The 130,857-nt window shown below is 35.9% G+C and overlaps 17 protein-coding genes and 1 long non-coding RNA gene across 23 annotated transcripts; 12 read left to right on the forward strand and 6 right to left on the reverse strand.

Moving 5' to 3' along the window:
- Positions 1 to 8,338: 8,338 nt before the first annotated feature.
- On the forward strand, positions 8,339 to 11,508 carry LOC147552479 (extradiol ring-cleavage dioxygenase-like). The gene is made up of 3 exons (XM_086670913.1): positions 8,339 to 8,900; positions 10,533 to 10,903; positions 11,024 to 11,508. The coding sequence occupies exons 1-3, from the start codon at positions 8,667 to 8,669 to the stop codon at positions 11,226 to 11,228; spliced, it is 810 nt and encodes a 269-aa protein (XP_086527039.1). The 5' UTR covers positions 8,339 to 8,666; the 3' UTR covers positions 11,229 to 11,508.
- Positions 11,509 to 13,832: 2,324 nt separating this feature from the next.
- LOC147552480 (4,5-DOPA dioxygenase extradiol-like) lies at positions 13,833 to 15,270 on the forward strand. Its single transcript, XM_086666960.1, has 3 exons — positions 13,833 to 14,218; positions 14,436 to 14,806; positions 14,942 to 15,270. Exons 1-3 carry the CDS (start codon positions 13,985 to 13,987, stop codon positions 15,132 to 15,134), a joined length of 798 nt encoding a protein of 265 aa, XP_086523086.1. The 5' UTR covers positions 13,833 to 13,984; the 3' UTR covers positions 15,135 to 15,270.
- A 1,000-nt stretch (positions 15,271 to 16,270) lies between these two features.
- LOC147552481 (uncharacterized) lies at positions 16,271 to 22,267 on the reverse strand. Its single transcript, XM_086666961.1, has 3 exons — positions 21,797 to 22,267; positions 17,191 to 19,812; positions 16,271 to 16,788 (listed from the first exon to the last, which is right to left on the reverse strand). Exons 2-3 carry the CDS (start codon positions 19,787 to 19,789, stop codon positions 16,439 to 16,441), a joined length of 2,949 nt encoding a protein of 982 aa, XP_086523087.1. The 5' UTR covers positions 19,790 to 19,812; positions 21,797 to 22,267; the 3' UTR covers positions 16,271 to 16,438.
- Positions 22,268 to 29,242: 6,975 nt separating this feature from the next.
- LOC147552482 (protein FAR1-RELATED SEQUENCE 5-like) lies at positions 29,243 to 31,789 on the forward strand. The gene is made up of 3 exons (XM_086668635.1): positions 29,243 to 31,294; positions 31,373 to 31,540; positions 31,781 to 31,789. Exons 1-3 carry the CDS (start codon positions 29,243 to 29,245, stop codon positions 31,787 to 31,789), a joined length of 2,229 nt encoding a protein of 742 aa, XP_086524761.1.
- Positions 31,790 to 32,936: 1,147 nt separating this feature from the next.
- On the forward strand, positions 32,937 to 38,328 carry EMB2731 (ER membrane protein complex subunit 8/9 homolog). Of its 4 annotated transcripts, none has more exons than XM_086666693.1 (6): positions 32,937 to 33,178; positions 34,640 to 34,932; positions 35,010 to 35,156; positions 36,167 to 36,226; positions 37,802 to 37,971; positions 38,074 to 38,328. In XM_086666693.1, the coding sequence occupies exons 2-6, from the start codon at positions 34,729 to 34,731 to the stop codon at positions 38,102 to 38,104; spliced, it is 612 nt and encodes a 203-aa protein (XP_086522819.1). In that variant the 5' UTR covers positions 32,937 to 33,178; positions 34,640 to 34,728; the 3' UTR covers positions 38,105 to 38,328. The 4 variants fall into 4 exon arrangements, with proteins under 4 accessions (XP_086522819.1, XP_086522820.1, XP_086522822.1 ...); XM_086666694.1 differs by having other exon boundaries at positions 32,940 to 33,178; positions 34,651 to 34,932; XM_086666696.1 differs by lacking the exon at positions 32,937 to 33,178 and adding an exon at positions 33,203 to 34,303 and having other exon boundaries at positions 34,651 to 34,932.
- Positions 38,329 to 42,342: 4,014 nt separating this feature from the next.
- On the forward strand, positions 42,343 to 43,607 carry LOC147552484 (uncharacterized). The gene is made up of 2 exons (XM_086668636.1): positions 42,343 to 42,654; positions 43,443 to 43,607. The coding sequence occupies exons 1-2, from the start codon at positions 42,343 to 42,345 to the stop codon at positions 43,605 to 43,607; spliced, it is 477 nt and encodes a 158-aa protein (XP_086524762.1).
- A 6,078-nt stretch (positions 43,608 to 49,685) lies between these two features.
- LOC147552485 (pentatricopeptide repeat-containing protein At4g13650-like) lies at positions 49,686 to 54,728 on the reverse strand. Of its 2 annotated transcripts, none has more exons than XM_086671423.1 (3): positions 51,295 to 54,728; positions 51,140 to 51,192; positions 49,686 to 50,046 (listed from the first exon to the last, which is right to left on the reverse strand). In XM_086671423.1, the coding sequence occupies exon 1, from the start codon at positions 54,302 to 54,304 to the stop codon at positions 51,572 to 51,574; it is 2,733 nt and encodes a 910-aa protein (XP_086527549.1). In that variant the 5' UTR covers positions 54,305 to 54,728; the 3' UTR covers positions 49,686 to 50,046; positions 51,140 to 51,192; positions 51,295 to 51,571. The 2 variants fall into 2 exon arrangements, with proteins under 2 accessions (XP_086527549.1, XP_086527548.1); XM_086671422.1 differs by having other exon boundaries at positions 49,686 to 50,115; positions 51,295 to 54,700.
- Positions 54,729 to 56,829: 2,101 nt separating this feature from the next.
- Positions 56,830 to 58,527, forward strand: LOC147552486 (uncharacterized). Its single transcript, XM_086672522.1, has 2 exons — positions 56,830 to 57,200; positions 57,622 to 58,527. The coding sequence occupies exons 1-2, from the start codon at positions 57,023 to 57,025 to the stop codon at positions 58,338 to 58,340; spliced, it is 897 nt and encodes a 298-aa protein (XP_086528648.1). The 5' UTR covers positions 56,830 to 57,022; the 3' UTR covers positions 58,341 to 58,527.
- A 2,091-nt stretch (positions 58,528 to 60,618) lies between these two features.
- Positions 60,619 to 67,271, forward strand: LOC147552487 (putative serine/threonine-protein kinase At1g09600). Its single transcript, XM_086665301.1, has 8 exons — positions 60,619 to 62,064; positions 62,954 to 63,238; positions 63,688 to 64,005; positions 64,382 to 64,609; positions 64,973 to 65,073; positions 65,616 to 65,708; positions 65,783 to 66,203; positions 66,705 to 67,271. The coding sequence occupies exons 1-8, from the start codon at positions 61,600 to 61,602 to the stop codon at positions 66,906 to 66,908; spliced, it is 2,115 nt and encodes a 704-aa protein (XP_086521427.1). The 5' UTR covers positions 60,619 to 61,599; the 3' UTR covers positions 66,909 to 67,271.
- A 450-nt stretch (positions 67,272 to 67,721) lies between these two features.
- On the forward strand, positions 67,722 to 70,544 carry LOC147552488 (uncharacterized). Its single transcript, XR_015236734.1, has 2 exons — positions 67,722 to 68,611; positions 68,787 to 70,544. It is a non-coding gene; the product is annotated as an uncharacterized LOC147552488 (long non-coding RNA).
- Positions 67,892 to 70,958, reverse strand: LOC147552489 (ras-related protein RABA2a). The gene is made up of 2 exons (XM_086665299.1): positions 70,581 to 70,958; positions 67,892 to 68,507 (listed from the first exon to the last, which is right to left on the reverse strand). Exons 1-2 carry the CDS (start codon positions 70,743 to 70,745, stop codon positions 68,028 to 68,030), a joined length of 645 nt encoding a protein of 214 aa, XP_086521425.1. The 5' UTR covers positions 70,746 to 70,958; the 3' UTR covers positions 67,892 to 68,027.
- A 4,453-nt stretch (positions 70,959 to 75,411) lies between these two features.
- On the forward strand, positions 75,412 to 76,718 carry LOC147552490 (wall-associated receptor kinase 2-like). Its single transcript, XM_086665303.1, has 2 exons — positions 75,412 to 76,362; positions 76,459 to 76,718. Exons 1-2 carry the CDS (start codon positions 75,447 to 75,449, stop codon positions 76,605 to 76,607), a joined length of 1,065 nt encoding a protein of 354 aa, XP_086521429.1. The 5' UTR covers positions 75,412 to 75,446; the 3' UTR covers positions 76,608 to 76,718.
- Positions 76,719 to 89,049: 12,331 nt separating this feature from the next.
- On the forward strand, positions 89,050 to 91,896 carry LOC147552491 (wall-associated receptor kinase 2-like). Its single transcript, XM_086665302.1, has 3 exons — positions 89,050 to 90,095; positions 90,216 to 90,392; positions 90,488 to 91,896. The coding sequence occupies exons 1-3, from the start codon at positions 89,171 to 89,173 to the stop codon at positions 91,690 to 91,692; spliced, it is 2,307 nt and encodes a 768-aa protein (XP_086521428.1). The 5' UTR covers positions 89,050 to 89,170; the 3' UTR covers positions 91,693 to 91,896.
- Positions 91,897 to 92,288: 392 nt separating this feature from the next.
- LOC147552492 (GDSL-like Lipase/Acylhydrolase superfamily protein) lies at positions 92,289 to 96,470 on the forward strand. Its single transcript, XM_086669783.1, has 5 exons — positions 92,289 to 92,767; positions 93,370 to 93,494; positions 94,571 to 94,819; positions 95,181 to 95,436; positions 96,090 to 96,470. Exons 1-5 carry the CDS (start codon positions 92,491 to 92,493, stop codon positions 96,311 to 96,313), a joined length of 1,131 nt encoding a protein of 376 aa, XP_086525909.1. The 5' UTR covers positions 92,289 to 92,490; the 3' UTR covers positions 96,314 to 96,470.
- Positions 96,442 to 99,410, reverse strand: LOC147552493 (GDSL esterase/lipase At1g71691-like). The gene is made up of 5 exons (XM_086669782.1): positions 99,015 to 99,410; positions 98,484 to 98,605; positions 97,729 to 97,968; positions 97,302 to 97,551; positions 96,442 to 96,909 (listed from the first exon to the last, which is right to left on the reverse strand). Exons 1-5 carry the CDS (start codon positions 99,346 to 99,348, stop codon positions 96,674 to 96,676), a joined length of 1,182 nt encoding a protein of 393 aa, XP_086525908.1. The 5' UTR covers positions 99,349 to 99,410; the 3' UTR covers positions 96,442 to 96,673.
- A 1,165-nt stretch (positions 99,411 to 100,575) lies between these two features.
- Positions 100,576 to 101,910, forward strand: LOC147552494 (two-component response regulator ARR6-like). Its single transcript, XM_086670581.1, has 5 exons — positions 100,576 to 100,895; positions 101,009 to 101,109; positions 101,221 to 101,298; positions 101,400 to 101,470; positions 101,575 to 101,910. Exons 1-5 carry the CDS (start codon positions 100,793 to 100,795, stop codon positions 101,681 to 101,683), a joined length of 462 nt encoding a protein of 153 aa, XP_086526707.1. The 5' UTR covers positions 100,576 to 100,792; the 3' UTR covers positions 101,684 to 101,910.
- Positions 101,911 to 102,409: 499 nt separating this feature from the next.
- Positions 102,410 to 112,246, reverse strand: LOC147552495 (serine/threonine-protein kinase rio2-like). Its single transcript, XM_086671214.1, has 13 exons — positions 111,818 to 112,246; positions 111,699 to 111,745; positions 111,515 to 111,585; positions 111,319 to 111,432; positions 111,029 to 111,204; positions 110,844 to 110,932; positions 110,619 to 110,736; positions 110,398 to 110,471; positions 110,215 to 110,262; positions 109,777 to 109,891; positions 103,996 to 104,145; positions 103,183 to 103,284; positions 102,410 to 102,931 (listed from the first exon to the last, which is right to left on the reverse strand). Exons 1-13 carry the CDS (start codon positions 111,899 to 111,901, stop codon positions 102,734 to 102,736), a joined length of 1,386 nt encoding a protein of 461 aa, XP_086527340.1. The 5' UTR covers positions 111,902 to 112,246; the 3' UTR covers positions 102,410 to 102,733.
- Positions 112,247 to 121,153: 8,907 nt separating this feature from the next.
- Positions 121,154 to 125,226, reverse strand: LOC147552496 (agamous-like MADS-box protein AGL12). Of its 2 annotated transcripts, XM_086671964.1 has the most exons (7): positions 124,616 to 125,202; positions 124,345 to 124,426; positions 122,673 to 122,734; positions 122,422 to 122,521; positions 121,965 to 122,006; positions 121,657 to 121,698; positions 121,154 to 121,486 (listed from the first exon to the last, which is right to left on the reverse strand). In XM_086671964.1, the coding sequence occupies exons 1-7, from the start codon at positions 124,795 to 124,797 to the stop codon at positions 121,409 to 121,411; spliced, it is 588 nt and encodes a 195-aa protein (XP_086528090.1). In that variant the 5' UTR covers positions 124,798 to 125,202; the 3' UTR covers positions 121,154 to 121,408. The 2 variants fall into 2 exon arrangements, with proteins under 2 accessions (XP_086528090.1, XP_086528091.1); XM_086671965.1 differs by lacking the exon at positions 121,965 to 122,006 and having other exon boundaries at positions 124,616 to 125,226.
- Between the last annotated feature and the right edge of the window lie 5,631 nt (positions 125,227 to 130,857).

The following is a 130,857-nucleotide window of genomic DNA, read 5'->3' on the forward strand; positions in this document are numbered from 1 at the left end:
TTGGTGAAATATGTAGAAACATCGGAGTTGTCTTGTCTAAGACAAGAAATCGCTCTCTTTAATTGGAAAATTTTAGGAGCATTACGTTGATGGAAACGATCATAGAGATTGTGCCATATATCGGAGGCCGTTTCATCATATAAGATGGATGATCGAAGAGGTGGATCAACGGAATTGATGAGCCAACTAGAAACGAGATCATAACATCGTCCCCATTGTTCTAGTTCATTAGGATCGGTTGGTTTTTCGATGCTTCCATCAACAAATCCTAACTTAGCTTTAGCTCTTAAGGCTTTAGTCATTCCTCGTGACCATGAGGGATAGTTATCACCGGTTAGGAGCGGTGTGATAAGAATAGTAGTGGGAGAATCCGAATGGTGAACATCAAACGGCCCACTATTGATGTTGTGATGAACTTGAGAGGTTTCCGAAGTTTCGGGAGTAGTCATCTCTTAAAAAAAAAAATATTGAATTCTAGCTCTTATACCATGTGAAGAGGTAGGAACCTCTTTGATGATCGACTCGGATGAAGCCGAGGAAGACGAAGAGAGATTGGTCTCGGTGGAACCGAGAGGGACAGCAGGACCTCTCGGGTGAAACCGAGAGGGTGATGATGGAGGTTCTCGGGTGAGACCGAGAGAGATGGTTAGAGAACTCGGTTGAAGCCGAGAGTTGATCGTGAGTCTTCTCGGTTGGAACCAAGAGATGATGATAGCAAAGTGTTAATCGTGAGAGAGAGAGAGAGAGATAGGTAAATACTTTTTCTTTATTCACAATAACATGGTTTTACATTATGGATCTAATCCTTTATATAGGTTTACAAGAAGGTGTTTAAGAAATATAAAACTATATCTAAGTATGTGTTTATCTAAACTACATCAATCTTGGTTGTAATAGGAATCCTAATTCTACTAGGTTTCCTATAATTAAGTGGACCTAATCCACTCGGTTTAGCCGAGTGGAGTGGACCTTCTAACACGGTCTACTATTTGTATAACAAGCTTACAACAATCATACACGATATTCAAATCTTGTGATCTTGGTTATTTGCAAAAAATTCTAAAAACATTAAATGCAAATGAGTTGGAAAAACTATATCCGTCGAAAATAAATGTTGTTGTATAATTGTTAGAGCACATACTCGAATCGGGTGATGGGTCATACACGGTTGCAAAGTACTCGCATTGCCTTTGAAGAGTTGCAAGCCATTTCTCTGCTCCAAGACCCATATTCATAAGCAACCGATAAACTTGATGAATATGGCGACCATCATATTCTGCATGTTCGATCCACTGAACCTGAAATTTTTTACAAATATCAGTTCGGATAAAAAAACATATAGGTCGATACAATTCATAAAAAAAACAATTATATTAGATATAAAAAGGCGCATCATGAAATACCGCAGATTTTCTATCTGGCATATCGTAAATGATGCAGCCAGAAGGAAGCCTCCTGTAGTAAAATGCCGGCAGACCCTCTCTATTATTGTCGATTGGAACATCGACAATAATCCAAACTCCCGGGAGGTATCGTTGGCAGAAGCGGATAAACTTGGTATCTCTAAATGGAACTAGAGGTGTCATAACTTGTTGTCTTGCATACATCTGACCAAAAGAAGAAATTTAATTTTGTATATCTTAACTCAAAACAACATATATCAATAATAATTCGTTAAATTTTCTATTTACCAGTTGAAGAGCACCATTTCTTGTGTCCCGGTCGCCACTAGTGACTACTTCGATTATCCCAGCCTTGGCAATCATACCGGGAAACATGGCCTTCCATTTGACCTAATCAAAGTGTAGCAAGGAAATAAGAACACAAAAGATAAGAACGTCATGAAAAAAACAAGTATAAAATGTGAATACACGTGACTTACCGGATCCATTAAGCCATGGACAAGAGCTGACCTAGGGAAATTTACCAGTCCATATGCTCTGGTTGCTTCAGTTACAAACCCGTCGGGTCTTTGTCCAACACGAGGAAACATTCTCATATATTCGTCATGGTTTAATATTTGTTTTCCTCCAGAAAAAGAATCAGGAACCCAAAGGGGCTCATTAGTTTGTGCCATTCTAATCAAAATTCCAGAAGCTCTCAGTGCAATGTTCAAATAATCAGATTCTTGTACTCTACCAACAACTTGCATTGGTTGAGGCACCTGGATTGGCACTGACAAGGAACTTGAAGCAAGACCCACTTCTAGGGTTGGAGCATTCTCAACCCTAAGAGGATGCTCCGCTGTCGGTATGGCGCTTGACATTGCAGCGCGATAACGTTCGTTACTATTCATTAGGAGTGTTGGCGTAGGATTCCTTAGAATGAAATTTTCAGCTTTGAGCATTCTATTTTCAAGTTCAAGTGTAGATCGTGTATTACGTTCCATTTGAACCTGTTTTCATAATATATTTTGTTAGTTTCATTCAGTTCACAAAATATAGAAAAATCGAAAAGCAAAACTATTGAAAAAATTGAGATGAAAAGTTAGAATATAGTGAGGAATTTATTTATATATCTTTCCTTAAGTCGAGTCCTCCGATTCTGAAACCAGTACTGGACTTGCGTACTTGTCATTGATAGCCTCGTACTCAATTCCATCTTTTGCCTCCTATCAGGATACTGGTTTTCTCCAAAAGCTCTAAAAGAAACAAACAAACAAACAAAAAAATATATTAAATTACGCAGCTATATATGTACAACGGTACGTTGAGCCCATATATACTACGTGTGAGCTTAAAAAGATATATAAAATTCATATTCTTACGCTTCAAGTGCTTGGACTTGGGAAGGAGTATGGCGACGGGAATTCCTGTTTCGTTCAATACTACCTTCTTGACTATCAACACTAACATCATCTATACTAGAATTAGGGTATGAATTTTCACCCATCTCACTGATTCTGTCCATATCTGATAATTAAGATAATTAAATATAATTAGAACAACAACCAATCTAGAGAGAGTGCTACAACAAAATAAAAGGAAAATGACAATTGCAAACACTATCCAACAACTAGTAGCTCTGTGGGAAGGGTGATGTTCGTCCATGTTTTGCCAACAACCCTTGGCTCAAGTGGTAAGAGGTAAATCTTCCAACTTAAAGGTCAAGGGTTCGAGGCACACGCTTACCAATTCAAAAAAAAAAAAAAAAAAAGACAATTGCAAACACTTGTTGGCTTGCAGTTCACAGTTGATTAACCATCATTTTTCATACATTTTCTATCTAAACATTTTCTGAGTTGAGTGAGAAAGAGAAATCAATCCAAGAAGGAAGCTTATCACCATTGTTTTCTCTTTATGCCCTTTTAATTTCTTCTTCTTTCGTCCACCAAGCTAAAAATTTTAAAAAAATTTAATGTCCAAAGAAAATTACTAGATTTCACGTAAAAATGCATGTAAATCAGAACACTTTTTCCCAATTTTACGTTTTATGTTTAGTATTGTTTTGCTAAATGCCACGTAAAATACATGTAAATCAGAAAACTTTTCCAAATTTTAGGTCGTCACCAAATTTTGCGACCTTCGCCAAAAAATTTAATTTGGGACCCTCGCCAGAGAAGACGATGAGGTGGCGAGAGAGAATTGATGAAATGGAAGAGAGATGGAGAGATGAGGTGGCGTTTATATTTTTAATTTTTCTAAAAATTAATCTCATTTTGGCCCCCGAGGATTATTCAGGAATTTTTTTTACTTCTTGAAGACTAAATCGAACTGCCAAACACTTATGGGGCTAAAATAGTGAGTTGGTCACAAATTAAGGGGCCAAAACAAGATTAACCCTTTTAGATATTATGAAAGTTGTTGACGGAGATTTCGTAAAAAATGACGAACCACAAAATGATAGTTTTATGGTAAAAAGTAGAGTTGGAATTTTATTGAAATATTGATGAACCTTTTCCATATTGGTAGCATTTGAAAATAAGACCAACTGGACCAACTGACATTTCTCATTTCAAATCTCAATAATAGAGCGAGAGTAGACTCGCGAGGCGCACTCTCAGCTAAACGAGTTCATAAAATTATTTTCAGAGAAAGATAACTTTCCAACCCATTAGAAACGAAACAATTCTTTCAAGTAGATCAGATCACCTCTTTGTAGTTTTTGCTTGATAAATCGACGGATCTTTACATGGACATCAAAAAAACAATGTAACAAAGACATCAATAAAGATTATTCATGAACAAAAAAAATCTTGAAAATGAAAATATAATAAATGAAGAGTCGCACTTCGTACCTGACTTTAATAAACTTCTCAGAAATAGACCTGTTTGGTTGATGGCCTTCACTGTGTCCACTCCACACTCTCTCTCTCTCTGTAACAAAAGATCACTAGAATCGAAAAATATCAATATAAAATCAAAAGTAGTTATCGCCAATCTCAGATGATATTTGAACGTTTTGTTCTTCTAGTTTTTTGTACTAAAATGACAGGACTGATCCAGTATTTATAATACGTTGAGGCCTCCCTCTATTCTTTCTCGTTGAAAAATGATTTTCGAAACATTTAATTTAAAATGATATTTTTACATTTATTGCAGATCTCATGTATCCTAAATATTTTTTCAAATAAAGATGTTCTTTTACTCATCATGGTAATGGTAATTTTCTTTCTGGGACACATTAGTCAACTGTGTCAACCAAGTGTCCCACCCATCTAGAAGCTGAATCCTGTCCGTCCACTTTCATATTTGAACGGTCAAGATGTTGTGAGATAGTAAGTATATTGTGGACAGTATTATATTTAGAACCCTCTTTAAATGGGAGAATTTTTCATTAATTAGAATTTATGACATAATCTTAAAGATTGTCCAACAATCAATACTTTACAAATATAACTTCTATACAGTTACATTCAGGATCAATCAAAAGCATATTTAAGGAAAGTCAATTAAGAGTCAAACCCACTAAATCCTAATTAAGAAGAAATATCATGCTACCAACTTTTTTCCATCTATTGCTAGTAAATGTGGAGGCAATCACACTGATTTTCTTCTTTTGAGTAACTAGATGCCCTTTTTTAGCTAAGAATTTTTTTTATCATGTGTCTAAATACATATATTGAGTAATAAATAAAAAATTTCCCTATTTATTAGAAGTTTTGAAATCTCTATCAGCAAGGAGAATCATAGTCTAATTTGTTAAAGTTAAAAAGAATTTATGACTAAACATGTGTCATTAATTCACATGTTAGCCAAATTTGTTTTAAATTCAAAACACTTGGTTTCATCGAGGTGTGGGAACTGGGCTGAATTCGGGCACATGTGGGTAACACGAGTCTTAGGTCAGGCGCTCTACACAAGACTTTGGAGAAGATATCGGATCTTAAAGTCGGGATGGGTCGGGCAAACATCACTGGAGCTAGGTTATTATGGGTGGTCGAACATGATTGATATTTCAGTCGTCGGGCAAGCTAGGTGTCGACAATCCGTAACTTAAAAAGTTACTAAGACAATAAATTTAGAAAGCCTTCATTTTTTTTTTTTTTGTTGAACAATAGAAAGCCTGCATTGATGAAATCTTGAAATGTACACAATCCACTTCGAAAATTGTTGTTCTCGTGGTTTGGTTCGAGTTTTTTATTCTCTCGATTTTGACTGCATTAAAACCGAATTTGTGCCTATAGTTGAAACATAACATCCCTTGTCTACTATACAAAGATATAGACAATGTTCCTGCTGAGCAATAAATGTTCTCTTGGACACAAATGAGACAAAATGAAAAGTGGGTTAAGTCGGCCATAGTGAATTTATCTTTCATTAAGATTTTTACACTCCTGTTGCAATACCAACCGTTGGATGTATGTCTCCATTCAACGACATCTTTTGACGATTGTGATGATACTTCACAGTTCTGAAAATGGGGTGAACCTTGGTAGGCAATATAAATTCCTTCTTGACTCTTAACTTGATTTCGTAATAAATCCTAATTTTGTTTTCAGATAACTGATGACTTCTGACATTATTTTGCGATTACTTTTGACTTTAATTTTGTCTTCTAGGCATAGTCGATGCTCCAGATTCAAAGTGCTAGATTTAATCGAGTGTTATTGCTTCTAGATTTCTGATTCACTAGAAAGCTATTGATTCTATATTCTAGACATAATGGAATATTGTGATTTCGTATTCTAGACATACTAGAATGCTTTCAATTTCATGTCATTTATTCCATCTTCTGAATTAAGGCTTATATTACAGACACACATGAAATGCTTAATGTACTCAGAAGGGCAAGGAGTGACTAAAAGGAATCATTCTGACATTCCCATTGAGGTATTATTCTAGACACACTAGAATGCTCCTAACTATTTCCATAGAGTTGAATTTTCATGACACACAAGAGCATAGAACTTTGGTGTGAATGCACTGGAGAAAACAAAATGAGATTTGAAACTTGTATAGGCCTTATTTGTGGGAATCAAATTAAAGTGAGTATCTGGGACTCGTCTATTTACTTTTAAGGACATGTTGGTTGGAAAAACGTAGAGTTTCACTAAGAAACGTGATAGTTAACTTGAGTTAACCTTAGGTTGCAAGGAAAATGTTGAAAAGAACATCATTTGTTTGGAGCTAAAAGGCTCTAGAGAAAGAATTCTTAAATGGGTTGCATCATGGTCGTGTGTTCATGCATCCACGTGAGGACTTAGATGATAGGGTTCTTCCGAGTCCAGCGGTCCATTTCTCTGTTGGCTTCATCAAAAGCTCGCTCATAAATATTCTGGGATCCGTCACGTACCCACCAAGTCAATTAGTTGACTTCTTTCACTTGTAAAAGCTGACAAAAACTTCACTTAGTAGTACCTAAACGAGGCTAGCCATGTATCTTTAGATCTTAAAAGAAGCATCAAAATAAAAGAAATCAATTTGGTCAAATACAATTGACTAGTTCTTGCAACAAAAAAAAAAAAGAACGGTTCATTCTTGTCAAAAGCGCCACCCATAGGTTTGTAAGTCTAGTTTACCTGTCTTCGGTTAGAGGTGTTCCAAAATGACATATTCCGATTAATTTTTTTCACGGAATTTGGCTCAAGGTTCACCAAGTTCAATTTCAATTCCTAGAGTCGCAATTCCTTGACTTCAGTAACCAAGTTTGTAGCAAAGTTTTGTCTGAGTCCACCAATTTGAGTTCTATTTAGTAGTGGCAGTAGGGGTCAACCACAAAATCGGTTCGAACCCACCGAAGTTTGTACCGTAAATTGATTAGTCCTATCGTTTAGTTCATAATCGATCATTCTACAAACACTTTAAAATCAATCCAAATAGTAAAGTTCGTCATAGTTGAGACTAACTTATTTCTAGCAAATAAAAACAAATAAAAGTCGTAAAAAAATATTTTCTTTAAGCTAATTGAAGATCCTCAATTGATTTAAATCAAAAATCCAAATAAAAACCACAAAGATTATCTAGTTTGGATTCATCTAGTGTAATAGTCCTACATCGCTCACGAGAGTGTCCAGAGCCTGGGCTATAGGTCTACGCTGGCGCTTAGTAAGTACCGAGGCCTTTTGGAGGGACTCTTGGAATCATGGCCAAGAACAAAACCTCATACCACTTGTGCGTGGTGGTGGACAAAGGGAGGACAATATCGGCAACTGCTAAGGCCTGGGGCGTCACATCTAAATTTAAAGCAAGAGGTTGGTTAAAGAACCTAAAGTCTTAAGGTTCGATTTTTATGAGACATTATTTTTTAAATAATTTTTCCTTTTAAAAGAAGCACTAAAAGAATAAATGTAGAATAAATGTAGACATCTAATAACAAAGTCTATCTAAATTCTAATTCCAAACTGTACTAATATGTGGTTTAGTGAAACCATATAAAGTTAAAGTATTAAATCACATCCTAATAGAAATTAAAGTTAGAGTATTAAATCGACCTTAAGAGAAAGTTTTATAGACATAGACAAAATCATAACAAATATGAAGAATAATATGTTGTGTGGAGGGGGTTGTCAATACGTTCGCCTAGAGTTCCCCAAAAGTCAAAGCTGGCACTGAATAAAGAATCGGAAAAAAAAAAGATGAAAAAAGGAATGTTGACCCCTTTGAAATTGGTGGTGTTGAACCGATTTTGTAACCTAATCGGTATGAGTCTATCGATTTAAAGTAAAACAGAAAGTGGAAGTGTCTATTCCGAGAGTTGACATTTTTTAACAATTTTTCGAAAGATAATTTTAAAGGCGCCTTCTTGAAGGCAAACTATGGAGTGGAACTATGAAGAAAAAGGACTTGGATAACACTTTAGAGATGGGCCTTTTAAAAATAGGAAGGAGAGTGGAGAGAGGCTCTTAACTAGAGTTGTTGGCACCTTGAAAACTTGTCAACATTTAATCGGTCACATCGTGGGAATTGGGGGTTAGTTTGTTTTTTTTGAGGCAATTGGGGGTTAGTTTGTTTTTTTTTTTTTTGATGAGAGGGGGGTTAGTTTGTTGGAAGGACAGAACAAGTTATAGACAGAAAACTACTACAAATTTAGGAAAAAACCAACTAATTGTTAGGTTTGCAGTGGTTGTCTAAGTTACAACCTCTCCCCCCCCCTTTTCTTCTTTTCTGTTCTAAGTAAACACCTACCTACCTATCTCTCTCTCACTCTTTTTTCTTTTTCCTCTCTCTCTCTCTCTCTCTCTATCTATCTCGATCTCTCATTCCAAGTCAGTCAGAATAATTTGGATGATGATGGATACGTTTTTTATATCACATGGATCACCAACCCTTTCCATCGACGAAACACTACCAGCCAGACATTTCTTGAAATCATGGCAGGAAAAAGTATTTCCTCATCAAAAACCTAAATCAATTCTCGTCATATCTGGTCACTGGGAAACCTCTGAACCCACTGTCAACGTTGTCAATCTCAATGATACCATCTATGATTTTTATGGCTTCCCCGAACCCATGTATCAGGTACTCCCTTTATCTCTCTCTTTAGCCGTGATTTTTGTTGTTTATTCCCCGATGATCCTTCCTGCTGTTGATTATACATCGGCGGCGCCGCCGCATAGAGCCTTTAAGTGAATTCACTCATTTACCCTTGTATGCATGTTTCTTCATCAAAATTTTGACCCGACACGTTTGTACCTTTAACCTGGCTTGCTTCCCTGATTGGTGAGGTAGGCGTAGGTCAACGGTCAACCACCCCCCCTTCGTGTATAATACTTTAATACAACCCAGACAAGGATTCTGTGACATACTCCATGGTGTACTCCCCTGACAAGTGACATATTTCACGTGTACTCCCCCTTACAAGAGATATTTTGGTCTTTTCACAGTCTGAAAGGACCAAAATATCTCTTATCCTATTAGGGGAGTACACCATGGAGTCTCCCTATCAGCGTTGTACTTTAATATTGATAGATGAAGGAAAGTCAAAAACACATTTCAAAGAGAATTCTATTTTCCTCTTGATATGAAATAAAATCAAAAGGAAGTTGAAAAATCAGTTTGAAACGTTGATTTGGAATTCCCTCCCAAATCTACTTAGGATTTCCGTCTGTAGATCATTTTCCGTTTTATATATAGACTAGGGATAGCCTATGCTGCTTTCATTGAGCACGTTACGGGTTTGTGTATGTTGATTTAGAATGTCAAAGAAGCATGGATGGAAATTTAGAAAATTAATCAAAAGATATAGTAAATTAGAATGCTTTAGGGAGGACATGAACCTAGAACCTCATACACAAAACTTATAATCTTACCGTTGAGTCATACCACATTTTATGCTTGAACAAAACATATGTACCTACTAACTTGATAATGGTCATCGGAGAAGGTGGTGGTGGTTGTTTGGAAGGTAGTGGATGAGATTAAGAGACAATTAGATCTCTTTAATTAGGTTGATACTCTGAGACAAAAAAACATAAACAATATCTACTACTAATCACAGACTTTGGTAAGCTGATGAGTGTTCTTTGAAAGTGCAAACGGTATAAATATATAGTACGATTGCGCCAGTAATGCTTCGGGTAAGATATTGAGCAGAATTTGAAGTGATTGTATCGCTCCCCATATAAGTATGAGCATCACTTGATGGGGATGCGTGTAAGTAACAATATTCCCAATAGTAGTGAACCAGTGGGAATACACCAACAAGTAAGACATATTGTCACATTTGGGGGGCAAAAACGACAGACTTTAAGCAGTTAGTTGTTGTTATCTTCATTTGAATATAGTGAAAGAAATTGGATAGTCCATAGATACAAGAATGTTGTCGAACTATGTAAATCTTTGTGTATTTTGGGTTTCTTGCTTAGTGTTCGTTACACCTAACAAAGGGGTTTAGTTGTTTTCACCAGTGATACAAACCCTACTAGGCTACTACATGGAAATAGGAAATATTAAAGCCTAGGTATTTTGCAAGATTTCTAACTATTCACGAATCGAAAGGCTAACTGTGCATGAGACCTACTTCACCTAATAAAAACTATGACTTAGGTATGCAAAGCCTCTGGTAGCACCCGACTGAAGTATTTTCCTATCAACATTTTGGCGTAGTTTCTTCTTTTAGCTAGTCTAACCCATTTATTTACCATATACCAGTTGAAATATCCAGCACCAGGAGCACCAGAACTGGCAAACAGGGTAAAGGAGTTATTAACATCTAGTGGATTCAAACGTGTACACGAAGACAAATCTCGTGGGCTTGATCACGGTGCTTGGGTCCCTCTCATGCTCATGTACCCGGAGGCCGATATCCCAGTCTGTCAACTTTCAGTCCAGACGGAAATGAACGGAGCTTATCACTACAACATGGGAAAGGCATTGGCTCCATTGAGGGAGGAAGGAGTACTTATAATTGGGTCAGGAAGTGCAACACATAACTTGAGGTCTCTCAATTTCAATGGAAATGGCATTGCCCCCTGGGCTAAGGAATTTGATACATGGCTCGGGGATTCTCTGTTAAAGGGAAGGTATATAATAAACTCTGCTCATTTCATTCTATGTTCATGTTAGATTGTGTTTTTCTCGCTTAATCGAAGGCTAAAATGTTGTTTATTGTGTGGGTTTGTTCCGGATTTTGGGATAAATAGACACGATGCTGTGAATGAGTATGAAAAAGTAGCACCATATGCAAAGATGGCACATCCATGGCCGGATCATTTCTACCCATTACATGTTGCACTAGGTGCAGCTGGTGAAAGTGCAAAGGCAGAACTCATTCACCATAGTTGGAGCTTGGGTACCCTTTCTTATGCCTCCTATCGCTTTTCTACTTCAGCTGCTGCTTCTTCTTAGTGCTGCTGCTGCTGTTGCTGCCATTGATTGATATAGTTCGACAACACTCATTCATGTTGTGGAAATCTTCTACATGAAACACAATGGCGTCGACTTTCATTACTAATAATATATAGTACATGATATATGATATGTTTGTGGTTTGGTAGTATATATTGTACTCTCTGTGTGGATCTTGAAATATGATAAACAAGGCATGAGCTGAGCTCAGACAATGCCGTTCAGCCCTGGTTGTACACCATAAGTGCTGATTTATTATTTAATAGTTGTTACTTCTTGTAAACCTATCATCAACCTGCCAGACTGGTATCCTTACCAAGTAAACCTAGATTGAGCTTTTAACTCATTCAACCTTATAAATATAGGGACAACTTGATTTTTGAAACAACTATAAGGTAGTGTTTCCTGTTAACTCAATTATTAGAGTCAGATTGTTTTTTAGTGTCTCGCTCGTCCTAATGACGTCTTTTAAGTAAGTCCCTCATCATATCAACTCAGCTGGCATAAATACGTAGTGTTGAAGGGAGAGGCGTCACTTATTTTTTCAAAATATGATCAGCCTGTGAAAATTTGTGCAAGTCTATACAAATCTTTGTCGAAACTTGCACGCTACAAACATTGCCTAAGTTGAGGCTAGATAAATTTGTAAACCCCTTTTGGAAAAGGAAAAGAAATCGGCATAGGGAATATGTTATTGACTCATAATTCATTCGAAGGTTGGTGATCTTACATCTGTAAATCTAAGAATTATGGATTCTATTTACATCCGAGAAACGTCCGAGAAGGCGATATTTTTTTGGGGTGCAGATGGATATAGAAGTTAGAACTTAGGAAGTTAGGAGTAGAGAATTTCCAAGGGAGCCATATGCCTACTTTAGCTACTGCCTCTCTTTATCTATTTCGGTCTGGGAGATGCTAGAGAGCCCAAATTTTTTGGGCATTTTAATGCCCAGCTGATGTGGAATCACTAAAAGACAAGGTTTTTTCAAAGTTTGACTACGGTGGGGACCGCTTTTATTTCTAAATGAGGAAATATGTCACCCTCTAAGTACCAATTTCTAAGTCACTCTATCATTTCCCTTTCGGTCTTGGCTCGCCTCTGGCTCTCTCTCTCTTTCGATTATGAGATATTTTGTTCTCTTATTTTTTGCTTTTTACACTATTTTTATGTAGTTATTTACCAAGAAAATAAAGAAAATTTGCTGTCCATTGTTAAAAAGATTGCTGGGACAAGTTGGTGAAATCAAAAAGAAGATTCATCTTCCCTGTGATTAAAGAGATTTATTTACTGATCAACACAAGAGACAAATTTTTTTTTTTACTTTTATTATGTTATTTCTAGTCATGTTTATATCATATTTGACTATTTGAGACTGGAATATTTTGACACCAGGTATATTTCTGATTCCATTTTTAAACCAACAATTTTAACACAACAAGAGATTGGGCATGAATCCATAAGGTGTGCGGGACAGCGGGAGCGTGACATCGATTTATTTTAAAGAAATTTGGTCAAATCTCTCTATACTTTTTTTTTTGATGAAAAAAGATCACTAAATTTTTTTCTAGTCTTTAACGTCCTAGGTTTTTTTTTCGTAATTTGCAACTGATTACAAGGGATTTGCAAATGATTGTAAGAGATCTACAACTGCTTGCAAGAGAGTTGCAACTGCTTTGCAAAAGGGTTGCAAAAGGATAAAAAAAATATTATAAAATAGTTTAAAAAAAATTAGAATTTTAAATAAATAAAAGGATTGCAAGAAAATTGGACGAAGACCTAATTTTAAACTTCTTTTTAGTTAAATTTTTTTTGTTAAAACTTCTAATTTTATTTTATTTTTTTGTTAAAAACTCAAATATTTGTATTTTGTTTCGTTAAAACCTTAATATTTGAACAAAAGAGTTGCAAGGTATTGCAAGGAGTTGCAAGACGTTGCAAAACTGTTGTAAGGTGTTTCAAGATGCTCCAAAGCTATTGCAAAGCAGTTGTAAAGTTGTCGCAAGGCGTTGCAAAGCTGTCGCAAAGTGCTGCAAAGTGCTGCAAATAAGAAAATACTTAGAGAATTGAGGACTAAAAAAAAAGAGAGAAAAATTATAAGGCTCAAAATTCAGGTCAAAATTATCAAATGAAGCCCAACCCGAAACATTAATGCACAAATACCCAAGATTTGAAATTACAAAATATTTATGAAAATTTCTAAACAAAACACAGTTTGCTCTCAACAATTTTGTATTTGCTCTCAACAATTTTGTAAATGTATGAACTAATTTGTTTTTGTTCACACATAATTAAGAACATAATTATATATGTTGGCACAGTTTCAAAAGTGTTGTAACAGTTTCAAAAGTGTTGCCAACAGTTTAAAAATTGAGTTTTTTTTACATTATTATTCCCGAGTGGATTTTTTTTCCGTATTTGAGCCAAACTCTTGGATTTTTCTTACATAGTTTCTAATAAAAAAAAATTGACTGGATCTTTTAACCAAAATCCAATTCTTTAAGGGAGTTCTGGATAAATTTCTCTTTTGTGAATTTTTACCAATCGATATCTCCCTTTGAGTTTGTCAAAATTTTACAAATGTATAGGTATAGAAAAGTTTGTAGATCACTTTTTGAAAAAGAAAAAGAAAAAGAAAAAGAAAAAAAGAATTGGCATTGGTCATCCATGATATCATGTTAGTATGTGACTTTAATAAGAGAGTTGGTGAAAATAAATAAATTGAAGGGGGGAGAATAGAGTGAGAAAGAGAAAAAGGATGGATACATATTTCATATCACACGGATCTCCGCTTCTAGCAATCGACGATTCAATCCCAGCCAAATCATTCTTGAAATCATGGCAACAAAATATACAACTACCCAATCAAAAACCAACTTCAATCCTCCTCATTTCAGCTCACTGGGAGACATCTGATCCAACTGTTAATGTCGTCGACAATCACAACTCCACCATCTATGATTTTTATGGCTTCCCCAAACCTCTCTACCAGGTTAGTCATTTTGAACTTCTAAACAAATACTGTATTGATTAACCCTAATTTAGTTTCCTTTAATCATCCTATTTTCTATTTGATCAGTTGTTAATTAAGATGCTTGTTTGACTGACCTTGTTGGTCAAAATCTATTGGCTATATACCTTCTTGTGATGATAGCTAGGGGAGGGTGCTTGTTTTTGTTGTATATAACTCGATTTCTATCCTTTTGCAGCTCAAGTACCCTGCACCTGGTGCACCAAAACTGGCAAAGCGAGTTAAGGAAATGCTGACGCGTTCTGGATTTGAACGTGTTAAAGAAGATAAAACTCGGGGGCTGGATCATGGTGCTTGGATCCCACTTCTTCTCATGTACCCAGAAGCTGATATTCCAGTGTGTCAACTTTCTGTTCAAACCAAGCTTGATGGAACTCATCACTACAATATGGGCAAGGCATTGGCTCCATTGAGAGACGAAGGTGTACTTATAATCGGTTCGGGCAGTGCAACCCATAATTTGAGGAAACTCGGTAAAGAGAACGATCCTGTTCCTTCTTGGGCTTCCGATTTTGATACATGGCTCAAAGAATCTCTTCTAAATGGCAGGTAAATTTTATTTTCATTTACAATATCAAGAAAATTAAATCGTAGCAGAAAAGAATTGGGAAATTTGTGGAGTCGATTTTAATGTTAAACATAGATATAATTTTCTAAATTTGTACCTATTTGAACATTCTACAGACATGAAAACATCAATCATTACGAGGAGAAAGCACCTCAGGCGAAAATGGTGCACCCTTGGCCTGAACACTTTTATCCATTACACGTAGCTCTTGGGGCAGCTGGTGAAGAAGCGAAGGCCGAACTCATACATCATAGTTGGCGTGAGGGAGCGCTTTCTTATGCCTCTTATCGTTTTACAACCGCAAAATAATAATGATATAATAATAACATTGCTTCAAATCAATGTTATGTGTCTGGCCTTTTAGTGATATTGGTATTGTGTGTTTGAATAATGAACGAACATGTACTCTTTTCATTTGTATAATAACATATATGTGTTTTTTCGATATTAAGTTTCTTAATGGAGCTTATTAGCCTTGGGGAGAACTGGAGAAGGCGTCGGGATTTGGGGAGGACTTATTAAAAACTTGCAAAGAAGTAAGCAAAATTTGAAACTCAAGAAAGATTTAATTTTTTTTTTTTTTTGATGTAAGCAAGAAAGATTTAATTGCTTTATAGAAAAAAAATATGCCGCTAGAAGGAGGGGTCGAACCTCCGACCTTGTGGTTAACAGCCACACGCTCTAACCAACTGAGCTATTCCGGCTGCTTGAACATACTTTAGAACTCAACTATAAATACTTTATTTAGTCAATATTAGTGGTTACAAACACATATTTGGTGATGGTGGTGGTGGTGGTGGTGGTGGCCTAGTAGTATGCTGGTTTGGGTGGCTCGAGAATGGTGAAAGTGGTGGCACCAATTGAGCGGGGGGTCATGATAATGGATTAATGGTTGCCTTTTGTTAATGTCGTAGATGGTGAGTGTTGTGGTCGGTGGTCATGGTTGTGTGGTGATGGTGGGAAGTATGGTAGTGGTGGTGGTGATGGTGGGAAGTATGGTAGTGGTGGTGGTGATGGTGCACTTGTAGTAAAACATCGGCACGTCGCTGGTAGTGGTGGTACGGAGGTGTTGTAGGGTAGTGAGGATGTGGTTGTAGTGACAATTGTTGTGTGACGGAGATGATGTTGTGGCAGTATTGGCAATTGTTGCGGTGGCAGTATTGGCAGTGGTCGAAGGTTCAGTGTCGAAGGTCAGTGGTGGTGTGGAGAGTATGACAAGGAAAAAAAAGTGAAATCTATAGAAATAATAATTTTTTCTTCCTCATTTTCCAATCTTAAAATGCTAAGAACTACAACATATTTTAATGTACTCGTCGTGTTTTTGTTTTGACATATCATAAATGTTGTTCTTTTGCAGGGCGAATGATTGCAACCACTTAAGTTATACTGTACAATTATTTCATGAATTAATCTGTCACAAAGGAAAAGTAGAGAAGAGATCGAAATGAGATCAATCAAAATTCTATAACTAAAAATATCCATAATACGAGTTCCATATCATTTCCTTCATACAACATTTAAGTTATCTAAACACAGTCTCTAAACCATGAGCCAAAATATCACAACACTATGCAAACAACCAACAAACTGTAACCAGAAAAACTTGTAAACTATCAATATTTGTGATTCTTTTCAGCAGTTAAGACTATAGAAGGATCTGCATCAACAAGCATCTTTACCACATCTCTCATATTCGGACGTAAATTTGGAAGCTTAGTTGTGCAGAGTATAGCTATCTTCAAGACTTTGATCATGTTATCTTCGAACAAATCTGACACCCTTTTATCAAGAACTTTAATTGTATCTTCGAGTGAATTGAGATGTGTTGAAACCCAATATACAATATCTCTTTCATCACCGTACTCGGGATCAGTTGGACCTCTGCCTGTTATCATTTCTAGAAGTACAATACCAAAGCTATATACATCGCTCTTTTCCGTCACTTTAAGAGAATATGCAAGTTCTGAAAGTAAATCAAAATAAAAGTAAAAATTATTAGCATATTATCCCACAATGCCTAGGCATTAAAGTTTGTAAATTAGACAAGTCTTTATCCATTCTTTCCTTGCAAGCCGGTTCCCAACAAGGGTTAGGCTTAGTAGCCTCTAACATGGTACCGAAGGTCAGGAGCTAAGGTTTCAGGAATGGGCCGACACTTTAAAGTTTAAAGTTTATCACAGCAAGCAGGGGTAGTGCGCCGAGTTAATCAGCCTTGGCATCGAAGGGTATATCATTACCCCTCCTTGCCTGGGGCAATGCTTTGCTCGCAAGAGAGTTAGGCCGAATTGCATCCGACATATTAAGATATTTGATTGATCTTTATTACAGAAACATATATATATATATAAGAACCATAAGAACTCACCTGGAGCTAGGTAACCATGAGTACCAGCAAAACAACTCGAATCAGACCATCCATTAGATTCTTCTGCAATCCTTGCAATCCCAAAATCAGCAATCTTTGGTTCATAATCTTCATCGAGTAGAATATTCGTAGATTTTATATCTCTATGTATAATAGCAGGTGAACAATCATGGTGAAGATATGAAATTCCCTTGGCAGCACCTACTGCAATTTTATGCCTTTGTATCCAATCAACCTCCGGCTTCCCACCCTTGATTTGTCGTCGAAGAGCTTGGAAAAGATTACCATTAGACATATATTCTAAGACCAAGAAATTCGAACCTCCTCTCGTCAAACAGGCATAAAGTTTAACTATATTTCTGTGTCTAATCTTTCCGAGAATATCCATTTCCGCTGTTACAACTTTCACTTCTTTTCCCTTCCATATTTGCTTTACTGCAACTGTTCCACCTGACTTTTTTAAATCTAATCGATAAACTCTTCCCGTACTTCCACTTCCAATAAGATTCTCTTCTTCTAAGTTACTTATTTCATCTGCATCAAATTCTTTTTGGTGAAAAGATTCAATTTTCCATGATGGGTCTTTTTCCTTACCTGTTTCTAGATCGTCTTCTATATACGGTTGATTATTCATGAAGTTCTTATAACTCACAACCAATAAACCAGATAAGATCATAATCAAAGCCGAGGCTATAATGCAGACAAGTGCCATTTTGTTTCTTATGAATGTGTTGTTTCTATGAATTCCATGGCAAACACCAAGTACAGAATTGAAATGTCTTACAAAATTCTCATCTATGCAGAGTCCTGGATTGCTCGAAAATGCCTTGTCTCCTCCCATCATCAGTAAGTCGTTCGGAACTGTTCCTGCAAACTGATTATCAGAGAAGTCGACCAAACTTAGCTTCAATTTTTGTAAGTTCTTTGGAATCGACCCAGAAAGCCTGTTACTGGATAGATTCAAAGAGTTTAACGAGCTTAAGTGAGCGAACGATGATGGGATATCACCACTAAGAAAATTTGAAGCAATATTCAAATCTACCAACTTTGTACATTCACTGAGTTCAGGAGGTATCAATCCAATTAACGAGTTATGTTCTAAGTGTAAAGACGATAACTGCTTCAGATTTTGAAGTTGTAATGGAATTTGACCAGAGAAGGCGTTATTATTTGCATATAGTCTTTCTAACTGTGTAAGCTTCCCAACATCTGACGGAAGATCACCTGAAAACTTATTATTCTGCAAAATTAATTGATTCAAACTAGAAGAAATCCCGATTTCCGTGGATATTCCTCCTCTAAAGTTGTTACCTCCGAAATCGATTATCTTTGCATTAGGTAGTCCCCAGATTCCACTAGCAATTTCACCAGATAACTGATTGCTACTAATCCTAAACCTTTCTAAAGTCTTACATTCAGCATAAGAACTAGGAAGCTCTCCAGAGAACTTGTTACTCAAAGCAAGTAAGAATTGTAACTTTTTGTTTTCACACAAGTACTTAGGAAACTCTCCAGAAAATGCATTTTCAGATATATCTATACTGTTCAGAGGTGAAAAACGACCGAGATTCGCAGGGAATTCCCCGGTGAAATTGTTTCCATAGATAGATAGAGCCACAAGATGTTTCAAATCTCCGAACCCGCTAGGAAATTCTCCTGAGAAAGAGTTATCATACAGTTGAAATACCACCAGATTCTTCAGATTACCGATCTCCGAAGGCAATTTACCAGTCATTTGGTTCTTAGAAATGTCAAATTCACTTAAAAGAGTCAAGTTTGCAAGCTCTGATGGGAGTTCTCCAGTGAAGTTGTTCGAATACAGCTCAATCTTGTTTAGATTTTTCAGAGTTGTAATGGCTTTTGGGAAATTTCCTGAGAGCTTGTTGGTTGAGAAATCAAAAGTCTGAAGTTCTTTCAACTCGAAAATGGAGTCTGGTATCTCACCAGTCAAATTAGATCCAGCCATGAATAACCATGTCAACTTCTTCAGTGTTCCAAGATTTTCAGGGATTTTACCCTCATCAAAGTTATTTTGGCCGAGACCCAATGAGACTAATCCAGTTAAATTCCCAACCCAATCAGGGAATTTCCCCGAAAAATAGTTTTGAGACAAATCTAGAACTTGCAAGTTTGTCAAAGCTGAAAGATCAGGAATTGTTCCTCTTAATTCATTTAGAGTCAGATTGAGAATTTGAAGATTTCTGCATTTTATCAACTGAGAAGGAAGTTCACCAGAGATTGAATTTGAAGCAAGTGTAAGAGAAGTTAAATTCTCTAGTGCTGAAATAGAAGACGATATTTCACCCGAAAGGGACATATTTTCGAGAGAGATTTCCATCACACTACGAGAATTTGAATGACAAGAGACACCTAAAAAATCACATGGAGAATTCGGAGAGTCTTCTTTCCATGTTTCTAAGGAATTTAATGGGTCTTTTAACTGTTTTTTGAATTGGATCAAGGCATGGGTTTCATCAGTTATGGCAGTTGAAGGTGGGAAAAGGAGAGATATACAAATGATGGTTAATATGAGAAAACGGTGACAAAATGCTAGAGGGGTTTTCGTCATTGTCGAAGATGATATTGATAAAAGGGTCATTTCATAGTTGAGAACTGATAGACCTGCAACATTCATTTACCATACATTAGTAGTTGAAGGATAAGAAGATATTAAGTAATAGTTTCGGCAGCAAAAAAAAAAATCATGAAACTTCTAATAAATTTCATTTCTATTTCAGAGAACACATATCAGATACGTCCTAAAACTGCTTCTATAAATAAAATACTGAAGCTACACAAACAGCAGAACCGTGTAGTCTTTTACACGGAAGGTATCTTAAAGAGATGCCGTATAATTTATTAGATTTTAGGTGAACTAAAGAAAATGGATTTAGTTATTACTTAGGTTGTGTTTGAACAAGCTCCCACATACTGACTTGTTACTTATTAGTATATGTTGCTTTTCCATCGACCGGCTTTATAAACTACTTTCTGGCTCCATCTTAATCTGTTAAAAAACTTTAAATTTTTAGACACTAATTCTGGATGATGAATTCCTTTGAAAAGCAAGTACCTAGTTTACTAACATATAAACAAACTGTAACAAGAACTCACGAGATTCGTAGACAACATTTGTTTCTTTCTTTTGTGCTTTTCACTTTTTTTTGTTTGGGTACAAAAAGTGATTCTCACTTTTGAGTAACGTACTTTGGCTTATTAGGGCACAAGTCTAACGTGCAAAGTTCAATTAGGACCAACTAGAGGTTCTCAATCATTATAGATAGTGCCCCATGCCGTACACAACATGATAAGATGGTACACATATCGTGTCTAAACACATGTGACGTTGGTCATGACAAGGTCACCGCTGCTACAAACCGTTACAACCAATGAACAAATATGACCCACGATACATAGCAAACAAGATACAACCTACTAATACGGTTCATTCGTGTAATTCTTAAAAAGTCCTTACTTTTTATCTTCTATTTATTTGACTTCGTGGGTAATTTGATTATATAATTAATCCTTGTTTCACATTTTATTCGACTTCGTGGGTAATTTGATTATTTATCCAAAATATTTTCGAAGTTTGAAAACTAATAAACAAGAAAATTATCCCAGTAGGAGACCAAAAAGGGTGTCAATGTATCAATAACATGATAAAAGAAAAGAAAAAAAAAAGTAGGTCCTCTAACAAACAGGTTGCTGCCAGGAAGATAGATAGTGGATAGCTACACTTAAAGCAACAAATTAATGTAAATTTACTAAAGACAAATGAAATATTTAAAAAAAAAGGACCTACAAATAAATGAAACAATTAAAAATAACAATCATGTTGTTCTCCTTTATAGGGGTCCATCCCCCATGGTTGGGTTCTTGTTGGATCACCAATACCCATACATACTATTTTACCCTAAAAATTATATTTCTCTATACAATTTATTAAAACCTAGCTTTACTCTTGCAACTCCTATAATGGAGTTCAGACGTACAGATACAGACATTGACTGCAGTAAATTCGTCCCTATCGAGAAATTTCTATCCAAGATAATTGGCCCTACGAAACATCGGGTGAAAAAAATTACAACTTTTTTCTCTTGAAATGACACAGTTGTTTTCTCGAAGAATATTTGAAGTTAAGATTATTATTACTTTGATTATGATTATTGATAATTTTTTAAGTTAAGATTATGAATTTCAAGAATGATGAGGGAAAAAAAAAAAAGTAAATCGATCTTATACTTTCTCATTAATTCCTAGTTATGAATCATCAAAACTCAAAATATATCTATATACTTTTTGGGGAACAAAATGATTAGATTCATCCAAAAAGAGCATTCTCTTTGTTCTTCTTGACGGAATCCAAAAAATCATCATCTTTGAACAAACAAATGTTCAATCGAACTCAAAAAGTTCAATTGATTGAGTATCTATTCCCGAAATTCTTAGTACTTTTTCGTTTAAGAATCAAATCAAAATCACAATTCTAAAAGCATTCTTCAACTTCAATCCCAATTTAACCCTAAAATTTGTAACATATTGATTCACATGCACACAATCACAAAAAGAAAAACTAGGAGTAATAGGGATTAGAATTTGTTACCTGAAAAGATAGTAGAACTTGTTTGCTTAAAGTAAACTGGTGAAAAAGGTGAAGTTTCTTCAGCAGATCTAATGTTAGATGATTTTTTTATAATTACATCGAGATTAGTTTATAATTTATCTGATAGACTGAAGAATTTGGGGAGATTTCGAGGTCGTTCATGGCTCCAGTAAGAAGATTCATCTAGAGAGAGAAACTAATAAGATTAGTAAGTAGTATATACAGAGACAGAGATAGAGAGATTGAAAATGGAGTAGAATCTGTACTCTTTAAATTTAAGATTTTAACTAAAATAATCTTAGAGAGAGAAAGAAACAAAACGTCTCCTCGGTTTCGTCACAGTACTAGCAAATTCTCTTAAATAGGAGAGAGAGAGAGAGAGAGAAGAAGATACTCGTGCGGTAAAGAGATAAGACTTCTGGAAACTGTTAGTAGTACTATATTTTAAAAACAAAATGAGATTAGTAGATTACCATTAAAACTGGAGGGGTAGGCAAAAGGCTCAAAATCAGCCCAAAATCAGCCCAACAATATGTATCAGGCCCACTGCAGATGAAGAATGAGGGGCAGGTCCAAAAAAGTCAGGCTAGGGGTGGAATTTCCGAAACACCCTTCTTCTTTTTGAAATTTACGAAACGACCATCGAAAAATTCCCGGGAAACTCGAAAATTTCTGACAAATAATCTGACACGCCTCCCATCAGACTGTGTACTTTCCATAAATTTACAAAATTGCCACCGAAAAATTCCCGGGAAATGCGAATTTTTTTGAAAAATAGTCTGACGCACCTGACATTAAACCTTTTACTTTCCACGAATTTACAGAATTGCCATTACAAAATTTACCAACTTGCCATTTTCGTTCTTTTTTCCAGATTTATTTCTTATTTCTTTTTTATTTTCTCCCACACATATTTCTCTCTCCAATCTCAACAAATTTCGTTTTTTTTTCCAGATTTATTTCTGATCTCTTTCCAATCTCAACAAACTTCTTCATTTTTGGTAGTATTTCATTGATTTGTATAAAGAAATTTTCTTGTGTACCGGGAACTATTTAGTGTGCTGGTCATTTTTTAGATATGTACTACACATTTTTGTACTGAGAATTTTCTTGTGTACCGGGAATTGTTCTGTGTACAAGCCATTTGGTTATGTACTAGAAATTTTTGTAGTGGGAATTTTCTTGTGTACCGGGAATTGTTCTATGTACTGGCCATTTGGTTTAGTACTGGACACTTTTGAACTGGGAATTTTCTCCTGTACCGAAAATGGTTCTGTGCACTGGACATTTGGTTATGTACTTTGATGTTTTTAGAGATGAAGAAGATAAAATGTGAAACAAATAAGAGTGATGAAGAAGAAAAATAAGAACATAAAACTTTTAGAGAGAGAAAGACAGAAAACTTTAATGTTTTTAGAGATTGAAAGAGATGAAGAAGATAAAATGTGAAACAAAATAAGAATGATGAACACCCAAAAATGAGAACATAAAACTTTTAGGGAGAGTAAGAACAATAAATTGATGTTTTTAGAGATTGAAAGAGATGAAGAAAATAAAATGTGAAACAAAAAAGAATGATGAACATCCAAAAATAAGAAAATAAAACTTTTAGAGAGAGAAAGAAAAGAAAATTTATGTTTTTAGAGATTGAAAGAGATGAAGAAGATAAAATGTGAAAAACAAAATAAGAATGATAAAGAAGATTTTTGGATGTATAAATAAGAAGAAAGAAGGAGTTGAAACAAAATATAATGGGAGGGATCCAAAAAAATTGGCTGAAATTTCGTCAAAAAATGGCGCCATTTTTTAATTTTCAGAAAATCTGAATGTTTCTCTGACATGACGTCATGTACGGGGAATTAATTGCTTCGCTGTCGTCCGTCAGATTGTCAGAAAACACAGAACTTTCCCGTGGAGGGGTAAAAGAGGGATAAATAAAATAAAAACCAGAAAACTGTGAGCTGTCCTGACAATTTGGACTGGGTTCTAATTTTTTTTTTGGGCTGGGGGTAATGCTTATTTACCCTCCATTTTTTGGGCCTCTCACTCAAAAATCCATCTAATACATCAATTAACTCCAATAAGATTCTAATCCAACGGATCCATCTTTTTCTTCCCGAGGGTCATCTAGTATTTGAAAATTATAAATTCTTGCTAAAGAATAAAGTTCAACTTAGTCGACTTGTCTGTTCATCTACTCTAGAATTTAGAATTATGTGAAATTAATATTTGTTGACTTGTGTTAAAAGGTATAAAAAAAAAAAAAAAAAAAAATAGAAATTGGTTTTCATCTCAAAAGGATAGTCTTTAAAGAATTGTATATGACCTTCAAGGTTTAAGATGTCTACAATGATAGTAATTATAGGACTTATTCAATTCATGTATTTGTTTATTATGTATCTATATCGTATTAAATGTAATCACTCTTAAAAAAAATATTTTTTTAAGTGTAAGTTGTGTTCGGGGGAGAGTTATTGTCTATCATTGGTCTCTATAATAGAATCAGTCGGGGAGCTCCGAGAGGCTGGGGTTTACCCCATAGCGGAAGTCAGCGGTTCGAGTCCGCTTATCTCCATCTCGTGAATTTAGCCGAGAGAAAGGATATGATATTAGCACCTAAATTTTCTACTAATTTCAAGATTTTTAACCTAAATTTTTTTGTAAGGGTACATCAAAGAGCAATCTAAACCCAATGGTACAATATAATACTAGTGTATGTTAAATTGATGATAGATCGATCAGTTGTAGTGGGAGGTGAAATGTCACCTCTTGAACTAAGTAATTTTAGGAATGAGAAAGACTCAATGCTACCTAACACTTACGTGAGAACCCATAATAGAACAAGTCACGATCCAACAATATGTTGGAAGGGATCCCATGTTGGATTATAGTCCATTTAGGAGAAATGAGCATTGTTAAGTTAATGTCACATTAGTTCAAGTATGGAATGAGTTAAGTTTACAAGTGTGTGAAAAAGTCACACCTCCTGTACTACTATACTAGTAAGGTGAAGTACTCTTGATCCCATAATAGGACCCGAGGTTTCATTAGATTAAGATGTTATATTAGTACTTACTATGAGACCCGAATAAATGAAGTAGATCACTCTCAATTCGAATGAATTTACTCTAGATTCTTATTGGTCGGATGTTCTTTTATCTAACGTTATAATGGAAAATCAAAATTGTGTCCCTTATTATAAAATAGATGCTTAGATTGAAAAAACAAAATGGAAGAAAACTAAGAGCATTTGCTATTTTTCAACATATGGATCAGTTTCAATTTTGACCATCAATTTGTGAGCAATTAAAAATTTTGGCCTCTATATCTATCCAACATTCAAAGCTCGGATGAAGGAACTCTTGAACCCGGTTGGTCTAGAATGATAGAGAAAAAAAATGGCCGAGAGATAGAGCGGAAAAGAGGTAAAGGAGAATTATTACTTTTATTTAATTGCGGCATTGTCGAGCCTATCTCTTTCACTCTTCAATTCCTTTCTTCTTCTTGCAACAAAAAAAAGTTCTTTCTTTTTCTCTCCTCATTTTCTTTCTCTAAATTTGTAGTGACTATAAACCTATCACTTTGAAGAATCATTTTGTCTGTTTGTTTATCTGTTTTGTTTCTGTGCTTCTTGAATATTCGATAAAAATTAACTTCGGCATTTTTCTTGTAAGTTTTGTATCTCTGTTTAACTTACTTTCAAAACCTCCATCTTTTTATGTGGTCATCCGAAAATCACAGAGGGGGATAAATATAAACATATATTTGTATATTTGACGATGATCAGTACTTAAAATGAACGATGATCTTAGGACAGTGTAATCGTCAATATCTGTTTCGTTACACTGAATGATCCATAATCTGCCATGTTTACATCGTACTCTACATCAATCATCATGGACTTTGCGAGATAGGAACGACGCAAAGAGAGAGGGGGAAGGAATAATATAGTTTTGGTTATGATTTAGTTGTCGTTTGGCAACGCTAAGTTACTTATTTAAGTAGAAAAGTAAAAAAATTAGTTTGGTAAAACGAAGATTTTCTACTTTTCACTTAGTTAAAATTAGTTTTAGTTTCTGACTTTAAAGTGAAGTAACTTATGTGCAATATATGCTTGAATTTTGTTTTACCCAAATATTTTGCTTTGTTTATCTCCGCTCCATCACCATGATTAAACTTCCACCACACCTTAACCACCACCTCCGTACCTCTATCACCACCACCGTACCTCAATCACCACCTCCATACCTCCACCACCATACCTCAATCACCACCACCATCTCCATACCTCCACCACCATACCTCTATCACCACTACCACCACCATACCTCTATCATCACTACCACCACCTTCGTACCTCCACCACCACCATGTCTCCGTCATCACCACCACCTGTGTACCACCACCTCCATACCTCCACCACCACCACCATACCTCCACCACCACACTTCAATCACCACCACCACATTATCTCAACCACCGACACCTCTATCATAGCTCCACCGCCACCATCATACCTCCACCACCAGTACCACCACCACCACCATCATACCTCCACCACCACCACCATCGCCATACCTCCACCACCAACACACCTCCACCACCATCGCCACCATCATACCTCCACCATCGTACGTCCACCACCACCACACCTCAATTAATCTCAACCACCGCCACATCTGCATCACCGTACCTCCAAGTCTCCATCACAATAACTATGCTCCGATCATCATACCTCCAAGGACTCACCACCAATATCACCACCACCTCTTCCACAAGAGTAACTGTGAAAATTATTAATGAAGTCAATTAAAATCATTTATCTCCATGAGAAAAAGAAAAATAAAAAAAAGTAAATTAATTTACCAAACTGCAAGCAAAAGTACTTATACTTCTCGTTGTCAAACAACACCTTCATTTTGATTAATCGATGGCCTTATATTTAGGGCAATTGTGGTATTATACATTTTAGGTTTGGACCAAATAGACATGTAATAAGTTTATTTCTTCATGGTTTTTTTGTTGTTGAGAGAATTTCTCGAATTTACACTCACCCATGACATATTTTCTTTAATAAAAATTATATGATAGGAATCATATGATTGAGAAGTCCATCTTGGGCTTGAAAGAGACACCCAATGGAAAAAGAAAAAGTAGTGGTTGTTCTTATCTACCTATCTCCATCTCAAAACAGTAGCTAGCAAAGTGTGAAGTCAAATAGCTACAAAAATCCAACAAACATACAATTTTGGCTGGTTTTCAAGTGAACTCAAAAGAGAACTCAAAAGAGGGAACTCTACTGTTAAAATGGTGCTCGTCCGACCCACCCTCTCATTGTATCCTAATTAGAATCAGTTTGTTCTAGTTCGTGTTGTAACCTGACCTCATGCCAATTTAAAATTTTGTCCTTAAGCCTGCGCTGAACCTTGGCCAAAGCTAGTGCCAGACTTTGATCCGAACTTATGATGTAGCTCGAGCACGTTATGCACACAAGGCACTAGCCCAATGTCTATTGATCAAGTGCTTTTGTTTCTTTTACTATTACGTTATAATCCGGGATATTATATCCTTCGAAATCATTTGATCTTAAATTGAAAACAAAGAATAAGTTGAAAAAGATTTTGAAATTTCATTACTTGAGTGTACAACATCAACATCTAATCTGATTGTGGTGGTATATTGGCTTATAAGTTTACAAACTAAGAACAACTCCAACCTGAGGCTATCTTGGGCCGATAAAAACCATTTTTTCACCCAAAATGTCCATTATGCCCGTAAGCAAGATAATCGCTTGAACTTAAACATTTTAAACTATCAAGCCAAAAACATTTTACTAACTTATCACATGATGTATCAATGTTTTTGTAATGACTACGTATTAACCTCCTAGAAAATGTATTTTCCATTTGAGTCTTCCTTATAGATGATCTTAGGGCCATAATGATCACAAACATAACATTATAATTTATAGGAGTACAAGATACGACTGGTGGACTAAGAAGAAACGTCTATTGGCAAAATAGGAAAGCAGTGTGTGCGCCCAGATGGCCACCTAATAAATTTGGCTGACTCCAACGGTTGATGATAGTGCTGATGTGGGACGGACGACTGGATTTATCCAGATGTTTGTCCCAGTCAGCACCCATCCACCTATTTTATTATACAGAAATGCTATATGAGGCGAAGAGGTAGGCATACACAATAGCTACCCAATCGGTTGTTGACACGTGGCCTCGTTTTACGTTTCAAGTAGTTGGAAATCCCGTGCTTATAATTGTTCACCTTTAGTCCACGAAATAGACTTGTTTCGTATTAAGTCCCCAGCACATTCTACATTAAATCCCTCCTCGCTTTCTAATCTGAACCGTCCAGTAGGGCGACGGTCCAGATTAGAAATTGGTCAATTCTCCCCCAACACATCACTGTTGCTTAAACAGTTAAACCCTAAACCTCCCTTCTCTCTCTGACCTATCTCTTTGAAAACCTGACCTAAGGATCAAAAGTGAGGTTTCAATATTTTTCTTTACCAATTTTTTGGAGATTTATAAAGGTTTGGATAATTAAATTGTTGGTGAAGTTTATTTTTTGAAGATCCATCCACTCTCAAGTCAACTCAACTCAACTCCAATTTCTGAAAAAATTTTGAGGTAAAAACTTAGGGTTTTTACAATACCAATAAAATCTAGATTATGTTTGATTGCTTATATTTTATTCAACTAATTAAGTTAATATTAATTTTAGTTTGATAATATCTAATTTTAGTTTCATAATATTTTGACTTAGAGTTTTTACAATACCAATAAAATCTAGATTATGTTTGATCGCTCATATTTTATTCAACTAATTAAGTCAATATTAAATTTTAGCTTGATAATATGTAGTTTCAGTTTGATAATATTATTGACTTAGGATTTTTACAATACCAATAAAGCATAGATTATGTTTGATTGCTCATAGTTTATTCAACTAATTAAGTTAATATTAATTTTAGTTTGATAATATCTAATTTTAGTTTCATAATATTTTGACTTAGAGTTTTTACAATACCAATAAAATCTAGATTATGTTTGATCGCTCATATTTTATTCAACTAATTAAGTCAATATTAAATTTTAGCTTGATAATATGTAGTTTCAGTTTGATAATATTATTGACTTAGGATTTTTACAATACCAATAAAGCATAGATTATGTTTGATTGCTCATAGTTTATTCAACTAATTAAGTCAATATTTAATTTTAGTTTGATAATATCTAGTTTTAGTTTTATGTTCATCAAAAAAAAAAAAAAAAATCTAGTTTTAGTTTTATTGGGTCAACCTTTATTTGTCGTATAATTGTTATCTATTTAAGTTGCACTCACTTGTATTTGTCGTCAGTTATTACTTGAATGTACTTCTTTGTAATATATATTTGTTTACTTTTTAGTAACTACTTCTGTGAAGAAATGACTTCAGAAAGTGGATATTTTGAGCGCACTGTTGTAGCAAACACAGAAGTAGAAGTACCTAGGTCTGGAATGGAGTTTAATAGTCTTGAAGAGTTGTACAACTATTGCCTTTGTTACGCCAAAAAAGTGGGACATCCAGTGAAAAAGACATCACAGAGAAGAGTAGAAGGAATTTTAAGATATGTTAAAATAGCATGTGCTAAGGGGGGAAAGTATATATCGACATCAAGTAATCCTCAACCAAGTAGCAAAAGTGGTTGCAAAGCAGGAATTAATGCTAAGTTGCAAGACAACGGAAAATGGGAGACTACTATTGTGAATCTTGAGCATAACCATATCCTTAGTCCAGGAAAAGTTCGTCATTATAGATGCAATAGGAAGATTAACCCGTATGTAGCTAGACAACTCGAAATATGTGATTTGGCTGGGACTAAGACAAGTCGTAGCTTTAGGCAACAAGTGGTGGCAGCTGGTGGACATGAGAATGTCCCATTTACCGAAAGAGATGCAAGAAATTATATTGAAAAGAAGAGAAGGTTACGTCTTGGAGAAGGAGATGCTGTTGCTATTCAACAATATTTTTTGGCTATGCAAAGAAAGAACAATGGTTTCATTTTTTCGATGGAAGTAGATCATAAGTCTCGTTTACGTAATGTTTTTTGGGCAGATAGGAGGAGTAGAGAGGCATATAAAGAATTTGGAGATGTTGTGACATTTGACACGACTTATCTAACGAATAAGTATCATCTTCCTTTTGCCCCGTTTGTTGGAGTGAACCATCATGGGCAGTCTATTTTATTGGGTTGTGGGTTGTTGTCTAATGAAGATGCAGAATCTTTTTCATGGTTATTTAAGACATGGCTTACTTGTATGGACGAAAGAGCTCCGGGCGGGATTATAACAGACCAAGATGCAGCCATGCAAATTGCTATTCAGGATGTATTTCCCAATACAAAACATCGATGGTGTTTGTGGCATGTAATGAAGAAAATACCTGAGAAACTCAAAAGTTACAAAAAGTTCAATGAAATAAGTTATGCTCTTACTCATCTTGTCCACGAAACGCTTAGCATAGAAGAGTTTGAGTATGAGTGGATGCTTACTATACAAAAGTATGACTTGCAAAAAAATACATGGTTGACCCACATGTACCAAGAGAGAAGACGATGGGTACCAATTTTTGTGAAAAATCATTTTTGGGCGGGAATGTCTAGTACTCAACGTAGTGAAGGTGTAAATGCCTTTTTCGATGGATACGTTGGTCCGAAAACTACCTTGAAACTTTTTGTCGAACAATACAATATAGCTTTAAGGGATAAAGTTGAAAAAGAGGCAAAAGAAGACTTTAGGTGCTACAATTTAGAAATGCCATGTGTGAGTCCATTTCAAATAGAAAAGCAAATGAGGGAGAAATACACACTTAAAAAGTTTGGAGATTTTCAAGAAGAACTAAAAGGAAAAATGGCTTGTGATACGACAAATTGTAGAGAGTCTGCAAATGTGTATGAATATACTATTTCAGAGGAGAAAGAATTTGGAAAAGACTCGAAAACTTATTCGTATAAAGTCATATTAGATGTTCAAGAATGTGAAATTCATTGCAATTGTTTGTTGTTTGAATTTAAGGGAATTTTGTGTCGACATGCACTAACAGTATTATGTAAGAACAAAATTAATGTCATTCCAGATAAGTACATTCTAAGGAGATGGAGGAAAGATGTAACGAGATCATACACAAAGATTAATTTGAACTACGGTCGATGGGATACAACACCTGAAGAAAAAAGATACGAAAAATTGTACCAATCTTTCACCGAAGTAGCTTCTGTTGCAACTGAAAATGAACGAATTACCGAGCAGTTGAATGATTATATCCTAAAATTTAAGCCAATAATAGAGTTCCAAGATAAAGTGGGCAATGGTTCTGGTTATACCGTTGACTGTGCAGAAAATGCACGACAAGATATTCTTGATCCGGTATCATGCAAAGCAAAGGGGCGCCCTCGGGAGAACAGATTCAAGAGGAAAAATTACAAATCGAAGAAACGTGTAAGTCAACTACTTCTTTGCTTTCTTACCTCTCTTATTTGTTTATATGTTAACTAAATTTGTTGTTTTCTTTGTTAGTGCACTAGTTCTAAAATGCCGGCATCTAGTCCGATTTGTAATATGACTCGTGATCCGATTCCAGTTCCAGTTCCTGATCCGTTTGATGATTTAACAACTACTCAAGAGAGTCAACTGGGTGGTATTGTTACACAAGAAAATATGATCCTGACACCTCCACAAGAAATGGTAATTCATATCTCCTTATACTTGTTTGATTCATTTAGAAAGTATAATATATGTATTGATCTTCATCTTATTGTATGCAGTCACATATGAACTTATTAATGGGTGTACATCGTCTCCAAATGTACAACCTTCCAGGAATATAAAATGGAGAATATGACAATTATAGTACATAAACCAACGAGGAGTAAAGGTCTATACTATTTTTTGATTCATTTTGAATTTTTTTATGTGAATTTATAGGTTGTGTGAATCCTTAATCAATGGTGGTTTATGAGTAGTTTTATTCAATTGTATGTGTACTAATCCGTGCTTATTTGTTTGTTTGGTGGACAGGAAGATGAACCGGTCGACACAAGTTATGGAAGTGCTTCTTGAAGCTTTGACAGACTGGTAGTGCTTGAAGCAAAAGTTCATTTGGTTTATCAAGTTTTTTTTATTTTCTTTACTACCTGCAAGAACATCTGGTTTGACAGAATTATTTAGATTATTAATTCCTATGTTTGCTTCAGTGATTGGATTCAGATAATTTAATTTAATATGTTTTTGATTTTCATGAGTATTGTTTTTGAAATGTTATTGATCTCTATACTGCGACCTTTAGAGGGTCCTTCGATTCAACGAAAGACTTAAAAATAATGTCTAAATTTTTTTTACAGTAACACACTAATACAGGATGGAAGCAACATAAAGTACCAATGAGAAGGACATTTATGATACTAACTGTTAAGAGTTGTTCAGGCACACAATTAGTTTTTATTTTTATTTTTTTGTTGAAACATTAATTACTTATTGGTAATATGAGATTTGATTATTTCATCTACATAAAAATGTATTACATTGATTTTCATTTGGTTAGGGAGATAGTTTTTTTTTTTTGAAACAGGGTGATATTATATTTTAATTTCAACAAAAAAAAAAGGGTGATATTATTTTTTTTTTTGATGAAGGAACATGGTGATAGGTTAGAGAGGGAATTCTCAACAAAAAAAAAAAAAAAAGAGAGGGAAGGTTTTTGTTGAAACAGGGTGATATTATGTTTTTTTTTTATGAAGGAACATGGTGATAGGTTAGAGAGGGAAGGAGATTATCATTATCAACAGTGCGGTTTTGAGGGGAGAGGCTTTGGGGGAGGATTGACCAATTTCTAATCTGAACCGTCGCCCTAATGGACGGTTCAGATTAGAAAGGGAGGAGGGATTTAATGTGGAATGTGTGGGGACTTAAAACGAAACAAGTCTGTTTCGTGGACTAAAATTGAACAATTATAAGCACGGGATTCCAACTACGTGAAACGTAAAACGAGGCCACGTGTCGACAACCGATTGAGTAGCTATTGTGTATGCCTACCCCTTCGCCTCATATAGCATTTCTGTTTATTATATAGATAAGAAGTTTTATTGCCCGCTCCCTCAAAAAAACTGAAGGGGGTGGGGGGTGGGAGGACATGCGCCTTTAATGAAAATAGGGGGCGTCTCTAAAACTCCCCTAATTGCATTAGATTTCACACCATACCCAAAGAAGGTGACTGAAAGTTAAAGAACAGAGGACTACTAGACTTTGACAATAGATCTGAAGAGAAAGTCGGCAAGCTAGAGATAGATAGAGAGACAATCAGAGGCTTCAGAGTTGATATAAAGAGTAAGAATTTCTATTCCTTTTTTTGCCCTAAAATTGATTTATACTATGAATTCGATTCAACCTAAAATCATTGACATTCTCTGTTTATATGAATCTGTCTAGGTCACTTGATTTATATGAGTTTTTCTGATTCAACCTATAATTGACTTATATGAATTTGATTTATTTGGGTCATTGGATCTGTTTAGTAATTTCGCCTATTATAACTTTTTTCTGTTTTAGGGCTGAGGGTTTTTAGGGGTGATTAAAGGAATCCAAGGAAACCTTAGTTTGGAACAATCAAACAATTCAATTTTACACTGTTACTCTTCAAGAATAAAAAAAAATCCAAGTTTGGTGGGTTTTAGTTCTTTTATAAGTACTCCATTTAGGGTTATGATTAATTATCTCTTTGTTTACTTCACTTCGTTTACTTTTTTTTGATTTTTGGTTTTCAACTTTTTCTCTCTACTTCACTGTTAAGTCTATCTTATATTCAAGTTTTGGTATGTTTTATTTTAGTAAAATTGGCTCACTTGTTTGTGATTTAACTAACAATTTTGTGATTCTTCTTCCAAAATTGAACCAATAAGTTCTAATTTTTAGTTTTGATTTTGCCTGGATATCGAACTTTGCTTTTTGATTTTGGATCTTCATATTATGTAGTAAGAAGTTTTGGGGTTCTATATCTTCTCATATAGGAACATATATGGAGTTCTTTAATTCTACTCATTACCCATTATTCCTCACTAAGTGTCTTATTTCTATGAAAATGAATTACAAGCCTAATTTGGTTCTACTTCGCGTCGAAGTTTCTGTTCCAATTTGTTGTTCAAGTCTTCTGTTCAGGTATGGAGGTACCACATTGGTCTCTTCTAGTAACCCCATGGATTTTCAGCATGATAGCTTAGGGTTTCGTAAGTATGCAGGTTAATTTAGGGTTCTTATGATATATTTGTTTTTTTTTGTTTATTGCATTTAATTGGTAAGCTAGAATTTGGTTGAGAATTCTCTAAGGTAGTTTTAGCACACAATTTGTACAAACCTTATTAAAAGGTTTCAAATTTAAAGAATCAAATATGATTTTTGTCAATAAGAATGTTGTTGAATCAGATTGATTGGATATGAAGGAACACATAAATGAAGGTACATCCGAACATGGACTTAGTTTTAATTTTATCGTTATTTGCCTTGTTGCTAGCTAGGATAGTATATGTGGTTCATGTTGGGAGGGTTTTGAGTTTATAATTCTTATTTTAGCTTCACAATTTTAGTTCCTGTCGAAATTTAAATTTGGGAGTATAGTCGTACAGTATTTTGCTGCTATGTCTATTTTCTAGAATGAAGTTCGATACGTATTAGTTATGATGATCATCTGAGATTTGAGCTGCACAATTGTGTCTGTATGCTTGAACACATGTTAATGCCTGTATATATTCTTTTAAGCCGAATAGTTTTGCTTTATGGTTAACACGGTTTCAGGCCAATTGCAGATATATTGAGAAAAACTTTTGGTCACAAACACCAAATACCAGATTCTCTATATCGTATAACAAGGTGCCTAGACAGAAATGGGTGGTGAGCTCAAGTACGAGATTGGACAAAATGCTTACATCAAACTTGTCCTCCATGCACTGAAGCACAAGACATCCGCTGTTAATGGCATTCTCCTTGGCCGCATAGTTAAAGACGAAGTTATCGAGATCACTGACTCAGTTCCTCTTTCACACTCTCAGATTGGTCTCCTTCCAGCTCTTGAAATTGCTCTGATTCAAGTATACATTCTCAACTATTCCCAATTTACGATGTAGCGTTTCTGATGTAGCAACCTCCTAATGTTTCATTTTATCAGATAGAGGAGCAATGTGGACCTCAGGGTATGGATATTGTTGGTTACTATCATGCAAATGAGAGGTACGACGATTTTGAGCTGAGCAATGCCGCAAAGAAGATTGGAGATCACATTTATCGATACTTTCCCCAGGCCGCTGTTCTTTTGGTAGGTTCTTTTAATGATCCTATCTCTTTGTTGATTTATGGAACTTTAATTTAGTGCACAACCAAAATGACCGGAGAAGTTTTGTATCTTGAAGAAACAATTGAATGCATAGAAACTAGATCATTGCAAAAGAATAATAGACCCCATGGAGATGAGTACGATTGTCTGGATTTGAAAATCGGAAACCAGGCTAACTGCTTACTGTAGAACACAAAAAAGTTACAATCTCAACATTGAAGCGTCCCATGCAAGGGTAAAGTCAATGAAAGAGGGATCACTCCCAACTTTTATACCAACTCCAATGATAAAGTGTTCCTTGAACTGTAAGGATAACAATTACACACCTATCACTTTTTCGTGAAAGATAGCTTTGTTTCACCTCCCAAAGACCACAAATCACCATGTAAGGTACTATTATCCATGTCCACCAGCCTTTGGTGCAGTGGTTGGACACCCCTCTTAAGTCCATGAGGTCGTGGGATCGAGTCTCGGTGGAAGCAGTTTGCCACCAAGATTTATCCCATGTAATTTAGGCTATAAATAAAAGTAAATAATGTAATACTTTGTCTGGCTTTAGGCCTCTTTGTTGTCGGGCTCCAGGCCTCTTTCATTTGTGGTTTGAATTAGGCGGTTATCTTGCTTATTACATCTTCATGATGCATCAATGCCTTGTAACGACTAACGTAGATCGTAGTCGAATTCTCAAAAAAAAAAGTACTATTATCCACTATTTTTTCCCTCACCAACTTCAATTGTTGAATTGCATTCGACACTATTCTTGGCTTAAACCATATTGTGTTGAAGCTGTTACCATGAACTTCCCACAATTACGCGCCGCTATCATAGAACTATGAAACAATAGACGGCTTACTGATTCAAACTCTTGCTTACATATTCTGCACCTTTTTGCATGCACCCTCTTCTCTTGATTAACAAATCCATGATAAACTATAGGCTGTTTTTTTATAATTCTTTTGTGGATTTCACTTCGAAATTCTGTTTTCTTTCAGTTGGATAATAAAAGGCTGGAAGCTCTTCCGAAAGGGAAAGCCTTGTCCCCTGTTGTTCAGGTTTGTTATAATTTATAATTTCTTTTGTTTAAACAATTTGGCTGGCTGTTTTATCTTAGTAGTTGGTTTCGGCTTCAAGGTAAAAACAATAGTCAGGTACGGAGGTGCAATATGCTGTAGTAGTTTGTAAAATTTGGTCCTGCGATAACAAGTACCAGTTTGTATTCTTCTTTATGCTAGATTAATAAGCATTCAGAAAGCAACCCAGTTCCACACGTTCGCGTGTGTGATATTTTCGCCGTATAATAGTGTCAAAATTAAAATATGTGGACTCAGAAAATCAGATTAATAGCTAATAAAAGCGACACTTCAGTTAGACGTTTAACCTACCAGTAAGGGGTTTGTGCTGTTGAGTTTAGCTACAACAAGTAAAACTGATAACTTCATAGAGTGTCCGACCGCTCAGATCAAAATCTTATTCTCCATTGGGGGAAAGAAGGAAGATTAGTCAAAAGAGACTGATACACATTACTCTAGCGAAGAAGTTATAACTCAGCCCAGATGTTAATCTCAGTTTTCCGAAAATCTTTGATTTCATTGGCGACAGACCTTTGCTGAAAAGCTGAGACACCACAGGCGTCCTTCTTCTTTGTTCAATCAGCTGGTCTAAATACTGATCTCCGTTTTTAGTAGAATCTTAGCTTGATCCATGCATAACACCTCCATAACTAAGGCATCTTCCCCAGCAAACCATAACGTAAGAAGCCAAACTGCCAAACCTTAAAGAGGAAAGCAGGATTTGCTGCAAAAAGATGCAGCGTTTATGGTTCCAGGACCGGTGATAACAACAAACAATATCAGCATCCAACCACGATATGAGTTGTCTGATACGACGAGTAGGAAATGCCAATTCACGGATACAATTGTAGAGATGTATATTTTCTTGTCTTAGTTAGATCTTAGACTCTTCTGTATGAAAGACACTATACTACCCTGCAATTTCATGATCCTCTTAAAAATAATTGTGTGCAAGTACAACAATATATACATATAAAATGTAATAATATCCACTAAAAGTAATTAGCGAGTGTCTGACTCTGGTATACTCAAAAGTTTGAGTGCTTCACCTGGCAAAAATACTAAAAATATGTACCCAAATTACTAAGGGTTAACTGAATTTGTTTCGTCTATATATCTGCATTTTTACGTTTTGCTTTACCTTTTTTCCTTCAGTTTGATGTTTCATATTAGGCAAGTCCCACTTTCTAGGATATTTTCAGATTTCAGTATACAAATGGTGCAGGACAATATGTAAACATAGGGTATAACGTATCAAACTGAATTGGCGTCACAAATCCAATGAAACAAGTCATTAAGGACAAACTTCAAGCTAAACATGTCTGATTGTTGCTTTAGATCTTCGGCAATGTTAAAGTGTTATAATTGTGTTCACCTGCGTCAAAGTATGGGCAATTCTTGTGTTACATTATTTGTTAGTTTTATATAAATGAACATAGAAAAATAACAAGGAGAAAGATATACCAGTGGGAGCTGCATTTTCAGCTGCCATAGGCATTTGTAAAACTTACGGGCTTTGATATATTCTTTACTCCCTTCTGTTTTGCCATGGGACAGCTTTACACTAGGGATGCATCTAAGATTTGGAGGAAAGCTGGAGGATCTGACGGAGGAGGTCGTTTGACCATCAAAGAGCCCTCGTCAAACATAGTGTTGTTAGACTATATTTCATCTGAGAAATGGCAGGAAGTTGTAGATTTCGATGACCACCTTGACGACATCAGCAAGTAAGAAGATTTCTAATACTTCATACGTCGTAGAACTATTTTTCTTCGGTTGCTTTAGTTTCCAATGTTGGTAAATGATTCCAAATCTTACTTATGTTGCAGGGACTGGTTGAATCCAAACCTCTTCAAGTAGTTTTCGAATGGTAGTAGTTAAATGATGGTGATGGTGCTCCTGCTGCAGAGTGAGGTAAACAAAAGACAAGTTTAAAAACTTCGAAACAATCCAACTATTTTTGTCGATGTTTATGAGCAAGATGCCGACTTTCTAGTGTTTGTCATCATTAAGTTAAAAAAACCTTTGATTAATTTTGCACTAATTACTATTTTATTTCATAGTAAATATACTATTAGCCTTAATTTTCTGTGCCGGTGAAATTAACTCTTTGAATGTCGTTATGATTTACTCTTCATGTGTTTATCTCACTTCTGTTGAGCAAAAGGAGCTGTGAGACAAAAACAAGTCCAATATATTCTCACATTGCCCTACTAGATTGAAAGTTCGCATTTTGATAAGTTTTTGTTTATGCTTCATTTTTATCGAAAAAAATATCTTCTTAGCAGCGACATCCTAGTTTCTATCTGCTATCACTCTTTAAACCAGATGGATATTGATATGGAGGGGAGCCTTAAAGTTGCACATTTTGCTCTGCTTACTTGGGATACATTAAGGGAGAAAATAGTTGCCAACGTATTAAGCCAAGTTTGAACACAGAGAGAGCTAGAGTATCTGAAACAATGCGATTTATGCAACATAAGACGGAGTAATATTTGGGAACTAGGAAAACTATACAGACTCTAGGCAGAAATCATATGTGGTTTGTCATGATTCGCCCCCACGGTGATTCTAATTCACTGAAGTTTGAATCAAAACAAGTCACTTATGATTTCTGTCTGGAGTCTGTCTAGTGTCTTTTGTTCTAGATTGGTTTTGTCAACTATTTAACTTACATTCAAAGAACCTTTTTATATACTTTGTTTTGGAGTTTAGGGTTTCAGGGGATTTAGTAGTTTCTGTGTTACTCCCTGTAACTATGAATGGTTGTCCATAAAAGTTGCTTAGTTTTCAACATAGACTTGCTTTTTCTATGCCGTCTTAATCCCGTACTAGTATACATGTGTTTAATTTCACCTAGATAATGTGTTAGGATATTTGATCGCCGTACACATTCTGAGGCCAATAACATTTCTCGCAACAAATTCGATTGGTCGATTGGGACCACTTTTAAGTGCGGTGAAGAATTTTTCTTCCGACATAGTGAGAGTCCATCGCACGCGCCTTTGGGGAACAAAATGCTTTTTTCTATTCTCTATTATTATTCCCAAAGAGGAATCTAATCCTCTGTTTTTGCCCGTTGGTTCGCAATCTCCAACTATTAAAAGATTATCCTAGGGCTGAGATTTGAAAGAAGTCATTTTCTTTTTTTGTTGAAAGAAAGAAGTCATTTTCTAACATAATTAAAGTAAAACCTAACTACTCTTTTTCAATTTTCAATTCTTTATTATTGTATTCAGTTGTGTTCATCATTTTGTCTAACTCACTGACTTGACTGCCTTTCTAAAGAGAGAAAACGGAAGGATGTTCATCAGAAAAAAAAAAAAAAAAAAAAGAGAAAATGGAAGAAAAAATACACATAAAGTGTTTGATACTTGGGGTACTAAAAGAGGAAGAAAGAAATAAATTCTTTCAAGAAAATGTGGTGAAGAATAGACCATCTTTTTTAGGGTGTTCTTTTTCCTTTTTCTTTTGTGTTTTTGTTTTTTTTGTGGGTGATTGGGTCATTGCTGTTTTAGACTTGATTAAAGTGATATTTCCACAAAAATAATAGTTCACAATAATCTTGAATAATCCCTTCGTAAAACCATAAGTTCCAGCAGGATCAAATACAAAGCAGATTTTTATAGAATATAGGATGGTCTACCATTCAGCCGCATCATGTAAATCTCTATAACTATTAGCTTGATTTCAACCAGAATGTTAAATACACGATTATGTGAATCAGAGAGAAATGAAAATAGGCGTCACGATATATTTAATGTGGTTCAGTGAAAATCTTCCTCGATAATCTCACTTTACATCCACGAAGAAGTTAATAATAACAGAGTTAGTAATAGTGAGTCTGATTCGTTACATTGATTAGACATAACAGAATGAATTAAACACCTCATATTTATTTAATGAATTGGGATTCTCTAGTTCTCTAACAGTACTACTTAATGTAGAAAACAAGATAATATATATCTAACAATAATATTAGATAATTACAAGAAATAATATAAAAATATGAAATTCAATCTTCTTGATCTTCAAATATCTTTGTATTTTTTTATCTCTAATTTCGTCTCTCGTCCCTCATGTGTTGCATAGGCACCCCAATCCAGAGTTTGAAATGGAACCAAATTATAAATTTAACTTCATTTGTGATAATTAAAAGAGAGATATTAATATTATTTGTCTTGGGCTAGCTACATCATATGTACTTTGAAATAGGTGTAGCTTGGTTTAGTCTATACCTAGGATTCTAGGTTCCCCTTTCTTTCCAAGACATAGTGAATGTTTAGTTGACATAAAGTCATTGAAGGCCAAAAGCTTTCTTATAGGTTGTTCTTTATTTTTCTCAAGTACCCAAGATTATCTTTTTTTGCTTTTCACCTTCTCTTGTAATAATTTCTTCATATGGTTTCTATCCTAATTTGTCCCTTGATAAAGTAAAGTTTGTTTCACTGTAACACTGTTTGTTGGTGATGAAAAACTTTAAAAAAAAAAATTATACTTCTTATATGATGATAACTTAAATTCACAAACCTTTTAGTGATACAAGTAATAATTAGTTATCTAATTGTATGACTAATAAGTTGGGGATATAAATTTGAATTCCAATTGTAAATTGTTATCTATTTGTATCTTTTTGGACAACTTTTCTTTTCCTTTTTCTAGTAGTGGGTAGATTATGTAGGATTCTACTATCTTTTCCATGATCACACCTAAATGCCCTTACTCTATTTGTCTTAATGGTGGACAGTACTATGACAAATGTATTCCATAATGAACAATGGTACAATCATATCAAATGTATTTTGTAAGAGCGTTCGAAAATAAATAACCCACAAATCTTAGCACTCTGCGCCTCCAAACGAATAACAAAATAGTTAACATGACTCATATTCAAGTCACGTTTCAACGGACACAAACTTAAAAAAAAAAAAAAAAATTGTTGAAGACAACACGTTGTTCTTGATTTCTTTATGTTCATCACTGCTTCAGACTAATTATACTCATGATTTTAGTCTCTGAGATCGGAACAAGTTTATAGAATCCTACCCCGTTTGTTTTTTCTCCTTCCGAAGCATTTAGCCTTTTTTGTTCTTTTTTCCTTTTGATCTTCTTATAAAGAATATGATTCTTTGAGTTATACATAAAAACTACAAACAAGAAAACATAAAAGTTATATTAGTTTAGATTCTCAAATCTTTGTTTTCTTTTTCTTTTCCACTTCCACTTTATATGATTGCGACTTATTTCGGTATAAAAAAATACGAATTTTAATACACGTAAAGTATCAATTGAGCAAAGTTGGATCATGTGGTTGTGTTTCTTATATTAATACTTGGAACCAATAATACAAAATGGGAGCTTCTACTTATTAGACAAACAACTTTAAGTTAAACATAATTATCTCAAACAAGAACTAGCTTACTTGTATTAAAATTATTGATTCAGTAATATCACCCTTTATAACTTCGATTTAATTGGTAAGGAAGGTTATTTGTGGAGGGTTTTCGTTTTAACGTTTTCGGTTTTTGGGATTGACTTGTTGCTAACTTAATGACAAGTGACAGAGTTCTTCTTATGAATACTTATATGTTGATGACATTATTGTGAGAGTACTGAGAGAGAGAGGAAATTCCGATACGTCTCATTGTACTCTAAACGGAGTTTCTTAGCGGTGATCGGTGATTTTGGAACCTTGCTTAGTTCACTACTTCTGCCATTGTCCTCTGCTTCAGAGAAATAAAAATTTCTTCTTCTACGTAAGTTATTTACATATATTACTACTCCTTCCCTTTTGTATTTTATTTCATCATTCTTCGATTTGAGAATGTAGTTTGATAAGCTTTGGATTTTCATGAACTTCTTTAAGTTTCATTATATACTGAATTATGGGTTCATTGAACTTGTAATTTACAAAATGCATGATGAAGTTCATTCTAAATTGCTTCTTTTTCTAGGTGAAGAGATTCTTGATTATTATTTTGTGTTGATTTAGTTTGTCTCACAGTTATAATTCATAATATGAATTCTTTCTAATTATTGTTCAAGTTTGATATTGGTAGAGTTTTCATTAAAGAGGATTCGAAGATTAATTGGGAACCATGAATGAGTTAAGCTCGGAAAGACACAAGCCGTGGAGTGTATATACGAGCACGGGTAATCCGAGTCCTTCTCAAACAGGAGGTCAAGTAATGCCATGGAAAAGCTTAGGGACTTCATTGAGTGCCATCTCTTTTGGTTTTGTTGCCACTGCAATTCTAGTTTCCATGTTTATTTTCATGGCCATTTTTGAACATTTGGTATGGCCAAAACAGCCTTTTCCGTCGCCTCAAGATGCAGCTGAAAGATCCATGGAATTGGGTGAAATGCCGGGTCAAATTCATGCAATTGAAAAGCTTGGAAATTCACAAACTGTAAGTCTTTTTTGGCTTTCATTTTAAGATTGTTGTTATTGCTGATTATTTTCGTTACGGAAAACTACAAATTTCTTTTTGCACATCATGATTGATTTACCACTTATTACTGTTGGTAAGTTAAGGTGGTGGTTGTTTCGTTCTCATTGTTTAAATTCGACTCGGTTGAATCCGAATGGTTTGACTCAAATGGACCACAATCAATCCAAGTCAGGCAGCCAGACGAGTCGTACCCCACAACTTAGACAAAACAACCATTCCAAAATCTGACTCGAGTCAATTCAGAATTAAATTCAAATTTCAGATTGACTTGGGAGAAAACTTACACTACCTAAGCTTAGAAAAGTGAGCTCTAATGTGGAGGCCAAATTTTTTTGTTCACTTGGTGTTGTATAATATATCAAAGATTGAAACATCCCACATGTTCAACTTTGAGCTCCTATTTGGGGTATTTTTTTCGTTTTTCTCCAACATTTATTCGGGGCGTGGTCCAAACTAGTGTTCTAGATCAATATGTCATCGTGCTTTACTCATTTCCTTCCACAGTAGGTGTCTACTTATATGTTCCCTATTTGACGTTGAAGTTGAAATAAAACACGATTGCCATCATAAATAAATTATTGAAATGGGCAATTGTCTTTGTTGTATAACACTTCTAACTGAATAGATTGCACTTATTAGTTATGACAAATTGGATGTCACTACACTTCTAAGTCAATAGCTTCCACTTATTATTTCCTTTCTCCTCTTGCCCCAAATTGATTATGATTGGTGGGTTTTGATGACAGGTGTCAACATCATATTCGTCGGACTTTTCAGTGTTAATGCCAGGGGAACAATGTCCAACATTTATTGCCCAACCTGCACCACTCCCATGCCCAAGAGAAGGAGTTGTTTATTGGCCTTCACATGGACATGCTTTTGTTTCCCCATCCTATCATTCAAATGAATAAGTAATATATATGTACATACCAAATTCAGTGTAGTTGATTGGATCCACTCTGATGAGTTGCATTTTTCAATCCAATTATGTTTCTGTCTCTCTCTGTCTCTCTCTCTCTCTCTCTCTCTCTCTCTCTCTCTCTCTCTCTCTCTCTCTCTCTCTCTCTCTCTCTCTCTCTCTCTCTCTCTCTCTCTCTCTCACACACACACACAGTTCGACCAAGGTAGGTTTCTTATTTGTACATGATCTGAGTTGACTCGAGCAAAATTTCAGAAAGTTTGTTTAGTCTGATTCGTCTGTATAGTTAATTCAGATTTATTTATAGTCAATTTGAGTTAGACTAGTTCAAATTGACAATAAGGAAAGAGGACCTAGACATATATTATTGATTACTAGAGTATTCATTCCCAATCCAATACTATTCTCATACGGTCACATATGGAATTTTTTTAGCCTATCACACACGTATATATATTACGGGTGACGTGGAGCGCATCTGACTTGTAAACTTGTTACGTCTGGGTTTAGCTCTGTGTCAAATATGAGACTATTCTTACAAATAATTTCGGAGTCATATTTGAAGAACTAAAAAATCATAAGAATGGTTGTTGAGATTTGAGGAGATCCTACCCCAACTAGCCAATTAGTGGAAAGAGGATGCTATGTATAGCCAATAATGTTATCATGTAGCTTAGCACTAAAACATATAAAAAGATATCATAACAAAAGAATATGACACATATAAGTAGTAAATAACTATAAATCACAAAGATAGGTGTGATGGTGTAAGAAAAGTAACTCACTTAAGGCTGCTAATCACATGGTAATAGTACTGCAAAATAACAAAGACATATTTTACATTTTAAGATAGTTTTCCTTTTTATCGTTCTTTAAACGGTTAAATAGAAAAATAAGGATATCATCCGAATTAGTGGACTCTAAATAAGCGCCATGATCGAACATGATGTAAGCTTCACTAGTATGTCAACTATACTATGTGTTAGTATAATTCACATTGTTTGTGGGAGGTGCAAAAATGGTCAGTGGTGAGTTTAAAAAAGAGGAGAAAAACTCATATCCTGAACTAGCTTTAAGAGAGGGTCAAGAACTCCCAATATGTGGTATCACACATAGAGTTAGCTTAATTGAGTTTAATCCGACAATTGTCACAACTTAGTGCTTTCCATCATGCGTCTATCGAGATATCGACCTATAGACGTGAAGAAGTTTGAAGAATTAAATTCCAAGAGGTACATGTAAAACTATGAAAGTTAATTGTGAAAAGATACAAATTGATGCATGGACGAAAACCTATGAACAAATGGTTTCAGAACTTAACGATGGCTAACTGGTCTTTGTTAGTCAATAACCCATTCGCAAGATACTAAAAAGGCATAACTCCTTCGTGAAAGCCGATACTTATTAATACTCCCTCGCGGAATAATCATTTGTTGTTTGTTTTTCCTTCCATGGGCTTATATAACAGGCTAAAGTCGGATTGCACAAGCATGTATTGTGAGGGGGTGCAATTGAAAGTATATGTGCCTATAGACAAAATGCTACTTTGTAGTGCATTTATAGATAAAATGGTGGTGTCTATAGATTTTTCTTTAGTTCTTATGGGTTCGCAAGAAGAAGTTATACGAGCAAACCCAAAAGGAGGGCTTTCCATTTCATTTCTTAGGGGTTTGCAACAGGAAGTTTTAAAAAGGCCGCGGCTTTGGGGCATACATAATCTCCGAGGAATAAATTCTCTAGGGAGTCAATGTTTTTCTGTACATTCTCGGGGGAATATTATTTTTAACTCAAAAATTTATTTGATCAAACATTACCCCTTAATCTTCATCTTCTTTATCATCATCACAACCACAACTTTCCACTACCATCATTTTGACGACCATTTCCCCCTCTTCTCTCTCCTTTCTTCTTCTCTCTCACTTACACTTACCCTCTCTCTCACTATCTCTCTCTGTTGCTCTCACTATCTGTCACTCGATATCTCGATGTTTCTCTCTCAATCTTTCATTGTTTCTTGCTTGATATCTCATTGATTTTCTCTCCCTTTCACACACAGACACTGTTCTGACGAAGGAAGTAATTCCCTTCGCCAGAACCAGACCTCGAAGAAGGTTTGTGGCGAAACCCTTCGAGTATTTCGTGACCACGGAATATTTCGTGGACACAAAACGTTTTGTGACCCTGACCATTTCGTGGTTGCAAAATGTTTCGTGGCTACAAAACATTTCGTGGCCACGAACTCTGTGATCTCCACTGAAAGATCTATACATACTGCAAGAGAGACGGGACGAGATAGAGGCTGCGAGAAAGAGAGATAAAGACTGCGAGAAAAAAAAACTAACCTACAGAGAGATATGTCTACAACGAGAGAGATGAGAGTGATCCACAATGAAAGAGAGAGATGAGAGTGATCTACAATGAAAGAGAGAGATCTAGAGTGAGAACGAAAAAGAGATAGTCAATGAGAGTTAAAAAGATGGTGAGAGAGAGAGAGTGAAAGAGATGGTGAGAGAGAGAAGATGAAGATTAGGGGGCGATGTTTTATCAAGTCAATTTTTGGATTAAAAGAAGAATATGCCCTCGAAATCAATTTTTATGGACTAATACTTTATTCCCCAGAGATTTTTCTTTATTCCCCAAAGCAGCGGCCTTTAAAAAGTCTATGGTCCCGAGAATTGTTTTTTTTTTCTTTTTATATCTCAGTTTCATCATTTTGTTCCTCGGTCGTCTTCTTCATCTTTTATCGTCATCTTCTTCTCCTTATTCTTCAACATAGGCAGAAAGAAATTCCATAATTGATGGGTGTCTTTAGAATTTCAAAGTGAAACCGTCAACATATATGAAGATTTATAGGCACCCCATGTTCAAAGGGACAAATTGGGAGTTGTTTAATTACAAATTCACAGGCATGAGAAAAGAAGAACGTATAGAGCTACATTTTGAAAGTGGCAATACATCACTTGTTTCCTCTCTTGCTCTTTGGTGGTAACGATGGCCAATTTGTCGAAGAGGAAAAAAAATCTAGAAATGGAAAGACGTTTTCGTGAAAAAAACAAAAAATAAATCAGAGGTGTTCGTGATTTAAATAAGATCAATATCCAAAGCATCATCTATTCCCCTCCCATTTATGAGAATTATTATTGCATAAAAAATGAATTTATTTCCTATCTGACAAAATTTCTTTTTAAAATTCATTGTTTGTCTTTTGCAACTTGATTGATAATGTTTTCTCCTTAACAAAAAAAGAGATTGATAATGTTTTCATTGTTTGACAGGAATCTTGACTAACTGATGATCTGGATTGCTACCTCAGAATTATTCAGGCCAAGCCAAATTTACTACTACTTTCAAAATTTCTTAGTATTAAATTACACAAATTTCTGTCTCTAGACTCTAATACATCCCTTAAACCATGTTACTGACTATATTTAAGTGGTCTCTTTGATCCACTAGTAAGATATTATTCCATCTTGACATTACTCATTTCATGGTCACTTGTTTAAAGAATCGAAAAATTAGAATTATTAGAACTCCTAAGAAATCACTAGTTGTTTGGGTTAGAATTAAAAAACTTCAATTTTTTTATTTACGATTTTTCGAGATTAAAATATAAAATTGGTAATTTTTAAGATTTTGAATTGGGGATGCTTTAAGTAATTTTCATTGCCTTCAAATAAAATTCCTTGACCTGTCATCATAAACTTTATCATATTCTCTAGGCCTGTAGCCTTAATACAAGTCTATGTGAACATGCATGTTATTTTTTATCTATTAGACTTGCATTATTTTGCATTAGAGATACTTTGATTATTTACTAAAAGCTTCGAACACTTCTTCTCAAAGAAGACACAAATATCCAGATTACCCTTGAATCACATGGTTTAGAGAAAAGAAATTTTGACAAGCAAAAGAGATATGTAATAAGGTATTTAAATTAAAAAAATCTGCGGGTATATGATCTAATTTAGAACTCAATAGCCTAGAGATTTGAAGTTATTTAAGAACGGAACAGCTTCCATATAGCCCACATGAGCTTGTATGTGTATAATACCTTGTCATATCTGTACACTTTTATTCACATCTGCATGTGCATTTATAAATGAAGTCAAAGTTCACACATCAATGTGTAGCATGTGATTTTTCCTATTTTTCAGCATAGACTTAGATATTGAAGATATCGATAGATTTTTGAGTCATATTTTTATAGATGGTGTAAAAGAATTCAATTATTTTTAAGTTTTTTCTTTGGTTGCGGTAATTTTGGTGTATGGCGTGCATTTACCATTGTTTAACTTAATGTGTCATTGGGAAGGTTAACAATTCTTTGCTTTTTTAATGGAATAGGTAGAATTTAAAGAAAAGAAAAAAATAAATTGAAACACACTTTTTTGGGTATATGGTTCCTTCCTCTCAAACATACCTTAATAATAGCGATTTAATGAAAAGTTAGCCGAATAATCATTTAACCACTCAATCCTTAGTTTTTAGCTAGTAATGTGACAAGTGACAACGTTAAGGGATTATTATGAATCTTCTCGATGTCTCGGGATACGACTGTCTCTCGAACTTTAATCTAGAGGGTGGAAACCAACTTGGTATTTTGGTAACAAGTACAAATAAAAGTTGTTGACATCCCTTATATTCTTAACCACCATTTAGTTTAACCAAGGTCCAATTAGTAAACTTCATGCAAACCCTGTAGGCTTATAGTGCATAACTAATTGAACTAGGGTTTCATGTGCATTTTAAACTAAGGGTCCGTTTGATTGGTGTGAAAATAAGGTTGGAAAATCGATTTTCGTACGAAAATCGATTTTCCACTGTTTGATAGGTTATTTTGAGTGTCAAAATCACTTTCTGATGGAAAAAAAGGTGAGAAAATAGGCCAAATAATTTTACCACCTATTACATGGGAAAACCCATTTCTTACTCAATCTTTTAATGTCACGCTCTCTCTCTTCACCGCAGGGGTATTTGTGTAAATTCTCCTCTCCCTTTCTACCTCTTTCTTTTGCAAGTCATTTTTCTCTCTCACTCTCTCTCTCCTGTTGTGAAGGAAAAGGATACAGATTCATCTACTACTAATCTCTACTACTAATCTCTACTTCTTTCACTAATCTCTAAATTTCCCAAAAAATTCTTAAATCATAACAAACAATCTCAAAATCCACTCAGCTTTCTCTCTTTCAGCATCTAATGGAAACCATAACTTAAACCCCATTTGATCCACTTAGAGCTGACAAGAAATGTGGTCATTGAAGTTTAAGAATGAGATAAAAGGTAAGTAAGAAAAATCATAAAGATTTGATCTAACTAATAGGATTGTTTTGTTGTCTCCAAAGATTGATGGCAAGAATTTCAACGTGAATGGCAAGGTTTCATGAATGTTGAAGATTACTTGAATGATGAAGATCAATGTAATATTACTCATAGGATTAGTTTTGTTGTTCCAGAGATTGATGATGATCAATTGATGGATTTGTAGATTCCCAAATCGTTCTCCCCTCTGGATCCCCAAATCGGTTTGAACCCTAGTTTACTCGAATGGAAGAGATGGGAAGAGACGGTTTAAGACTTAATTTAAGATGTTCTAAAAGCGCCCTATTGTATTGTTGTCCCCTCCAAGTTTAAAAGGCCCCACCAGTAATAAATGGGGGTGCCTTTAGAAATTTGCATTGTATTTTCTCACACACTTACCAAACACTTAAAATTGAATTTTGATATGAAAAAATGGTTTTCTTTCCCATCAGAAAAAAAGTGGTTTTCTTTCCCATCAGAAAAAAAATGGTTTTCACACGTATCAAACGGACCCTAAAGGGTTTTTTAAAAAAACTAAAATTAGGGTTTCATGTTGCATTATTTTATCTGCATTATTCTAGTCCTGACAAAAGGGACCACACCTTCAAAGTCAGGCAGTTATCCTTGTATTTTACATTCACACTAGAACTATTCCATAACCATGATAACACCAATCAACAGTATAAATATAAAAATACCCATAACTCATTGTCTCTCTCCCCTCTCTAGCTAGAATACACCAAGATAGATAGATAGAGAAAACAATGATATGTATAGCAAGATGAGATCTATTAATGCAACAAAATCAAGTACCATGGATTTATCATCATCACTAAGCCATTTATCATCTCCTAAAACCCCAAAATCAATCATAGATCCTAACTCAACTCCTCTCTCAACTATCCCAACCACTCCAACTCCCAAAACACCCTCAACAATAGAAATCAACAACAATATGATCAAACCAAACACAACCCATGATTCATCTCCAAATAATAAACAAGGAGATGATGTTTTTGTACAAAAATTTGGAGGTTTGACTAGAAACTACTCTGTTTCTTCATCAGCTTCAGCTCAAAGATACAGAGGAGTTGTTCCTGCTTCTGCTGCTGCTGCTGCTGCTAGCATAACTCCTGAACAAAAGCAGAATGAAGCACTTCAAGCAGCAGTTGTTAGAGCATTCTCATTGAGAAGATCTGCTTCTGTTTCAGAAGGATATTCAAGGATTCATGATCAATCTGACCCATTTTCAACTTCTCCTACTCATGATCTAAACAACAGCAAATCCAAGAAGAAGAACAACAAAAGACCAGGCAAGATCTTTAAAGCCTGTAGGAATTTTTTTGGACTTTAGTTTATTTATTCATATCATTATTGTTTCCACTTTAATCTTGTATTATTATTATTAAGATCTTCATCTCCATAATCTAGTTCTTATCTTTTTTGGTACTTACACTTTGACTTGTTATTTTGTGTGTGTGTGTTATGATTGGTTTCGACTTTTTTGGGTTTCATTTTGAGTACTCAATCAAATAATTGTCTACCTTTTGTCTATCTTCTTAATATCTAGCAGTCTTACTAAAGGTGAAAAATGCTTCTTTTATTAACAAAGTAAGAGTTACTTATCGAGGCGTATTTTGTAAACAACATGCTTCAAATTATCAAATTTCAATATAACAAAAAAAAGTAAACATTGACTGTATGGTAGAAGTCATTGACAAATGAGGGAATAATATTACTCCTCATTAGAAGGAGTATTGCTAGAATTACAGCCTTCGGGTGGGGTAAGAACGCGAATGACGCTCTTGATCCGAACCTTTCAAGTATAGTATGCTACTACATGAATGTAAATACGGCTATTGTTTATTCCTAATGAACTTGAGTTTTTTTTTGTTCTTGACTTCTTTCTTAAATCTTACGAGTAGGCATTTTCATTTTTCTTGTACTAAATTTCTCTTAGTCTGAAGTAATGGGAGATGGGGAACGGACCCACCTACATGAAATTCTCCATCCCCGTAGGTTAAGAGGAAGGGATGAAGATGAGAGGGACAATAAGCCTTGATGTAGTGCTACTCTTGGGTCATGATTTTCTGGTTGTTAGATATGATCATCAACTTGCGAGCAGCGTTGTTAACCCCATGGGTTTCAGTTTTAGTGCAAGACCTGCCATTTAGATTAAAATGGACATTTCGAGGAAAAAATTAGCTATAAAGTTTAGGTTTTCACCAGAAAAGAATGGTGATGCTAGGAAGTGCTGCACTTGACTGATTCCGACAACCCTGATGGTAGTGAACAAGCAAAAAAGGCGATGAATCAATATAAGATGATCATCTATAGATGAATTTTGTAATGGGATATAAGTTTGTTCAAAATTGTGGTACCTGAGTCCCTGACAGGTCTTTTAGCATGACGCTTACTTGAAAGCTGCTTGAGAATCTCCCTCACAACGTGAGATTCCACAGTTTCTAACGTGTTAGCTCGATCAGAGTATTCGACCCACACCAGGAAAGTATCTTCCTCCTTACTTAGCTAGCTTTGGTCACAGTGCTTAGAAGAAGAACATGACGATTCTACCTATTCTTCTCCTCAATTTTTTACCCATTAAGCATTTCCAGCATCAATAAACAGATTTCTCATAGCCAAGTCTCTTTAACAAGTTTATCTCCAAATCCAACTGTTCGCACTCTCCTTTTTCACACAGTTATCTTCCATTATCCTTCTGATTTCAGTCTTTTCTTCCATTCTCTCTACTGAAGCATAAATGTTAGAGAGGAGCACGTAGGCAGATGAATCATCTGGTTCTAACTCAATCAACTTTGTGGCAGCTACTTCTCCGAGCTCAACGTTATTACTTATTCTACAAGCACTAAGCAGTGTTCGCCAAATCAGAGGGCAAGGATCAAATGGCATGCTGTCAATGAGCTCTTTCGCTTCTCTCAGTTTTCCTCCCCGACATAATATATCTATCATGCATGCATAATGTTCCTCACCTGGAACAATCCCATGATTGTTTGACATGGAATTGAATTGAGTTTGAGCTTCAGATATAAGTCCAGCATGGCTACAAGCAGAAAGCACGCCGATGAATGTTATAGCATTTGGCTTTATCCCACCATGTTTCATCTCCAAGAACGTATCAAGGGCTTCTCTTCCATAGCCATGATATGCATAGGCACAAATCATGGAATTCCAAGTTACTAAATCTCTACTACCAGTTTCAGTGTTTCTGAACATGATAGAAGAGCCAGAGATATCCCCACACTTTGCATACATGGTGATGAATGAGTTGGAAACACTAATGTCAGATTCATACCCTTGTTTAATTACTTGGGCATGGAATTGCAACCCGAGAAGTTGATCGGTAATAGCAGAACATGACTTTGAGAGACTCGCAAACGTCATGTAGTTAGGCTTTAAGCAGTTCCGATTCATCATCATGTAAAACTCAACTGATTCCTTAGCAAAACCATTTTGTGCATAACCACAAACCATAGCATTCCATGAGATAGAATCGTTCATAGGCATCTCCTCAAAGACGGCATATGCCTTCTCAATCATTCCACAATTTGCATACATGGTAATAAATGAATTCATTAGTACGATATCAAAATCTAAACCCAACTTCTTGATCTGAGCTTGGATCTTCTCACCACTCAGTGGAGCTTGAATGCAACTACATACATATATCATAGCACAATAAGAGAACTCATTTAAATCCACACTGCGATCTTTCAATTGCTCCCAAATTTTGATTGACTTGTCAAATAAACCAAAACGAGCATAACCCATGATCATTATGTTACAGGCGAATATATCAGGCATGTCATTTTCACCAAAAAATTTCTCCATATCATCAATCTTCCCACACTGAGAGTACATCTCAACGAGAGAGTTCTTAAGGAGCTCAACCATCTCAAAACCAGTCTTAATGATGCAGTTATGGATTTGTTTTCCCGTCTCAATGTTAAGTAACCGTGAACAACTAGAAATAAGACTTGAGTACACAAATTCATCTACTGTAAAGCCCTCTGATTGAATTTTAGGGAATAGCTTGATAGATTTTTCGTAGTAACCATGAGTTCTAAATAACCCAATTAGAAGATTTGAGGATACAACATCCCGCTCTCTTATAGTGTAATATACTTTTTCGGCATAGCTTATACTTTTACATCTAGAGTACATCGTCAATAGAATATTGTCGACTCCTTGATCAATGGGCTCTCTTAACTTCAATATTAAAACATGTAACATTTTTGCTGTCTCAAGAGAGTTAACATCTGCACAACAAGAAAGGAAACTTGAGAAAGTAGACTCATTTATCCTCAAACCAGTGGCCAAGAACCTTGCTACAATACCAATCCCAGCATTTCCCTCGTCATTAAACGCACATCCAGCAATCAGGGAATTCCATGTGATAATATCACGTGAAATCGATTCATTAAATAAACATATAGAGTCCTCTAAAAGATAATATCTTGAATACATTGTAATAAGAGAATTCACAACAGAGACATCTGAAACTAGTCCGACTTTGATAACATACCCGTGAATTTGGAGTCCGTTATCAATGAATTCCTCTGCTGCACATAGACTTATAAGACTTGTAACTGCGAATTGACTAAATGAAACTCCAACAAGATTAGAGTATCTGAATAGTTCGTAAGCATCAACGTTAAGCCCTTTTTTATGATAACCATCTAATAAGATTTCGATTGAAACTTCATCAAATTTATACATTTCATGAAGTAATTTTATTGAATCTGTCATGTCTCCATACTTAACATAAGCTCTCAAGAGGGAATTCCCCACAAGAACATCAGAAGAGAACCCACGTTTCAAAGTTTCTCCATGTATTTGTCTACAATTCTCAAAACTATGCATCTCGATTAAAGCTACCATAACCGAAGCAAAGCTCGATTGACTCGGGTGGATCCCTACCCTCTTCATTTCAATATAAAAGGTGAACCCTTTACTATAATGCCCCAAACCGACATATCCAGAAATTATGGTATTCCAAGAAACAACATCTCGTTCATGCATTTCGTCAAACAGGTGAACAGCATCAAGAATGGACTCAGAAGAACAATAACAATGAAGAAGATTGTTAGTTATAAATAAATCTGATCCAAACCCAGATTTTAAAACACAAGCATGTATCACTTTTCCCATCTGTAGAGATTGAGAAGCAATCGTATTTCTTAAGATTGAGATGATAAACCACGAATCCATGATCTGGGTAGGATTTGATTGGGATCCTTGATCAACCAGAGAACCCATGAACCTGTTTTTGGTTGTAAATTGTCCATGAAAAAGTGAAAATTTGAAGGGGAAGTTATGGGTTTTGTTAAAAGAAGGCCAAAGATTCAAACGGTTGGGATATATTAGTTTCATGTATTTCCCGCCAAATAACAGAGGAAGCTTCTGCTCTTCGAAGAGCCAATGACATTTGCTCGCATGGCCCACTAACCACCTACCTTTTTTTTGTTGAAACAAAAATACAAAACAAAATTACACAAATAAAAAATTGCATGATACAACTTTTCCATTTGTAGAGCATTCTTCATTTCGTATACTACAAGTTTGACCGTTCATCTTGATAATGATATGAAATTTAATTTTGGAATCCGCTTGGTTGATTGAAAGATGAAACTTGTACTTAACATCCTGTAACATTGAATATGGATTAAACACACCCAAAATTCCAAGAAGAAACAAGGATTTTTCCAAGAAAGCAACCAAAAAATGATTCCGAGTTATCCCGCCAGTATTCTCTAAACAAAGAGACCATATCCGCTTGAGTCCTAAAAGAGACCATATTCGCTTGAGTCCTAATGAGTAGAAACAAGTCAGACTTCTGGTAATTGGGATCGCCGTCATAGCATGAGTATATTCTTATCTTTAGGCACCAACTCTATTTCCAAATAGGCTTCACTGCTCCACCCCTAAAATTTGAAATCGTCCAATTACTAAATAACCTCAGTTATTCCTTCGTATTTCATTCTAAACTTCAGTCGCGAGAGTATGAGTTAAGATTTTCGAGCAGATTTAGACTCAAAATTTGGGCGTCTCCATTGATTAGTTGTCTGTGAAACTAATGAAAATCCATTGAAGCTCGATTGAAGTGGAAATCAAGTTTTTTTTTTGTAGTAGAAATGAAGTTTTTTAAGATCTTTTTGGTCAAGTATTTTCTAAAAGGAATCTAGAGAGACTATGTTGAAGCCTTTTGCTTTCTGATTTTATACAGAGAATTTTGGTCAAAGCTCCCTGTAATTTTTTTTGCTTTGTTGAAAGAAGATCACTCAGTTTTATCTAGTTTTCAACTCTCTACGTGTTTTCGTAAATTACAACTGGTGCAAAAGGATTGCAACCGATTTGCAAAAACGGTGCAGCTGCTAGCAAAATGATTGCAACAGTTTGCAAAAGGGGTTGTAAAAAAATTGTAAAGTTGTAAAATATTAGGGGTTTAACCAAATAAAATACAAATACGTTGAATTTTTAACTAAACAAATACGTTGAATTTTTTAGGGTTATTTCCCTAATGGCCCCCTACTTTGTGACCAGCTTCCCGCCTGGCCCCCTACTTTACAAGAAATACTCATATGGCCCCCTAAAACCGTTAACTTTAACTTTCCGTCACTCTCTCCTCCATCTCTTTTTCTCTCTCTGCCATGTCACGCCACCTCATCTGTTAGGCCACCTCATCACCATCTCCGGCCAAATTTCCGGCCGGCGACCTTCAAACTAAAAAAAAAAAAAAAAAATTTTGTTTTTTCTCTCTTCCTCTCTCTCTCTCTAAGAACTCCGGCGAAGGAACCCTTCGCCGGAGTTCGTCTGTTCGTGAGAACAGATCTGTTCTCACGAACAGACGAACTCCGGCGAAGGGTTCCTTCGCCGGAGTTCTTAGAGAGAGAGAGAGAGGAGAGAGATAAAAAAAAAAAAAAAAAAATTTATTTATTTTTTTTAGTTTGAAGGTCGCCGGCCGGAAATTTGGCCGGCCGGCGACTTCTGCCGGAGAAGGTGATGAGGTGGCCTAATAGATGAGGTGGCGTGACATGGCAGAGAGAGAAAAAGAGATGGAGGAGAGAGAGTGACGGAAAATTAAAGTTAACGGTTTTAGGGGGCCATATGGGTATTTCTTGTAAAGTAGGGGGCCAGGAGGGAAGCTGGTCACAAAGTAGGGGGCCATTAGGGAAATAACCCAATTTTTTACCAAACAAAATATAACTCTCAGATACCTTAAACCCCTTTAGGGTTATTCCTTAATCTTAGACCAATTATGAGATTTAGATTCCCCAGTAAAGAGATGAAGGATAATAGTTATAGAGGTTATGGGGAAAGCAAAAGAAATTTTGATTTTTTTAATGAATGTGAAGGTTTGAAGGTCATAAAATGAGAAAAATATGTTAGTGATAAGGGGATAAAGAAAAAACAAAAGACAAAAAGACAAACTTAGAAAAATGGCTAAGTAACATAAGAAAATTCAGATAAAAAAATAAAAAAGAGGGCGTATGTGCATTTTGAATAAATTATAAGATCAGACAAAAAACTGGTCACAAACTAGAAGGTCGAAATCTCATAAAAAAAAACTAGAAGGTCGAAAAATACTCTTAAGAAAAACCGAACACTACCTACCTCGGCGGTTGCTAACTTTTCTAACGAATTGCTGGTGGGATACTTAGTTATCCATCCCATGATTTAGGATTTAATTGGGTAGAACCGAACTTTTGGGAGAAAGTTTAGAGAGATAAAGTGAATATGTGGTTGTAATGACAGAAATTAGTTCACTAATTAGTTAAATTAACTATTTTTAGTGAACCTAAATCCTTCATTTCAGTATTACCTAATAATAGAACCAAATATCCATTTCTTGATTCCCCTTTACCTATATTATATTAATACATATATAGACTACAAGAATCATTAACTCTTTTAAGATAAACAAAAACCTTTTCTCTCTAGATTTGATCAAGACACTAATTGTTTTTTTGATCTGATTACTTGTATTCTAATTGAAGTTATTAGATCGATTGGGTATTTGAGTTGCAGGATTAAAGCCAAATTTAATTAGAGGATTTTGAAGCTATAATTATCAATTTATACTAGTCGATAATGGCAAGAAATGGAGGAGATTTGCAGGTGGCTACGCCATTGGGTTCGCCAACGAACAAAGTGAAGTTCTTGTGCAGCCATGGTGGAAAGATATTGCCGAGATCACCCGATGGTCAGCTCAAATATGTCGGAGGAGAGACTCGAGTTGTCTCTGTTACTCGTGACATCAGTTTCTCAGGTCTTGATCCCCTCTCTTTAAATATTTATTACTATCTGAAAGATATTTGTTGTTTCCGGCAAGGGTTTCAAGAATAATTACATCATTACATGACATTGATATAACGAAAATACAGTATGAAAATAGAATGAGAAAATTATAGTAACATTGAAAGTTGGGTCTTTAAAGACTCGAAAACACTCTTAAAGGGCGACTACAAAAAAGGCCCCAAAGGCCTATTGCGGCCCAAAAATCGAATATGTAACCTTATAGTTTAGGGGTACTTAAATAAATGAGTAATCGGTAGATGTGTATCAATTGTTATCACGAACTAACTATTGACTATTTTTAACCAAAAAAAAAAACTATTGACTATCTTTGATCATTCAATAAGATTTACAATTCAAATCACAACGAAGCTTATTTTCGCTTCTCCTTGCAGAATTCATGAGGAAGCTTAAAACCCTTTGTAATGGTGAAATGGTACTTAAATACCAAATCATACCCGGAGATTTGGACATCTTAGTCTCCGTAACAAGTGATGAAGACCTCCGAAATATGTTAAACGAGATTGATCGATGGGATAAAAAGGCATCTGAAAATGGAAGTATAACTAAACTTAGAGCCTTCTTATTCACTTCAAATGAAGTCTTTATTGATACCCAAACTATTCCAAACAATATAGATAGGTTAGATACCGAACAACGATACATTGATGCCATTAATGGTTATAAGTTAAATCGTAGTTCAAGTAATAAGAGTAGATCAGTCTTTAGTATTTCCTCAAATGAATCATCTCCAAGATCCATTCAACATGAAGGTTACCCTTTTGATACTATCAACCATAAAACTTCCATATCAAATGGTTACGAAAAATGCTTCAAGAAGCAGGAGATTCATAGAGTAAATAGTTCTCCATTACTCAACAACCTTGGTAGTAAAACTCATCACCTTGTTGGAGAAAACCCATATTACCAATCATGGAAACAAGAACACAGTCCATATAAAGGTGGAAGTGGTTTACGTCTAGTAACGGCTCTATCCGTTGGACAAAACGAGCTTCGTTATTACTCGCGGAGTATAAATGAAAGAAGGAGATGTGGGTGTATAGGTTATGGAAATGTAGATGAGTTTTGTAGGAGTGGAAGACATGAAATTTGAGAAAATAGTTGTCTCAATATTAATTTGGGTTTGCAGAGAGATACATAAATAAATTTCCTGCAAATATGTCAAGATGAATGGATTAAAGTGTAATAGTTTATTTTAGTTTCTTTCTCCTTGTATGTTTTATGTAAAAACTAAGAACATGGAGAAAGTTCAAACAAGTTATCAGTGTTATCGATTTGTTTAGATAATTTGTTTTTTTTTTACATATTTTGGAGATCTTATGTTCTTGCATTTGTGTATATTTGATGGAGAACTTCAACAATGTAAATAAGATTTTATGCCTCTCTTTAATGAATTAATGTGCAATTTGTGTCAAGTTACAGAGCTAAATCAACTCCCTTGTTGACCTCCCTATGCTTAACCTTCACTTATTTATTTCGAATTGTTCAAGAAGTGAATAAAACTGAAAACACATATCTATTTGATAGAGTGTCAATAAGGAAGTTGAACAATCACCAAAACACAAGGTAAATTCCTTTGACCCCTAAATACTAGACACCAAGATAACCTCTTAAAAGATGACCAACTTCCAAGTTAGTTCTTTTTATTATTTTACATTTTTTTTGTTGAAACTTTTTATTATTTTACATTAGTCAACTTTAATAGTTGATCTCATTTTTCCCTTTTTACCAGTCCATTAAAAAAAATAAAGGAGTTGATCACCTAGCATTATTGTATCTTGTAATCTAGATATGGTAGGGTAACATCAACTTGATACCCAATTTGAGGTGACAAATAACTTGTCCAAGTGAAAAATCATACTATTACCTGTATCGATGAGAACGTATCGTACAAAAAATTATTAAGTGGTGTTTAACAATAAGGAAATGTATTCTCCACAAGTATATTCATTTCCACGGAAATAAGTGACCCATTAGGAGAGGTAAAGAAATGTATGTCGCTTGAACAATATTTAAAGTATCATTCTCTTGGCCAAAGATATTTTTCTCCATGTAGACATTCTAAGTGTAATCTAGCTCATAGAGGGACCGAGGCTCGACCCTACGAGGTGAGACAATTGGTCGAGGGCGCTAATGGTGATCATATGCTCTCAAATAACTCCCTCGTGAAAGTAGGGATGAGAGTAATCCAACTATGCAAGAATAGAGCGCGACTGAGTAATCCCTTGAAGGAGATTTGAGTCGCAATGTGCTTTTAGAGCTATGCTTTAAAAGTCCCCGCCTAGGCATCGCCTGGGCCCCGATCACACGCTAGTTCCCATGTGGCCGCTCGACTAGGGTCAAAAGTTCTAGTCCTTTTAGAGAAGCGAGTAATGCGGCACCTGAAGCCGACTAGAGCCGACTAGCCGACTTGGCTAGGCCCCGAGTTACTCGTTTATGGGTCAGGTAGTTTTTTTTTTTAGAAACGAGATTTTCCTAGATCTAGGTTTCAAGGGTTTTCCCTTCACTCCTTTAACAAGAACTAGCTTCAATCCTCCATTGCAAGTAAATTTTCCCTCTCTATCATTATGTTTTCTTCTCTTTCTCTCTCTAACTCTCTAAGTATGTTCGACCTTGTTTATTATCTCTCTTTCTCTCTCTATACTCTAATTTTTCTACATCTTGTTCTTATTTCTTTCTCTAAGTAAGTTCTTACTTCTAACTGGATAAAATTAGTTTATTTATTTTATAACTTCCATAATTAGTTGATTTTATTTATAATTTTGTATTTCTAATGTATAAACCATGTTTATAATGGTAATAATTTATAGTATTAAATATAATAATATATGCAATCATATACATATATATATATATATATATATGTATTTATATTTTAAGTTTAACCGATGAAACCCTACTGGTCCCGTTGTCATCCCGCCTGGTAGCTAGGCCCGGGTCGACCGACTAGTCCCGATTTCCGACTTTTTGGGCATAGTTTTAGAGAAAAGAATGTTTGTCTAGAGTCAATAGATTGTTCGATCCTCCTTTCCCCGTGGAGTTGCCCCCATTATATACGGATAATGTGGTTTTAATGGCACGGAACCAATCACATATGCTTTACAAGGTAATATTCGTGTGAGGATCACATGTCTCTAAAGACCTCAATCAGAACATTGAAGGGTTGAGTTCGACAACACCTTGTTTGATGTCGAAAGAGAGGACATAAATTTAATAGTTTTGAAAGGAAGGGCAAAAGTGAAAAATATTACAATAAAACTAATAGAAAATTGAAAAAGAGTGTTCAATTGAGGGGCCATTTTGGTGACTTGGTCACTTTAAGTGGCCAAAATGAAATTATCCCCACCACATCCCAAAAAAACATTGAACGAGGAAGCACGTTCTGTTTGACAGAAAGTAGTTTGACTCGCTCGTGCGACGACGACAAAGAAAATCTGCTTGTGAGATCGGCGGAGGCCAGAGATGGAGTTTCCTTCTCTTTCTCTCTCTAGAATGTCTGAAAATAACTCTGTCATTCTCTCTGTTGAAGAAATGAAGATAATTAGAAGAAACAAATACTAATAGATAGATAGATAGTGGATAGAAACTGCGTTAGCTTCGCCCTAGTTTTAACTACTTACCATCTCACTTCCCCTGTCAAATTCCCATAAATATCTATAGGTTTTTCGCATTTCTAGGGTTTCCGTGATCCAAAAAATTCTCATTCTCTCTCTCTCTCTCTTTATGAACTCAATAATACTTAAAAATTCAACTCCTCAATTTTCATATTATCGGTTATCTTGATATAATTTCTAGTTATATCGGTTATTTTATTTGTTACTGATTTCGATGAAATTTAGAGGAATTAAAACAAGGGTTGTTCATTATAGTGTTTTTGTTTAATGGGTTTAAGTAATTAGAGACATCCAAACCTTAATAACACAATCCCAAAACTCTTTCAAGTTTGGGTTTTGATCGAATTCCTTTTTTCTTTGATCTTAGCTACTGGTTCAAGTAACTCTTGTGGGGTGGGGGGTTTTAATTCTTTCTAATCTCTTATTCATTAACTGCATTATATTTGAATTTGAGGGTTTGGGTTTTCAATTTCCTAATATTTTCTGATTTGGGAAAATAAATTTGGATCTAGAATTTGGGGGATGTGTTATTTTGTTTTCCTTCTATTTGGGCTTTAGAGATTTGACTGGTTGATTGAATGGTGTATCTGAATTCCGGGGTTGTAGTCTGTTTATTAATGTTGTTGAATCATTAGTTCAGATGCATATTGGTGTTGAAATTATAGTAACAAGATATCCAGAGATTTTTAGGAGTTTGCAGCTAACCAGTTTGAGAACTGGTTTATGTGAAATAGGAAAATGGGTTGCATTTGTTCAAAGGGTGGTTCAGATATAAATGGGTATGTTGAGAACCAAAGGGAAAAGGAATGTATCAAGTCTTCAAAACCATTGTACGCTTCCTCTAAGAGAGAGGCAATTGTGGTACAGGTTGATGGTGGTAGTGGGTCTAATGGAGCAAGAGCGAGGTTATTATCGAAGCCATCATCCAAAGAAATTGTGGTTTCTACCCCGAGATCGGAGGATGGGGAGAAGAAACCATTTGTTAAGGAGAAGCCTTTAGTCGTCCATCATCAAAGACGGGCAACACCGGATAATGGGGTGCATTTAGTAGAGCCGCCAGTCTGTAGGATCGTTAGTATGCCCCATGCTATTGAGGCAGAGCAGGTAGCTGCAGGTTGGCCGTCTTGGCTTACATCAGTAGCTGCAGAAGCAATCAAAGGGTGGCTGCCTAGAAGAGCGGATTCGTTCGAAAAATTAGATAAAGTGAGTCATCATTTTTCCATAGCTCCTTTTTTTGCAAGTTATTCTTTATATAAAAGTTGATTGTTATAAAAGCTCGAATGGTTCGGAGTAGAAGCCAATAATATAGAGGTCAACTAGGACTAATCTCACTTTAATCTATACTTACCTAGGGAACAAGGTTTTCTCTTTACGATAAACTCCTGGCTGAGACCAGGCTAAAACATATATAACTACAAAAGAAATAGACATACACAAATCCGTGCCAGTCTTGGAATAAAATGCTGACATGTTTCCATCGAAAATGACCAGAAGATTTCCGTTTTCTGTCAACTTACATGAGATCTGGCTTGCGGTTTCCATTTTTATATATTTCCAATCAAATGACCGAATAGAGATATATATTAATAAGATATATGCGTAATAGAAAAGGAGTTATAGATAAATAATCAAGTTGTGGAGTAAATCTGGAGAGAAGAATGGAGAATAATAAAGTAAAAAGTAGATCTAGATAAAAACATAAACGATATAAATGGAAATTGGATTATAATATTTTTCTTAGTTAGGGAACAGTTTTTCTGATATGAGTGAACTAAAACTGAATTGCTTGAAGAATGTGGTATGAGTAGACTAAACCTCATAATTTTGTAGATTATAGAATAACCTCTAAGCTGAGTAGAAAATGTGACTATGTCTTAAGCTTCAAAAGGTTTTTGCACTTGCAGCTTCCAAGTCTTCAAGTTCCAGGCAGTTGGCTGTATTTAAGCAAACTGAACATTGAAAACATATTTAAACTCTGTAGGGCCAGTTCAAGTGGCACCAAGTGGGTGCTCCATGATAATGATTATTTTGTGGAACAAGTCGATTCAAGTAATGGCAACTCACATTTCTTTTGTAAAAATGGCATTTGTAGATTGGTCAAGGAACTTATAGCAATGTATACAGAGCCCACGACCTTGAGACAGGAAAAAATGTTGCTCTAAAGAAGGTGAGGTTTGTAAATATGGATCCAGAAAGTGTGCGTTTTATGGCGAGGGAAATTCACATCCTACGTAGGCTTGATCATCCTAATGTTATAAAGCTTGAGGGTTTGATCACGTCACGGATGTCTGGTAGCTTGTATCTTGTTTTTGAATACATGGAGCATGATCTTTCTGGACTTGCTGCTTCACCTGATATCAAGTTTTCTGAAACGCAGGTATGTTGTCCATAATAGTGGTTGTAGAACTCATTTTATGTCCAGACTCCTATTTGGGAAAATCACTGATATGAATTATCTTAAGAAACCGATTAGATTACAAGTAGTTTTTCATTTTATTTGTGTAAGAAACCGTGTTAGTTCATCAAATTACCTAGCTAAGTGCAAAAAATTTCATTCCGGATGTTTATATCACCATATGATATTTAAGTTGACTTCAACAGTATTTTTCAGATAAAAATGTAACAGTAAGTGATATCATAAGAACATTAGAAAGTTTACTTTGTATGTAATTAACTGCAAATGAACCTGATATGCAAAAGAACTCAAAGGAAGCAAACAAATTTAGTGATTGGACTGGTCCTGGTGTGAGACCTCTCTTTGGTTGGATAATAAACCTATCATTTTTGTTTTATCTCATTCTCGGAGTACCTCTGCTGGAATTGCAGATCAAGTGTTATATGCAGCAGCTACTTCGGGGGCTTGAACACTGTCATAGTCGTGGTGTCCTGCATAGAGATATTAAAGGTTCAAATCTTCTGATTGACAACAATGGTATTCTTAGGATAGCTGATTTTGGGCTGGCGACCTTTTTTCAGCCAGATCAGAAGCAGCCACTAACGAGCCGTGTTGTCACTCTCTGGTATCGGCCTCCTGAACTGTTGCTTGGTGCAACACAATATGGGGACGGTGTGGATCTCTGGAGTGCTGGTTGCATCCTTGCGGAATTGCTCGTGGGAAAACCTATCATGCCAGGAAGAACAGAGGTATTATAATTTTCTATTTAATACCCCTTTTTCTCCTCCCTCCGATTTTATCCACCTACTCTTTGAGTTCTGAATCGTGTAGATCATAGATTCATCAGTATAAAATCACCTGGATTGGTTTTAAGCCTTTGTATTATTTTCTCTTCTACATTCAATTAATTCCAATTTTTCAGGAAGAAAAAAAAAAGAAACACTTCAATGGGTTTACACTTACAGTATAACGTAAACATCAAATTGGCTGGAATCACAAAATCTTCGAAGAATATTTGGCTAAAGCAGCCACTTCGTTGCCATTATGCCTTCAGAGGCATTAAATATGATCTCTTTCTGAGGCTTTGTGTACATGGGTTTTGAAGGTTTTCTATTCACGTAATAGGTGGAGCAACTGCACAAGATCTTTAAGCTTTGTGGTTCACCATCCGAGGATTATTGGAGGAAGGCAAGGTTGCCACATACAACAATCTTCAAGCCTCAACATCCTTATAGGCGGTGTGTTTCCGAGACATTCAATCATATACCTTCTTCTTCTTTAGCCCTCATTGAAGTCCTCCTCTCGGTCGAACCTGAAGGGCGGAGATCAGCAACTTCTGCTCTTAAAAGTGAGGTGAGTTTTTCTTTGTTCCACTCTCTTATTGCTTTCTCATGGTGATGATGGCTGGAAGTCCTAAATACTAAACACAGTCGATGATCGAGTTCTCTGTCTGTGTTGCCCTATCTCATAATGCGGCTTTTCTACTCACTGTACGACATTAAGTGTAGTTTTATGTAGCTTGTTGAGCAGCTTTTGTGATTTTCATGGAGCATGAAATTGCGCATTGCATGAATTTGAGTACGTAAAGTACTTACATTATTTCATATTTGATAAAAAAGTGCCTACGGAAGTTTTCCTGCATCTTAATATGGTAATTGAACAACTTAGATATCCTACTTTCCATGATTTCCTGTTTCTGAATCTGAGTTCTTCCAGTTTTTTACGACAAAGCCTCACCCCTGTGATCCATCAAGTTTGCCTAAATACCGACCTAGCAAGGAGTTTGATGCTAAGCTTCGCAATGAGGAAGCAAGAAGGTATCTCATTTTATCAAATTCAGCAACTAATATTTATTTTTCCGTACTTATATCCTTATAGGAGCTGATGTTATAGAATACTAAAGGTATGTGGAGGTTGTGCATTAAACTCTGTACCTTCTAAGCTGCCAATAGAGTCCAATAAGATTTGTTGATTCATTTGAAAGTAATAGTTGATGCATGTCTTTGCTAATTTCATGAACCTTAATCATCCTGATTCACTGAGGAAGCTGCCACTATGATAGATTTATGTCTCAGTTGATTGCCTTGAAATTCACTCAAGTTTCCATTCACTCTAATAGGCGCGGGAAGTGCTTATATATTTTCTTGAAATGAGTTGATAGATTTGACCCATAAGGTTTTAAAAGCTGGAAGCTCCTCCTCTAGATTCGTTTCTTCTATTTCCGTGCAACGTTTGTTGTAATCTTCCTCGAAGAATCAAACTTTTCAAATCTCAATTATAGGACTCATATACTGCCCTTTTCATAGTTGTACGCGACATTATTAAACAGCCTTGTGCTATTTTTGTTTCTTGATACCAGGCAGAGAGCAGCAGCAATGAAAGGCCGTGGATCTGAATCCCAGAGAAGGGGGTCAAGAGTGCCAAAGCAGTGCCAGGACAAGATTCTAGCGCAGAGGTACATCCTTTTAAGGTTCGTATGATTTCTGTCATTACTTGTTCTAAACACTTATTTTAACGCTTTTGGTTGTCTCAGAAGCGACATACCAACCCAAACCCAAGAAGCATCAGCGAAAAAGAAGAGGATAGTAGTAGATCCGGCTTTCCTGTTGTGCGCCCCCGAGGGACTGCACAGAATGGTTTCTTTCATTCTGGTCCCTTGATGGATCCTGGGGCATTTGGATCTTCAAGGGTGAAGACGGTGAAGGAGTATGATACTGAAGTGGGCCCTGTACGAGTTTCTGGTCCTTCAAGAAATGGCCCAGAGTCGAAGACACAGAGATCTCATGTCCCTGATGGAAGCACGATTTCAGACCATAAACTGAATGGAAGATTCAATCAACATGATGATGTTCAGCCCTCTGAAAATCGGTGGGCCCACCATCTGGTGGATGGATTAACAACTTCTCAGAAAGAAGTTGATAGGGTATTCATCAAGGACTCTACAACAGTAAGTAACACCCTAATCAATTTATCTCGCTCCTTTTAATATCTTAAGCCACGAATAAATTATCTTGCTAGTTGTTCTTGCAAACCGAGGAGCGAGTAATTCTTTTGACATGTCTGATCTGATGATGCATATTTACATATACCATCTGGGCATATTGAACATCCTTAAAGTTTATTGATGTGGCTGGTATGCATGCGAAACTTGCATTTTATTCGTTGTCGTTGATGTAGTTACTGTTTCTCCATCTAGGTATGTTCTTTTGTTTTCGGGTGTAGTCACAGCTTAAATCCTAAGTTCATTCTAATACATCAGCAACGTTGAATAAAGTAGTTTAGCTTCATGAAATTTTATGACACGCCGTAGTTGTATGTGCAAGTAAAACCTGCTGTATGCATCTAAATATTGGATCCCATACCTGCAATTCACATAATCAGAAATATTGATCCTAAAATATTCATGTTGAAGAGATATTCTAAAACTTGTTTTTGTTTATAAATTCAGAGTTATATACCTAAGAAGAACAGAATCCATTACTCTGGACCTTTAATGCCTCCGGGAGGAAACATGGATGAAATGCTGAAAGAGCACGAAAGGCAAATTCAACAGGCTGTACGTAAAGCTCGTATTGATAAAACAAAGATGAAGATATATAGTGGTAATGGCCAGTCTGAAGCTCTACTTATCACTGGAAGAAATGGGAGGTAAAGTATTCGTTCTCAAGTTGAACTGCATTCACATTGTCGATTCAAGTCCAACATAGGAATTGTGGTTTCACCTTTGAAAAACGGTTTGTGTAGTCTCTAGTTGTTTCGACAAAAGTAGCTCGAAGATCAATTTTCAGGATGGGGTTCTATAACTTCAAGATCATTACTGTAATTCATGGTTATTGGCTCCCAAATTTGTCGGAGAAGTCTTTGTACACTCTGACTGCAGAGCTTTATTTCGTCTTTCTGTATTTTTAGGTGGAAAGGGATAGTTTTGTACAGGAAAATAAAGAAGAGGGAATGCCACCAATTCCACATTCAATGTAATAGGAGAAACATCACTTAAATTTGATAGATTTATCAACTGGAACGCGCTATAAGTTTAATCAGCTTTCCAGTACATTGATATATATATATATATATATATATATATATATATATATATATATATTTTGTCAGATTTTGGCTTGAGGTGAGAGAGGGGCAGCAGAGAGCCAAAAGGGTAGGGACGTGCCCTAACCTGGGACATTTTCTCCTGTATGTCTCGCAATTTAGAATACAGTCAACTCTTGAAAATAAATTTCAGTAACTGGATCTAACACTTGCTGCTGGAGAAGGACAAAACAACTATTATCAACTTCTGAAACGGGTACACGCCTAAAAATGACCTAAAAATGATAAAAGAAGCTAAGAAAGTAGGCCTACCTTAAGCCTAAAGAGCGAAAAAAATCAATCAAGAGAAAAAAAGAATCTGACTCGAAGACCGAGAAGAATTGTCTCTCAGATTGAGACTGTTAATTTCGTACAGGACTACAAAAGGTTACTTGTACCCTCTTTCAGCATTACTCTTCAAGTAGTGCTCCTGTATACATTAATTTTAATTACAAATAATCAGAATAAGAACAATTTCATGGTTATCTAATATAACCTGAGTTGTTCCATCTATTTCTGAAAACATGAACAAAAACATAGAAAAAAATCCAATAACAAAACAGTAAAAGACCTGTATAAACCCATTTAAGAGCACCAATCAATCCTGATGTAACATAGTTGGTAAGAAAAACATTTTAGAATAGTTCTAACTATCCCTGACCGAAAAGATGAAGAATCTAAAATACGTCTATGAAGTGGAGCAACATGATTTCTTTGTGGTAGAATGAGAGCCGACATCAATTGTTTGCCCCTTTTTTACACTGGGAGATGCAGGATTCTCTGAGGAGATTGATTTCTTACTATAAATCCGATATATCTCTCCTAATATCGTCTGAAAAGCCAATTCAACATTTAAAGCCTCAAGAGCAGAAGTTTCGATGAAAGATAAACCTTCTTTTTCAGCAAAGCTCTGAGCATCTTCTGTTGCCACAGCTCGAAGATGTTTCAGATCAGTTTTGTTTCCAATTAGCATTATCACAATGTTGGAGTCAGCATGGTCTCTTAACTCCTTCAACCAACGAGTAACATTATCAAATGTTGACTGTTTAGTCACGTCATAGACAAGAAGAGCTCCTAATGCACCTCTATAGTAAGCACTCGTGATTGCTCTGTATCGTTCTTGCCCTGCTGTGTCCCATATCTGTGCTTTTATCGTCTTTCCCTCAACCTGAAAGGAACGGGAAAAAGATACAAAATAAGGGCTAATTTAGTTTACCAATTATGTCTACTAATTGGAGAAAATAAAACTAACAGATACATGAATTACAAAAAGTATACTCAACCCGCCACCTGGGACTCCTACTTGAACCGCCTGTCAGAAAAACAAGGGTTTTTCTCTCCTCTCACATGTTCAGTCACGTGGAGAGAGAAATCCTCGTTTCTCTCGCAGGCAGTTCAAGTGGGAGTCCAAGGAGGCGGGGGCATGTAGACTTGTTGCATGAATTAGCTCATAAATAATGGAATAATAATGTGAACCAAATTAGTTCAATGGAAACAAAAATATCATGTTAAAATGAGGAGTAGCGTTTTTGGAAGTATTGACGAAGAGTCGAAGAAGAATAAATCAGACAAACAAAGAACGAACAAAAATCATTCTTGTCTTGTGAGGAGAAAACTTAGTATGTGATCAAGAGTGAAGAAGTACAGCTCTAAAGCCTTGAGGCCTTTGCATCAAGGCATATGCCACGAAAATGAAAGGCATATGCCTTGTTGAGCTGGAATAATGGGTACGCCTCAAGGCAGCAGGCGACCGGATCGCATCATGGCGCACCTTGAAGCGTACGCCTTGACCGATTTTTAAAACACTGCTACAGACAAGTCACATATCTTTCTACTGCAAAGCATCTTGCTATCCTCTTTATACACCAAACTCATGTTCGGGATGGACAAACGAAATCTCAAATGCCAACAATGAACTCCTACAAGCAGTTTCTAGCATTAACTTCAAAAGTGAATATCAAGCTCCTCAACTTCCTTTTCTACATGAAAGCTTCACGTGCACAAGATTTAGCTGGTGCTGTCCTCCCCTGTCCTTACAAGCTATACAACCAAAGGGACAACACTAATTCTTATGCCTAACACATACTAATTCTATGGGCATTCTCTGACATTTTAATTCCTGGTTGTATCCATTATCTAGATACCGGTAAAAACACAACGGAAGAAACTAACAGAACCACTGAGACCAAATATCGTCACATACAAATATAACAATCAACCAGATAATATATCAGATAGACCACTCCATAGACAAGTGGTAAGAGAACACGATAGCATCCAAGCTTTACAGAATCAAACATGATAATGAAACAACAAATTCGTACATGATAAGCATAAGAGAGAAAAACAGAGTATTTGAGATAAAATAAGTCAAAAAGGAATGTCATTGTCAGCATAGTAGTACAAAGACTTTGAAGTTAGCAATAGGAGATCGAAAAGCAAAGCGGTTAAATTGTCTAAAAATGAACACAATTAATCAATACACTTAAGGGAGCTAAACCGGTATGCTACAAGTACAATTTCTTATTTTACATGCCGTGACTACCGATTTGCTAAAGGAAGACGAAATTGCTTTCATCAACAGTAACTGCATATATTTTTCTATTTTTAACTGCAACTATAAAAATTTGTTTTTTCGTCAACTTTTCATTTTTTTCATCCTCATTTCTTCAAACTATCTTCCCAAAATTAAAATACCCAAAAAAAAGAATTGTTACTCAACCCAAATACCCAAAACTAGGAAAACGTCAAAAATTTCATTGGGGTTATACTAAATTTAGAATTGCAACTATACACACATCAGTCACTACTGACTTTATCATCCTTCTCATCTTTATATTTTATTCATAACTTAATATATAATTAACTATTCTCAGATCTCAATGAATGAAAAAAAATACTACTAATAACAAGTCATGTGAACATTGAAATTATAACTCCTCTTTTACCCTTAATAAGGTGAAAGATCTCAAGTAAATAATGTAAAATGATAATCTAAAAGTATCGATTTGATTTTAAATGATTCAAATATCTGACAGGAAACTCGATTTTCGTTTTCTAATAGTATTAGATTAGGTTAAGAGAATAATAATAGAAAAATTAACAATGAAGAAATCAAATCAAACATAACAAATGATACACTTAAAGAAATTGAAACATTCTTTTTCATTTCAGATCTACGGTAAAATCAAAGAACGAAATGAACAAGTTTAAGAGAGAGAGAGAGAGAGAAAATTGAGACCTGAAGGGTGCGAGTAGCGAATTCAACGCCGATGGTGGATTTAGATTCCAAGCAGAACTCATTACGAGTGAATCGAGAGAGAAGGTTTGACTTACCAACTCCAGAATCACCAATTAACACGGTCTTGAATAAGTAATCATATTCATCATCCGGTCTCCTCGCCATCAGATTTTTCCGTAAACCCTAAGAACAATTCTCAACTCTCTCTCTCTATTATTTTACAAAATCTCACTCTGAACAGTTTCTTATTGCGGAATGGGGAAGAATAGAAGTCTCTATTTCTCTTTGGCCTTTGCGCACGAGACGGACTAGACGATGAGGACATGGGCTACCCAAAGTAGGGTAGGAGGAAAGCCCTCACGGCCCAACCTGCCCATGGGCCCCTGAGCCGCTGAGCGTGTGAGTGAACATGGGCGCCCGCTGCTCGTTACGGGCTATATTCGTTCAACCCGTAGGTTGGGTGCGGGTAGATATAGCTTCCCGAGGTACCACCTGTACCTATTTGACAAAACCTATAGGTTGGGACCCGTACTGGTTACTATATTCTTCGGAAGAGTTTGTGAGGTTGGACTTATGATGTCTAACTTTAGACACTCATGTTGAGGTGTATGAGTTATGGGTTGGGTTTATAATTTCAACCTTACGTGTCTCCAAGATTGATTTTGCGGTGTGGACTAATTACTCGAGACCTTTGTCTTTGAGAGCTTTTAAACACTCCCACCACTTTAGTCCCAAATCGCAAGAAAAAAGTTAGGAAAGAGTAAAAGGGGAGGGGTTTTCTCTCCGAAGTTGATTAACCACCTAAGTTTGATGAGACCAGCAACTGAAATGTCTAGTGTTTGAGGAAGCCTCAGATGGACAATGTCGTTTGAAGTATGTTAATTGCTTGCCCAAGCCCTCCTTACTCCCTAATGATAAAGGGGTTAATGTGCTCGATCATCTGATCGATGACAAAAGTGTGTGTGGGTTCCTCGCCTGACCCCAATTCTTATCCTACCTATTGGCAACAGGGGCGGCCCGGAGCCAAAGCGGCCGCTTTGGACCCCAACGTGACGGATTTTTACGTTAGCTTGTCAAACAATAATAACATTCTAAACTATTTTAAAACATATCTGGAGTTGCAACTTAGAGGTTAAGGTTAGATTATGTGTAAGAAGTCAAGCTGTCGATTCTACCCATAAGCAATTTTTTACGAATTTTTAAGCATATAGGGGTCCAATTTTTAAAGCCGCTTGGGGCCTCCAAAATGTTTGGGCCGGTCCTGATTGGCTACATAGAAAAAAAGACTTATCCGAGCATTTATAACCCAAACAAAAGATTTGTCGTGCAAAAATCTAGGAATCATTTTCTTTTTATAAAAGTAGAAGAGGGAGAAATTGTCTCACTCAGTGAGCCTTAAGAAGCTAACTCCTAACATATACACGGTAAGGTGAGATAAAAGGTTAACTGAAACTTTTGGTCTATGACCAAAATAATCGGTCTTAATAGATAAGTCCAACATCAACACAAAATCTACAAAAAGTCTAGAATCTGTAAACTTTTGTATTGCACGAAAATCATACATCTACATATTCACTAAGCAACTAATACATTAGTTTTAGTAACATATTTTTGTATTTGTATGAGGAAAAATCATAGATGCAAAAAGATAGACTTAGTATCAATTTTTTGGAAAGCAAATCTCTTCCCCAAATCGATTCAAAACAAAACCCTAACTTAACTTTCAGATTTGGAAATAGTATATTTTCTGAGATCAATTAGCTTGATTTGGAGGTTAATATTCAAAAAGTATAAATCACTTTCTCTCACTTAACTTTCAGATTTGAAAAGAGTATATTGTTTGGGATCAATTCAGCGTGATTTAGGGGTTTATATACAAAACGTATATATCTCTTTCTCTTGATTAACTTTCAGATTTGGAAATAGTATATTTTTCTGGGAACATTACATCAGCATTTGTTTTCGTTTTTACTCATACATAAATACACATCGAATACAAATTATGAAACAATTACGTAAATTATGTGTTATTTATGACGAGGAAACCATCATTTGTCATGTACACAACGTAATTTATCGAATGTATGTGTGTCATGTTCAATAAATTACACATAACTTCTTTTAGATTACACATCGTTTACATTCTGTTACAAAAAAAAACGTACAAAATCTTCTCTTGTTAAAAAATGGTGTCCATCCATGTACTCTCCATTTGTAGTCTTGATCAAGACAAACAACAGTTACAGTATATTGTCGAAGAGCATATCGAAATGCTTTCGCACCACCAGGAAACAACTGACCAACTTCAGCAAATATATTATCCTAACCATCAGTTTTAATTTCGTGGTCTTAGATTGGATGATTCTGTAGGAAATTTCATAAGTAACAGCAAACTACGAAAAAAAACATATACATTTGTCAACAAAACATATAATTTACTAGAAACGACATGTATAATGGAGTAAATTATGCATATTGTTTGTTAAACTTCATAATGTGTTGGGAGACAAACAAAACTTTAGTTTGAATCAAAAGGTCACTGTTATGTGAAAAAATATGTATAATGTGCAATAAATTACATATAATTTTTGGAACATTATATTGTACTATAAACGACAACTGTTTTGGGAAAAAAGTACGCGTAATGTTGAATAAATTATCTATAATGTATGCACATTCATAAGGTGTTTTTGATATTATGTATAAAGTATGTATAATTTGTAGCAAAATACATATATTTTACATTCTGTTATAAAAACATTGTACGGAAGATGTTTGAGTAATTGTAAACTACCTATATTGTATATTCTGTTATGAGAAACCGTACGGATAATCACATGGTTCGGAAATTGTACGGATAAAAAATCTGATGTGAAGAAATATCAAAAAAACACAGAAGCTTAAACATAAAGCTAAAGAAATATGATATGATAATTGGACACAAACATAACATACTCGATTTGAAGCAATCATTGAATAAGGAGTAAATATCAAGATCTTAAACAGTTATGAAAATTTTAGAGAGAGAAAATAAACATCACACATTCGAAGCTAATGAATTAGTAAACAGATCTTATATAATCAGTTCAAAATCTGTTATGTTTAATAATAGAGCCAGATAATCTGATTCTTTAACCTGAGAAGCAATATTAGATCTTAACAATGGTACGAACAAAGACTTTCACAGTGTAAAACTTGATAAAGAATGAAGGTTTGCACAACTGCTCTAATGAAGATGAAACAAGATTTCTGAGTTTAATGGAGGTTTATTAGGTGATACGGTTTTAGAGAGAGAAAATAAAGAGGTTTCTGTTACTGAAGATAATGAATCTAACCTTACTTTGAATAGAAACGTGATTGGAGAGAGAATGTGAGGGATAAAAATGGAAAAATATATTTGTGGATTTTGAAGGTAAATCAGTTATAATATATAAGGAAGGTTAGATTAGGTATTATGATTTAATATGTATTCTAGGGATTTGTGTTATCTCTCTAGATGTATACAAACGAACTAGATATCCATTTACATTAATATTTTGGTTTTGAAACCCTTTATAGGATTAGAGAGGACTAAATATCATATTAGGGTCCGTTTTTTTGGCTATAAGCAAATTTTTTTTTGTTTATTTTAGACCTATCGCCCCCCAACACAAACACATTTTTATCAGGGGGCATAATGGTGTTTCTTATGAGAACAATATCACGATTCATGAACAAAACTACTGACAAACAACCCCTACGGGCTAAGGGCCCATTACAAAGTTATAGTAGGTTGAGTAAGCTCAAGGGTTTTGACAAGTACTCACTCAATTTTTTCTAGATATAATCTATCGATTTCTTGATTGTTTCTATGTGGACTATGTCGCCTAAAAGTTGAAGGTGACCACCTATTTATTTGGTTAATAAATTAGGGTTGACAACAAAAATATTAGTTAGTTAATGCAAGTGGTATATATATATATATATTGTTTTCATCACATACAAATGGAGTTCAACCTAAGCAAATCTTAAATAATAAACTAAATTGAATAATCGACTGCATTAGAGTCATTACTCATTAGGGTATGTTAATTAATTAATAGTGGACTTTTTCTATCAATTTTTGGTACAGCAATTCTTCTCTCCTTCAGATATCAAAGAAGAAGATCATAGACCAAAAAATTGGTACAACAATGAGACATAGGTTAGATTTTTTTATTTTCATATGATTGTTAAAATAATCAGTTTTTTAAATCAAATATCAACACATACAAGCACCGACCTATAGGTATTAGATGTTGTACAAGGATTTCTTGCTCAACATAAGGAATTTTCCCGAATTTTCACTGGTGTGCTTCCCTAATAGAACAGAGAGTATTTTAGTCTTTTTATAGTGTGAATAGACTGTGAAAGACTAAAATACCCCTTGTCTCATTAGCGTCCTAAACAATGAAGTACACGGAGAGTGCACGGAGAGATACCTTTATCATTTCTTTCTTACCTATGTGAAGACAGTTGAGATATACTTGATCTTGAGGACTCCTACCACCCGATATTCTTAAAATGAACTATTAATAGTTCTGAAAAACGACGACTTACAAAATACAATAGACTGACTAAGTTAAAGGAAAAACAAGAAAATATTTGACAAGAGGATAATATTAACATAAACAACCAATTCAACAAAAAGAATTGAAAATTATAATAATGAAATAGAAATATTATCACCACCATTATCCATGGAAACATCTAATACATTGTAACACAAGAAATTTGACTAATTCTAGGTCATACAATCACTCCATTGAGCAAATTCACTATTTAACTCAAATGTAAACCGAAAAAATCAATTACAAACATAAAGTGTTCTAACATAGGAAACTAAAAATGGTTGGGCGGTCGACTACATGGTATTGCATTATCTTACTACAACTCTCTTACAGGTCTGCATTAGCATCATCGGCGAAATTCTTCCAGACGAAGGTCAATTGTCCAGACAAATGCGGGAACGTGAGTGTTCCGTATCCTTTTGGTATAGCCATGGATAGAGTCAAAAGAGGGTGTTCCATTGATGGAGTTGGGTCCGGCTATAGCATAAATTGCAACACAACTTATGATCCTCCCAAGCCCTTCATGGGTAACATTGAAGTAATAAGTATATCAGACAGAGAAATTCGTGTAAAAAACTGGCTAACTGCTCGATGTTTCAATCAGTCTGGTGCACTGTTGTTGGATGACTTTTATACCTATGTAAACTTTAGTAGCACGCCATTTACATTTTCATATACCGAAAACAAGTTCTTTACCCTTGGTTGTGACACATTAGGAGGATTGTTTATGTACGATCGACAAGGGAAGAACTACTCCTCCACTTGTTTGGCAAAATGTAACGAGAGAAGAGATCTAAAGGAAGGATCCTGCGAAATTGGCGGAGGATGTTGCAAAACACCCATCAGGAAGGGGATAAATATGTTTATGACAGTTGTTGTCAGTTCAAACAATCATACAAACGTCTCGTCTTTTGACCCTTGTGAGTACTCATTTATGGCTGAGGAAGACCAATACTCGTTTGCCGCTTCAGATCTTCTTGACAGTAGCAACTTAATTAAGAAAGTGAAAAATATACCTTTGGTTTTGGACTGGGCTGTAGGGAATAAGACTTGTGAAGAAGCAAAAAAAGATACGTCTACTTTCGCATGCCAAGCAAATAGTTTCTGTAACAATACAGACAATAATCCAGGATATCGTTGTATTTGCAATAACGGTTACGAGGGTAACCCTTATCTTAGTATTGGATGTCAAGGTACGCATTTTAAATCTTTTCATACATCACTCAAATTAGTTTGCTGATTTGAGCTTCTTATCTTTTCAATATTAACCATAAAGTGTATGTATATAGATATAAATGAATGTGAAGATCAAACGAACAATCCGTGTGTATGGAGTTGCACAAATACCAACGGAAGCTTTAGTTGTTCTTGTCCAAGCGGAGCTAGTGGTGATGGGAGAAAAGACGGAAATGGTTGCACAAGGAAGAACAAAGAATAATCCAACTCAAGTTCTAGTCTATAAAAACCTATGTATGTTACTATCAAGGAATGGATATTACGTTTTCGTAAACTACTAAAATGAATTTATAAAAGATACTTTCATTTCTGACATGGGCTGTGAGTTTCTACTTTCTTGCTCTAGCACCTTAACCCTGATATTATTCAATAGGATTCACTTTTTATTAGAAAGTTTCTTTTCAGTACGTTGCTGCAAATCTATTTTTACATATAGCCAAGACACACCGGGTTTGGTTGCCATGTTGTTCTCTAAAACCTAAAACTCACTTTGTCAAAACATCTTACATACGGTCGACCAACAAAGTGCATATATCCCACAAAACCCCTTGGACCGAAACAAAGTGCAAATATCTCCAATAACTTTGTGCAATATTATATTACATTCAACATATGACAATCGTGCTTACTTCGACAATTCTAATTTAAGAAAAATAATCTATTCTATTTTGTCACAAAAAAATAGATGATAAAAGTTGTAACATTTGACATTTGGTTTTCTGCATTTGGCTCTTCGAGTTTTCACTTTGGTCCACCCTTACTTACCAGACTTTTCTTTCTTCCTTCTACTTTTGGCAGTATTAACACAGCATTAGAAGAGGATGAAATCTTCATCTTTGCAAGTTGGTCATTAAGTTAATTGAACAAAAAACTTCAGCGTAAAAAACTAAAAATAAAAGATTAAAAAAAGGGAAATGATAGAGTGACTTAGAATTTGGTACTTAGAGGATGATATTTCCTCATTTGGAAACAAAAGCGATCCCCACCGTTGCCAAACTTTGAAAAAACCTTGTCTTTTAGTGAATTTCACGTCATTATGTCATCATCTAAGTCATCCTCTAAGTAACTCTAGCATCTCCCAAAAAGATGTTTACGAGGATAATTAGGGTTAGAAATCGTCGTCACTTAGAATGGTTCATTTTCTAATTGTGTTTGAAGTTACCATTTAACTATATCTTTGGACTATCTCACTTTTAAATAGGGTGTAGGGTATATTATTATTATTATTATTATTATTATTATTATTATTATTATTATTATTATTAGAGATTGTCGTCACTTAGAATGGTTAATTTTCCAATCTTCTAGGGGAGGGATCCCTCCTCCGGATTTTCTTCTTTGTTGTAAAATCTTGGAGTGTAGGTTTGTGAAAAGGTTTAAACCTTTGAATATAAAACACACTCGAATGTAACGAGTGGAGATGAAGGAAGGTGATGCTCTCGGTTGATGACCGAGAGAGATACAATGTCTCGGTTATAATAGCCGAGAGACCGAGAGGGAGTGATGATGATCTCGAATAGATAATCGAGATGATGAAGAGAGCTTCGGATGAGAACCGAGAAGGAGAATAGTTGATGGTGATGAGAGATAATAGTTTAGGTAAATACCTTGGTTATATTATTCACTTACAACTTGTACATTACATAATGAATGGATCTCTTTATATAGGTTTACATGATGAAGAGTTTTAAGCTATCAAAAGTTATCTAAACTAATCCTAAACTAATCTAAATTATAATCCTAATACCTAAGGAATCCTAGTTGTAGTAGGATTCCTATTTGGACCAAGTCCACTCGGTTTGGCCGAGTGGAGTGGACCTTCCAACACTCCCCCTCAAGTTAGAGCGGGAATGGAAGTAACGCCTAACTTGCCAATAATGTTCTTGAACGGTTCTGCCCCAAGTGGCTTTGTGAAGATATCCGCTAACTGATTTTCTGTACTGGTGAAGCGTGTGGCAATGACGTTGTCTTTAATCTTTTCACGAACGATGTGGCAATCTATCTCAATGTGTTTTGTACGTTCGTGGAAGACGGGATTATCAGCAATGTGGAGAGCGGCCCGATTGTCACAGTAAACTGTCATCGGGTCGGAGTGGTTGATTCCAAAATCAAGTAGTAAATACTTGAGCCATTGTAATTCGCATGTGAGGATGGCTAAAGCTCGATATTCTGCTTCTGCCGAAGATTTTGCAACTGTGGGTTGCTTCTTTGATTTCCAGGAGAGAGGGCTGGATCCCAACATTGTGAAATACCCAGTAGTAGATCTACGGGTTGAAGGGCAGCCAGCCCAATCCGAATCACAGTATCCTGTAATATGGAGAGAGCTGTCTGCGGATAAGAAGACTCCTTTATCAAGAGTACCCTTCAAGTATCGTAGAACGCGATGAGCTGCGTCTAAGTGTACTTGGCTAGGTGTTTGCATGAACTGACTGAGGTTGTTTACGGCAAAGGTGATATCCGGCCGTGTAACCGTTAAGTAAAGTAATCTGCCTATGAGACGACGGTAAACTGACGGATCTGGTAAGGGTGTACCGTCGGTGGGACTGAGACGTAGTATTTGTTCCATGGGAAACTCAGAAGGACGTGCAGCGGTGAGTCCAGAATCTTTTAAAATATCAAGAGCATATTTCCTTTGACATAGAAATATGCCTTGTGATGAGCGAGATACTTCGATACCAAGGAAGTATTGTAGGCGGCCCAGATCCTTTAGTGAAAAGGCTTTATTTAGAAATATTTTTAACTGGGAAATAGCATGATCATTATTTCCCGTGATAATTATGTCGTCTACGTAGACGAGGACATAGATTTGAGTGGAGTGAGATCTAAAAGTAAAAAGAGAATAGTCACTTTTAGACTGAGAAAAGCCACGTTCGATGAGAACGGAGGAAAATTTTGAAAACCATTGTCGAGAGGCCTGTTTGAGACCATAGAGAGATTTATGGAGACGACATACTTTAGACTCCCCCTGAGATGAAAAACCGGGGGGTAATTTCATGTAAACTTCTTCATGAAGGTCGCCTTGAAGAAAGGCGTTATTGACATCCAATTGATGGAGAGTCCACCCTTTAATGGCAGCAAGAGAGAGAAGGACACGAACAGTTACTAATTTAGCAACTGGAGCAAAAGTGTACAACCCCTCGATTTGGGTATAGCCTTTGGCTACTAGGCGGGCTTTATATCGCTCTATAGATCCATCGGATTTGAATTTAATTTTATACACCCATTTGCAACCGATGGGCTTTTTGCCGTGTGGTAAACCAGTGATTGTCCAGGTTTTATTTTCTTCCAAGGCTGAAATTTCCTTGGCCATGGCCTCCTTCCAATGAGGGGACTTCATTGCTTGAGTGAAGGAGGTTGGTTCGGTAGATGATAAAACCGAAGAGAGAAATTGTTGATGAGAATTTGAAAACGAGTTAATGGAAAAATAGTTTTCAAGAGGATATTTAACAATGTTAGTATTTGAACACACATAGTCATCTAGATGACTAGGCAGGCGGCGAGACCGAACCGGTCGGCCGGAATCGGCAACGACGGAGTCGGAGCTCCGGACGTCGGATGGAGGAATCGGCAAAGAAGAGTCACTGCTCGGTGGTGTAAATAAACTTTCTGGAGGCACACCAGGACCCGGGTCCTCATTATAATTTGCTGGAGGCACCCCTGATGGGTTAGGCGGTCCACTGTCAGGTGGACCTGAAGTCGGGTCAGCAGGGGTGTCTGAAGGCACCCCTGTCGCTGAATTCAGACTCCCGGGGACAGGAACAGCAGATTCATCAGTGAATCTGCTGCTGTCCGCCGGTGGGATGGAACGAATTTTATCGTTTGTCGGAAAGACAAACGTGTCGTCGTCGTCGATAGTGATGAAGGGTTCCGGACGCGAGAGAGAGGGTTGTTCCATCGGTGTGGATGACATCGGGAATCGGTTTTCAATAAAAGTCACATCACGTGAGGTATAAATACGTCGGGTGGAGATATCATAGATTCGATAACCCTTTTGTCCGTTTGGATAACCAAGGAAGATGCCGGCGGAAGAACGAGCATCCATCTTAGTTTTGACCAAAGGAATTCGGGCATAACAAAGACATCCGAATACACGTAAGTGTGAAAGATTTGGAGGAGAACCCATGAGGACTTCATGAGGTGATTTTCCATCAAGAATAGGTGTAGGTAACTTGTTAATGAGATAGACGGCGGTTAGAACGCATTCTCCCCAAAAAGAGAGAGGGAGATGAGCTTGAAGACGTAAAGATCGTGCAACTTCAAGAATGTGACGGTGTTTGCGCTCAACAACACCGTTTTGTTGAGGTGTATAGGTACAACTACGTTGGTGGGAAATTCCCTTTTCAAGAAACCAACGTTGTAGAGAATTATTCATAAACTCGGATCCGTTGTCCGTTCGAATTGTTTTAATGTTACAATTGAATTGTGTGTGAACGTAATTAGAGAAATTCATAATTAACGTATTTGAGTCCGATTTGGAATTCATGAGAAATATCCAAGTACAACGTGAGAAATCGTCAACAAGGGTTAGAAAATAACGACACCCGGAGGTGGAGGGGACCGGAAAGGGACCCCATAAATCCATATGTACTATTTCAAATATACTTGAAGAAGTAGTAGTACTATTAGGAAAAGGTAAGCGACTTTGTTTAGAAAGGGGACATAATTCGCACGGTACTTTATTTGATAAAAAATTAAACTTCATACATGGAAGTCTAGAATTAAAATATTGAAAACGTGAAAAAGATGGGTGGCCAAGACGGCAATGCCATAAAACAAAAGACTCATGACTAGAATTATCTCGAACTAAATTTGAAACTGAAAGGATGGGACGCTCCGTGCGAAGGAAATAAAGGTCATCATGAAGACTACCAAGCCCAATCTCCTTCTTCGTTTTTCGGTCCTGAAAAAGACACAAATCATGGTCAAATAGGACGGTACAACGAAGGGATTTAGAAATCTGAGATACAGATATGAGATTAAATTGAAAAGAAGGGATGTGAAGAACATCCTTTAAATAAAATCTATTCGTAAAATAGATGGTACCAATATGATCAACCTTGACTCGGGAGTCATCCGGTAATCGGACATATAAATCCGGTGGTGCAAGGGAATAAGAAGAGAATCTTGAAAGATTGGAACAAATATGTTTAGCAGCTCCTGAATCAATAACCCATGGAGGATGAGAAGAAGAAGAGTACTTACCTGTGAGATTGATGAGTGGATCCTTGTTGGTGCCGTTAGAGTGGTCGGTTGGTTGCCTATTGCGGTCCAATAATGCTAAAATACCTTGATATTGCTCATGAGTAAAAGATGACGCTGCAGGCACCCCCGAACCATTATGGTTCATGGCCGAACTATTAGTGTCCATAACCGAGGTAGTCACGGGATCTTGGCGTGAACGGTTCCTTCCACGTTGACCGTAATTGGGTGGATACCCATGTAATTTGTAGCACGAGGAAACATCATGTCCATGAATTTTGCAATTTTCGCAAAAGGGTCGAGGACGTTTAGTACGTTGTCTATCGGAACCGTTGAATCGGTTATGTGAGTAATCGTTGGAACCAACCGCTAGGGCAGCAGTGTTAGAGTCAACATTCATGGGAGTAATGAGATTTTGTTGAACCTCTTCTTGCTTGATAAGTGAATGTATTCGAAGAATTGAAGGGAAGGGTTCAATTAACAAGATTTGACTCCGAATTGATGAGAACCGGTCATTAAGACCTTGAAGAAATTCCATAGCTCTATCTTGGTTGGTTCTTTCGACCAAAGAGCGACCATGACCACATATACAAGGCTCGGTGATTAGCAAGGAATTGAGTTCATCTTGAAGAGCTTTGAGATGTGTAAAATATGTAGAAACGTCTAAATTCCCTTGTTTGAGACAAGAAATAGCTCTCTTTAATTGAAAGATTTTAGGAGCATTGGTTTGATGAAACCTATCAAAGAGATTCTTCCATATATCGGATGCCGTCTCATCATATAAGATAGATGATCGAAGAGGTGGGTCTACCGAATTAATAAGCCAACTAGAAACGAGATCGTTACATCGTCCCCATTGTTCTAATTCATTAGGATCGGTGGGTTTATCGATGCTTCCATCTACGAAACCTAGTTTGCCCTTTGCCCTTAAAGCTTTTGACATTCCTCGAGACCATGAGGAGTAATTATCACCGGTTAGAAGTGGTGTAATAAGAATAGTAGTAGGAGAATCCGAATGGTGAACATCAAACGGCCCACTATTGAGATTAGTGTGAATTTGAGAAGTTTCCGAAGTTTCGGGAGTAGTCATGATTGAAAGAAAAAAAAAAAATTGAAGGCTCTTATACCATGTGAAAAGGTTTAAACCTTTGAATATAAAACACACTCGAATGTAACGAGTGGAGATGAAGGAAGGTGATGCTCTCGGTTGATGACCGAGAGAGATACAATGTCTCGGTTATAATAGCCGAGAGACCGAGAGGGAGTGATGATGATCTCGAATAGATAATCGAGATGATGAAGAGAGCTTCGGATGAGAACCGAGAAGGAGAATAGTTGATGGTGATGAGAGATAATAGTTTAGGTAAATACCTTGGTTATATTATTCACTTACAACTTGTACATTACATAATGAATGGATCTCTTTATATAGGTTTACATGATGAAGAGTTTTAAGCTATCAAAAGTTATCTAAACTAATCCTAAACTAATCTAAATTATAATCCTAATACCTAAGGAATCCTAGTTGTAGTAGGATTCCTATTTGGACCAAGTCCACTCGGTTTGGCCGAGTGGAGTGGACCTTCCAACAAGGTTTTAGAGAGAGATTCTATGGAATCAAATCTTATTCTACACAGTTCTTCTTATTGGATTTTCCCTCTTTTTCTTATTCTTCTCTCTTTAACATGGATCACTTATACATTTCTTAAAGTTACAAAAATTAGATTCGATGGAGGATTTAATCCACTTGTTGGTGATTTTTTATGTTTAATGAATGGAAGTAGATAAAGATGTCAGTGAGAAAAGAAGATTCAATATCGCCGGATTCTACGATGAACAATTCAAGAAGATTGAAGATGAAATTACAAGTCAAGAGAAAATAACAATTAAGATTTCACTTTTACTAGTATAATATTATTGTTGTAATTTTCTTTTTGTCGACCTATAGGGTCTTTAATTCTCGATCTATAGGATCTTTGTGTCTGTGTCTAGTCAATTTCTTTCCCTTCATGAGACACTTTACATTTGAATGTATGTAACTCTCATGTAGTTCTCAAAGAAATAAGAATTATCATCCATGTAACATGTGATTGAATCACTTATGAATGAAATACGGCTTCGATTGGTTTCAAATAAAAAAAGAAACAATTTTCCAATCTTCTTATCTTTGAATATTTTTCTTTACTTTTGATGTGTAAACTTTTGAGTCTGATAGAGCATCCCCAATGTAAAACTCAAAAAACTATAATTTAGTGTGCCCTCTAATTTTAGTCTCCAACACAAATCCTCTAATTTTGTTTATTGTTTTAAATTGAAATGTTGATACTATGACAATTAGAGATACTTTATCGGTTACTCTAAATTTAGAGTAGTATATCTTGAAGATCTCTAAAATAACTACTTTCATGTCATCACGTAGATGACACTTTAAGTTTTAGAAATTGAGTTTCTACTGATGCAGGGAGATTTTCGAAAAATAACTCGAGAATCTTAAATATCTAATAATTTAGTTATTTTAGTAATTTTGTATTTTTATTAGTAGAGAATTAATATTTTTAGCAGTTTTATAATTTTAGGATTCCAGTATTTTGTTTTTAGAAGTTGTTTTTAGAACTGGTGAAAACGATGACTGGGACAAACATCCTTTTTTAATAAATGATATTGTCTAGAAGCCCTTCTCAAAATTTAAAATATAGTCCTTCGTAGAAATAAAATTACTTATTTAAAAAAAATAATCTTTTCCTTCTTAAAAGTAAAATAACTAATTTAAGAAAAAAAGAAACAAAATAAATTTCAAGGGTTAAAAAAAGAAATAAAAATCTCTCTCTTTCGCAATAAAATAATAACTAATTTAAGAGAAAAGAAACAAAAAAATAATACAAAAACATTATACAAAAGAATAATAACTAATAAAAATCTCTCTCTCTCAATAAAATATAACAATAAATTTCGTAACATTTGATTGATACAAGTGTCCGTGCCCTAGGGCACGGGATATACCCTAGTCTATATAATAAAACAGAAGGGAAAACGATGACTGGGACAAACATCATTTTTTAATTATACATATTGTCTAGAAGTCCTTCTCAAAATTTAAAATACAGTCCTTCGTAAAAATAAAGTTACTTATTTAAACAGAAGGGAAAACGATGACTGGGACAAGCATCCTTTTTAATTATGCATATTGTCTAGAAGCCCTTCTCAAAATTTAAAATATAGTCCTGCGTAGAAATAAAGTTACCTATTTAAAAAACAATAATCGTTTCCTTCTTAGAAATAAATAAATAATTTAAGAAAAAAAAGAACAAAATAAATTTCAAGGGTTAAAAAAAGAAATTAAAATCTCTGTCTCCCTGAATAAAATAATAATTGATTTAAGAGAAAAGAAACAAAAAAATAATAACTAATAAAAATCTCTCCCTCAATAAAATATAACAATAAATTTTGTAACATTTGATCGATACAAGTGTCCGTGCCCTAGGGCACGGGAAGCGAAACATAATCAACTTGAATTCGGGACAGCTATTCGAAATCTTAGTGAAACACTGGATTTGTTATCTCATGTCTGCTACCCTAGTTAATAATAAGTCACACTTTACTTGTTTAATTACAGAATTACCACCGTCTTCCCCATTTAACTTTTACCGTATTCTCCCTCCTTCTCAATCTCCACCAGTGAAGAACACAATCTCCACTACTGAAATACTTATGAATGTTATTATTCGCGTTGTCGTGGTTCATTTTTAGAAAATTAAACGTTGGCAATCAAGATCGTGATGGTCTTAAGGTTAACATATACTTTAACTAGAGATGTTTAGACATCATTTTTATGGAGTTCATACACAGAACCACTTAATGAGTACAAGTTACAAATCCTTGTTGCACTTCACTACCATCTTTCTGAAGCAGGAAAAAAATAAAAAGGCAATCTTTCTAAAAGTGCCTCTGCTTCACCAATACCCATGGCATACCTGGATATATGTTTAAAATTATTGAAACAGTATTATAAGATGAAAGAAGTGTATCAACCACAAAATCAAATAGAACTGGTGAAAACAAATAGAGATATTACTACCGTCTTTCCGAAGCATGAAAAAATAAAAAGGTAATGGAAGAAGCTTTCTGGGATGTCAATTGGCATGTACTAATATAAATTAGAAATTAACATTTTTTTCCCTCAAGTTATTGAGATCAGAAACCTATGACATGGTTTCTGGGACTTTGCACTTATCACTTTGCATAAGCTTCCAACTCCATAAACGAGGACTAGGTGAAGAAGAGCCACGAAAAGTTTATGGGTAAATTTGGAGAGACATCCAGGGGCGGAGCTACATGTAGACTAACCCAGGCTATAGCCTGGGCTAGCTACTAATATTTGCAGACCAAGAGGCTTTCGCTTGTGTGATTTAGCCCTATTGGTTGAAACTTGTTCCATACGCACATGAGATCATGGGTTCGAAACCACCCACAGTTTATTTTTTAAAATGTTCTTTTCAGCTCAGGTCTTGGAAAGGAATAATTCTGTTTTAGGCCCCAATTGATAACAGAGTTCTGATTTGCCCCTTGACTCGTATGTAACTCTCATTTTGACACTCAATTTCGTCAAAACTTCTTTTTTGGCCTTCATATCTTTTTGTGTTTATTCTTTTGTATTTAACTTTTTTTCTTCTTTTATTTTTATTTTCTTTTATCTTTCTTTCACTTCATTTTTATCTCTCGTATACTATATTTCTTTCTTGTATACTTTGTCTTTATCTCTTCTTCTTCGACTTCCTTCGCTTTTCTTTTTTCTCTTAATTGCTACGACGAAATGGAGAGTCTCTTTTTTCGGAATTTTCCTCTTTGTATACGAGTAGCTTAGTATGTTTACCATATTTTGTTTCATTTACTTGGTAAGACAAAATATTTTATGTCCTACTTTTATGTTTATCTCGAATCTAACTTACAAAAAAAAAATTCTACTTCTAAAATTTTAAGTATGTCTACTAGTAGAAAAACCAGAAAACATTATCATAAAATGAATAAACGTATAAAGCAATTGTAATTGAATAATAAACGTCGTATCTTTTGCAAGCACTAATGCCTTCGAATACAAATTCAATAAGCAATTGTAATTGAAAATATTAAGTTAGCCCTACCTAGAGCCAAATCCTGGCTCCGCCCCTGGAGACATCTCACTCTAGAGATAACTGGAGTGTTTGGAGAGTAAAAATAAGTAGAGATTGAAGAGAGAGAGAATACGATATAGAGATGAATCACGAATGGGGAAGACGGTGGCAATTCTGCAATTAAATGGGTTATTTCCCAAATGGCCCCCAACTTTATGACCAGCTTCCTGCTTGGCCCCTTACTTTAGCAAAAATACCTATATGGCCCTCTTTTTCAGTTACCGTTAACTTTCCTTTAACTAGTCATCGTTTCTCTCTCTTCCATCTCATTACCTCTCTCTGCCACCTCACGTTATCGCCACATCATCGTCTTCTCCGGCGAAAGTCGCCGGCCGGCCAATTTTCCGGTCGGCGACCTTCAAACCCGAAAAAAAAAAAAAATTTTTTTTTTTAGTCTCCTCTCTCTCTCTCTATATCTAATGAACCATTAAAGGCTTGTTCGCAGACCTCCTTGAAGGTTTGTTCACAGACTTTCGTGTCGCCGGAGAAGACGATGATTTGGCGATAACGTGAGGTGGCAGAGAGATGTAATGAGATGGAAGAGAGAGAAATGATGACTAGTTAACGGAAAGTTATCGGTAACTGAAAAAAGGGGTCATATGGGTATTTTTGTTAAAGTAGGGGGCCAGACAAGAAGCTGGTCATAAAGTTGGGGGTCATTTGGGAAATAACCCTAATTAAATAGGTAAAGTGTGACTTGTAATTGATTGTTTGTTCCTCAAAATAAGGTGTACAGCTGTACTTTTTTAACCCTCCCTTGATCTGTTAAGATCAACCGTCAATGAGCTTGATTGAATCAGGGCTCTTTTTTTTCCGAATTTGATTAGGTTTAAGAAACCCTAATGCTACATAAAGGGTGTATATTAATTGTTTAAGGCAATCAAGTTTGATCAATAAAATTCAGTAATTTAGTTTAATCTTATTAGTTTTGGTTCTACAAGTCTTAAAACGGAGATCTAAAGGTTTTTCTAGGTTTCAAAAGTTTTAGACGAAGATCTAATTCTTTTCGGAGATTTCCGCTTCGTCAGTAAAGAGTATCTAGATATTATATTCTTGGTTGCTAGATAGTCCTTCTCCCATGTGAGACTATTCTCACAAAAATATCATGAACAAAAACCGAAAAAAAACCTAGGTGGCCCCTAATGGTGTTTTTGGTGAAGAAAACACCATGAACAAAATTATCAACAAACAACCATCATCCCAATATTTGCCCGTAAGGGCACTTTACAAAGTTACAGTTTTCTTAGAGTTTAAATAAGTTCAAAGGGTTTTGAAATAAGTTATCAATTGTTTTATAGACATAAACTACCAATTCTTGGATGATTTCTATTTGGACTAAGCCCCCTAAAAGCTGAAGGTGACCACCCATTTCTTTGAATAATCAATTAGGGTTGACAACAAAAATATAATTGACTTATGCAAGTGGTATATGTATATATGTTGTTTTCACTACATACAATCGAGCTGACCAGAAGCAAATCTAGGATAATACACTATTAGAATAATCAACTGTATTAGAGTCATTTGAGTTTGTTAATTGAGTAATAGTGGATTTTTTCTACTCAATTTTATATGGACCCTTTTCTTTCTTTGAATGATTAAAAGCTTTTTCTTTCAAACAAAAAGTATACGTGTTTATAGAATGGTAGGGGAAAAAAAACTTAGAAAGGCACCAATATGTCATCGGTTAAATTTGTCATGAAGAAATCAAGAAACTAATAAAATATAATTGAAAATAAAGAGGCAATCACATTATACATAGCTCTAATACTACATTAATCATTCATGCAATATACGGCTAGAATTAGCGAGGTGTTCTCTAGTTGTGACTTCGGAGACTCCATTTTCATTTTAGACGTATGGGGAAGGATGAATGAAGCATTAGCGAGGAAGATGCTAGTGTCCCCTACTCTAATCTTTAAAAGAATTGGGACTAAGAGATTACACTCACTCAACTAGCTCTTAAGAAGTCTGAAGTTTAGTTATTATTACCACTACAAAAATAGGATATTAGCGACGGCTTTAAGCCGACACTAATCACGAAAAACGGTCGGTGAGAGTATTTACGACGGAAACAAATCCGTCTCTACAACACATGAGATTCTTGAAATGAACTATCAATAGGTATGCAAGAAACGACTTATAAAATACATTAGACTGACCAAGTAAAAGAAAAAAGAAGAAAATAATAATAATTGAAATAGAAAATATTATTAACACCATTATCGATCGAAACAATTTGTACTTTAAATAACTAATTATGATTCATGATCTACCAACTAAATCAGACTAGTTCTATGTCAAACAATCTTCCATTGAAGAGATTTCTATTTAACTCAAATGTGAAGAAAAAAACTGAATTACAAACATAGGGAGTTCTAACAAAGGAAGCTTCAATATGGTTGGATTGTTGCCAGCTACATGGTATTTCATTATCTTTCTACAACTCTTCTACTGGCCGGAGTTAGCATCATCGGCGAAATTCTTCCAGACGAAGGTCAATTGTCCAGCCAAATGCGGGAACATGAGTGTTCCGTATCCGTTTGGTATAGCCATGGATGGAGCCAAAAGAGGGTGTTCCATTGATGGAGTTGGGTCTGGCTATAGCATAACTTGCAACACAACTTATGATCCTCCCAAGCCCTTCATTGGTAACGGTAACATTGAAGTGATAAGCATATCAGACAGAGAAATTCGTGTTAAAAACTGGCTAACTGCTCGATGTTTCAATCAGTCTGGTGCACTGTTGTTGGATGACTTTTATACCTATGTAAACTTTAGTAGCACGCCATTTACATTTTCATATACCGAAAACAAGTTCTTTACCCTTGGTTGTGACACGTTAGGAGGATTGTTTATGTACGATCGACAAGGGAAGAATTACTCCTCCACTTGTTTGGCAAAATGTAACGAGAGAAGAGATCTAAAGGAAGGATCCTGCGAAATTGGCGGAGGATGTTGCAAAACACCCATCAGGAAGGGGATAAATTTGTTTATGACAGTTGTTGTCAGTTCAAACAACCACACAAACGTCTCGTCTTTTGACCCTTGTGAGTACTCATTTATGGCTGAGGAAGACCAATACTCGTTTGCCGCTTCAGATCTTCTTGACAGTAGCAACTTAATTAAGAAAGTGAAAGATGTACCTTTGGTTTTGGATTGGGCTGTAGGGAGTGAGACTTGTGAAGAAGCAAAAAAAGATATGTCTACTTTCGCATGCCAAGCAAATAGTTTCTGTAACAATACAGACAATAATCCAGGATATCGTTGTATTTGCAATAGCGGTTACGAGGGTAACCCTTATCTTAGTATTGGATGTCAAGGTATGTATCCTAACCTACTCATACATCAATTATAGCACCAGAACTTCAAACTAGTTTGACGTTTTGAGCTTTTCATCTTTTTCATACTAACCTTAAGTGTGTGTCTGTGTGTTCGTATAGATATAAATGAATGTGAAGATCAAACGAACAATCCCTGTGTATGGAGTCAGAGTTGCACAAATACCAACGGAAGCTTCAGCTGTTCTTGTCCAAGCGGAGCAAGTGGTGATGGGAGAAAAAACGGAAATGGTTGCACAACAAAGAGCAAAGTATTTCCTATAAAATGGGTCGGAATTGGTACTATTTCCCAAGCTATGTACTACTACTACACACATATCACAGTGTCTACTAGAATATTACTTCATTAATTGAATATTTGTAATATCTTGCAGGTGTTGGGTTAACTGTACTTCTTTTGGTTGGAGGAAGTTATTGGTTATGCTTGAGCATGAAGAAGAGAAGACTAGACAAACAGAAACGGGTACTTTTTCAACGAAACGGTGGTTCACTTCTAAAACAACAATTGTCTTCAAATGGTGTTGGTGTAGAGACCGCTAATATTTTTACAGCAAAAGAGCTAGAATTGGCGACAAACAATTATGACAAGGATCGAATCGTCGGTGAAGGAGGTTACGGTACTGTATACAAAGGAACGTTATCTAATAATCGTATTGTCGCAATCAAGAAGTCCAAAGTAGTTGACCAAAGTCAAATAGAGCAATTCATAAATGAACTCGTCATTCTTACACAAATTAACCATCGAAACGTGGTAAAGCTCTTGGGATGTTGTTTAGAAACCGAAGTTCCCTTACTTGTTTACGAATATGTTTCGAATGGGACTGTCTACCAACATATCCACTCCAAGGGTAACGAAATGCCTTCTATTTCTTGGCAAAGTCGTTTAAGGATTGCTACTGAAACTGCAGGAGCACTTGCATATTTACACTCTGCAGCTTCTGTACCCATTATCCATAGAGACATCAAGTCCGCCAACATACTTTTAGATGAAAAGTACAATGCAAAAGTATCAGATTTTGGAGCATCGAGGTTGGTACCGTTGGAGAAAACCCAATTTACAACTCTAGTTCAAGGGACTTTAGGATATCTGGATCCAGAGTACTTTAGTTCTAGCCAATTAACAGAGAAGAGCGATGTTTATAGCTTCGGTGTTGTTCTTGTGGAATTCTTAACAGGAGAAAAACCTATTTCTTTTGAACGATCTGAAGAACAAAGAAATCTTTCTACGTACTTCATTTCAGTATTAGAAGACAATACGTTGTTTCAAGTTCTTGAGGCTCGAGTGGTGAATGAGGGAAACCCGGATCAAGTCCTTGCAGTTGCAGAGCTTGCAAGGAGATGTCTTAGTTTAAAGGGTGAAGGAAGACCAACAATGAAAGAAGTAGCTACGGAACTAGAAGGTTTGAGAAAGTTAGAAGCACAGGCATGGGACCGTCAGCTGAACCATGAAAAAAGAACGCGTTCACCATCTGAGCCAGCAGATCTCTATGGTGTACCATCGGATTACTCCATAGTCTTTGATTCTGGACAATATAGTTTTGATACGAGTATGATGGTGTCAAATAGCCTAGCTCGATGAATGTTAGTTCAGATTCCAGAGTGGTTTTTATATGAATCTTACAGTACTTATAAACATGAATTTCAAATTTTTGTTCTTTCACCTAGAACTAGTTTACAGTCTGATAGTCGAATATATGTAAATATGTAAAGATATCAAGCTTTATTGTATATAAATCTGTTTGCGTTTATATTATTAATTTATGCGTGTCGAATCTTTCATACATTTATAAACTTTTTGTTTTATTAAAAAAAAAAGCACTTTCACACATGCATCCTACCATAACTAAATGAAGTTTGCATCCATAAAAGGAGCTCAGTCCAGTTAGGCACCAAATATTAGTCCAATTTGTCTTTTTGGCACCTAAGATTTACTCAATTTTGTCTTTTCGGCACCAAAGATTTAGTCCGACACTACAAACAGACGACCTTTAGGTATGGATCTCAGCCGTAGCAATTACTCTAAATTCTGTAGCAGAAGTACGCCCTTCGCTTTGTAACTAATATTGCCGTCACCGAAGGTAATCCATGCAAGTGGGACAATCATACTTAAAGATGCCTCACCCATAAGTGCAAGTGGTATCTAGGCCAATAACTAGGGCAGAAAGAACACTTACTGTATACAGTTAGCTGGTTACATCACGAGATTAGACACTTTTCGCCCCTGCCTTTTCTCTTTCTCCCCCCACGGGCCGGCCTTCTTTAGACTCTCTCTCTCTCTCTCTCTCTCTCTCTGTGTTAGTTTCTATATATATAAGATTTGTTTCCTTTCTTGTACATTATCTAATTAAAGATTTGTTTTTTTGAAATCATATGAGACATGAACATGGGTAGCTCTGTTACTACTACTGATAGCAAATTCATGATTATTATATTTGTAGTTTTATTATGTTCAAGTATTATTAGGGTATCTTCACAGGTACCTACTCAGCCACAGGTTCCTGGTTTCTTCATATTTGGTGATTCTCTAGTTGATAATGGCAATAACAATGGCATAGTCACCCTTTCTAGGGCTAACTATCCGCCTTACGGCATTGATTTCCCTCCAGGAGTTACAGGACGGTTTACCAACGGTCGAACATTCGTTGATGCTATAGGTGTGAACCTTTTTAACATAAATGATGGAAAATTAATAATTAGTAGTTCGATAAAAATTGTTTTCTCCATGATGACTCCTTGTCATCATTTTTCAATGAAATCACCATTATCCAAAATTTAAAAAAAAAAATGATTTTCTATTTTTTTATTTATTTGTTAATTTGTATTTCTTTTATTTGACATTTTTTTCAACAACACGAAAATGTGTTAGCTGATCATATTTTCTGTTGTAATACTCACTTTTTCATGTTACAACATGACAATCATATACTTTCAGTCAATTGTCCACGTTTAATTTAATCTTTAAAAATAATATCTTATTCGAAAGAATGAACTGAAGGACTCGAAGAATCATATTAATTTATAGGTTATTACCTTTTAATTCATTAGATCGTGACATGACTTCCGTTTAACTTGAATTGCATTGCAAAAGTATATATGATCCCTTTTATGATTTTTGCTAGAATATTTACATCTATAACAAGTAAAGCCTAGACAATTTATTTTCATTTTAACCAACTAATCAATTTTTTAGTATCAAAGAATTCAAGTAATTGACTTTATATGTAATTGTAAATCGTTATTGTTATTATTTTTGTAGCTCAACTTCTAGGGTTTCCTACTCTAATTCCACCATTTGCTAGTGCAAGAGGTCGTGCATTATTAAGAGGGGCCAATTATGCATCAGGAGCCTCAGGCATCAGAGATGAGACTGGAAATAACCTGGTAATTTTCTATGGCCGGCGTTTTGGGAAAAGCTAAATAGTTTCCGGGGTGTGAAATTTTAAAGGGAATGTGCAAAATTTTGAAAATTTTCCGGAGAAACATATTTTATGGGGAATATGGTTCAAAATAAAAATAAAAAACTCTCCACCTCACCTCTCTCCTCCATCTCATCTTCTATCTCTGCCACCTCATCATCTTCACCGACGAAGGTCGCCGGCCGGCGACCTTCAAACATTAAAAAAAAATATATTCTCTCTCCTCTCTCTCTCTAAAAAAAAAAAAAATTTATTTTTTTGTTTTAGGAACAAATCTGTTCCTCACGAACAGAAGTCTTAAAATAAAAAAAATTGTTTTTTTTTTTTAGAGAGAGAGAGAGGAGAGAGAAATTTTTTTTTTTATGTTTGAAGGTCGCCGGCCGGCGACCTTCGCCTGTGAAGATGATGAGGTGAGGTGGAGATTTTTTATTTTTCCCCCTAACAATTTACAAAATAAAATTGTCAAACAAAATTGACCAATTTTTGACCAAGTCTTCACACTCCGGAAACTATTTAGCTTTCCCCAAAGCGCTGGCCTTTTCTAAATATATATTGGTGACTTAAATATCAATTTTATATTATCTATAAATTACGTCATTTCCTATGCAACTTCGGCATACGAAAACGTTTGAGGATTAGACACCTTGATTTCAGAACCCTCAGATACACGGTACTCAAAATTAAGGTAACAACTATATGAGTTTAAAGGTTGTCTAGATTAATCTAGGTTCACGAGAATGCTACTTTAGATAAAGTTCTTCTATTACATGACCTTTTGTCCACAAAAATGTAAAAAGAAAACCCTTGATGACTTCTTTGGCGACCGCTTCATTTACAAGACAAGAGGTATTGTAGTCTTTCGACCTGTGTGAAAAGACTAAAATGTCTTTCGTCTTATTAGAGACAGTCTGCCACCGACAGAGTCATCAAGGGATGCTTGTATCGACTTCGGTTTGTCTAATATACAATAATAGTAAGATAATCTTTATTTTTTTTTTTTGATGAGAGAAGATAATCTTTATTTGAATGTGTTATTACAAGGGGGCTCATTTCTCAATGAACCAACAAGTAGCAAATTTTGGAAGAGGAGTACAAGAAATGAGAAGGATGTTTATAGGGAATGAGAGTGGTTTAAACGATTATTTGAAAAAATGTATATTTTACTCTGGAATGGGAAGCAATGATTATCTCAACAATTATTTCATGCCAAACTTCTACTCTTCTGGCTTCATTTATAGTCCTGCTACTTTTGCTTCTTTACTTATTCAAGATTACTCACGCCAGTTAACGGTATGATTTCTTTTCCTTTATTCCATACTAGCCCCTCCTTACTTTTCCTTTAACTAATAACTACAACATAGTCTAATTACTTTTCTTAAATTATTATTTTGTCCAATTTTTCGGATATCAGTCCGTGTTTGAAGAATTATTGTTTTTAACGAAAATAACTGTTGTTTTTCTAGAATCCTTTTTGGTATTCTTCCTTATATTGAAATTGTAATTATACGGTAGGTGATCGTTATGACCTATATAAGATTGGTTTTGTTATTATAACCATCTTCTAACGGTTAAATTAATAAAAGTTATATTTCTAAATAAAATGGTAAGTAACGGTTGTTATATAACCGTACATATTCTATTTGTTGGTCAGCAACTATATCAATTGGGTGCACGAAAGGTAGTAGTAGCAGGGGTTGGAGCGATCGGATGCATACCTTACCAACTAGCTCGATTTGGCAATGGTACTCAGTGTAACGAAAATATCAACAAAGCAATTGTACTCTTTAACTCAGGCCTTATCAAGATGGTGGAGAGTTTCAACAGTGGTCGACTTCCTGGTTCCAAGTTTGTTTACCTAAATGCAATTGACAGTTCTAAAGATCTCGTCGTCAATGCTGCCTCTTATGGTACGATCCTAACTACTTTCTTCTGTTTTTTTCTAGTTCGCAGGGAATTATCCACATCGACAGTGGGATGATGTGGTGGTTAGTTTATAAGTGGAAGTAAACCCTCATTATTTAAGATGGCTTTTTGAAGTGGGAGAGGCCTAAGGCCACCGACTGTGAGAGTGATAGGAGTGTAAAGCTAAGTCTAAGAAGTGCAGTGCGAAGCGGAACTCCAACCTAATACGCTATCCTAAATCTAACTCTCCTTTTTACAATTGAGAAATTCCATTCGGCTCAAAATTTGGGTCAAAGTATATCTCTGTGTACATGAACGACCAGTGAGAGCCAGACACATCAGAGATCCTGCTTGCGGTCGGTCTCAGATTTTTGGCCGATTAACATATTTTTGTTTACAATTCTAACTCTTGGCTTAGACTCCTCGTACCGAGAGGTTCAAAACTACAAAACAAATAGTATTAGAACCTAGATGTACCAAAATCTTGTAGGTCCTTCCTAGCTATGAAAGGGGGTGAATTCTTTCACTTTTCAATTATTATATGAGTATACCTTTCTTATCATATGAATCTTTTATTAGACATGTATGAAAGTGTTGCAAAAGCTCTACTTTAGTACAAGTGACATGACAAAATATTGCTTCTCTTAATTTCTAATAGGATTTGAGGTACTAGATAAGGGATGTTGTGGAGTTGGAAAAAACAATGGTCAGCTTACATGTCTTCCACTTCAAATACCATGCCAAGATCGCAAGAAATACCTCTACTGGGATGCATTTCATCCAACAGAGTCAGCAAACATTATCCTCGCGAAAAAGTCATATACCTCAAATTCAAGAACCGACGTTTACCCGATTAACATACAAAAACTAGCATCTCTCTGAAGATACTATGTATGTTAAATGTCATAATTGTTATTGAAGATTTGATCAATTTTTTTTAAGTATGGAACTTAGAATTATAAATTTTCAGTACTATGTAATATGTATTACTTGTATTTGACCTTCTTCTATTGCAATTAATAAGATCAGTTTTCTAATTTATGGATGGGTGAAGATAATTAACATAAATATTTGTGACCTTACTATAAAGTGGGACTATTCTCACAATAACGACACTGTGATCTTATAATAAGTACCTAATTTGTCATCATCGTAAAACTAAGTAAATACTAGTACTAGTCTGATCTATAAATCTGCATACACATATTTAAAATATGAGGAAGAGGATATATAGCTAGCTAGTTATGGTTGTTCAAGATCAAGTGCTGCAAGTTGCTGAATATTCATGGGGTAGACGAAATTTTGGTTTCCATTGAAAGCTTGCTTTCCGAGAATGATGTTAACAGCTTCTGTTGGATGAAATGCATCCCAAAACACATACTGTTTCCTATTTGAACACGGTGTCTGGAACGGTAGACATGTTATCTGTCCTCTGTTACGCCCGACCCCACAACACCCTCTCCTTGCCTCACTAAATCCTACATCAACAAACCGAACAATGAATGGCAAGCTCAGTAAAACCAATATCTGCTTCAAGATCACTATGTGCGTTTTTGATTTGTCTGAATCTGACTAGCCTTAGTCTGACTTGTATGAAGTTGAATCATTTGAGTCTGACTAGTTTTCTCGGAGCACAATAGCCAGTTAAGGTAATTTTGGACAACACGCACTCTCTAGTTAATATTGATTTTAAGTTGGACTTGAGTGTACTTAAAATTAGCCCGAAGAAGCCATTTAGACAAGTCGGACATACAAGTAAGATGAAACACAAGTATTCTTAAATCTGACTCAAGTCAATTCACATATCGAGTTAGATTTTATGTCTAAAATGAACAAAAAAATATACGAAGAAATTTAGTCTTGTAGTTACCATAGGCTTTAGGATAGCTAAGGATACCACGGAACATCCGATAATTGTCGATGTAAATGAATTTAGCTCCGGGGAGATTGGTGTTGAATTTGTTAATCATTGATTTCACATTCACATTGAATGGAAGGATTAGTTGATCGACTGACTCTGAACAACGACTATTGGGACTTTGTGCCAGAATGCTTGGAATACAAGATAATGATCCAACCCCTGATATAACGAATTTTCGAGCTCCAAGATTGTATAAGGTCTGTATAAACAATACTAATTAAACAATCTCATTCGAAGAAGTGATGAGTAAAGTTTCAGACTGTTTTTCTTTTTTACTAGTTGAATCTAGCTTGTGGATAAATCTCATATGAAGCTACACAATTTGGGCCCATTTTTTGGGCTTTTCACCAAAAAATTTCGCGAGGAAGTTACTTACAGTGAGCTGACGAGTATATTGTTGAATCAAGAGAGTAGCATATTGTTGACCATTGTACTGATTCCGGGTTGGATAATTAGGTAACAAGTAATTGTTCAGATAATCGTTACTTCCCATTCCCACGTAAAATAAGCACTTAGCAATCGATTGTGCTACATCATCGGCTCCTAAGTTGTCTGTTATTTGATCAAGTGTCCTTTGAAAATTACGTATTTGTTGATCAAAGGGTATGCGGCCAACCTGACCATCATAAATAGCATATCAAATCTTCACGCAATTGAATTGGTATGTGCGCAAAGGATTTTGACAAAATCTTTGACTTGCTGACTCACTTTCACTACAAGACAATATTTTTCAATATTTTATTGCAATCTGGACCATTCTTTTACCTGGGTGACTCAGCAAGTCAAGGAATTCGTCAAAATCCTTTCTACACTTAACGTTTCCATTATTTATAAATTAAACCGATACTTGTAAAATGAGTTCTAGTTATCAGCTGTGATGGTATGCCCGACCGAATCTCGACCAGAGTACTTGGTCGGTCCGGATCTAGTGAGACAAAATTAGAATACTTTTTCTCACTAGATCTGGACCGGGCAAGTATCTCGGACGGGATTTTGGCAGGGAATTTCACCATATTCCTCTAGTTACAGGAAAACATTTTTCTTCCATTCAATATATTGTGGAACCAGAACAGAATAGTAGTTCCAGTTTTGTTCAATTTAGTTAGCTTTGGATATACTACATATACTTACAAAATTTCTACCAGTAATATCAAGGATTCCAGAAGCTGCAGATGCATAATTGACACCATGAAGTACTTGTTCACCTGAAGCTTCTGAGTATGCTGGAATCAATGGCAACCCTAATTCCTCAGCTGCAATCTCTCATCACAAACAAACAATCCCCCATTAAACAAAAATTATTACTATATTTAATTGGACTTAGGATACTTGTTAAAACAAGGTATTCTCATTGTTTCAAGGTCTTCTAGTGTGCCTTTGGCTTTGGTTATTGGGTGGTGTTTGTTTTTCAAAATAAAATTTGATGAGAGTATCTTACTCGCTTGATCAGTGTAAGTGGACCTGTGGACGTTTCAGATAAATTTCGTAATGTTTTTTTTTGTCTTAGATTATGTCTTGTTTTCTCAATGTTGACCAAAAATAAGTCAAATCGGTCATTCGATCGAGTCAAATTCAGACAATAAAAAATGTGCAAATGGGATGGTAAAGGATGGAGGGGAAAAGGGTTCTAAAGAAAGAGAGAGTATGTGTGTGTTTATTTACCAATGACATCAACCATGGTGTAACCATTAGAGAAGCGACCAGTGGGTCCACCTTGAAAATCAATACCATAAGGGTAGTAGTTTTTTTTTTTTTTTGATGAAGGATAAGGGTAGTAGTTAGCTTTTGCAAAAGAAGGCAAATTATTGTTGTTTCCATTGTCAATCAATGAATCTCCAAATATGAACATAGCTGGTACCACTTCCCTATTCCTCCCACCAGCTTCTTCGCCTACTCTACCACCACCACCACCATCTTGACCCAATACAATTGCTACAAACAACATACCCATCAACAGTAAGTGAAATAGCCCCTTCTCCAACTTACACATTGGCATTGTTACCACCACCACTGCAATTTAGAGAGAGAAAAAAGAAGAAGATACTAATACTGTATGATGAAGGAGACTTTGGGGAGAGATAAATAGCCATGTAAAATTAAGGGAGATGGGTGGAATTGAAGTTCATTTACTGCAGTTTTATCTGTTTTTTGACAGAGTTGTAATTACCGATGTCTTTTGACTTTTTTCACTTTCTTACCATGTTATTTCCCAACTGTATGCCAGTCATTCATTTCAACTCCTCACTGATTTTAACACTCTTCCTCCCAACTGTATGCTCTTTTAGTCTTGGATAAATGAAAGACTTAGGTCCTGTTTGTTTTTCTTTTTATGTCTGAATCTGAATTTGCTGAATCTGAATGGGGCGGAATATTTTGTAAGTTAGTATGTTTGTTTTCTAGATCTGAATTGTTAAGCCTGAATAACAATTTTGACATATATACCCTTATTATGTGTTTTTGAAAAACAAAACCTAAACCACAAATCTATTTCACTTTTTCTCTCTCTTTACTGCTCCCTCTCTCTCTCTCTCCAATGGCTACTACTCTCTCTCTAGACATTCTGATGGATTCCATAACGGTGTGAAATAAAATCTAGACATTCAACAAAAAATGATGTTGAAAATCAGCTGATGCAATAGGGTTAGATTTGATTAGCAAAGATACTTCAAAAATGACTCCCTTACACCTTGTTATTCATGAAAAAATGGTGCAAGACTATTTAAATGGGAATTCGACAATAAACAGACATTAATTGCCGTACAGTTTCAATATATTATTTTTAAGATATATTTGTTGTTCTAATTATGTATAAATGTTAATGAATTTTAATTACAACAATTGGATTTGGGAGCCCTCCACGTTAAAATTGAAAAAGTTCAAAGGGCTCCCTAAATTTAAGGGCCCCAGCCCATACATGGGAGGTGCTCTTAAGGTAGTTTTAACCAACTTTTAAGAGACTACCAACAGACTAACATTTAAACTTATTGTTTACTAATTCTTGATTCACACCCAAACTAACTCTTACTATTTCATGATTCGCTATTGTGAGGTCCACTCTAATTTCTCTGGTCCTACCTCTCCTCCGTTCGATCAAAGATGGTCACATCTTACTAAACATCAAAACTATTGTTGACTCAACTTTCTATAATTGACCCACTCATATTGATCCAAAATTCAAGATTCGCATTCTTTAATAACTACCGAACCCCAACTGAAATAAACCACTTCTAGTTCAAATAACAGAAAATCCCACCAGAAATTTCTACCCCAATTCTCCATTTGAAGTGTTATAAATAGTTGACCATGGCTTCTCATTTCTCTCACCTCAAGTTCATAAAGTTTCTCTTAAATCATTAACATCCACCAAAACTGAAACCCTATTTCTCTTAAGTTTCAACTACTGTGAGATTAACATCTTGTTTCTCTCTCTAAAACTCAAAATGAGTTCTCAACTTGTTTGGAATGTCTTGATAGTAAGTCCCAGTGGTGATCCAAACTTGACAACCGAGACTACAAACTTCATCAGAGAATTATCTCCCAATGGTAAATTTAGAATTTTAGATTCAATTCTAATCAAACCCTGATTCAGATCCTTTCTCTCTTTAATCTTCTCTTCTTTTTTTCTTATGGGGTTTTTTCGATTGAATCGTTTGCAGTAGATAGATGTGCTAGTGATTCTTCACCAAATGATGCCATTTCAAGACTGAAATTTTGGTTGAAGACACCAAGAATCAGCCAAGATACATCTCCACATAATGTAGTTTTTCCTTCCTTTTTGCCTTTTAATCTTTTTCACTAATCTTGGTAAAAGAATTGAGATCTAAATTCAGAATTTAATCTTTCATAATTATGGTTTTCTCTTAAACAGATTCACAATATCTTTCTAGTGATTACGGAATTCGAATTGCCTAAGATGACCGTCTATAAGTTTCTCCAAAGTATCAAGGTAACTAATTATAATCTGTAATTTGTTTTGTCTCGGTTTTCAATTAGTGATTTCATTAGTTAGAAATGAACTGATTTTGTTAATGATATATAAATTTGCAGGAAAACTCAGGCACGGAATTCGTTCATGTTGTAGTAATTGATACTGTCGATGATGAAGATCGCCATACGAGGTATAAACCATGCATCATTATAGATACTATGATTACCCCCCAATTCACTGTTCTTGATTTTCCAAATTTTACTAGTGAAAAGTTGCTATTTTTATCTTGATCAGATGCACATTAGAAGGAGCAACTCATTACTGTATGAAACCAATGGATCGATCTAAAGTGGAGTGGCTTATGCTAACAATAATGCAGTTGGAGAATATTGAAAAGAAGTAGATTTTGATTCTTTTGTTGCTTTCTTGAAGTTCGAAGACTACTATAAGAGAGACTACCGATCCATTTAATTGTACCATAACTTACTTTAAGGGTCGATAGAACTTTTCTCAATTGTCTTCTGTTTTCTTGACAATTTGATTTCTTTTTCTTTTTTTCGTATGTGTTTTGTGATCATCACTTTTATCTTTTATATGCAGTAATATCAATCATAAAACTACTTTTTTCCATTCCTATGTGTCTTGTTCTTCTCATTAATTTTGTTTCTTTTAAATTCAATTCATAATATTAGAATGAAGAGCGATTTCAGAAATAAGACGCACGTCTTCATTTCAGAGTTAGCATTTTAGAAACTTTTGTATGCACAAAATTAGTAAGAACATCCCACCCTAACAGACTCAAGCCAACAAATCAAGATCTCTATGCAAATTTTATCCCCCGAGTCTCTGGAAATTTCTTCGCTTGGGGATTTGTAGTGATTAGTGGCATGCACTAGTACCCACCTAGAAACTGAAAAGGAGCTTCAAGTGTAAAGTATCAACATGGAATTAACTAGGGTGAATTTACTTTCTCATCAAGATTTCAGAGCTAAGAAACTCAAATCTCAATATGAATGTAGATAAAAGAACAGACTTAAATTTTAAATGGAGTAGATGTAAATTAGCATCATCCCACATCGTTCGGATACTACAATTTGCGAAGTAGATAAGTGTTGGGCAATGCCATCAATTTCCTTGTAAGACGCTTTTCAAGGAGCTAATCCCAATGGTTTCTATAAAATGGTACAAGAGCTAGTGCTTAAGGGATAATTAGGGAGGTATTAGTATTATCTTACATCTCATAGGCAATAGAAATTTGAAAATAGATAAGTTAGGCCTTTGTAATCTGACCAATTTTAACAATTTAACTAACTCGGATTCAAGTCAATTGGGACTGCGAGTCAGGCTAATATATACATTTGTCTATGAAGATACTTACTATTACTATCCACTGACCTAATCCTATTTCTCTTCCCAAGGATTGATGGTTGGTCTGAATGCGGCTGCACCAACATCACCAACCAGTTAACTGCTTTTTCTGTAATTTGGTATTGCTAGAAGAAGCTTTCCCGCCTTTGTTTTTGTATGAGTTCCTTGAGGCAATGATCTTCCTCCCTCCTCCGTTTGCAGCTGCAATTGCACGTCTTCTTTGCTTATTTAGTCGCTTCATCAGTTCCGGGTCTTCAAAACTTGAACCACCATCTTCTTCCTCCTGAAACAAATGGAAATATATATCTTCCTTAAGTGATTAATTCTTCTATTTATTTAGCTAGATTTCCATATTTCCAATTCATAAAGAAGAAAAACTTAAATCATTTGGAAAGTGGAAAAAGAAAATCCAAAACAAAGTGTATAACATGTCTACAATATCTATATATTTTCCCATGTCAGATACCAGATATTGATTGGATACTGACTCGGCACTTTAACCTCGGTGATTGATTATATGCAGTGAACACGTACCTTATCACTTTCTTGAGAATCCTCGAGTTTATCTCTAATGTTCGAGCAAACCTCATTATCCTCTGAGACGTTATCGCCATTGAAATTGACAGTGGTTTCTTTCTGAAATATCAAATTAATTACATAAATATCAAGTCAATGCACGTTATTTTTCTAAACAGAAAACTAAATGTTGGACTATGTATTAAGACGTAAATCCAAATGTAGACTTTGAGAAATTGGCTATATTCAACCGTAACCCATCAAATTGATTGCATTTTCTTATTGGGTAAAAATAAATAATAAAAAAGACCAATTACTTGGTTCCTACGGTCTAGTAAGTTAACATGTCTGGTTGCAGGTGTACACCCTCATTTCAGAAGTGTCTGATTCTGTTACTTTCTTTTCAAACAGAGATATGTGTGAGAATTTAGTCCGCGAAGACACAAACCGATCCAATTGTCAGCTCAAAGACACCGATGCCCAACCAGTCCATGACCATTTAGCCTCAAAACTAAATAGACGGGTAATGGATAATTGCATTCACTTACTGGCCCGATTTTCACACTGCATGTCCAACAGGCTAATCAAAATTCTGCCCAGACTGACCCTACCGGGCTCCAAGTACTCATGGGTGCCCAACCTTATTCACACCCCGAGCAGAAAGTAAAAACCCCCTACCCCTTTACATCCAACCAACAAGGGCCGGATCCTTTACACAAGGGGAGCAAGATACCATCTCAACCCTAGTTCTCGTAGTACTAAAAAAAAAGATCCACCGAATCTTCATACCAGACTCATAGGTGTACTTTGTGACAAGAGTTAAAGCATTACCCAGTACAATGAATCCAAGCTACTGATGTTGGAACTGTTGCTATTAGCACATTGGCAACCTCTATCTACAGAACTATCATCATCACCCTCATCGTCGCAGTCACCATAATTATCAGAACTTTCATCTGTTTGGTTCCCTCCTTCAATAAACTGCAAAACAACACTCCACTTCAAGTCTTCTGTTAGGAATGTAAAGATACTTTGTTTGAAGTTTGAGGTGGCATCAACAAGCTTGTGGTGGCATTAACAAGCTTGAGGTGGCATCAACCAAGCTCTTGGTGTCAACTACCATGTGAGGTGTCAAGCAACATGAACAAACTATTCTAAATGAGACATCTCACCTTGGTGATAAGTCTCTTATCTTTTGAGGTGGCAATTTATCAAGTAGACACCATGAGTTGGTGAGACACCTCATTTGTTGAGGTGTCCACACCATATTTCTCCTCCAACACTATAAAAGGAGATGGAGAACTTCAATTTGAAATCATCCCATTCTCATCCCATCTATTCCATCTCATAAGCAAGCCAAGTGAAGAGAAAGTGAGTTAGTATTAGAAAGAGAGTTTAGTTTCTTCTAAATACTTGTCTTTCCTTTGGTAAAGAGAGAGTTGATAATACATCTCCTAGAATAAGAGAGAGGTTGTTCATAATTGTTATCTCCTTATTTAGAGAGAAGAAGTTGTAAGTAATTCATCTTTAAGTATAAATCTATCTACAAAGTTGTTCATCTTCGTGTTATTCGATATTCGACTTTAGTTGCAATTGAGTGTCTAAGACTCACAACCTTTCTAACAGTGGTATCAGAGCCCAGGTTCTTGTCGGTTTGGTTAGTGGAAGAAGACACCAAAATAATGGCTGCAAAGTACGATATAGAAAAATTCAATGGGAATAATTTCTCATTATGGAAAATGAAGATGAAGGCAATTTTGAGAAAAGATAATTGTCTAGCGGCAATTGAAGATAGGCGGGTTGATATGCTTGATGACGCTAAGTGGAACGAGATAGATGGCAATGCTATTGCAAATCTACACCTAGCACTAGCCGATGGAGTATTATCAAGTGTAGCTGAGAAGACGTCAGCAAAAGAAATATGGGATACTTTAACAAAGTTGTACGAGACCAAATCACTACACAACAAAATCTTCTTGAAGAGAAGACTCTACACTCTTAGAATGATGGAGTCAACAACGGTAACAAACCACATCAACACCCTTAATACTTTATTCTCTCAACTTACATCAATAGGGCATAATATGGACACGGTTGAACGTGGGGAAATTCTACTTCAAAGTCTACCGGATTCATATGATCAACTCATCATCAATATTACCACCAATATAGAAGTTCTGTCCTTTGATGATATTGCTGCTGCAGTTCTTGAAGAAGAAAATCGACGCAAAAACAAAGAAGATAGACAAGAAAGCTCACAACATGCTGAAGCTTTGACGATGATGAGAGGGCGATCAATGGAACGTGGCTCAAGTGGGAGTCAAAAGCAGAGTAGATCAAAATCAAGGAGTAAGAAGAATGTGAAGTGTCACTATTGTGGAAAGAAAGGGCATTACAAAAGGGAGTGTTGGAATCTCAAGAAGAAAGAAGGAAAAAGTCCTGAGCTGTCAAACGCTCAGGGTTGTGTAGCAGGTACCTCGGATGAAGGCGAAATTTTATACAGCGAGGCAACAACAGTTCATGAAGGCAGAAGAAATTTTGCTCAAGTTTGGCTAATGGATTCAGGAGCCACATGGCATATGACCCCTCGGAGAGAATGGTTCCATCAATATGAACCTACCTCTGGAGGATCTGTGTACATGGGAGATGATCATGTTGTGGAGATTGCTGGTATTGGGAGCATCAAACTGAAGATGTATGATGGTACCGTTCGCACTATCCAGGAGGTACGACATGTTAAAGGTCTGAAGAAAAATCTATTGTCTGTAGGACAATTAGATAGTCTTGGGTGTAAAACCCATATTGAAGATGGGAAAATGAAGGTGATCAAAGGTGCGCTTGTGATCATGAAAGCGGAAAAGATAGCTGCTAATATGTACATGCTTCAAGGAGAAACACAACAAGAGGGAGAAGTTTCAGTTGCATCAACAAGTTCGATAGAAGAGTCAACAAATCTTTGGCACCAAAAACTCGGCCACATATCAGAACAAGGTATGAAGATTCTCGTCGAACAAAACCTTCTTCCAGGGCTCAAAAATGTTTCTTTACCATTTTGTGAGCATTGTGTTACTAGTAAGCAGCACAGGTTAAAGTTCAGTAGTTCAAATGCTAGAAGCAAGACTATCTTAGAACTTGTTCACTCTGATGTATGGCAATCACCGGTTATATCCCTAGGAGGTGCAAGATACTTTGTATCTTTTATTGATGATTACTCTAGGAGATGTTGGGTGTTTCCAATCAAGAGGAAGGCAGATGTATTTCCAGTTTTCAAAAATTTCAAAGCGCAAATAGAGCTTGAATCTGAGAAGAAGATCAAGTGTTTAAGGTCAGACAATGGAGGAGAATATACTGGTATTGAGTTTGATACCTTTTGTCAAGAAGAAGGCATTAAAAGGCAGTTCACAGTGGCGTACACTCCACAACAAAATGGAGTAGCAGAGCGGATGAACAGAACCTTGTTAGAAAGAACAAGAGCAATGTTGAGAGCTGCAGGAATGGACAAATCGTTTTGGGCGGAAGCAGTCAAGACCGCGTGCTATGTGATCAATCGGTCTCCATCAACCGCAATTGATCTGAAGACGGCAATGCAAATGTGGACAGGTAAACCAGCTGATTATTCTCGCTTACATATGTTTGGAAGTCCAGTGTACGTGATGTACAACGCCCAAGAAACATCAAAGCTAGATTCGAAATCTAGAAGATGTATTTTCTTAGGGTATGCTGATGGTGTGAAGGGGTACCGCCTGTGGGATCCCACTGCCCACAAGGTAATAATCAGCAGGGACGTGATATTTACAGAAGACAAAGTACATACAAATGATAGCACTTCGAAGGAGAAACCAGAGACTAGTACAGTTCATGTTAGAAATGAACAAGAAGATCAAAATTCTTCTGAAGCGGAACTAGAGCACGAAGATCAAGAAGAAGCTGAGACTGAAACTCCACTAATTCGACAGTCAACTCGGGAGCGGAGAGAACCAGCTTGGCACTCAGATTATTTTATGGAAGGGAATATTGCATACTGTCTGCTAATGGAAGATGGAGAACCTTCAACTTATCATGAGGCTATAAAAGGTCAAGAAGCTTCTCTATGGATGGCGGCAATGCAAGAAGAAATAGAAGCTCTCCATAAAAATAATACATGGGATCTTGTTCATCTACCACACGGAAGGAAAGCTATCGGAAACAAATGGGTCTTCAAGATCAAACGGGATAGCAATGACCAAGTGGAGCGGTATCGTGCTAGACTAGTAGTGAAAGGGTTCGCTCAGAAAGAAGGTATTGACTTCAACGAAATATTCTCACCTGTTGTACGACTTACAACAGTTCGGGTAGTCCTGGCGATGTGTGCTACATATGATTTGTACTTGGAGCAGTTAGATGTGAAAACTGCATTTCTTCATGGAGAACTTGAAGAAGAAATTTATATGCTCCAACCAGAAGGTTTTGAAGAAAAAGAGAACTTGGTTTGCAGGTTGAACAAATCTCTATACGGTCTCAAACAGGCGCCGAGATGTTGGTATAAGAGATTTGATTCCTTCATTACGAGCCTGGGATACAACAGACTTAATGCAGATCCTTGTACTTACAACAAGAGATTTGGTGATGGTGATTTTATAACTTTGCTGTTGTATGTAGACGACATGTTGGTTGCAGGCCCCAGCAAAGATCGTATTGAAACTTTGAAGGCTCAAATGGCTAGGGAGTTTGAAATGAAGGACTTGGGACCAGCAAACAAGATTCTAGGGATGCAAATTCACCGAGACAGAAGTAATAGGAAGATTTGGCTTTCTCAAGAAAACTACTTGAAGAAAATCTTGCGACGCTTCAATATGCAAGATAGTAAGTCAATCTCTACCCCTCTTCCTATTAATTTCAAGTTATCTTCAAGTATGTGTCCTAGCAGTGAAGCAGAGAAGATGGAGATGTCTCGAGTACCGTATGCATCAGCAGTGGGTAGCCTAATGTTTGCCATGGTATGTACAAGACCAGACATTGCACAAGCAGTGGGAGCGGTTAGTCGGTACATGGCAAATCCTGGTAGAGAGCATTGGAATACGGTGAAGAGGATCCTAAGATATCTCAAGGGTACTTCAAATGCTGCATTATGTTATGGAGGACCAGACTTTCTTGTTAGAGGCTATGTTGATTCGGATTATGCAGGTGATCTTGATAAAAGCAAATCCACCACAGGGTATGTGTTTACTCTTGCTAGAGGAGCAGTAAGTTGGGTTTCGAAACTGCAGTCTATCGTAGCCACTTCTACGACGGAAGCAGAATACGTGGCAGCTACACAATCTAGCAAAGAGGCAATCTGGTTGCAAATGTTATTGGAGGAGCTTGGACACAAACAAGAGAAGGTAACTCTGTTTTGTGATAGTCAGAGCGCTTTGCACTTGGCAAAGAATCCAGCATTTCACTCGAGGACGAAACACATACGAGTTCAATATCACTTTGTTCGTGAGAAGGTGGAAGAAGGAAGCATTAGTATGGAGAAAATTCATACAAAAGAGAACCTAGCAGACATATTAACAAAGCCAGTAGACAGTAACAAGTTTATATGGTGTCGATCCTCCATCGGCCTAGCAGAAAACGTGAGCAGCATAAGAGCAAAGTAGATAGGATGGAGAAGTTACAAACAAAAGTAACTTTAAGTGGGAGAATGTTAGGAATGTAAAGATACTTTGTTTGAAGTTTGAGGTGGCATCAACAAGCTTGTGGTGGCATTAACAAGCTTGAGGTGGCATCAACCAAGCTCTTGGTGTCAACTACCATGTGAGGTGTCAAGCAACATGAACAAACTATTCTAAATGAGACATCTCACCTTGGTGATAAGTCTCTTATCTTTTGAGGTGGCAATTTATCAAGTAGACACCATGAGTTGGTGAGACACCTCATTTGTTGAGGTGTCCACACCATATTTCTCCTCCAACACTATAAAAGGAGATGGAGAACTTCAATTTGAAATCATCCCATTCTCATCCCATCTATTCCATCTCATAAGCAAGCCAAGTGAAGAGAAAGTGAGTTAGTATTAGAAAGAGAGTTTAGTTTCTTCTAAATACTTGTCTTTCCTTTGGTAAAGAGAGAGTTGATAATACATCTCCTAGAATAAGAGAGAGGTTGTTCATAATTGTTATCTCCTTATTTAGAGAGAAGAAGTTGTAAGTAATTCATCTTTAAGTATAAATCTATCTACAAAGTTGTTCATCTTCGTGTTATTCGATATTCGACTTTAGTTGCAATTGAGTGTCTAAGACTCACAACCTTTCTAACATCTTCTATGTCTATTGTCTTTGTATAAACGTTTGATTGGATGTAAAAAAGTGTATATAATTAGCTAAACTAATATCTAGTACAAGTAAACACCACATTTCTGTTTAACTTGCTGCTCATCATGTCTTAGAACCTCGTACTATGTCCTTATCGGTGTTTATGTCACTTATGTGCGCTCTTTGGTTATTTTTCTAATTTAAACTAGTGCTACTGTGCAAGAGCATATTTTTGACTGTTCCATGAAGGAAAAGGATCTCATTTCGCACAATCTTTATTCGATAATTACAAAAGAAAGGAGTATTTGATTTTAACACCAAATTAGACAAGAATTCTTACTTCATAGTCCTTTTTAGTATAACCACTAGCAGCAAGTTTCTTGTCTAGGAGATCCTTGGATTTTGCTATACACGAAAAGGTAGGCCTGCCATTTTCCTCTTCGTCGAGGTTAAACCTGGAAAAAAATGACAAATGTAAATTATAAAAAGGCCTGAAAGCTGTCTCCTTATGGTGCTTCCAAAATTTTAACAACATATTATTTCTATGTAAAGATGTAGGAGCTCAACATCAGTGGATATTGAACTTGACCAATGTGAAACAACTCATTGTTGTTTAACCTCGTATCCAAATAGATAATGGAAAGGACTCTGCTCATAGCCTCATATTGGTTAGGGACATCTCAAATCAAACAACAAAAAATAAACATTTTTGGAGGCAAGTAGGAAAGATCCAACTAACGAACAATTATGAAATAGTTTACATAGTTCCACCCCATACCTCTTGCAAAAGAACTTGAAAATGCACTCCACGTCACGGTCGAAGTACCTAAAAAGGGGAGAAGCAGAATTGCAGAATAGAACATTTAGAGAAAGCCCAACAAAATGCAACGTAAAGGTGCATAAATTATTAACCTAAGGTACATTGATCTTCAACAAAAAATAACATACGAGATATACTTACATCTCAGCATTGCGATGAGAAACAGATACCATTTGGGGGAAGTCAATCATGGTAACTTTCTCGCTATCATCAATCTACAATAAAACAGAGAAACAAAGACCCCAATATAAAAATGAAACAAATGCGAAATGTGAGAACTTCCAAAGCCCTTCCGAACACGCCCAAACTTTTTTTAAGAACTTATAAATGAAGAAAACATTATGAATCTCTAAAATGCATACCATTATGTTAAATTCATTGAAGTCGCAATGGATAAGTCCTTTTTCAGCCAAACGAATGACAAGTCCGATAATTGTTTCAAAAACCGTGTCAGGGTTTTGTAGTTGCTTCACCTGCACTCTGTATTTAAGAAAAAAACACCATAGTTGGTATGACACTAAAAGCCAAAGAATCGTTGACCATCATTTCATAGAAAAAGAGAAAGAACGTCTCGAAGGAACTCTTACAGTGAATAACCTTGGACAAGTGACATAACAACACAGTGTCTATTGCGAGCCACGGGATTTGGAACAGGAAATCCATTCTCCTCCAACGCCTGCATAAGTAAGCAAATGTATGACACTTAATATAAAGTCATGTATATATAGTTATATTATCACCAACGTCTTAACAAGAAAAGGCAGTATGTAACCTTCATGAATGCAAATTCTTTGAGTGCAGCACGTCGTGACAAGTACAGCCAGTTGTAACTACTGCGGTGCAGCAAATAATCACGCTTTGCTTTGACAGCCCTGAAAGAGACCCTTCCTAGCCTATGCAACTTCATTGCCAAAATCGTACCGTCTTCAGTAGCTACCTCAAATATATCTATACGATGAAAATAAATTAGTAAGACTCATAAGTATATTTTAAGAAAATTTCATAAGCACTTGGAAGAGATTGAATATAGGAGGATAAATGGTAAAACAGAAGAGTTTTTACCAGACTCCTTTCCAACACCTATTTGACGGCCGACGGAAACAAAAACTCCGGAATTTACCAAATTTTTAATTGCAAGAAAATCATAACCAAGATAGGTTAGGCGAAATCCGTCATCTGCGAGTAGGATAAAAGAAGGTGAGAAAAAGGAAGTAAAATGATCATTATGTAAAAAAAAAAAAAACATAGACAAACTCACATTTGGAAGAATCATGATGCAAAAGTTTGTATTTGAGGCAATTTTTCAACACCTTGTAAGTGCCTCCATGTCTACATTTAATTATAGTAATTATGAATAAAAACGTCGTGATCGAAAATGTGATCAATATAACAGCAAATTATCATGGTCGTGATACTTAACCAAAAAAATATAGAAAACGTACTTTAGGGAGGCGTTGCGGGTGATGAGCTCAGTAGGTACAATTTCATGCTGAAACACACAAACATATTAAAAGGGAATGATAAAAACTATGTAGACAATTAGAGAGAAAGAGAGACATACGTCCATCATGCCGATCTCGACGACGTGGAGAACCCTAAAATCATCTTGGGAAAGATATCTCAATGCGTTCACGTCTAACTTCATCCGGCTTTACCCTCCTGTGTTCCTACTTCCTGGTGTTGCAACTGTTAGATAAAGGGTTTTTGGGGTTTTCTGAGAAAAGAATTACAAAGTTTCTGTGAATTAAATAACCCACGAATCGAGAGAGAGAGAGAGAACTATAGAGAGAGAGTTTCTTGATACAAAATAATTTCTCATGTATATTAAAATCAATGTACAACCTTATGTATTCAAGTAGTATTAGAATCTATTTAGATACATACAATATAGGTGAAGTTTATCTAATAATAACTATCTTAAACCCTAATGCTAACCCACCGGGTCGGTGTGACTCACTCGGGTTGGGTAGTCCATACGACTACCCATAATACTCTACCTCAAGTTGGAGCAGAAATGGGATGAGGCCCAACTTGTCAATATTCTTCTGAATGGCATCAGCTCCAAGCGGCTTCGTAATGTCTGCAATTTGCTCGGAAGTCGGTGTGTATTAAGAGAGAATAAGGTTGGATTTGATTTCCTCACGAACTAGATGCCAATCAATCTCTATGTGCTTCGTACGTTCGTGGAATACTGGATTTTCAGTTAGATGCAAAGCTGCTTTGTTATCATAATGCACATACGTTGGGTCAGGATGAGAGATTCCAAAATCACTCAAGAGAGACTTGAGCCATTGTCTTGGAACCAACTTTGAAGATCAGACGTCATGAGCTATGAACCATTATCAGAACGAAAGGTCTGAAGTTGAGGAAATAAGATATGTCCCTTACCGGAAGTAATGGAAAAAATTTGAAACTGTAGTTGAGTTTTTATGTAATTAAGGAAATTAGAAAGAACTCTTTTAGTATTTGAGGTGGAGTGCATCAAAAAAATCCAAGTGCACCGTGAAAAGTCATCAACCAAAGTTAAGAAAAAACGACATCCAAAATGAGAAAGGATGGAGAATGGTCCCCAGAGATCTGCATGAATCAATTCAAATGGACGAGTAGAATTTGAAGTACTACGTGAAAAAAGTAATCTCGTTTGTTTAGACAAAGGACAAATAAAGCACGGATTTTTATTAATATAAGGCCAGCGCTTTGGGGAAAGCTAAATAGTTTCCGGGGTGTGAAATTTTAAAGGGAATATGTAGAATTTTAGAGATTTTCTGGGGAAATAAATTTTAAGGGGAAATAAAAAAAAAACACTCCACCTCACCTCAATCTATTTCCACCTCATCTCACTCTCTCTCCACCTCACCTCACCTCTTTGTCTTCTCCAATTTGGTCGCCGGCCGGAAAAAAATTCACTCTCTCTCTCTCTCTCTAGAAACTCCGGCGAAGGGGTTTCCCTTCGCAACCCCTTCGCCGGAGTTCCGGTCTGTTGAAGAACAGACCAGATCTGGTCTGTTCTTCAACAGACCGGAACTCCGGCGAAGGGAAACCCCTTCGCCGGAGTTTCTAGAGAGAGAGAGAATGAAAAAAAAAAAAAAAAAAAATTTTAATGGTCGCCGGCCGGAAAATTTTCCGGCCGGCGACCTAATTGGAGAAGATAGAGGTGAGGTGGAGAGAGAGTGAGGTGAGGTGGAGAGAGAGTGAGGTGAGGTGGAGAGAGAGTGAGGTGAGGTGGAGAGAGAGTGAGGTGAGGTGGAGAGAGAGAGAGAGCTGAGGTGGAGAAGTATTTTGCTTTCCCCCTAAATAAATTTGTCAAACAAAATTGACTAATTTTTTTACCAAGTCTTCACACCCCGGAAACTATTTAGCTTTCCCCAAAGCGCTGGCCTAATATAACTAGACTTAATACATGAAAACTTGTCTAAAATTATTTAAATGAGCTAATGACGGATGGCCTAAACGCAAATACCAAACATCAAAATTACTAGTAACTGAAAAAATCCTAAATTCATCGGTTGATCACCAACTCCAATCGTCCGGGGATTCGTTGCGTCCTGAAAGACACAAGAAGAAGAATTGAACTAACTTCACAGGAAAGAGACTTGGTAATTTGACAAACAGAGGTTAGATTGAATTTAAAAGACGGGACGTGTAAAACGTCCATTAAAATTAAATCGTCAGAAAAAGAGACGGAACCAACGTGAAATACTCTACATCGTGACCCATCAGACAAGCGAACAAAGTAGTTGGAAGGAGCAAGAACATAATTAGAAAAAGAAGAGAGAGTCGCGCAGATATGTTTAGCCGCGCCGGAATCAACGACCCAAGGATTAGAGGGAAGAAACGTACCAGTGAGGTGGATTGAGGGGTTGTTGGGGGTGCCCATAGTCGTCTGGTTCAAATTGTTGGGTTGTCCCGTAGTAGCCCGTTGTTGGTCCAGTAGGGTATTGAGGAAAGCGAATTGTTCTTGCGTCATGGAGGACACTAAAGGCACCACATGACCACTATTGTTGCTGACCTATGCAGCCAAGTTGGTTGATCGGTTGTTCCGACGTGGATAACCATGAATCTTGTAGAAGGTTGATTGGTGATGACCATGAACTCGGCAGTTATCACAGTATGGTCGGGCCCTTTTTGATCGTTCCTTGTGGTTCGCTCATAACGATCAGACCGAGATGCATTAAATCGAGAGACGACTAGGGTAGCAACCTGTGTACCTTGAGTTGTGTCATGAATAATGTTTTGTTGTGTCTCTTCTTGCTTGACAAGACTGTGAATTTTCAACAAGGATGGGAAAGGATCCATCAATAGGATTTGGCTACAAATAGCCGAGAAACGATCATGGAGTCCTTGAAGGAACTCCATGGTTCGATCTTGATTTGTTCGATCAAGGAGAGATTTACCTTGACTACATAGACAAGGATCAATGACTAAAAGGGATTGGAGTTCGTCTTGAAGTGATTTTAGTTCTGTTTAGTAAGTAGAGACATCAAGACCATGTTTGAGAGAAGAGATGGCACACTTTAATTAAAAAATCTTAGGTGCATTGGTTTGATGAAAGCCTTTGTATAGATTACGCCATATACCAACCGCAGTTTTATCATAAAGAATTGACTTCCCGATGTCAGGAGCGACAAAGTTGACGAGCCAACTAACTACTAAGTCATTACAACGTCCCCATGCATGCAAGTCAGAGGAAGAAGATGATTTTGGAATGGTACCATCACCAAAATCGAATTTGTCTTTGACTCGTAGAACCATCTTCATCCCACGAGACTAGGAGGCATAGTTATCTCAGCTTAAAAGTGGGGTAATTAAAATAGTAGTCAGAGAATCCGAGTGATGCACATCAAAAATCGGAGTGGAACCAGTTATTGATTGAGGTATTTTTTCAGAAGAATGATCAAAAGAAGAACTCGTAGTGTAGAGAACGAGAGAAAAAAGTAATATCAAGAAATTATAGAACCTTACTCTTATACCATATGAATTAATAACCGATGAGAATTAAATAACCCATGAGATGAATGGAGAGGGAGAGAAAGAGAGAGCAGCCGAGAACTAGAGAGAGAGATTCTTGATACAAAATAATTTCTCATGTATATTGAACACAATGTACAACTCTATTTATACACGTAGCATTCGAATCTATTTGGATACATGCAGTATACTTGAAGTTTATCTAATAATAACTACCCTAAACCTTAATGCTAACTGACCGGGTCGGTGTGACCCGATCAACCGACCCGGTCAGGTTGGGTAGTCCATACGACTGCCCGTAATAGTTTCACTTTTCCTCTGAAGAATAACTTGACTTAACATACGAATTCAACCGATATGGGACAAATTCTATTAACCGAGTTCAAATTCAATAAGCTTAATTGATACCCATTCAACCTCAGGGTTTTATTTGTTATGTTCAATTTTTACCACAACAAACATGAAAAAGTATTCATATTTAATCCAAACTTGACTATGAAATGATTCATTTATAAAGCTACGAATCACTGGAATCATCTTTAATCAAAACATTAACAAGATAAGCATTAAAGCAGAAATTCATATAATTCGAATATCTATACGAACAATTTCAAAAGTTTTTTCTTTCACAAGCTTTACTTATACAACACCGAAAACGAAATTACAAAAATGTAGTGAGTTTGAGAACCAATGAAAAGGTAAGTGAAAATATATTAATGAAAAGAAAAAAAAAGGTACCTGGAAAGCTCTAGGGTTAGCAAGTTCCGTGAGAAGCTTAGGGGTTTGGGAGGGCTTTGATAATAAGAGAGAAACCGTAGTTCTCAATGAGGATCGATGCGCGCCATTATTTATAGAGAACCGTGGTGTTTATCGGGTCGGGCCGGGTCAACTTGAGTTTTATCTCTTAGACCATCTTTAACGAGAGACACAAGAAAAAATTTTAAAAAAATTTAGGTATCAAGTCTCATTTGCAATTGGTTTTAGGTATCAAGAGAGAAACCGTAATTCTCATTGAGGGTCGATGCACGCCGTCATCTATAGAGAACCGTGGTGTTTATCAGGCTGAGCCGTCTCAAGATCAGACTGACCGAGTCAACTTGAGTTTTATCTCTTAGACCATCTTTAACGAGAGACGCAATAAAACTTTAAATTTTTTAAGTATCAAGTCTCATTTGAAATTCGTTTTAGGTATCAAGAGAGAAACTGTAATTCTCATTGAGGATTGATGCGCGCCATCATCTATAGAGAATCGTGGTGTTTGTCGGGCTGAGTCGTTTCAAGACTGGACTGCCTGGGTCAACTTGAGTTTTATCTCTTAGACCATCTTTAACGAGAGACACAAGAAAAACTTTAAAAAATTTAAGTATCAAGTCTCATTTGAAATTCGTTTTAGGTATCAAGATAGAAACTGTAATTCTCACTGAGGGTCGATGCACATCAGGGGATGTGGGGGCACGTGCCCCTTGCCCATATGTACCATAGCCTCGGATTGGACTTAACTGCCACAAAAAACTCACACTAAGCATTGCAACAAAAAAATACTCATGATAAAGCACACTAAATGAATGCCAAAAAGCAGCACATTTGTTTTACCCTTCATGCTAAATTAGTTGCCTTCTCTGTCTTTCACACTAAAATCTCTTGTACAAGCCCTCCACTACTAATAAAGCCTCACTAACAATTAGGTCGCCAAGCTCCCCAACTCCAATTTTCAACTAACATATTCCTAGTCATTATTGTAATGGATATCAACTCATCCGCGGGCTCTTCTGGATACGCAACACCGCCCAGACCCACCACATCTGTTTCTAGCGCTAACTTTATTGATTAACCAAACAAAAACAGTAACAGCTCGTCTGGCAAGTCAGATGAAGTGGTTAGTTATTTTCGACCTATTTTTGTTGAAAATAAAAAGTTTTATGCATGCAAAAAATGGTATCAAAGCACAAAGTAAGTCATATCAATCATTACACATGATTCAATCGTTCAGGTAATGAACTGTATCTTTAATATTTTTTATTTAATTATCTTTATATTATCACTATTGTTTTGTATCACAAAGATTTTCACAAAATTTTATGACATAATATCCCCAAAACTTACATTAGATTTTGTTTGATTGTTTTTCAAATATGCAATCTAATTCGAGTCAGATTTCAGACGGTATGCTTTTATGTAATTTGAGATGTCGGACTCAAAATAGAACCTAGCTTAAGTTGGATTCATAATTTCCTAAGGCCATTTTAAGGATGCCCCTCCTGCAAATGTGGAATTAGATATCTCCAATTTTAATGTGTAATTAGAGAAATCTCCTTTTTAACTAATTAAATCCGTGGATGGCTGGCTATATGACTCAACGAAAGAGCGGGAGTTGACTCCAAAACCTGCTTGAAATAATAACACGTAGTATAATCTAGTTTAAATTTGCGGTTTGATCTCCAATCTTCTCAGGAAAAGAAGATTCAAGGCTTCAAAGTATCAAAAACAGGGAAGGAATACGCTCATTTTCAATTTGCGGATGATACAATTCTTTTTATGGAGGCAAACATGGAGCAATTGGATCACCTAATCCATGTTCTGAATTGTTTCAAAGAGTATACAGGTTTAAAAGTTAATAAACAAAAATGTCAGCTGATTGGTATTTGAATCCGAGAGTCTATGGTTCTTTAGGCAGCTGGGAAACTAGGATTCTCTGTTGGCTCTTTACCTCTTTCATACCTTGGCATGCCCTTGGGTCAGCCTCCTAAGACTTTGTCCTTTCGAAATCCTATTATCGAACGAATCGCAAAGAAGCTTGCTCCTTGGAAGCGAAGATTTCTATCCAAAAGAGGCAGAATTGTGCTCATCAATTCCGTTCTTTCAACTATGCCGTTGTACCTTCTATCTATCTTCAGAATTGTGTATCTTATAAGATTGAAAAAGTATTCAGAGATTTCTTATAGGGAGATTACTTCAGAAAGAAAGCTCCATTGGGTTTCTTGGTTCAAGATCACTAAGCCACAAAGCCACGGGGGTCTAGGTATTAGAAGATTAATGGAGGCTAACTTATCTCTTTTAGCCAAATAGATTTGGAGGTATGGAAATGAGTCGAATGCTATTTGGAGTAATTTGATTAGGGAGAAATACAACGGTAACAGAAATTGGTGGTATCCTAAAGATATTAGTGTGCATACAGTAGGAGGTCATGTTGGTAAAATACGGTAAAAATAAAATTATTCTACTATGCAACGGAAAAAGGATGTTAGCATGTTCTATAAACATAAAGCAATCAAAAAGATAATGTTAGATCATACCTAAGAGTTCTGGATTGAATAAATAAGAAATAGAACAAATCCGCAACCTATCCGCAACTTCTCTGATTTATGCTTAATATGTACTACTGTAGTATTTCGGCTATAACTCTCTGGATAAAACTCCGAATGCTTTTTCAGGGTCGATTGGAAATCGTATTATGAACAGCTTTGTCAGAAATAGCCCTAGGCCAATTCGGCTCCGAATGTGCTCAAATCTGCACGTTTCTGTTACGATGTAAAACTGCAGTTTTTCAAGTCCGAATTCTAGTAGGGTTTCTACTAGAAGATAATGCTTCCTCTTAGTTTCTTAATCTTAATGAACTCCTCCAATTATGATGCTAGACCTCATTGGAGCAGTCAACTTGAAAGAGTATAAGAAGAAGAAGAAACTGAAAGGAGATTCTAATCTGTTTTAGAGAATGAGAATGTGTGTGTGTTTTTAGAGAATGGAGAGGGGGGTTTATATAGGCCAGGGGAGTCGGTTTAGGGGCCTAGGGTTTTACCCCTAGGTGTGCCGCCTCCCCCACGTGGGCCCCACCTCCATTGCTTTCTCTAAACCATAATCCGCTTTCTCTAAACCATAATCCTTATCCTCATTTGTATCTCTTCTTCTTTCCTGAAATACCCTTAACATGCATCAATGGTTTAGAGCTTTAAGATTAGGATCCAAAGCCTATTATTGAACCGGTCAAGTGGGTCCATCAACCCACAGAACTTATCTACGTCCACCATAGGATATCATCCTGACTCCCGTTTCAATAAAGAAAGCTAAAACACTTCGTTCCATCGGACATTAGGTACATTGCATGTTGGTATCCGTGAATGTCTCTCCGGAAATGGTTTGTCACCATGGAGGATCATTTACATCTTGTTAGTCCATTAGTAACCAGCATATAACTACTTAGATCTTATCTCATGAAGAGACACATGCGTTTTCACACTCCGGTGTTGATCACTTAAGTTAGTGTTGCCTAAGGGGACACTCCCATAGTCCATACTAGACTATAATAGCTTTGTCACTATTCACCTAGTGACAGTGTACTCATATCTGGAATCGATGTAATGAACCATACGTCTATGTGACCATTTACGACGTATTTCATTATGGTGATCCTGTTCGACCCACCTAAGTGTGTCAACACCGCATACCAGATCCTCCCACTCCGATGGCTGAGATAAGCCATTCCTTTTGTATCGGAGTATGTGATGCTACAGTTTCCATATAGACGATTCCCAAAGTCGATAAAACTGCGAAACTGATTTACATCGATGTCCTATCAAGAAGTATTCTATCTCCCTCGTATCAATCCTAGATACCGATGAATACTATGGACTTCGATAATGGATACATATAACCTGCAAACAATATGTGAAACATACAAATGCAAATACTAAATGCTCATAAGTCTCATAAATATGTATAAGTTAATATTAAATTTCAGAATTCTAAATGTCTTATCACAAATTTGCTTTCAGGTCCGTGGAAATAAATTCAAACCATCTCCAAAAAAAGTTAAAGAAGGTTGCCTAGTTTCCATTAAAAGAGGCTCAAAAACCTCATTTTGAGAGGATGCTTGGGTAGGGACTATTCCACTTAAAGAGGAATTCAAAAGTATTTGAAAATTCTCAAAAAAAAAAGATGCTTCCGTCGAGGAAGTGATGGTAGGCAACTTGTCTTCTCACAATTGGGATCTAAAACTTTCCAGAAGATGCTCTGAAGTTGAAGCAGTGGTGGCATCAGATCTCCTTCAGAAGCTCTCTAGTTTTGTTATCTTAGATACTACAACTACCTCAACTAGAACATGGAACCCAAGTAAAAATGGTGAGTTCTCTGTCACCTCTTTTTATCACCACATTTTGAATTTCTCTTCGACAAAGAACAAAGCTAATATCCCTAGAGAATTCCCTAGCAAGAACATTTGGAATAACATCATTCCTCCGAAGATCTCTTTCATCTTATGGGCTTTGTATCTCCAATCTCTCCCCACTCTTAACAACCTTAGGCGAAGGGGGCTCATCTTTCCAAAAAGGTGTCCTCTTTGTAAACAGAAGGAAGAAACTCAAGACCATTTGTTTTTTTCTTGCCCCTTCTCAAGTCAGATATGGAACTCTCTTACTCGGTCTTTCATCAAGCTCACAACCTCGGCAAACCGTTTTAAGGATCTAGTTGACTCTTATACTTTCCCAAAGACTCTTGATAGGAAAGTTTTTCTGAGATTTGGAGTGTCTTATGGTATTATTTGGAATTTATGGGAAGAAAGAAGCGCGAGGATTCTTTAAGGGAAGTGCAAGTCGGTAGAAAATCTTATCATTTCGATCAAATCTATCCTTTTTTATTGGAGCACCGATCAAGATTGGAAGAAATCCACAACTTTTTCGGACTTGGTGTTTAGTTGGGATTCTCTAATCAGTATGTAATTTTTTGTTCTTTTTTCTCCTTGTTCTCTTTGTAGTTTCAACCTTAGCAATTAATGATATCTAATTTACCCTCTTCAAAAAAAAATATAATCTAGTTTAATATCTAAAACAAAGAACAGATATTGATATTTTTTTTTTTTTTGTTGAGGTAAGAACAGATATTGATATATGAAATATGGTGATAAATAAAGAAAATAATATACATTTTAACCATACTATAACCATAATATAAAGTTTTTATAATTAAGTCACCATCATAAACAAATCCCAAGTAGCAAACTCACAATGACAAACTTCAAACAATCATAAAAAAGTTAACCTTAAGCAAGCCCTAAACTTAATAGTGAGAATAGGTATAAGGGTCATTGCATGTACACAACATAATTAGTTATAATTTAAAACCAAACTAATCCTTGGCTACAATCTTCAAACATAACTACAATAAGCTGTTTTATTTATATGACCCCTCACTCCTAGAAATTGTAAATTTCATTTGGTAAAGTTAGTTGATAAGGAAATCCAATGTCAAATATTCCATTTTGCTCCTCTATCTGCACAAATATAACAAAAGTTAATACAAGAATAGTAAAAAGGATGAGAAATATTTAGGACAAATAGTTATTTTAAAATCTTCAAAGAAAAATTCAGAGCCATTAATTTCTTTATATTCGAGAGACAACATTTGAAATTTAGACAAATTTGGAAAGTTTTCTCAAATTACCTGTCCTTGAAGTAACTCGTTTGCGGTTTTAAGTACTTCTTCCTGAAGAAACACCGAATAAAGAACATCATATAAAATTTATATGGTATGTTAGTATGAATCATATAGTCAAGCTAGCTAATGATTTTCTTTTTCCTATTTCATCATAAATTAGTCATTGCAAAATTTTGAAAAGCAGCTTTAAAACATTTCTCCTTTATTTGGTTACGTGTAGGTCCAAGGACAATATACGCAATTTTAGATAGCACGGCCATATATTTTCATATATATTATTGATATTTAGAAAGAAATTAAGTAAATCTTCTAACCTTATTCTTCAACAACTGAATCTCTTGGAACATAATTTGCATCTGTGGCCAAAGTTTCAAGTTTAGTTTAAGAAGTTAAAACAAATAGTAGGAGTGTAAGTGAAGTGTAAGTGAAGTGTAAGTGAAGTGTAAGCTTTAGTTTACTTTTAATTTAGTTTTGAAGTATATATGACTTTAGTTTAATTTACTCTCTTTTTTTTTGTTGAAAAACTTTAGTTTTACTCAATTTATTAAATCCTGTGTGCAGTTCAATATTTTGCTATAACACACCTCCTATCATTCATTCACCTATAACAAGAAAAATTCCCTAACCTACAAATGTATATTATAGTCCTCCAAAGGTATTCTGGAAATATATCAAAGATATAAAAGAACACAATCCGAATATTGAAGCCATTGCAAAAATCCGACAAAATAACCGATATGCCAATTATAGTTGGTGAGTCTCGATTAATACCTTGGTTGAGCGGATATTACGAATCCAGAGTTCGAGATGTTTTTCTAATGCATCTAATTCATCCAAACTCATTATTCCACCTCCCCCACCAAACATGTACCTGAAAATCATCATCATCCACAATAGAATTACTTAAAGCAATTTTCATGGCCTAATTCATCATTCTACCACCTATACTTTCAAAGAAAAACCTATCCATGCTATGTAAATGTCAACTTGTATGGATGAACAAAGGTAGTTTGGATATTTACCCAAGTCCTTTCTGGAGAAGTTGAACCTCTTGCTTCATTACATTCACCTCCTCCTCTGACTCCTACACAATTAAAGAATTGTAATTGTTCAAGCTTTAACAAAATTTCATGTAAAGACTTTTTAAATAAAGGGTAATTCCATTTAGTTCCTAATTTGTGACCAACTGATCGTTTTGAGTTCCAATTATTTTTCGTGGTTCGTTAGACCCTCATGAAGTGTGGCATTTCATTTTGGCCTTAACTTTTGTGAAACTTACCGATTCTTCCCTTATTACATTTCTATAATTAAATTTTCCTTTCGTTTTTCTCCTTATTTAATTTTTTTTTTCTTTCTCACTGTCTCCTCCTTAAATTATTTCTCTCTCTTCTCATCTCTTCTCTCTGCTTTCTCATCATCATCTTCATTCACATAAAATTCCAATTGCTAGATAGAAGAATTAGAGGATAAGAATGTCATACTCCAACATAGAGGGGTTGCTTAGGGTACATTATTATGTAATAAATAGCTATCTCTTTACTAGTTTGATCATTCTTAGAGTTGTAGTTGTTGGTATTCAACTGAAGCTACTTGTCTAGACAATTAATCTTGTGTAAACCAGTTTTCGAATTAAAAACACAAAAATTTTTTGCTCGATCAAACTGCTAATAGATTATATTAGATCTCATAGATGAGAAAAATAACAATGTCCAAACATCACTCATTGGCTGGTGGTAGATGATGCCGAAAAGTGGCAACAGAATTATGATAAATAAAAAAATTTCTCAAATAGTAAAATTAGAAAGTCATCAGGATCTAGAGATAATCTAAAATATATATCAAATGATAGGTTCATTCAGTGAATGGCTAATTTCATTGATAAAGTTGAGAGGTGTAAGTGAAGTATCGAATAAAATTGGGTAATGTTTGTCAAAGAGCCTTTTGAAAGAAGATTAAATTAACATTTAAAGGAATAATTTAAGCAATTAAGGGTGCCATATAATAGCAATAGCAAATTACATAACAATATTTGAAAGAATAATTTTTGCAATAGCTAGGAGTACTTATAAGGGTATTTTCAACCATTGTATGAATTAGATCAATGGAGATATTTCATGTATAATGGGGTTTAGGGTTTTATTTTTACTAGGGTTTTGGGCTGTTTTTTCTTTTGGAATGTCTGCATACTTTTTAAGAGATGAATCCGTCAGGGTGAAAACTAACTTAGTAACTACTCCAACTAGGGACACTGAACGGCATAACCGTCCTAACTATTTCCGAATGCCTTTTTTCCTTCTGGATATTGAACCCTAGGTACAATTTTGTTTTTTTTATTATGCTAGTCTCCCATGTAGACACACATGTTACCGCCTAATCAAAAGTGGGCTAAACAACCCTAGTTACCTACAGTTTCCATTCTTTTTAATTGTTACTCCCATCTTTTTAATCACTCGGCAAAACCTTGCATATATTTCAAGCTGATTTTCATGTTCGTGAATATTTCTATTGTTTTCACTGTTCAAAATGAACACTAAAAGTGACTCTTGGAGTCCTATACGTTTAAAGTAATAATAATAATAATAATAATAATAGTAATAATAAGTAATAATAATAATAATAATAATAATAAAGTTTGTGTATACTACCTAGAAGGATGCACTTATCATATGGTTTTTTTTAGGAGTAGTAGTATACCAGTTTCTTATGTGGTTCACTTTCTGCAGTTTGAGCTCCTCTTGATATCTCCATGTACCTCTCAATCATTTCTTGCATGCTCCTAATTATTTACATTATTCAACACAAATAAACTTCATAAGTTTATATTTAGAGAAGGAAAATAGGAAAATATGAAGCTAGCTACTTTGGTTGGGTTGTAACATCTGTGTCTTTCCACTGCGTGGAGATCAGAGTTCGAATTTTACTGTATCCAATAAAAAAAATAGAGAGTCAAGGAGAGAGAGAATACCCTTTAGTAGAGAGTTCATAAAGCTTTCCATGGGTGGAGAAGATGATGATACCAATATCAGCATCACAAAGCACAGACAACTCCTTAGCCTTCTTGAGTAGGCCGGATCGTCGCTTGCAGAAAGTAACCTGCCTGTGAACTGGATTCTCGATCCTCTTCATCTGCACCTTTCCTCTTGCCATCTTGCTTCGATCTTTCTCTCCGTTTGAACAACGATCGTATCTAATAAATTAAATCACTACTTTATTTTGATTTTTATGATCAAATATTTGAGTTAGTTTGATTTTGAATGACTTGAGACTACTCTGCTGCCTGCTCTTGCAGACAACCTCCCACTAGTTTAACTAGCTTCGAGGTTGTTGCTTACTTCTCTACAAGCTCTTACTCCTTTCTCTCACTAAATTAAGCTTCTCACAACTTAGTTCTTCATTCAAGAAACTTTGAGCTCATATATACTAAGTATCCTTCTCTCTTAAGGAATAATATTTGTGGGTTTACCTCTTTACACCTCACTGGGTCTTTTGTCTTCTTCTCTCCTTCCTGCAGACTTGGGAGAGCTCTTCTTCTCTCTAAATGTGCATTCTCCCTCTCCACATATCTCTTACCAATTTAAATAAGGTTTTACTTGCCCCTCATTTGTAATGTGTACCCACCCACCCAATAAGTGTTTTTTTTTTTTGTTGAGGTACCCAATAAGTGTTTAGATTACTCCTTTGGAATTGCTATTTTGTCAAAAATACTAATGCAATATACGTGTGTGAATGAAACATGATAACCAAGAATCACCCGAATCACATTCATTTTCCAAGTGCAAAAGGTATCACCTTAGTCAGGTTGACACAAATAACAAGCTACCAGTTATTGAGGGAGTAAAGTCAATGAGAAATTCTATTCCTCTCCATTTTAGTCCCTCTTCCAGCCTTCCGTCGATGTGGCAACATATCACTTGAGTGTGGAGCAATTGGAGAGAGAATTGTGAGAAAATATACTCCAGTGATATATTGCCACATCGGCGGCTGAGGAAGGGGCTAAAATGGAGGGATATATAGAATTTTTGAAAGTCAACTACCAATTAGAATAGAGGGAGATAAATAAGGAAAGTTTTAAAGGTGCCTTCAATTTGTGTTATTGGAGCCCCCAATTTAAAGTGTCCCTAAATTTCTAGGAAATTAAAGTGACCCTTCCAAAACAAGCACCTCACCTTTTTGTTTGACTCAAACTAGGTGGACTCGAGCCGATTGTAAAACAAGTTGCCTCGTGTCCAACAATTTCATAAGGGCGCGAGCACTTTCTCTGTCGTTGAAATTCTAAAATCATTTCTCTCTAAGTTCGATTTTATACGCAATACATCTGTGAAGCCTCTAAAATTAAGATAATCTTTGAAGTCTCTGTTTCTCTCTCTACACTTATCACTGGACGAATTTATGTTGGGTAATTTAAGTGATTTTTATTTGATTTTTTTACTGAAATCAGTTGAGGATCGTTCAATAGGCTGAAAGAGGATGTTCTTTTATGGTTTTTATTCGGGGTTTTGGTAGAAATCTATTAGTATTAAATATATTGAACTTAAGAGGTTTGGTTGATCTTGAGAAGTGGTTGTAGAATGATCACTTAGAGTTAAAGGTGTTAACAATTTTTGGTTAGACTGGTTACCAAGTTGTTTTCCACTTTCTATGTCAAGGGTTCGAGACATAGAGTCACACTCTTTAAAGTATGCTGACATTTCCAAAAAATAAAAAAAGTTCAAAAATGGATACAATTATTTTCGATTAAAACTTTGTGGGTTCGAACTGATCTTGGTTCACAAAAACAAGTTAAACCCTAGTGGCATTACTAAAGGCATTGAAATCAATCGCTACACTATTGCCGATTCGAGTCCACATATTTCATTTCTAGTGTTCTGGAGTTGAAATAAGTAAACATGAACCGATTGTTGTTGTAACTAAAATTAGCCCATTTCAATTTCAACAAAAAAAAAACTAAAAATTAGCCCGACTTCACCAATTTAGGGCCACTAAAATGAAATAATCAAATCAGCTTTACCAATTTCAACAAAAAAAAAAAAAGTCAGCTTTACCACACTGCTAGGAGGAGCATATTACACAGATGGGGAAAATCCAGTAGGAGATTGACATTTGTAACTTCTAGATGTAGAATCCAATGACAACAAGAATATTCTCTTCCATATCACATGGACCCACTTTGCAAGTCTAAGACCTTTATTTGGTGACAAGTAATGGATTTACAGTAGCTTTAGACTTCTTGTCATCATGGATATCAGAGAAATGGTTTCTCCTGAATAAATTCTGTAAAAGTAGTTTTCAAGTGTGTTGCAATTTGGGTTGGGAAGAAAAAGTTGGATGAATGGAGAAACAGAGAGATGCGGAGATTTGATGAGGGGGATAGGTCATTCCTTCCTTCCTACCCTTTCAAGAAAAAAACATTCAAAATCATTAAACTATAACTTTAGAGCAAACTCATATCACTCCAAACACAGCTTGCTATAGCTAGGGTGCTACGAGCTTTATATTACAAACTTACTGTAATGATGACACCATCTGTACATTTAATTTCAATTATTAACATTTATAACAAATAGTTGGTAAACATATGTCGTAACGTAACGAAGATGTTAAGTTTGTGGTCATCCAATTCAAAATTAATCGACAATGAGTTGTGAAGACGTAGACATTATATTTTTGGTTGTTAGATTGTGTTTCTTCTTACACGCCCCTCACGTGTGGGTTCTTTGAGACTAACACGTGTTTTTCTTCTTTTCTGGTGACGTAGAGCATGTGTGACTTTTGAGTCTATCATGTCTGGACCTAGTTCTGATACCATATTAAGTTTGTGGTCATCTAACTATAAATCGATTGGTAATGAAGAGGATGTGGACATTATTTACTTGATTGCTAATCACCCTTTTCCCATGTGAAATTATATCACAGAAGATAGGTTTCCGAGTCAAATTCTGACTAGAACTCTACAAGGAGAAGCATTAATTTCTCAATTAGAAACAACCTTAATGAATTAGGGTTTGTTTTTTTTTTTGTTGAAATAATGAATTAGGGTTTGTTGTGAAGGGTTGTTTATTCACTTATTGTATTGTAAAATGCTTTGCATGTGAAGTTTTAAGTAAACCAATGAGCTGCCCATGTTAGATTCTTGCCTTTTCCACTCATTTTACCTTTTGGCTCTTTTACATGCCTTTCACCTACTGTTTCTTTCTTTTTTTGTTTTCTTGGGTGACAGGAAATTGTTCTAGGGTTGGAATTTAAAAGCAATTCTTACTCTTTTTTGGTGAAAAACATATTTCTTACTTTAGAGTTTATAAAGGACAACGCTTTGGGGAAAGCTATATAGTTTCTGGGGTGTGAAGTTTTGGGTGGAAACAAAAAAAATTGATTTTTTTATTTCCCCCAAACAACCAAATCCTTTTCAGCTTCTTCTTCTTTTCTCCGGCGACTCCACCATCTCCGACGACTCCATCACCTCCGGCGACAAAGTTTTTTTTTTTTTTTTCTCCTCTCCATCTCCGTTCGCCGGAGGTCTGGTTTCCAGACAAAACCAGATCTGGTTTCGTCTGGAAACCAGACCAGATTTGGTTTGTTGATCAAACCAGACGAGCTCCGGCGAAGGGGCTCCTCCCCTTCGCCGGAGAGAAAGAGAAGAAAGAGAGAGAAAGAGAAGAAAGAGAGAAGAAAGAGAAGAGAAGATGGTGAAGTCGCCGGCAACATCCGCCCGACGACTTTTTCCGGCAACATTAAAGGAGTGTTTGGTTTAATTTTTTTTGTTTTCCACCGTCTTCTCCGAAAACTTTAATGCTTTCCCCAAAACAGTGGCCTTTATAAAGTAATCCTTACAATTATGCTTCTCTTTTTCCTCCATTTCATTCCTTTTGAAATCTAGCTTTGCCGCAACTTAAATTATAAAAAATTAGTGATATCGAGGATCTGAAATACTACATCAATCAACGTCCCGACAACCCTTTATCGTGCAAACATGATAAGAATCAACCCTTGAAAGCTTAAGCAGAACAGCCCTCTTTGGAAGAGAAAATTGGATTAAATTTTAGCTAATGAATAAAATACTATTCATGTGCAATATGCTAAGTTAGAATCTTACTAATGAAAAATAAGAAATTAGGTAGGAATATATTTTTTGGTGAAAACAATTCCCCCCCGCTAAGTAGATGTTTGAAATTCCGTAAAAAAAAAAAAGTTAACTTATTAAACCCGATTGATGCTTGAGAGGTTCGATCGTCTGAAATTCTCACGACTTTTTTTTATTTTATTTTATTTTGTTTGCTATAATCATACAAATAACATAAATTGCATTTATTTGGTCATAACCCACCCTCTCTTGGCAATCTCCTTGGGCTTCGGACTGAGTGCTCTGAAGTTCATAGATTGGAGGCAGTCTGAAGGCATTCGGACTGGGTTGAGTCTGTATTGTTCAAGCCCAGGAGATATTGATCTTAACCTGAATGTCCTCCTACTGCCCAATCCTGCAGCCGTAAGAGTTAGGGAGGCCCACTGGTAAAAAAAACTTTTTTTTTTTTTTTTTGATGAACTGACAGGTCAAAATAACTTGGTTACCCTTAGCCTTAGGGTTGTGGTGACTTGTTTGTGGGAGGGAGTATCCAACTTTTGATAAGGAGAAGTACAAGTTAGTTTCCTTTTGCTTCAATGGCAAGAGAGAATCTTCTCAAATCAGTGGCCATTCAATAGAAACCCTAATTGAGATCCTCATACAATCAACTTGAGATCAAAAGCTGACTGGTGAAGGGTTAAGCAACTGCCACGTGGATATTCTCAAATGAATGGATGACACGTGTTATGTTTGGGTTTAAGGTATAAAGCTGAGCCCAAAGGCTTTTTAGTAAAAAATAGAAATGGAACAAAGTTCAATGAGTGGTCTTGTCAATGGGTGAACATTTTGCTTTTCACTTTTTAGGTATTAAAAATGTGTGGCATATATGATTACTGGTGCTCAGATCCTTCTTTATCTTTGTTGGTTCCACCTTCCAATTCAATTATAGTTTATACCACCCAAGAGCCATCAAGATTTTGGTGCTGTTTGTTTTTTCATTTTTTCATATCTAAAATCTGAATTGGAATATGTTTGTTTTTAAATTTAAGAAAATCAGAAAATTGAGCTGAACTGGAACTTTGTCTGAATGGGTTGAAAAATAGCCCACTAATTTCAGACTTCAAAACAAGTCTGAAAAAATATCCAACTTCTGAATTGCTATGAAATGACGTTTATACCCCCTAAGAAAATCTTCTGTCCGATTTTAGGCATTTTACCACTACCGCCGCCGCCACCACAAACCAGTACACCGCCACCACAAGTCACGCCACAACCACCACAAGTCACGCCCCGCCATCACCACCACCACCACCACCACAAATCACAAACATTACACCACCACTACAGCACCAGTACACCACCACCACCACGAGTACACCACCACCACGAGCACACCGCCACCACCACGAGCCACACAAAAAATAAGACTACACAACACCGATTACAAGCACATCATAACACACCACCACCACCACTTGAAGGGTTCGAAATCCTTGCCAGATCCGGCGTCGATCTAGCTCTGACTAACAACTAGATAGAGAGAGAGAAGAGACAGAACAGAAGTAGCTACTGTTACCCCACTCCATTAATGGCAGCAACATCATTGCCAGATCTGGATATTATTGTCTTCTTCTACTAAAAATCACTCTCCCCCTCTACGTTGATCATCTCTCACCTTGTTATCGCCATGGTGATTTTGGATGAGAAAGGTAAGAGGAAAACCAGCCACCAGCCGTTTGGAGAAAAAGAGGGCACGAGAGAGAAGGAGAAAGAGAGAAAGTAAAAAGTTAAAAGCTAGGGTTTTCTTCTATTTTCCCTTATAAATATCAATGAGGGCATAAATGTAAAAAGAGCAATTCAGACCTAATGTTTCAGATGTTGGAAACAAACATCTTAGTTCTAAAATAATTCACCCAATTCAGATTCAACCAATTCAGCTCAACCAGTTCAGATTCAGCCAATTCAGATTCAGATGCACAAAAAAAAAACAAACAGCACCTGAGTCAATTAATCTTGTTGTTTATTTAGCATAATCCCGATGCCTATGAGGGCACATTTGCCCCTAATTGGAAGCATTTACTCGTATTAATTTAGTTTAACATTTGGTCTGATCAAGAAGAGAAATACCTTTCTTTTCAACAAATTGATAC

Source organism: Eschscholzia californica, unplaced genomic scaffold, assembly GCF_041429995.1.
Source record: "Eschscholzia californica isolate CP2 unplaced genomic scaffold, dmEscCali1.0.p SCAF_3, whole genome shotgun sequence".
In the NCBI taxonomy this organism is placed as follows: Eukaryota; Viridiplantae; Streptophyta; class Magnoliopsida; order Ranunculales; family Papaveraceae; genus Eschscholzia; species Eschscholzia californica.

Excerpts from the sequence above, each read along its gene's own strand:
- LOC147552479 (XM_086670913.1), top strand. The coding sequence starts at position 8,667 with ATGATGATGGATACGTTTTTTATATCACATGGATCACCAACCCTTTCC. Across the intron at positions 8,901-10,532 it reads TCCCCGAACCCATGTATCAG|TTGAAATATCCAGCACCAGG; the intron begins GTACTCCCTTTA and ends ACCATATACCAG. Across the intron at positions 10,904-11,023 it reads GATTCTCTGTTAAAGGGAAG|ACACGATGCTGTGAATGAGT; the intron begins GTATATAATAAA and ends TGGGATAAATAG.
- LOC147552480 (XM_086666960.1), top strand. The coding sequence starts at position 13,985 with ATGGATACATATTTCATATCACACGGATCTCCGCTTCTAGCAATCGAC. Across the intron at positions 14,219-14,435 it reads TCCCCAAACCTCTCTACCAG|CTCAAGTACCCTGCACCTGG; the intron begins GTTAGTCATTTT and ends ATCCTTTTGCAG. Across the intron at positions 14,807-14,941 it reads GAATCTCTTCTAAATGGCAG|ACATGAAAACATCAATCATT; the intron begins GTAAATTTTATT and ends AACATTCTACAG.
- LOC147552481 (XM_086666961.1), bottom strand. The coding sequence starts at position 19,789 with ATGACCCTTTTATCAATATCATCTTCGACAATGACGAAAACCCCTCTA. Across the intron at positions 16,789-17,190 it reads TCATGGTTACCTAGCTCCAG|AACTTGCATATTCTCTTAAA; the intron begins GTGAGTTCTTAT and ends ATTTACTTTCAG.
- LOC147552482 (XM_086668635.1), top strand. The coding sequence starts at position 29,243 with ATGACTTCAGAAAGTGGATATTTTGAGCGCACTGTTGTAGCAAACACA. Across the intron at positions 31,295-31,372 it reads ATTACAAATCGAAGAAACGT|TGCACTAGTTCTAAAATGCC; the intron begins GTAAGTCAACTA and ends TTTCTTTGTTAG.
- EMB2731 (XM_086666693.1), top strand. The coding sequence starts at position 34,729 with ATGGGTGGTGAGCTCAAGTACGAGATTGGACAAAATGCTTACATCAAA. Across the intron at positions 35,157-36,166 it reads CCCAGGCCGCTGTTCTTTTG|TTGGATAATAAAAGGCTGGA; the intron begins GTAGGTTCTTTT and ends GTTTTCTTTCAG. Across the intron at positions 36,227-37,801 it reads CCTTGTCCCCTGTTGTTCAG|CTTTACACTAGGGATGCATC; the intron begins GTTTGTTATAAT and ends GCCATGGGACAG.
- LOC147552484 (XM_086668636.1), top strand. The coding sequence starts at position 42,343 with ATGAATGAGTTAAGCTCGGAAAGACACAAGCCGTGGAGTGTATATACG. Across the intron at positions 42,655-43,442 it reads AGCTTGGAAATTCACAAACT|GTGTCAACATCATATTCGTC; the intron begins GTAAGTCTTTTT and ends TTTTGATGACAG.
- LOC147552485 (XM_086671423.1), bottom strand. The coding sequence starts at position 54,304 with ATGAAACTAATATATCCCAACCGTTTGAATCTTTGGCCTTCTTTTAAC.
- LOC147552486 (XM_086672522.1), top strand. The coding sequence starts at position 57,023 with ATGGCAAGAAATGGAGGAGATTTGCAGGTGGCTACGCCATTGGGTTCG. Across the intron at positions 57,201-57,621 it reads TCGTGACATCAGTTTCTCAG|AATTCATGAGGAAGCTTAAA; the intron begins GTCTTGATCCCC and ends TTCTCCTTGCAG.
- LOC147552487 (XM_086665301.1), top strand. The coding sequence starts at position 61,600 with ATGGGTTGCATTTGTTCAAAGGGTGGTTCAGATATAAATGGGTATGTT. Across the intron at positions 62,065-62,953 it reads CGTTCGAAAAATTAGATAAA|ATTGGTCAAGGAACTTATAG; the intron begins GTGAGTCATCAT and ends TGGCATTTGTAG. Across the intron at positions 64,610-64,972 it reads CTTCTGCTCTTAAAAGTGAG|TTTTTTACGACAAAGCCTCA; the intron begins GTGAGTTTTTCT and ends GAGTTCTTCCAG.
- LOC147552489 (XM_086665299.1), bottom strand. The coding sequence starts at position 70,745 with ATGGCGAGGAGACCGGATGATGAATATGATTACTTATTCAAGACCGTG. Across the intron at positions 68,508-70,580 it reads TCGCTACTCGCACCCTTCAG|GTTGAGGGAAAGACGATAAA; the intron begins GTCTCAATTTTC and ends CGTTCCTTTCAG.
- LOC147552490 (XM_086665303.1), top strand. The coding sequence starts at position 75,447 with ATGGTTGGGCGGTCGACTACATGGTATTGCATTATCTTACTACAACTC. Across the intron at positions 76,363-76,458 it reads TCTTAGTATTGGATGTCAAG|ATATAAATGAATGTGAAGAT; the intron begins GTACGCATTTTA and ends GTATGTATATAG.
- LOC147552491 (XM_086665302.1), top strand. The coding sequence starts at position 89,171 with ATGGTTGGATTGTTGCCAGCTACATGGTATTTCATTATCTTTCTACAA. Across the intron at positions 90,096-90,215 it reads TCTTAGTATTGGATGTCAAG|ATATAAATGAATGTGAAGAT; the intron begins GTATGTATCCTA and ends GTGTTCGTATAG. Across the intron at positions 90,393-90,487 it reads TATAAAATGGGTCGGAATTG|GTGTTGGGTTAACTGTACTT; the intron begins GTACTATTTCCC and ends AATATCTTGCAG.
- LOC147552492 (XM_086669783.1), top strand. The coding sequence starts at position 92,491 with ATGAACATGGGTAGCTCTGTTACTACTACTGATAGCAAATTCATGATT. Across the intron at positions 92,768-93,369 it reads AACATTCGTTGATGCTATAG|CTCAACTTCTAGGGTTTCCT; the intron begins GTGTGAACCTTT and ends TTATTTTTGTAG. Across the intron at positions 95,437-96,089 it reads CGTCAATGCTGCCTCTTATG|GATTTGAGGTACTAGATAAG; the intron begins GTACGATCCTAA and ends AATTTCTAATAG.
- LOC147552493 (XM_086669782.1), bottom strand. The coding sequence starts at position 99,348 with ATGCCAATGTGTAAGTTGGAGAAGGGGCTATTTCACTTACTGTTGATG. Across the intron at positions 97,969-98,483 it reads ATATTACTGGTAGAAATTTT|GTTGGCCGCATACCCTTTGA; the intron begins GTAAGTATATGT and ends TATGATGGTCAG. Across the intron at positions 97,552-97,728 it reads AATATACTCGTCAGCTCACT|ACCTTATACAATCTTGGAGC; the intron begins GTAAGTAACTTC and ends TTGTTTATACAG.
- LOC147552494 (XM_086670581.1), top strand. The coding sequence starts at position 100,793 with ATGAGTTCTCAACTTGTTTGGAATGTCTTGATAGTAAGTCCCAGTGGT. Across the intron at positions 100,896-101,008 it reads CAGAGAATTATCTCCCAATG|TAGATAGATGTGCTAGTGAT; the intron begins GTAAATTTAGAA and ends AATCGTTTGCAG. Across the intron at positions 101,471-101,574 it reads GATGAAGATCGCCATACGAG|ATGCACATTAGAAGGAGCAA; the intron begins GTATAAACCATG and ends TATCTTGATCAG.
- LOC147552495 (XM_086671214.1), bottom strand. The coding sequence starts at position 111,901 with ATGAAGTTAGACGTGAACGCATTGAGATATCTTTCCCAAGATGATTTT. Across the intron at positions 111,586-111,698 it reads ACCCGCAACGCCTCCCTAAA|ACATGGAGGCACTTACAAGG; the intron begins GTACGTTTTCTA and ends AATTAAATGTAG. Across the intron at positions 110,933-111,028 it reads AAGAATTTGCATTCATGAAG|GCGTTGGAGGAGAATGGATT; the intron begins GTTACATACTGC and ends TTACTTATGCAG.
- LOC147552496 (XM_086671964.1), bottom strand. The coding sequence starts at position 124,797 with ATGGCAAGAGGAAAGGTGCAGATGAAGAGGATCGAGAATCCAGTTCAC. Across the intron at positions 122,735-124,344 it reads GTGAACCACATAAGAAACTG|GAGTCAGAGGAGGAGGTGAA; the intron begins GTATACTACTAC and ends TTAATTGTGTAG. Across the intron at positions 121,699-121,964 it reads TTCAGTTGTTGAAGAATAAG|GAAGAAGTACTTAAAACCGC; the intron begins GTTAGAAGATTT and ends GTGTTTCTTCAG.